This window comes from Sturnus vulgaris, chromosome Z (genome assembly GCF_052056855.1).
Source record: "Sturnus vulgaris isolate bStuVul1 chromosome Z, bStuVul1.hap1, whole genome shotgun sequence".
NCBI lineage: Eukaryota > Metazoa > Chordata > Aves > Passeriformes > Sturnidae > Sturnus > Sturnus vulgaris.
In genome coordinates this window covers 40,532,402-40,676,580 of record NC_142283.1, presented here as the reverse complement: position 1 = coordinate 40,676,580, position 144,179 = coordinate 40,532,402, and the positions used below count along the sequence as shown (strand labels likewise).

The 144,179-nt window shown below is 37.6% G+C and overlaps 1 protein-coding gene and 1 long non-coding RNA gene across 3 annotated transcripts; both read right to left on the bottom strand.

The window, feature by feature from the left end:
* Nucleotides 1-6,549: 6,549 nt before the first annotated feature.
* On the bottom strand, nt 6,550-23,582 carry LOC148219819 (uncharacterized). The gene is made up of 3 exons (XR_015799619.1): nt 18,575-23,582; nt 16,300-16,441; nt 6,550-7,092 (listed from the first exon to the last, which is right to left on the bottom strand). It is a non-coding gene; the product is annotated as an uncharacterized LOC148219819 (long non-coding RNA).
* A 56,535-nt stretch (nt 23,583-80,117) lies between these two features.
* SLC71A2 (solute carrier family 71 member 2) lies at nt 80,118-127,172 on the bottom strand. 2 transcript variants are annotated; one of them, XM_088156986.1, is made up of 12 exons: nt 126,910-127,172; nt 115,172-115,267; nt 112,110-112,172; nt 109,759-109,886; nt 108,782-108,896; nt 107,149-107,367; nt 105,982-106,095; nt 105,334-105,405; nt 102,713-102,825; nt 101,738-101,835; nt 99,847-100,004; nt 80,118-80,247 (listed from the first exon to the last, which is right to left on the bottom strand). In XM_088156986.1, the coding sequence occupies exons 1-12, from the start codon at nt 127,105-127,107 to the stop codon at nt 80,203-80,205; spliced, it is 1,419 nt and encodes a 472-aa protein (XP_088013112.1). In that variant the 5' UTR covers nt 127,108-127,172; the 3' UTR covers nt 80,118-80,202. The 2 variants fall into 2 exon arrangements, with proteins under 2 accessions (XP_088013112.1, XP_088013111.1); XM_088156985.1 differs by lacking the exon at nt 80,118-80,247 and adding an exon at nt 96,760-98,350.
* Nucleotides 127,173-144,179: the final 17,007 nt, after the last annotated feature.

Below are 144,179 nucleotides of genomic sequence, written 5' to 3'. Positions count from 1 at the left end.
TAGAATTGTGGTTTAATAGTGCCCTTTTGACATAACAGCATTTTAATTGGAAACTAGCAAAGAGAAGACCAGACCAGAATCACCTAGTTAGGGAAGCTGTACAAGGGACAAATTGACTAAGTCCTAATTTTCTGTCAAACAGGCCTAATTTACATCCAGCTTCCATTTGGGGTTTAATGCATATTTATGACTCTGCTATGTCATGCTAGAAACATCTTTCGTAAACTGTGAAAGATTCACACTTTTCTTTGAATGTATGATGATGATAAAGACAGCATTTTCTTCCAATTTATCAATAACTTTTCAACAAACCTTGTAGTTAAATGCAGAAAAAATATGGGTATGAAATACTACAAACAACAACAGAACAGAGAAAAAATGTTTTTCAATTTCTTTTTCAATCTGACAAAGTTAAGGAGATTCAGATTTATATCACTAAATGTGATAATTAAGCCAGAATTGAAACATGACTTTTAGAATCAATTATTGTTCTGTAAAGATAGAATTATGGTTTTACTGTCTCCAAAAGCCTTTCATATACCCCCCAGCAACAGTTTTCAAAGTTTACATCCAAGGTAAAAGATCAAACCAGATCTACACAGAAAAGCACACAGGTATAAAAATTTATGCTGCTTCTCTTGAAATGCTGCACCATGACAATTATATTCAAGGTAATCTTAAAGGAAATTTGAGGGGAGTTGTCCTAGAGATGCCTTGAGATTGAAAATAACATAATCACACGGGACCTTTGTGAACATCCATACTTCTTTGTAAATTTAAATGTCTGGTATTTTAAATTGAGACTGGTCAGGTTGTTCATGACTGAAAAACAAAAACAAAAGACCTGATTCCTTGCACAGAATTAGATTGCTTTCTAAATATACAATTGCCGTTGGGGGGGGGGGGGGGAAGGTGGGTTTTATTTAAATTATCCCATGCATAAATGTAATATTTTATTATTTGATTTTAAAAAATACATGTATTTATTCTAGCAGAACCCAGGCCTGCAGCTTAAAATCATGCAAACAGTTATGAAGTAAGCACTTATTTAGGATTCTGGCAATGCAAGTAATCCACAAACTAAAATTGCAGTATGACTCAAAATAAATCTAGCACTAAGTACCCCCTCCATATGAACATGTCCCTGTCATACCTCTCAGACGTTTTTAATTCCTAACCTTTCTTCCAGCTGCCTATCAAATTCTCCATGCCCTGTTGCAAATTAATTGGTTAAAGGACAGTTACCTTTTAATTAGAAGTGCCACAATTCTTCCAGAAAAACAATTTTCTTTTCTCACAGGAGATTTTATACATACAGCACGGACATATGCTGTTCAAGATACTTATGAATTTCAATGGTACAGAACTTAAGAGATATGGGTAACATACTGGTGAAGAATGTTTAGCTATGACATGGTATGAATTTGCCAAGGAAACAAACATTTACTTTTGCCTTTTCTATGTGTATCATCTTCACTGGTAATAAATATTATTACTATAATGTTATAGGAGTTACCTGAATGAAAAGAAGTGTCACACCAGGATTGTGACTCCAGCATCATTCAAGACTTACTTACTAATCAAGGTAAGTCTACTTTAATACAATTTTTAATGTCAGATGATAAGTACAAATTAATTAAGACACTACTTTTCTGACTTGAAAATCTTTAATAATGGCGCTTGATTTCTAATAATTTTTTTAAAAGGTACCCAGTAAAGCGGTGGTAAATAATGAATAAATCAATAATAAATACTGCCAAATTCAATGTCTGGAACAGGTGGAGTAAAGTTCTTGAACCAAAATTCCTTTATCTGGAATGAAGATACCCAGCAGAGACACTACCTCTAAACATTGTCCCCACTAGGAATGTCACACCATACACTGCTGCCTCTTAGACTTATGATTCATGACTTGCTTAAAAAAATGTAGAAGTCCTGACAGTTTTTCATTAAGCTGTACACCCTGCATGTAGCTCAATGCCATATTCATTACTAATGGATGTGTGCTGCTCATGGGGTCTCACAGGCTTGACATTGCAAAGAGGAGGTGAAAACCTGTATGAGGCAAACCCTATCCACATACACAAACAAATGGGAAGTCACAACTTCAGAGCCTTCACAGCAGTTCAAAAAGGAGTTCTGATAGCTCAGTCACTCCTGAAATTTTCAACGAAAAGATTTCAGACCATATACATAATTCTAAAACTGATGTAAAACAAAAATTAAAAGTTACAAGTAACACTTTGTATTCAAACTGAGTCCAAAACCAAGGTGTGATTCCATCTCAATTTAAGTACCTTTCAAGGAACATTTGAGCACCAAAGCAGGAGGAACTGCCACTGTCTTAGTTTTAGAAGGCAGTGCTGTGTTTTTATATTTGCCTTTTTTCCACTTGTATCCTCTACTCGGATGGCTGAAAACTCTCCCTGTTTTTCTGGCTTCTACAAATACTGCCTTCAGATTCCATTCCCTCCTTTTAGTTGAAGCAGATTTGAGGCTATTCAGGAAATTCTCCATCAGATAGTTCTGATAAGAGTCTCTATTTTTCTTACATAGTCTATCCCAGATCAAATATATTTATTTATAGAGATGAAAGTCCTGGTTTCTAGAACTTCTCATGCTCTCTTTATAGAATCAAAGTTAGTCCAGCATGGTATATGAAGTGATAAACCAAGTTGGTTCCTCACTGCTTTCAATGTCAGTATCTAGAGCTAGCGTTTTTGAAAGAAGGCTTCAACAAGGAAGATTTTAAAATAGTAAATAAATAAATTATTCTGACAATGGGATAAATTCACTAGACAGCAGTCATATAGCACAACCTGTCACAGGTTTAAGAGAAAAAATAGCAAAATCTAGGCCAGTACTCAGGTAAGTTACAATTTATTTTGTGAAAGTATATGCAAAATTGTATTTATCTGCATGCATATTTTTGTTTTCTTACTTCTAATCAGTATCCATAAGTAATGTATTTACAACAAGAAATGCATCTTGAAATCCTTATTTTCAATATTTCTTAATGATTGTCATGTTCTGAAGTCCAGTGAGATTCGTCATCATCACAAACTACAATATTCCTCCTTAGTGTGCCCTGCATCATTTTATGAATAATTTCTATTCTCCATCTACTCCAAAACCCCTCCTTTCCAAATTATTTTCTCACTAATTTTATGAATCCATTACAGTTCTATGTGCTTTGTTTGCGTCTTCAATTATAAACAATTTTATGACCAAAGTCTCCGTGAAATTTCATAATGTAATAACATATTGTATATTTTTGCATATATTAGTCAGTATGCTAACCAAAAAATATTAGTGATTTTGATATCTTGACAAGACTGGTCTCACCCAGACAACGAAAAAATATTTCCTAGCATTAATGCACAGAATTTGAATGCTTAAATGCTGCTGTAGAGATGACACTGTGGTATTTATGCATAGGAAACTGGTGTGAAAAAAAAATCTGCAACATGGCATGATTATCTGTACTTAACAAACGTGAAAAATTAATCTGAAAAGCTACACAGCAGGAAAAGACAGATGTGTAACTATAATCAGCATTTTCTAAAAGACTACATAAACTTTCAAAAAACACTTTACTCTTTTTTAGGCCTAGATTTTTTTTTTAGACTGACAACCTCAACAGGTAAAAGAGACTGAATATAATGTTATCTTTTAAGCATAATGTTGTTTTAAAAACATATTCTGTATAATTTCAAGACAATTATACCTGAAACAGGCGTGCAAGACTAATGGTTACATCAGTGCAGTCTGGTCATTAGTATTTTTATTAACTCTTTCAAGAAACATTATCAAAATTTTAATTTTTTTGCACACATCCTTTGTGTAACTGTGAAATCTAATGCATATACAACAGCTCTACCACTTGCAAAACTGGCATGGCTCAAAGGCGTATGTCCTGGTTTTGACTGGAACAGAGTTAATTTTTTTCCTAGTTGCTGCTGCAGTGCTGTTGTTTGGATTCAGTATGAGAATAATGTAGACAACACACTGATGTTTTGGTTGTTGCTTAGTAGTGCTTACCCTAAGCCAAAGGCTTACAGTGCACAAGAGGCTGAGAGGGGTCGCAGCCAGGACAGCTGACCCAAACTGGCCAGAGGGGCATTTCCTACCATGGAAAATCACGCCCAGTTTATAAACTGGGGGCAGTTGGCTGAGAGCTGCTGATTGCTGCTGGTCTGGCCCTCGGTCAGCAGGTGGTTAACAATTGCATTGTGCATCACTTGTCTTTCCTAGGTTCTATTTATCTCTGTTGGGTTTCTTTTCAATCCATTATTATTTTTGTCACAATTATCACTAAATTTTATCTTAATTTCATTTAATCTTTGACAGTGGGTTTGGAGTTTCCTGTTTCTCCTTCCCATCCCACTGTATGGTTGGGGGCAGTAAGGGAACATTTGTGTCTCGGTCATTGGCTGTGGTTATACCACAACAGTGTATTTTAAGGGGCAGGGGAAAAAAATCAACAGCTTCTTCCTAACAATACAGTGCCTTGCTTTGATTACCAAATACTCTGTCACACTCTGGTTGCATGGGTGTTATGTAGCATTTGTAGTGCCCTGTTCTCAGACTCTTTGATTCCAGCATAATCAAGTAAAAACCCACTATTTTTCAAAATATTAATGTATGTATAAGCCCCTAATTTTCCAGCCTTTCTGTCTTAGAATCCATATTTCACCCATTTTAATGTGCTTTTATCCAGGCAGAAACAAAATAGGTGTCTTTAAATGAAGGACACCTCATACTACAGTGCATCCTAACTCCTGGTGACAGCTCAGGGTCAGCATTCAGCATTAGGTTACATAGAAATGCTGATTAATAAGCTTTCGCAAGACTGCTTTTAGGCACCTGAGTACAATGACAAATGTCCAGGTTCTAGAACAAATGGTTTGTCCTGGTTTAGGGCAAATTCAGGAGAAAACTTCTAAAGGCCCCTCCCCAGGAAGCAAACTCACCTCCCCTCCCCCAACCGGTTCGGGAAGAAATTTCCTCAGAGAGAAGTGGGAAAAACCTGTTTATTCAACAGGCACAGCACTGCCCAGCACAAAAAAAAACCCCAATACCGAACAACAAAACCTCTCAGTGTTGTGAAGAGATGACAAATTCAGAAAGTCTCTCTCCTGTGGAAAATGCCGCTGCCCAGGCCAGGCCCCGGTGGCCGCAGGTGCGAGCTCCGGGTGCTGCCCCGGGTCCCCAGTCCAGAGCAGGGTCAAATAATTCCAGGGGAAAAGGAAAAAAAAAAAACTTTCCGGGGAACTTCTCTGCTTCAGTGAGTCAGAATCTAACAAAAAGCAAAGGAGAGCTCTTTCTGCTGTCCACCACGGTGACACAGTGCAGGAGACGAGAGGATGGAACTCCTGTCTCTGTGTTTTGAAAACAACCTCCTCAGACATTCCACCGCTTCTCCTCCCCGCTCCTTCACTCTCAAATCCAGCCTTAAAAGTACAAAACTTATTCCTGGGCTAAACAGACAAATGGGGATACAATTCAACATGACAAAGTCACCCCAGGACAAGGAACTCCAGCAACAATTACAGCAACTCCAAACTGAATTTTCAAAAGCTGCATAAAATTTCCAAATAAGTAAAGGCCTGTTATTGTCTTTAGCACTTCCGACTTCCATACAGCATGCAAAGGTTTTCAACTCACTAGATTTATCCTGCTGAAGGAACTAGGAAGATTTAGTTTCACACTGAGACAAAAAAAATGTTTACACAGGACACTGCTGTTAAGACAGAAGTTTACGTGAAATACATAGACCAAAAAATCTTCATTGACTTTATGCAGGCAAATTAAGGTAATTGACTAGGCTTTGAAATACAAGCCTATATAACACACAAAAATGCTTCAAAACTAAAAATATATTAAATATACAAAATCCAGTATACTAATTTGCATGAAAAGAGAACTTCTCTTAAGTTTACAGGAGATCTTTTAAAAATCTTTACACATAAATTCTAAAGTCATTCCCTAATCTTTTTGTTTCTGCTAGCAAAGGCAAGTCCAACAACGTGTGAGCACTAAAAGGAAATCAGGTGCCTTGTGTCATTGTGAAAGTACAACAGCACTATTCTGAAATGCAATACCTTTAAAAAGGGAAAGGCTTTGTTCAAAGCGGTCACCATGAAGAGGAGCAGTATTCCTGAAGAGGAGCAGTATTCCTGAAGAGGAGCAGTATTCCCGGAAAGAGAGATCATCTCAAGAGACATCAAGAAATCCTCCTTTAAACTGCTAGGTGTTTAAATTATGTTTATTTACCTGTGGTCTTAGTAAGATGTATTAATAAATCTCAGTTCAAGCACCACGCACTTACAGGTTTCTGCTTGCACAGTGGTAATATATGAGCACGTGTTAATTAATCAACACACCCAGTAAGTTCCAGATCTGACCAACTACAATGCTGCTTTCATATTTCTCCAGTACAAATGTTCTTGGTATTTATTTCAGTAGAAAGAAACAGAATGGACTTATTCCACACAAAACGTGAGATTACTTATTGTCTTAAAATAGATTCACCCAAAAAACTCATCATTCTTTTTTTTAAATGATTATCTATTTGTATGCAATTGCAAAGTTATGTATGCTTTCATGGCAAATGAAATCACTGTCTTAAAACTGACGGAAACATGTTTGAGTCAAATCAAAATGTTTCATTTCATCTAAATGGCTAAGAGGGTATTTATTATTTTAAAACAAAAGCGAGGTAAATTTCTCAAGAATAACTTATTTTTAGTAATAAAAATGCAAGTATTTAAGTTGAAAATTTATTAATAAACTTTCTAAGAGATCAGAATTTGGGGAAAGAGTGAGCATTCAGATGAGACTGTCTGATGAATACAAAATTCAGTTGCAAAATACACTAGCTAACCATAATCTACATTTTTCACCCTTTCCAAGAAAATTCAATTTTGTACTGCAGCACAACAAAACTAAGATATCCGCCTATAACTTCTGCCAGTGTAAATCTGTCCTGTTATTTCCTGCTCACCCGTTGCACAGCTGAGTTTTTGATTTCCACATCTCCATCTGTGGCCTTCTAGCCATTCCCACAGTGATGACATCAGGCTTGGAGATCTGCATAGTGAGAAATAAATGAGGCACATCAAGCTGCTGCTGCTGTCTGCTGAGTGAATCTTAATCTTCTCTTATAATACCCAACCAAGCTCATGAGTTGGGAAAAGGCTATTGTCAAGGTCTTTGATTGTTCAAAGAAATCCAGAAGAACAATTAAACTTCTCAAAAATTTTTGTACTGATGCATTAGATGTCAACTACTCTTGACAAGAGATGAGATCTCAGTTTTCTTTCCCCTATTGCAGAACAAAATGCAAATGTCAACTAGCTCCTTGCATATTCCTGAAAGAATTGCCATGATAGAATGCTCTTTTGACTTTTTACTCTCCATTTATTTTTGTTCTGGGTTTTACTTACATATCTCACTCAAGCCTATGAACCAGAAAAGGTTTTTCTGTCCATTCCATTACCTTTCTAAGTTTTTTCTATTCCTTCTCATTATGTTTTCTTTGAAGACACAGAAGTCCACTGGGACTTCACAACAGATGTAATAAATTTCCTGCAATTACAAGAAATTAACAGTTTCTTCTTATTTCTATCTCACCTGAAAGTAGTAAAAATACATATTTACTCACTGAATGTCTGTTTTTTCTGCAGTGAACTGAGAGCATTTATTTCCTAATAGCACTGAAAATTTTGTAACAGTACTTCCCATGTGATTTTCTCATCTTGGCAGATGCTATCATTTGCTTTAGGATATGTCTACGAATTTATAGAACTGGCCCATTATTTGCCAAAGGATCAGTCCACCCATTTTAACATTTTGACATCTTTGGAATTTCAAGGTTGAAAAATATACATAATTTGCAAACTTTAATTCTGAACCCACATTCTCACTACAAAATGCTAGAAAGACCGAATGTAACACACTTGGATTACCTTGTGGGTTAGAAAACTGTCTTTTTACGGACCTTTCACATTCTTCCCAAAGTTTGAGAAAATGCTAAAGGAAAAAGATGAAGCCTGAAAATATTCAAGACCCCTTTTTTTCAGCATATTTCAAACATACTTATCCCTACATACATTCAGGGTTTGCCCATACACTCCACCATCAATTTGAAAACAGAACTAAGGATGCAGGTATGTTCAGAAAGGCCCTACAGTGATACACTCTAGATCTGAAGGAAGTATTTCAAGAGTTATCCAAACAAGGAAAGGACTCTTAGTCTTTTCTAATAAGCCGTCTTGCACAACGCTGGTTTTCTTATAAATAAAGACATTAGTGCTCAATGCTGCAGGGGGAGCTCTGCTTCTGGCACTTGCCAGAAGAGTTTGTACAGCAGCAAGCAAATCAATAGTTTCACAAAGCTCTTAGAAAAACATTTAATGTAAGGATTCTCTAAAACTTCATTCTCTTCCATATGATTGTTGTCAGTAGCTCAAATTAGCCTAAAGTGGAGCAGTTTGCCACCTTAACCAGTGATCTGCTCAGCCAGCTTCGTCCAGAAGTTTAGTTTGTAAAAAGTAGTTCACAGAGTATGATTCGAGAGAGTTGCTGACACTTAATTTTTAGACCTGTTCTCATTATCTTTCTCAAGATGTACTTTTGAAAACATTGTCAAGTATTTATCATCTGCCTATGCATCTCTATACTTTAAAAGAACAAATTTGTTATGTACAGTAATCTTTTTCACACTTTTTTTCGTGTGGAAAATTAATTCTGTTGACTTGTAGAAGTTGTGTGGAAAGAAAAATCTATTACATCCAGTGAAGAAAAATTATTGGATTAAATTAATATTCTTTAAATGTCAAAATGATTTTCGTCTTGCACACAATGGAACACATGCACTGCAAAACCAATTTTATTGTTAAAAACTGAAAAACCAATTTAACTGTTAAAATTCTAGAATAGCAATCTGTTATCTGTTACTCAAGTTATCTGAAACATTTTCTCATGACCCTGTCCTTATGACGGACCATCCATCCAAGTCAAAGTGGTGAATTTGGTTTGATAGACTAACAATAACTTCCACAATATGCTGCAGATCTCAGTAACCAAAGCCATATAACACTTGTCCTTTGACAGGAGAACCACTATATAAACCACTTACTAAGTCAGTAATTATGCTGGTGCTTTGCATTTTCCATTTCAATGACAGATATTTTGTTGTAGAATCATGACATAATTGGCGTACTCCAGGAGAGAAGACAAAGGAAAATATTGGCTTGTATTGCTTGTCAGGTATAAAACCAACTTGGAGTTAAGCATTTTAAGCTTATTAAAAGAAATCTGTCATTGAAACCAGCCAAATACATGAAAAGCATATAATTTTACTTTTCACTCTGGACTTGATCTTAACCTATATGATTTGGGTTGTATGGACCGTTTTGGGAATCTGCTACTCAAATTATGTGTGAGTCTTGAGCACTACCTAAGAAGTTCTCACTGACACATTATTTCATTGATCATGAAGTCAAACAACTTGGTCCATCTGTGCAGCACATATTGTTTTTACTTCTGCAGGGTTCCTAAGATTCATAAGCTAATCTATGTTGTCTTTGCAAGTAACTTCAAGAAATTAAAGACTGTCTCATGTGTCAGATGAGTAAGTAAAGTGAGTAGTGAAGAAATGAGAAGAAACACTTCAGATTTCTATTCTAAACCCATTTACATTCTACAGGAAGGAAAACGGGAAGTCACAAACTAACACTTCAGAAATATGTGATAGGCCAGCCCCAAAATACATCTTTTTTTTAAGTATCTATATTCAACCCAAAATATAAAGACTTTAAAAGAAAAAGTCCTTAGCTTCAAGACAAATGCTAATCTATCTCATGCTTGTATTTTGTTTCCAATGCAACTTCGCTGTATAAAGTATAAGTGGCCTTACAATCTTTTCTTCATTTATTTTAAGTGAAGGAAAACCCTAATAAAGCAAGCCTAAATAAAGCAAGCCTTGTTGGCCAGCTAATGTTATTCTATCTTAATTTTCCTTCAGCAAGGAAGTTGAAAAAAGCTGCTGTCATGGTTTAAGCCCAGCCAGTAGCCAAGCCCCACTCAGTTGCTCACTCACTCCCCAGCCAGCAGGATCAGGAAGAGAAACGGAAGGGTAAAAGCCAGAAAACTCAAGGGTTGAGATAAAGACAGTTTTATAGGGAAAGCATAGGCCGCACACACAAGCGAAATAAGACAAGGAATTCATTCCCTGCCTCCCATGGGAAGGTAGGTGTTCAGCCTTCCTCAGGACAGCAGGGCCCGATCACAAGTAATAGTGGCTTGGGAACACAAATGACATCACTGCAAATGTCCCCCCCTTCCTCCTTCCTTCCCCCATTTTACATACTGAACTTGATGATATGAAATATCCCCTTGCTCAGTTTGGGTCACTTATCACAGCTGTCTCCTCCCATCCTCCCATATACCTCTGACCTACTTGCCTTTGTGACAGTGCAAAAAGCAGAAAAAACCTTGGCTCTGTGTAAGTCCTAATCAGAAGAAATAAAATCATCTCTGTATTTTCAACCCTGCATTAGCACAAGTCCAAGACACAGCCCATACAAGCCACTGTGAAGAAAACTAACTCCACCCCAAATGAAACCACTACAATGCCCATGTTCTATATAAGTAAGAATTTTAAACAAAAATTAAGGCATATTAGAAAAGAATATATGTGGGAGGTGTCATTACAATCACACTTAATTGTTTTTATGTTACAATATGATATAGATGCTCATCCTGTTTGGAGATTAAGATAATTTTTTTAAGATAGTGATGATATTAATAAAAAAGAATGAGCTCTGATGACATTAAATTTACTATTCAAAATGGAAGACAAAAAGCTACCGTGATCTGTACTGTCAGCTTTTCATCCAGACATTATGTTCCTGTGAATATGTGATTCCCGGGCTGCTTAATGAAAAGCATCAGGTGAGTATTTGCTGAAAATTCTAATTAAGTTTATACAATGGCCAAGAAACAAATACAGGAACTTATTAATAACATGACAATTACAGTTTCTCCTGGAAAGTGTCTGTAAAAAGCTAAAGAGCAAGCTGTATAGGGCAGATGAACAGGAAAATATGAGCTACATTTAAAAAAATAACTGTGCAGTGTATTGACAGTTATTTGATTCTGATAATTATACCTGATAAACCAAATAACAACTTGTAGACTTTCTTTGATTCCTTAGACAATGTATTTTCGTAAAATTGATATCTAAACAGATATAATTATCTTTGCTTTAATATGTCCTCTGTTCAAGAGGCCTCTTATTTCTCTTCCAAAGACCTCAGAGGTCATGCAAGGAAAATATTTTACAGGAGTGGGGGTGGCGGGTGGGGAAAACACAAAAAAAACAAACAAAAAACCCCACAAAACCCACAAAACCACTCCCAGTGTTTAGGGAGTTTAATAAGCTTTTATACTATTTATAAGCTTAAACTTCATTTATATAAGAGCTGCAGGAGCAATGAAAGAGCTGAAGGACAAAGAGACCATTATGTTGTTTCCAAGATTGGAAATTGGAATTGTATTGGAATGGCAGTTGGATTCTTATATAATATCCTTTAGGTGTTTTTAGACTGCATCTCCAAGTCAAATATATTAGATTTCACAGAGCTTCTGGTAAAGACACTTTTTATTCGCCACTTCCCAAAAATTTTTATTCTTTTCCTAAAACCAAGCATACAAATAAGCTTCTTCCTGTGATTCTGCACCTCAGTATATACAGTAGCACTCCAGATTTATGTGCAGAACATTGAGCACGTCACAGGCATTGAGTCTTCTTTGCATCATATGTACTGTGACTGAAGCCTGATGGACTCTGATCAAAAGGGTTTGCCATGCTTCATGCCATAGGAAACACTCTCAACACACACACACAAACCTATTCACTGCAGCAAAGTTTAAATCAGGGTCTTTTATGCAGTCCCAAATAACATCACTACTGACCACAATAAATTAACATTTGTGACCTGAAAATAACAATATAGTAGCTAATTGAGTTAACAGGGAGTACCTTGACATTTCTTTACTTATTGGCAGAATTTGTGAAAAAATGAAATATAATTTTTTTTCCCCTGTTAATATGTAATGAATAAGGAAGAGGGAAATTAAGGGAAGATCTCCAAGGAAGCTTTCAGTGACACACAACAGGGATCAGAGCAGACATTGCTGGAGTACCAGACAGGGTGTGAATGCACATGCCAATGCATGAAAGCTCAAAATTCAGTGTTATCATGATACAAGCTGAAGATCATTAACAGATGGTATATCTAATTAACACAGCAGAACAAGAGTGAAGTGTTGAAATGGGCCTTTTTAGCACTGTCAAAAAATTCCTAACAGTATTTTCTCTTGTTCCACAGAAGAGACTGAGATTCAATTCTTAAAAGTAAGTATAGTGAAAACTACACAAAATACAAAAATCTGCTTTACAAAGTATCTAGGACATTAACAGATCACTACTCTAAATTACAAATAAAATAAAAAATAATTAAAAAGACTGCAAAACTGAGGTCCACAAAAAAGCTTTTTCCTTTCTGCAGTTTAAACAATTCCACATGCAGAAACTTGGAGAGGTATTTTTAAGAAGGTACATTCTACACGCTATGCACAGTGTAAATGTCAAGCCAGTAGCTTGAATTTCATCCAGAAACTCACAAATAGGTTTTGAAGGTCATGAAAGTCTAGTATTTTGCACTTCAGACTGGGGTTTTGGCTTAAAACTAGGACAGAGCAGTCACTGACTGTGAGGGCCTCAGCTGCAACCCAAATTTGCCTTCTCTTTACTAGTAATAGAATAGGGGCAACACTCCTCAGTACACCAGCTGTTTGAGAAGAAACACAGCAGATTTTTTGCTAATATTCTAAAGTCAGTGTGAGAAAGGGAAAATATCTCTCAAGGTATAACTGCTTTTTAATCAAAATCAGTGCTATTTTGAAACATAATATTCATATCATTAGGTGATAAAAGTTCTTTGTCTAAAAACTCAGGATGCATTTGCAGTCTGTATTCTTATGAATATGACAAGAATATAAAATAATGCTATGCTGTTAAATGCTATTTTTAAAAAAGTATTCTTGCTGACTTGGTTAAATAAGTCAGACAACGAAAGTAGGAAATGAGGAAAAGGACAGCAACATATTTGTGTCCGAAGAACAGCAACAAAGCTGGTGGGGAGTCTGGAGCACGAGTCTTACGATGAGAAGCTTAGGGAGCTGGAGTTGTTTAACCTGGAGAAAAGGAGACTCAAGGGAGTCCTAATTGCTATCGACAGCTACCTGAAAGGGGATTGTAGTGAGCTAGGGGCCAGTCTGTTCTCCCAAGTAACAAGGGACAGGATGAGATGAAATTACGCAAGTTACACCGGGGAAGGTTTGAATCAGATATTTGCAAAAATTTCTGCACCAAAACAGTTATCAAGCAGTGCAACAGGCTGCCAGAGAAGCTTAGGAATCACCATCCCTGCAGGTAATTAAAAGACATGCAGATGTTGCACTTGGGGACACAGTTAAGGATGAACTTGGCAGTGTGAGGTTAACAGTTGGACTCAATGATCTTAAGGGTTTTTTCCAACCTAAATGATGCCATTAATCTGTGACATGGATCTCCCTTTACATAAAAGTGTCATGGCAAGGTTCAAGCTTCCTTAGGAACAAATCATAAACAACCAGAGTTCACATATTATTCACATTTTTGAAGAAATTAACTCTCTTAAAAACATTAAAGTGACCATTATAATAATTGAAATACATTTTTCAAACAGAAAATTCAGTCATAAAATGAAACTTATTTGCACAGGATAGAAAAGACAGTTGATATTGGAAGGATTTTTCTTGGAACTAGAATTGCATTAATTGCTAATGATTTCTTATTAAATATGGGTTTGTATAAAAATGAAGAGCTGAATTTACAAAAGTTTGAGGACCTTTGAGTGTGAAACACTGGCTTATCCCATTACAAATTCAGCAGTTGCCTGTTCTGAAACTGAGATCCTGATCAAAATATTTCTAAGTTCAAAGGGATTCTATCCTTAGGTTTTTTTTTCTCAGAACCTCTCATATGTTGAGCACACTCTTTTGCTTAATTAGAGTTGATATAAAAATCCAAGCAAAGTATTTCTTACATTTTTTTTCCTATTCTCAATCTCTCCAACTCATGATGAAAAACATCAGTAAAAAAATGGCAGTAAGGAAAATATTCTAAGTCTTTAGAGAAAGTAATTTGTCCCAGAGTTACATGATTGAATCTTTTAAACTAAATGAGGGTTATGTTCTTTATGCACCCAAGCCCTTTGCATGTGATTGGAAACCATTATCAAATTCTACATCAACAACTAGCACTTTAGTTATACCAAAGTGAGCATAGATGAATGTTTTTACTTCCCTTTTCTCTCACCAGTGTAAACCAGAGGTTACAACTGAAGCCAGGCTAAGTTAAATCACTGAGCACAAATTTAAGTTGAGCACCAGGCCACTGGTATTTGAAGATGGATAAAGCCACATAGTATCAATTTTTTTTACTGAAACCAGTGTTCCTGCAGGGCCAAATGACCAAGAATCTCATTAATTCCCAAGAAAAAGGAGTCAGTTACCATGGTAACACAGCTAGCCCTGTTTTTTTTACTTGAAGAAATTAATTTTTTCAAAACTATTATAAATATCTCTGCAAATGATAGAAGAGGATTGGCAAAAGTGGGGTCAAATCTGAAAGCATGAGAGACCAAGATTTTAAGCAGAATAAAATGAAGATATTGCAAGACAATGTGACTGGTTTACAGAAAAGGTAGAAAATCCAGGAATAGTAATGGAGAAATAATACGTAGCCAGCAAACAGAAATTGCGTACAAGATGTTAAATCTGATTAAATGTGTCAATGGAGGGTGAGAAGAGAAGCTCATTCAGGGCAAAATGAACTATATTTTTAACTCAACAGAGAACTGGAGAATATGCCTGTGAGAAAGCCATCATTTCACTTTGTATTTCTCATCTGGCAGAGCCCTTCTTATGCATGGTACAACTTGTTTTTAAGATCTCTAAATGCATTTCTCTGGGAGCTGTGCCCTGTGCAAAGCAAAGAACAGCTGCACTATGAGGGGATTAAGATCTGGCTTAATATTTTGCCCATAGCTGGGATGAGTTCTTTATTGAATTAAAAGTTAACCTAACTTTTAGGTAGTATTTTATGTTACACTTTAGGATAAGGAAAATTAATCCAACTGAAAAGTGAGGTAGGACAGTATGAAATCCAGAAGAATAGGATGCATTCTGAGCACTGTGTAAGTGATGGCATGGCCTCGTTTCAGTTTTCTTTCTCATGTCTTATTTTTGGAATAAAACTAGATTATTTTCACATTTACCCTGGTGAATTGCACCCAGCTGCAATTGAATAAAAATTAATTTAGGCTGGTATAATGCTATGCAAAAGCTCAGGCATCTGTTTTTATGGGCAGACAAGAAGCTTTTCTGTCTCCCTCATCAGAACCAGTCAGTGAAGTGAGCCCCTTTGACATGATAAGGTAATTTCAATGTTCAGCTATAGTCTTTCCCTCTGCAATGCTTCTGGTAAAGCCTAGACTTCGTCATCTAATCAGAATAGGATAAGAAACAAAAAAGGAAATAAACACATTATTAAAAGCTAAAGTTATTGAATTTATGAGAGTAAATCCGTCTAAACCTCCATAACATTTGGAAGTTTGAATATGACTTGTGCTAATAAAATGCTGTGCAATTAGCAAAAATAAAATAAAATAAAATAAAATAAAATAAACCTTCATTTTTTCACATTTCCTGTAGCAGTTCTTTTGCACAAAAAATTCGGAATATTTTCAACAAGAAAAGGTGTAAAATGTACTTACACATAAAGAAATGTGAGGAAGGTGTAGACTGGCCTGGAAATTTTTTTTTCTGTAGCAAATAAGTTGGAGAAAAATCCACAAAGATGTTTTGATAATGTGGATAAATTCCAGGTTTTATACTTCATGAATTAAAAGGAAATGTAATTTAAATGAAGAGAAGTCAATAAAACCATGAAAGTAAGACAGGCATTAAAAATATATTTGAGAAACAAGTTCAGCAAATAAATCTGTAATCAATAACTTGATTAACTTGACCATGAGGAGAAGTTTGTCCATTTCATCAATTAATTAATTCTAAGAAAAGATTATAGATACTTGGTACATGCAAACTCCATGTGAAAGCCTAGCTGGTCCATAAATGTCTCAAAAAAAAAACCAAAACAAACCAAAACAAACCAAAAAACCCCACCTGACATGTAGATTTTTACAGTTTCTGTTCAAAAGCATATTCCAAATCCCACAGAAATCATCAAGGCCTTCCTGGGATTCTCTTCACTTTGAATTGGTTCCTTTAGATCTCTTCCTGCCTTCTTGGCTCTATGTGGAACACACTGAAAAATAAGTAAAGCTCCATTTAAATGAATTGCTCACATGATGCTAATGATGAAAATTTGCCCAAGTATACCTGTCCTACTATCTGTTTCTCTTTTCATGCCACAGTTTAATAGTTTTGACTCAGAAATTACTTTTTTGGTTGATATTGAAACATCTTATTTGCCTACCTGATCAAATGGTGTTTGGGAGAGGCATGTGCTACCTTCTGAATTCATATAGAATTTTTAAATGGTCAACATTTTAGTTGCAATTGTTCTCAAGGTGATTTAAATAATGGGAAAGGCAGAACTCAAATTTCATAAGATGCATGGTTTAACCAGGTAATCAGCTCTTACAAGGCATATAAAGCCTGCGACTGCAGGAATCAAACATTTTCTATTCTTGAAGGAATATTGTTCCCCTATTAATTTTACTGTCATTGCATGAAAGGGTGAGCTAAATAATACAATTCTTGTAAGATATAAAATAAATCACTGCTTGCCAACACACATAATGCAGATACTGAGAACTATGTTGTCATTATTTTTCTACCATCACTTTAATGCTTTAAAGAAAAGCATTGAGCACATACACAGAAGTCAGGAAGTTCCCACATAAATGCTTTGTGTTCAAGTTTAGCAATGCTCTGTTGCTTCTTGCACATCCATTAGAGTAATTCTAAATACTTGACTTCTTGGTCTTTTTGGAAAAAAAAGTATGATTTTTGCTCAGCCTGAGAAATTCTAGTACAATACACCCATGAAATAGCAAGAGAAGCCACAGTTCTCCAGGGGTGCCATATTAAAGTCATGAACAATGCTTTCATGTGTAATGAAATCTGGAAGAGGCAAAAGCCTCCTGCTCAGTCACTATGAGATTGTTGAAAGGACTACAATGAAAATCATACAGTTTATATTTATAGCATATTTTATCAGAGAAGAAAAAAAAGGAAAGTCCTCTTGAAAATTTTAGCAGGAAACTAATTGTAATTTTATGCCTGGTTTTGGTAACTATAAGATGGATCATTAGCTAATGCAAATTACTTTCACTATTCATAATAAGCTTTCTTGAAAATATAAAGGTCTTAGCTTAGAGATAAACTTGCCAATTTGTATACTGTATACACACAGAAGTTTAAGTGAGTTTTAATCATCTAAATGCTGAGGAATACTCCCACAGGATCAGAGAGTCTTTAGAAAAGTTACAGTCACTTAGCAGGAAGCATACTGGTACTCAGACAGTAGGCTGGACAAGCCAAGACCTCAGGCTCAAAAATAGGCAAAATATTGTAAACTGCTGATAGCTAAACACAGAAAATGCCATGTCTCACTCTGCATGTACGGGGTAAGAAAAATAAACAAGCACCTACTAGAGAAACTAACTTCTTTACACAGTCTCTGAGCTCTGTGAGGAAGAAGTGAGCCAGCAAAATGAATGAGATCTTGTCCTTTGAAAAGGAGACATTTCCTCTTAAATATCCTTAGTATTTAATTTGTCTGTCAGCACCTCAGGAAAGCTGAGCTCCTTATGCCCAACCCATCTGCCATCATCCTGTTAGGGAGATCTTCACTGAGCAGTCCTACTGGATCTGGTTCAGCTGACTGAGGAATACACACCAAGGGCGTAAGGGAGACCCCTCGGTGGGGATTTTCACTTTATGAACATTCAGTTTCTCTTCCTCTTTGTTTGGGTATGTCACCTGCAGCCAGTGAGTGCTATCGCCCGCAAATGACTCACTCCAACAGTTTACAGAAAAACACTCTTTATTAATAGTTTATTGTGACAGGCTAAGGTTTGAGGATTTACTGGCTGCAAAAATATATTCAAAGCAATATACAGAAAAGTTCTAATCCCCAGTGAAAGTATTCAGCACACACAGAGTGTGATTCTTACCCAATAAGCATCTCTTTGGGAGAGGAGGTTCAGCCTGATCCTGTTACTTACAATGGACTCTTTCCTAACTTTCCCCCCACTCTCAACATACTTTTATACTACTTCTTTATATTTAGGTGGAACTTGAGTGGCTCTAGTCATGCATACCTTTGCTACTGATTGATGTAAAATTCTCTCACTTCATTTTTAAAGACACAATTAAAAGAAGTACAGAGCACATGCCCAGTGAGGGATGGTTGAACCTCGGAAGTGTGTACCTTTGTGATGGTATTGGCTCAGCAGCAGGACATCTTCTCCAATCTCCTCTTGCTGTGTAGATTCTCAACCACAAAGTGCCATCGAGTTCCCCTCCCTGCCAGCATTACAGCAGAGCATGTTCACAGTGTCTCCATGCCACTCCACCCTCCTTTCCACCCCCTTTAGCAGGTGCTATGGTTGCAGATTGTGGTTGCAGGGAATCATCATGGAGTAGGTTTCAGGCATGCCAACCATATTCCATCCAGGGAGCAGCACCTGTATTTTACACTGTAATTTTTAAGGATATCAATATAACGTCTCAGTTTCCTCTGATTTTACCTCCAGTCATCTTTCTGTGGACGTCAACAAAGAATGACTATGAAAAGATCATTAAGTACATTTTTACACAAAGCGGAATAAAAAAGAAAACCAAGACAATATGGTATTCCTTTATTCTCACCTTAGCCTATAATCAGCCTTGCCTTGTTTCTCATCTATCTTCATCCACTTTCCACCATGTGCCCTTGACGGAGCTTCTCTAATGTTCATTCTGATTTAGATCTAGCTACAAAGCCAGGTTTATAGCATATGCTTCCACATGTGTATAAAATCTGTTGGGTTTTCTATTCCCCCTGCAGTGAATATTTAATTCAGTAAAGAAATCCAGAAAACTAATTTTGCTTTCATTTGATGTACAATTTTATTTCAAGTTCAGTTACAGTACTGTGTCATACTGATGCATGTACATTCTTCTAAAATACTCTCTTGTGGAGTCAATGCCTTTCTGAGGTCCTGTGTATTTACATGTATAACTTTATTCACCTACATGTTTATGTAGTTAGTAATTTATTAGTTACTCTTTAAAAAATTTACCACACTGTTGGAAGAGCACAGAAAACAATGTGGGATTGTTCCAATATATGGAATCTAACTCTGTATTTCTCAGATACATGAATAATTGTATGAGTTTGGTAGAACTATTTGTATAACTGGTCCAGTGAATCTGAGAGTGCTCACAATCTCTGTGAAGTGTAAGTGAGCTGTTACTGGCATGAAAGAGCAGAACAGTTGCTTCAGCAGAAATGCCAGGAGTTTTTCTTTTTTTTTTTTTTTGAAGGCTGCAGTCACCTCGCCCTTTTTTTTGACCATGCTTTGTTATAACAGTATTGTTAACAAGAGACATGCGAGACAAGGATTTGTTAGAATTACCATCCTCACAAATGCAAGGGCAATGACCTGGACTGATTCCATACTTAGGCAGCCAAGGCTTACATAGCCAAAAAAATTTGACTGTTTTGAATTTGTAGCTCTGTTTATTCTTACAAACCATCTGAAAATCAAAATAAACACTTGTTATTTCTTAATCATCTCCTCAAGAATCCTAGTCCACAGTTCCAATAAGTTGTTTGTCAGTATTAGATGCTGAGACTGGTATCCATTAGTTATGATGATTTTTTGAAATGCATCTTTTCTTCCTACTTTTCGTGAATTTAATATGCATACGCTGATCTATACATAAGCATTGCTTGGGGACTGTTACTCTATTCAAAATATGAAGTGGAGTAAAAATGTTTGTTCTTCCTTGGATGTCTTTGCAAAATGTGTTACTCTTTAAGAATTATACAATTATAAAATTTAAAAATTGAAGACATTGAGAATGAAAACTATCCCATAATCAAGCAGATGTACAAAAACTTTATTTCCTTTCCCAAGCAAAAGAGTCCATCAGCAATATATAGTGTTTCAGTGGTACAGGAGGACCAGATCAAATCTCATCAAAATCTCACTTCAAATTGCGTGAGCAGAAAATTGCAGATTAAGTCAAAGAAAGGCAGATCACCCTATTTTCACTCCCACTTGGGACACAAAACAGGATGTTCTACCAAAGGTTTGGATGAATTACTTTGCCCTGTTAGTTCCACCCACAGTATCACCTCCTTATTTAAAAAGATGGTGTTTGTCTTTCATCATACAATCTTTTACAAGCAGACATTTTTATTTCAAGTCTTTAACAGAAAATATTCCATCTTCCTTTAACTTTTTCACCCTTAAAAATCACTTTAGGATGGTTGAAGTAACTGCTGTTATGTGTCTCATTTCTCAGTCTGCTCAAAGTTCCCTCAACTCTACCATTTCAATGAAATTTTCTCAGAAAATTCACACTTCATTTTAAGGACAAGATAACTTAATCAATGCTAAGTACTACATTTTCCACAGACCAAAGAGAGAGAGAGATCAAACTCACACTCTGATCATTTTTACTATGTCTGAAGTCTGGAAAACCAAGTTCCACTGCAAAAGCCAAATTTAGGACATTTAAGAAAGCACATCCTGGTTGATTTCAGCAGGTATTTTACCAAGCTTAGGTTTGTAGTGATCAGCTCCTTACTTTTAAGTGTCTTATTAAAAAAACAAGGATTATTATTTTTTTCCCCGTGAATTATTTTTCTTCTTTGTAACAAATAGTTTATTTAAATCTTGGACTGGAATGTCATACAAAAAGAAAAGAGAAAGACATCTTCTCCCAGTATGAAATCTTCCCAGAGAGGTTGCTAAAATTCAATTAGACAACTTTTCAGAAAATATGTTCAGAGCTTTTCCTACACCCGGGGCCCATGTTATCCTCGATCAGAGTTCAAAGTTTCCCACAAGGAAAATCTCCAAGTTAGAGTAAGCTGCAGACATGAACTGAGGGGAGCATCTCACTCAGTATTTTTTGAAAGAGTTTGGAGACCCTTGCCTGGTGAATATAAGAGAACAATGAAATGCTGCCACAGCAGAACTCTTGACTACATATAAAGAAGTTGTTGGGGAGGGGAAGCAGGTCACAATTTTTGTTCTATCTGCAGCACTTTCACAGACCTTTCAAGGGAAGTTATTGTAACTGAGACAAGTATCTAGAAATCTCTTCACACAAGCGTAAACTGCAACAAATTTTAAAAGATGAGGAGAGGGAGGTGAACAGTCAATGGACCATGCAAGATCTGCTCTCTGTAACATGCAGTTCAACAAGAACATTGCCATATTGAGCTGACAAATCTGACAGCAGCATTTGTCTTAGCAAACATTCCTCTTAATACCCTGGATCATCCAGCCATGGAAAAGCACACAGAGACTATAATTTAGAGAATATTGGCTTAATCTGTGTGGCTCACTAGCTGAGAAAAATTCAGCCTGCCTGTCCTTTCTGAAGCAGAAAAAAAAAAGAATAAAAAATAAAGATAGAGCATCTGTGTCCTGCAATCACAAGATTACTAAGGTAGGGGACTGAGACCCTATGCTTTGAACACTGCTCTTTTAGAAGCATGGCAACAGCTTGGGAATGTGCTCACTGACACCCACTACTATAGGCAGTGTGGTCTCTGAAAACAGTAACTTCAGGAAGTCCCATAACTAGAGGACTGGTAGACAGATATATGTTAGGAATACACAAAAAAGTCAAATCATCAGTAATTTACTGTCACATGAAGAACTATCCTGTACCTTTCTAAGAATATAATAGAGCTTGTTTGCAACTTTCTGGGGAAAAAAATCCACTGCTAGAGATGCTTTTAAGGGGGGAAAAATCACAGGAATACTTAGAGTAGTAAGTCAGATCTCCATCAGATCTCTAGCAGTTCATAAATACCATCAGCAGTACTTTGCTCTCCCATGAGGAAAGCAAAGAGTTTATTACAATACCAAGGACAGTGATTGTGCCAATAACAAAGCCTAAAACTATAGCCACATCTCTTGTCTACAATCTTCTGCTAGGCCCCAAGGTTATTCACCTACAAGTGCCTATAATTTTCAAAGATATTGTCTTTGGAAGTTTATTTTTGCCAGAGTCATCTTTTGAAATTATTGCTCTTTTGCCAAAGTAGAAATATAAAGACAATAAAAAATATGGGAGTAAAACTAACACACAAAAAATATTCTGCTTTTAGAATTATGTATAAAATACACAAAATATATTTTGTACAACAAAATCCCCAAGCAATAGACTATTTTTCCTCATTTACACATTATATTAAACCTTGGAGAATTAAGTGTATTCCCACTTAGATCCCTGCAGTGCAGATCTGAATGAAATATCACATTCATTTGGCAAGCAGAAGCTAGGAGGATGGCCTCACCACAATTCATAATTCACTGCATGTCTAAATATTTTGAGTAACGAATGTTTTATTACAGCATAAACCAGTATTTGCACCTGTGACAATATCCTTGACTTAAAATCATATCAAACCAAGTAGATAAGAAAGCCCAAGGAAAGGTAACCAAAGTAAGGAAAGGTAACCAAAGTAAGGAAAGGTAACCAAAGTTTGGTTTTGTTTTTTTGTTTGGTTTTTTTTTAGGGTAAAGGGTTTTTTTTTTTTCCTTTTCCTTGCCATGTGTTTCAAATGGAACCAGGCACTTGGAAAGTCAGCTGGAGTTTAGACACTCTGCAGACCCCATATAGTTCTGGCTCCACTTAACAGTCGGCATTAGCACTTTCACCAGTATCGGTGCACTGCATGTCTGTATCTATAAATAGTATCTCTGAGAAAAATTCATTAATAATGTGCAAATATATTTTGACAAAATGAAAGAACAATTAAGAAGCACGTGTGATGACAATTATAAATAGGGTGAACTGAACTGAAGCCTTAATGGAAATAAATTTATTTGTGGCTGGATTTGACATCTGACAGTTTTGAGACACTGAAGTTCACCAGAACTCACAATCTTTGACACGTTCAAATAAAGAAGTTAAACAAGCAGTGTCATTTCATTCACAGTCTCAAATAACTGAAGACTTATGTAATGTTCATTTAAGTTTTTAAATCTTTAAAACAGCTCCATCATCTCTCCTTTGATAACCAGCCATGGAGTACTGTTCTGAAACAAGTGAATACAAAGAGCAGGCAAGCTTTCCAAACCTCAACCATTGTAGGGTGCCAAGATCCAACTTTCACCCCTGTCCATCTCCTGCTGACTTGTTGAACAGATTGCAACTCCTTTCATACTTGAAATACAGCACAGGTGAAGGACTTTCTGGGCAAAATGATGCAGTCTGAGGCACCTCAGACCAATATATAGGTCAGAAGGGATAGAGGCTATATGGCTGTTGTTAAAGACAAACTCTGAGACAAAAAGAGAAGATATACATATATTATCAATAAGACATCCTATCTGAAACAGGATGATAGATCACCCTGATGGTCAGCTCAGCTCTGATTTTATTACATCACTTTTTATTGATTTGGAAAGGTGTGGCAGCTGTTTAAGGCTGATGAAGAGCAGCGATATTAATAGAAAGGCTTCTATCTGGGCAAGCCTCTTTACATAATCCTGTAAATAACATCTATGCTACAAAACACCCTTCCCTTACATTATACACTCACTTCTGTTATATCACTCTGTCAAACACTTCAGCATGCCCCAAAACTTAATTTAAAAAATCCTACAGAAAGAAAAGGAATCCAACAAAAAACATTCTGGACTATATTTACTACAGAGAGAGAGAATGAAACTACCTGGGAAACCAGAAAAGGAAGTGTGAAACAATACACGGTGTTTAGTGATTTTCTTGAATGATCCCTACAACAACCAGCAACACTGCTCTGTAAAAATGCAGAGCTCTGCATTTGTTTGTGTGCTTCAAATACCCTGCCACTGTTACATCACAGCATATGATTATATTATATAATCATATATATATCATAGTTATAATATTATATAAGCCTTATATTATTACCTGCTGTGCCAGCAACCACAGAGGTTGCACTTGCTACAAAGCCACAAGAAGGCTGTCACTGCTCACCAAGGTCTTTCTCCCTAGGGATCCTGCCCTCTTGCTTCAGGCTCTGCAGGTATCAAGCAGGTAGGCAGATGTCTCTCTTGCAGAACACTAGGTTTGACTACTCACAAATGAGAATATTTTCCTGACCATCAAGAGCCACGCATGCAAAACTTGAAGAGGTGATTGGGATGTAATTTCCCAACTTGTCCTCTACACAGTGGCAGCCACCTGAGAGTTGCAATGCCATTGCCAAGCAGGTGAAGTACAGATGAACAACCCAAGGAAGACTACTGAGAGAAGATCTCTTTACTAAACTTTGTTTTATAGTTATCACTCAGCAAATCTGAGCTAGCATCATGTGAAGAAATTACCACAAAACAGTCAACTTGAGCTACTTTTTGTTTCTGTAGTTAATATGGTGATGTGAAAGCAGATTCTTATTTCTTCTCTACTGCCATTCTTGTATCCAAGAGCAAACTGTCAGCGAAAATAGAGCTTTGTCTTGGTTTGGCAAGGAGATGAAGTATGGTTTCAGATAAATTAGTTGAATAATAAAGAGTGAAGTGCGGGTGTAAAAGGCTATCAAACCTTATTAATGCTTTGCCTGAACTTCCTGCTTTGAGGGTGGTTCCTGCTGAGAAACACTAACTCTAAAACACAATCTGCCATTTGTTAATACCTGCTAGACAGAATGTAGAGTTGCCATATAATCAAGATTTCTTAAAAAAAGAAAAACAAACCCCAAACAATCAAACAAAAGTCCACACCAACCTGATGGAAGGATCTAAAAAGGGGCATCAAATGGAGCGTACTTTAGGCATTATGGTGGCCAAAAAAATTCTGCTCAGTTTCAGCATGTCATTCAAAGCATTTGCCTTATTGATCTTAAAGGCCTTTTCTAACATAACTTATGATTTTTTGCAAATTTAGACGTCTTTAAATGATTTCTGTTCATTGGCTCATTTTCTGTCCTCTCCAAATTCATATTTGTTATGATTTTCTAGAAAACCTGTACACAGGTCATACGGGTAAATGTCTCCCTTTGCTACAGCTGTAGGGAAAGAAAGCACAGGTGATTTCCCATCATTAAGGCAATATACTCCAGGGAAATTCAGCAGCTACATTTTTCCTAAATCAATTTTGCTATTAACCCAAGACCTTTTCTCTGCATATTGTATTGTACTAGTAAACCTTTAAATGATGTTCCACTATCTGTTTCTTACCAGAAACATGTTAACTGGGGAAGGGACTTAGGCACAAAGATGCCACAGTGAAACCACTGATGGGGATTGACTGCTGACACCATCTACACAACATACAGCAGCTGCAGATTAGTCAGCCTGCAGTATAGCTTGGTTAGTCACAGTAGGCAGTATATTAAGCAGGGACCATATAAACTAGCTGTCATTTGAAAAAAAATCTGTTTGGGAATCAAAACACCTTTATTTGCTTGTTTGTTTGTTTGTTGGTTTGTTTGAAGGAAAATTTTTCTTGGAATTCATCATTAGCAAGCTTCTTAATAGTATTTGCTGGCAGGTACCCATATTTTTTTTCCTTGAAATACAAAAGTCACTCCTTTCCATCACGGGATTGGCAGAGGAGGGTAAGCTCTTCTCCTTGTACCTTTTCATATAATACCAGTTACAGCATTTATGTTCAGTCTGCAGGTAGTAAAGATATTTTAAACCATGCTAGATCAAAATTCAAAGCTCTATGCTTCTAATGCATTTCAGAAACCTGCTTCAAGCAGAGTATCTTGAAATGCCATGTGGCAGAATGGATATAATTTTGAAAGGTTAATAGGTACAATAAATGTTCAGAGGCCAATGGCCATCTGGAACTTTTTATCCAAACTTTTAATGCTTTTAGTCTGATATTTTAGTATCTTTTCTTTTAATCTTTCTTTTTCTAATTGTATGTGCATTTTTAAACAAAAAACCTGAAATACAAAAAGTTCCATTGATCATAAAATAATGAAGATTAACATGAAACAATTGAAGTGGGGTTTGTTTGTTTGCTTGTTTGTTTAGGGGTTTTTTGGGTTTTAAAAATATGTAAATATATATAATAAATAATACTTTTGTTTCTATTTCTCTTGCTTAGGTCTTTTATGTTAAGGTTTTCATGTATTCCAAAGTTTGAACTTAAAATGCACTCCACATAGAACCATAAATAAATCCACCATAAAATTTATAATTGTTTGCTCATATATAGATATAATTATAATCCTCCAGTCTTGAGGTAAGAAACTTTTAACAAAGAGATTTTTCAAAGAGTTGAAAAACATTTTTCCTAACTAGTGAACAGCCTTTACAGGCCATTTTAAAGTATGAGCCACTATCATTTACACAAAAGGACACACACTCACTCAGGATTGAAATAGGGCAAAGAATATTTACAAAATATTAGCACATCTCTACACTGAAAGCTATAATCTGTACACATAGAAATCGGCAGTAGTGGGAATTATATCAAATCCCCATATATAGCAAAAAGATAACACTGTCCAGCTTGCCTGTAGATACTCTTGAAAAAATTATTTATTTTAACCCTTACAAATGCACTGAAGCAGCTTGGAACTGTTCAGAACAGAGCGTTTTCTTCTTACAACTTCTGAAATTTCTGTTGTAACTGTCAACCAAGCTGAAAAAAAGAAGTGTTAGGTATTTGCCATCATTTTGGTCTCTTCAATTTTTGCTTTCAGTTTTGTTGTGTTTCAAATTCAAGTGTAGCATTTTGAGTAAGCTACATTGAACTTTCTGCAGTAGTCAGCATTTATATCCTCTGACCAGAAGAGCTCTAGTCGAATTCAACAAAATATTTTCATTTTATTTTCCAAGGTTGCATTTCAATATCTTTTCCAATCCTGCTTTGGGAAAAGAAACTAGGAATAATATTTTATCTACATGTCTGTGCCATGTATCATTTTCTTTGGAGATCGACAGAATGTTTTGTCAGCAAAACATGCAGACCATCTGCAACACAGTCAAGAAGGAAATATCAGTCAGTCTTGCTTCACAGTTCAAAAATCTTTAAATCATAGCTAATTGGCTTTACTTTCTCCATCACATGTGTGAAAAAAATAGTTGCTTTACACGACTTTGCCATGTCTTGTTTAAAAGCCACAACTCATTAAGCTTAAAGCTACCTTAATAAAGTGCAACTGAACCACGGTTTACATCAGCTTTCAAAAACAAAGATACCAAGATTAAGCATTAGACAACATCAATGGGCAAAAAGAGGTTGGGGGTTGTTTGAAGGGGCTTTTTTGTTGTTGTTCTTGATGTTTTTTATGGCTCAGGGGTAACAGTTTGTTTTAGAATTGAATCTTCCTCAGCATGTGTTCATCTTACGAAGCATGCCAGGCTTGAAACGGAAATCAAAATCAGGAACAGCAGTGCTTAGTCATATCAAAACATGCTGAGGGATTTAAAGATCAATCCTAGTATGTTTTCACATGGCAATCACCATGCTGTGTTAAACATCAACATCGGACAGTAGCTATTATTTACATTGACTGTTATGAGCATGGACTTTATATTCAAGGATTCTCACTTGAAAGGTAATGCATCTGATGTACTAAAATATTATTGTCACACAGGAAGGAATACCACATGGATTCAGATGACATAGAATATCTTATTTCAAATTTGAAGTCCATTGGCTGTGAAAATCACCACCACAAAAGAAATTCATCAATGCAAGTCAAACATCTCCACATCCACCATATCTAGGTCGTTAGCAGGAGAGTAGGATCCAGCTGCTACAGACTGTCATATAGTTTTGTGTAATCACCTTCTACAGAATGCCTAGATGGGAAATTAGAAAATTGTTGCCACCACCTAAAATCTTACAGATCTTTGAGGGGAAGCCGTCTTACCAGCTTAGACTTACCAGAAAAATCAACATAATACAATGTATAAAGTTTTCACTTTTCCACAGTTGTGTAATACAATGAGGTATCACTAAATATGGAACTTTGATTTCCAGTCATGAAGATAAAATAAGTAAATTATGATATATTCTCTTAATTCTGTTTCAATTTATTGAGAAATGTTTCAGGACACTTATGTATATATTAAAGATGCCTTCCAACAACAGAGTATTTTTTTTTATTTATTCAATGGATTATTTTTTCTGCCTCTAATGTTATTTATTTCAAAATACTTTCTATTTTAACACGTCCCATCCTCTCTGATTTTGATCAATGATAGATTTGAGGATAATTTTTGATAATGTGAATAATACAGTATCTACCAAAACAATACACAAAGAGCTTTGAGGAACCAAACTGGTTTTGAACATATCAAGAGGAATCACAAAAGCTTCACAAAAAACTATTTTCCTTTAAATTGTCAATCTTTCTTCTAAAGTTTGTTATGAGAAATATCTGCAATTTCAAAGTGAAAGTCTTTCATAAAAAACCCTGACACGTGGAAATAAAAACTTTGCTTTAATGAAAACCTCAGGGCCTTTCTTTACATAAAATACTTCTGTATGTTGCAAGGTAAATGAACTTAACATTTCTTTGAATTAAACTAAGTATTTGCTATCAGTAGTTTCTCTTTGTTTAAACTTTTATTTTATTGATTTTTAAATAAAAGGACTATACAATTCTTGATGCATGAGAGCATGAAATCCCACAAGGGAACATTTCAAAAGGAATTCAACAGTACACACCAGTTATGTCAAATAAAGTCATCCAGAAAGCAATGCCTGCGGGAAAAGTCCTCTACCACTGGGTAATAAAGACATCTGTCAAAACTTGTGCTGTAATCAGGACTGGATGTATGTGCATGCACAGAACAATAAACAAAAGCTCATAGACACATAGGATGAAAGAAGAAAATATCATTTAAACAACTGTCTTAGGAATAAATTATTCAAAGAGGACAGCAGTGCTAACAAGCCCAGGAAAAGAGATGCCATCCTACTTGGTGCAAGCCTGGCTCAGAGATGCATTTTTATTATTCTCTCTGTAATAGAGAAGAAGGAGGGGACAAATCTGAAAAATCCTAGCTCATCCTTTCTCCTTTCTAAACATCATTAATCTCCTTTGCCCTGCTAGGTGTATCTTTTCTATTTTCTAGCTACAGTTGGAGCTAGTATTATACTGTGCATTTGAAAGCTGTCGATAACTAATCCTGGAAGGTTAGTTAACTACAGCTTTCACTGAGTCTCCCCATGGTTACCTATGTTTAGAACACAGTTTCTCTACTACTGATGGTCATCTTGATAGCCTATCCTGAAGGTAAAGTATATTCACATGAGATCTTTACATCAGACTGCTCCTGTGGCTTACCACCCTTGACACTGGGCTTGCTTCTGCAAAACATTTTCCTTTTACCTGTCACGAGTATTGTGTAGGATATTACAAGAAAAGATATGGCAAATTTCCTACTGGATACATATAATGTTCTTCAGTTTGCATGAGTGTCAGTTACTTGAGCTCTAACTTCTACTAAACACTCCATGCAAACATGATATTTCTTTCAGATACATTAGAATGAGTTTTGTTCCTGGTACTCAAAGCTTTTCCTGTACTTAACTGTTTTTCTAAAGATTTTCTTATCTGTGAATGAGCTGTTTCCCCTCACAGCCATCTCTTCTTATTATCAACACTTTTTGATGCATGTTCATAATTATACTTTTCTTATGCACATCTCAGAAAATAACAATGATTTGACAGGCAGCTGAAATGCTTCATGGCTCACTCAGGGTCATGTGATATATGATTAATACCACGTTTCACTCTGCCTGCATGTAAATTACTGAAGGGAGTAAAATTACTCTTAACAGAATATTAGGCACCTGGTGAGTTTTATTTTGCCTATAATATTTTCAGGAAGTTTTAGAAGATTCACATTCTTTGCTAAGTTGTTAGTTATATTCAATTCAGACTTTTCAGTATTGTTATTTTCCTCTGTCTTCCTTATTCTGTGCTGCAAGCCAGTGGCTTTTCTAGAAGAAATATATGTTCAGTACTAATAGGGATTATGTATAATCTATGTATAATAACTTTTTCCCAACCGAAATTCCCTCCTTAGTTATAAAAGGACCACTAAACTGTTAACTTCAGGCATCTGTCTTCCTTCCCTTCAAGGACCACTGATGCAACCAGAAGTTGTGTACATACAAATGTATTAATTTGGATATAATCTCCAAGTCTACGTCTTCATCCCAAAATTAAAGTAATTAAGAAAATTACAGTCCTAGATTGGATATTACATTTCTGAAAGTCTAATTATTGGAAGTTTAGCAATAAATGGATGCCAATTATTTTTTCCCTTGAACTTATCACTTTATTTTAAATCAAATATTATAGTCACAACACCTTCCTAAGGAAAGAAAACCAATGTACATTTCTTTAAACTGAATATGATGTCATGCTAAATGCCCACTCATAAAGAAAATAAAGAAAACATCATTTTTTTTCTTTGTAGCCTCAAAATGCATAACAACCATTAAATTAATACATATGAGACAGCCCAGCTCATGACCTTGGCTAAATTATTATATTTGATTCTTAGTTTGGAGATGCAACTCCCTTAATTGGGCATCCCAAAGAATTATTTTGTTTAGAGATGCTGAGCAATGCAAGATGAATTCAGTTGTCTCAGTGTCAGCTCTTGTAGTTTACCTCAGCTTTGCCTTTCTATTTTTTCCCCTTTCTGCTCCATAAAACACATAAAATCTTAAGTCATGGGCTTCATAAATTCAAAACAGAATTCTTTGATCAGATGGAAAGTCTGAAGGAAATATAACATACTACTTGTGATGAACACAGATCCCTTTCTCTTCCATCACTTGTGGAAACATTGGTGGCCCTTTCTCTTTCATCATTTCTATGGTTGATGAGATATCATGTGGATGCCAAGATCTGTAAGATTCAGATTCAGAAAATACATCTGGCATTTTGGCAGACTTCAGAAGCATCATACATAACAATCTTGCACTTGTCTCTGAATATGTCACCTGCTCAAGTTGTCCTTTCTCAGAGTTTGTAACATGATGCTTAACTGGTTTTCCAGATCACTTTGTACTTTTGAAGTGTGAGTTTATATCACCTGCATACAGTACTATGCTTCTTTGATATAAATCCGTGTACAAGGATGTTTGACACATTCTGAATGGATGATCTCTGCCCCACATGATGGAATTTTTGCTTGCCAAAGTATGTTCTTTTTTTCACACAGCTGTCCTTCTTCACTGCCTTTTCTTGGAATGATGGAATGAAACATCATAACATGGAATTTTCTCATTAATATATCACAGAACCTTCAGATATGCACTAAATCAAGTTATCATAGTATTTCTTCCTCTTTTTTGTAACTTTGCTTCTTAACCTACCTATGAAAAGAAGACTATCATGTTGCTAATAAAATTTCAAACGCTAATTAGTCACAGTACACTTTCCAGTTTTACTTCACAGAAAAATTATATTTCCAAGACCAGGATTATTTGTAATTGAACGGCTTTTCCCAGGTGAATTTATTGTGTGAAAGAAATTCATAAAGAATTCAATACAAACTATAGCATCATTGACAATTGTACAAAATCTGCCATATAGACCCCACCTACTGGAAGTGTTTGTGTTATCATCAGTTACTCAAATATTCTTTTACAAGACAGAGGGGAAGCTAGCTTGAATACTTCTGTTCCAGTCTGAAATTTGTAATTGGTCAAAATATTTGCCAGTTGTTGATATGTGTTAATTTCTGAGCAACATTTAAAACTTCTGTGAGAAATTTAAGTCTTAGTGAAAAGCTACGGCTGATTGTATTCTAACCACTCTTATCCTGTTCCTTTTGATGTTTTTCAAGGCCTGAGATAAAACAGGTAACTAAAACAAATGGGACTTATTTGCATTCTATTATCTGCTGTTATTATCTGCTGCATGTTGGTAAGAATTTCTGAGTATCAAATGTATTTAATTCATTAAGAAAATGTGAAGAATTCAGTGAGCTGGTCATTCCTATTCTCCCTCTCTTGTTTGTCCTATTTTCTTTCTAAAAGTATAAGAACTATCCAATTAAAAGTTGTTTTTCTTGATGGGAAGAAAAGTTAACAGACTGTTTCAAAGTATTTTCCCTGTACTTGAAAGTAATATATTTTCCAGGCAGTGAACACTGCAAGAAATGGAGCTGGTGCAAGCTGTTTTGAAGCTTTAACTGACCCAGGCAGTACTTTCCCAAATGATAATACTTCTTGACATTCACTTGGCATTGAGAAAAAAATTATTGCAGTCAGTATCTAAACACTAAATGTTACTTTGACCTAATTTTCTATGTTGCGTATAGAAAGACAAGGTGATAAAGTGATAGGTTCCATTAAAAAGGCACCCTGCATGAGTTGTTTGGGGTTGTATTTTTCATGAATACACCCTTTTCTGGTATTGCCTATGACAAAGTCATTTTGACAGAGCTATAGGACTTTCTTTCACCTAATTTGCTTTGGCAGACCAAGGCAGTTTTTAGCATGGTGATTGATCTCTTGGTTATCTGGACATTCTCATTTTAAACTGCTGTTGAAGAGACTTGAATAATTTACACTTCCTGCCATGAACTTGGCAGCTTTTTTCAATAGCCGCTGATTTATTGCACCAAGCAGTGTGACAGTTTTCTAGTCTGTATAAATGCAATGTGCAGTTACAAAGAGTAGTACATGTAGTGGTGGATTACAAACTTCATTCTTGTCATGAAGAGCTTTTAAAGGCTTCTCTAAGCAGGCAGAAATTATCTTAACACTCAGACCATTCTGAATTGGTCCCTAGCCAGACAATTAAGAAAAAAATAGTAACAAAGGGAAAGGAATTTAACAGTAAAACTAACCTAAACCAAATGTTACAAATAACCCTGAGCAGTCAGCTGCAGTATTTTTCTTCAAGGATGATGTAAATTAATATCTGAATTCATGCATTATGCCATGAGAAACCTCAAATATTTCAGCTTAGGTTATCCAAGACCTTTCTTGGCAAGAGAAGTATCAGGCACACCAGCTGTTTGCCTAAAGTTTGCAGCCAACAGCCTAAAAACCATCTAGCAGCAGGATGGAAGGAAAAAGGAAGGGATGAGCAAATCAGCAGAGCTGGATGCAGTTGTTTCACACTCAGTTGGTAAAATGATGTCAAAGAAACACTTGAATGTAGGGCTTTGTTACTGTTCTTTAGTTACCTGCCTCACTCCATACCTATTCTTGCAGCAGCTTCCTTTCACTGCTTGATGCAATCACACTGAAGTTTTATGAGTGTACTGCATGTGTCTAAACTATGTCATAGACACTTCATTGCTGTTGGTCCTACTGAAGAGTACCACGCAGAACTAATGTCTTTCCTTCTCCACAGGAGAGCTATGCTTCCATAGATCAAGTTTGCTGATTTTCAAAGAAGCAGTGCTTGTTTGTCTATGTACAACCAAGTGAAGGTTTATTGATTTTTTTTTTCTCTCCTTGAAATATTGCAGGAATAAAGAAGAAAATTGTCCAGTATCAGTAGCATTATATTGCTTAGTTTAAATGTGTATGCTCACAAGGTATTATACAAAATGTAAAAGGAAGCACTTGGAAGCAAAAAAAAAAGGTAAATATAGCCAATGTATCTGATGATTGTATATAGTACATCTTTGATTTAGTCAACATCATTCCTCTTTATATTTAAATCTTGTTTCTTTCCATTAAAGCATATAATACAGCAAGCAAAGTATAATATGCATAATTTGCATATAGCAAGCAAAATCATATGCATATACATACAACAGTAACTCTCTAGTACTTAGATTTAAATGCTCACAAGTTAAAACCTATCAAATTCAGAACACCCATGATAGTGTGAAGCAATGAAGTCTAATTATCCTCACACAGTGATATCAGAAAAAGAAAAATTAACTCCACTCTCTCAGCAAAGCTGCTTAGACATGTCACCATAATCTGCCATACAGCACCGCTCAGCCTCTTAAACTTGTGAGACTTTGCCACATTCAACATGCTCCTTCTTCACCTTCACTAGGCAACCAATTCCCAAACTTTCTGCTCTTCCTTTTATAGCACCCCATGCCTCTGAGAAAAGAAAAAAAAGATTCTAAAGTGTGTGGTTTTTAACTCATGAGGAATTAAGAGATAGTCTAATTTTTTCCAGGTGAGTACTCTTTGATAGTTCAGACTAATCAGACTATAAAGGTCTCAGAAATATTAGCTGATTTTAAAGATTTTAAAGATGAAAATTTGGTTCCAATACCAAATGCAAAATTCCTTATGGTATTTTACAAGAAAGAAGAAAGTATTAATTTTGTAGAGAATCTGTCTCAAAATTCAGACAATATTTCAGAAAGCAAAGTACTACTAGCAAAATTGTATGGAATTGCTTTAAGACTCCTCTGTAGGCATGGGCACATTGATGTGGTCCCTGGTGTTTGACAAAGATCCTCTCCAACATGTGAAATACAGCTGTGCCCTTGGTGTACAACTCTTGCTACACAACCAAATTAAAATTTATATTTAAAACTGCTCTGGCTCTGCTGGTAAATATGTCAATAGTGAATTTCTTTTTTAATAATAGCCTAATGAATAACTCCTAAGATTTCAGACTGTTTGGGAACTTGTTTCTGTCACGCCTTCTAAAACATCTCTTTTCTTATATTTCTAGAAATGCATTTTAAATCCCAAGGTTTAAACCGACTTAAAAGTGCTCTTTTCTGTTCTGTAATTCTGTTCCTCAGCAACTGTCTATTTTTTTCTTATTTCTCCTGACCTCTCTTCATCCTCAGTTCTCTTTAAAGATCACTCTTTTTTGCCCCCTGTCATTTAGATTTCTTCTTAGCCTTAATTGCTGGGTTTGTTTCCCTAATCAGCTTCTTTTCTGTGCAGCTTTGAGACTCCTCCTTTTATGTCACTCTTCACTCTTGGCAACTTCACACTAGTTTCAGAAATATGAAGAAATCCAACACCAGGGCCTGAATGCTCATGATCCTCACCTCTTTGCACTGCCGTGCTGACAAAGAAGACATTATAAAGCTGTCATGAAAACACTATTTCTTTTTCAGAAATCTACAATTTCTGGATGACAGACGTTTCTCAAAGTCTGACAGAGATGCTAAGGTGACCACAAGTTGTCACAGACAAAGATGTATCTTTCAGGTGCCACGGTTTTCAGTAGAGGCACATGGAGAACAGATTAAAATCTGAGATGAAAGTATAATCATAAAACCAACTACCCATTGTAAAAATGACCTGAATATGGGTAAATTTTGTTGCTAAAGCTGTCAGGGTTTTTTTGAGGTTCACTGTTATAATTTTTTTAACCTGACTGTGTCTTCAGTGCTGTACTAAAACAATAAAAAAGCAAACTAAATTATACAGCAGACAGAAGTCTTGGATCAGCAACAGTCTGGTTATTTTCATGGACTTTGGATTTACTGTGATAAGGAGGAATTAGAGGGTGGTCGCTTCTAAACTCCTACCATAGGTTTTTCCTAAACGTGAGGGGTGGCATCTGTTTTTACAGTGTCTTCAAGAGTACCTCAGAGGCTCAGGCTCTGAAGGCTTGTTAAATCAAGAACTGTGCTGGTTAAGGCACATTATGTCATCTCACTTTTGACTAAGAGTGAATCACGGGCAAGTGGATCACAAAAGGTCCACTCAGAATTCAGGCTTTAAAAACAGATAGAGGAAACTTGTCCAAAGAAAAGACACAAAAAAAAAGAGTGAGTGGAATACAATATACAAATAAAGTGATGATGGACTCAGAGTTTATTATTTTTACTTTTTTTTAGCACATCCACTTATCCACCTACATTTTGCATCCACATATAAGTAGCCTACCTGCTTCAGCACATTTCTGATGTATCCAGGAGGAATCAAGTTTCAAATGCATAAAGAATTTCTGATACTTTTAGTTTAGTCTTGCTATTTTAGCTCTCTCTATAGAGAACTGATTTTTTAATGTGAGAAGACTAAGACAGTCCCTACTGATTTGAATAACTACAGAGCTTCAGACTAATGGATGTTGGGAGAGACACATGAATGGTCAACATATCAAAATAACGGCAGCTCACTTTACAGTTAGGTCAGGCTATCCAGTTAATTTTTAACATCTCTCAGTGCAAACTACCCAAAATCACTGGGAAACCTGTTCCACTGCATAGTCAGACTTACTGTGGATTTTTTCATCTTATGCTTTCCCAGGAAACTGCTGAGAGTCTGACTTTCTCTTCTATATCCTCTGCCATCTGATATTTGTACATACTGGTAAGATAACCCCCAAGTGGTCTCGCTTCTCTTCTTCAGGCTAAATAGCTCCATCTTTCAGTCTCCCCTGGTATGGTATGTGTTCCAGTAGCTGCAAGCTTGGAGACTCACTCCACCAAAGCCACAGATCTCTTGCACTGCAGAACCCAGATCTGGAAGCAGCACCCAGATGCACTGAGAGTGCTGAGAATAAATGTCACTACTCTTCCACCTGCTGGTGATACTTTTCCTAACTCATCTCAGGATGTGTTCAGTCTCTTTCTGACACATTTCTCATGACCAATTTGTTCAGCAGGTCTTGCATGCTATTTTTTGCCAGCCTGCTTTCCATCTTGTTCCTCAGCATGTACTGGTACATGGCCTTCTTATTTCCATGATTTTTACTTTACCTTTATGAATTTCATGAGGTTCTGGTCCACTGACTTCTCCAGCCTGTCAAGTCCCTCTGACTAGTAGCACACCCATCTTGCACAAGAAACATTCTTCCCCACTTTGTATCATCTATAAACTTGCTGAATGCCCTCTGTATCAGAATCCAGGTTATTAATGAAGATGTTAAACTGTATTGGCCTTGGTTTTGAGCCCTGGAGCACACCACTAGTGACTAGTTCTCATTTGGAATTTGTACCACTGCTCACAACTCTTTCAGCCCAGCAATTCAGCTATTTATTAATTCAACTCCCTGTGCACTTTTGGCCTGTATTTCTCAGTCTGTCTGTGAAGGTACTATGGCAGAGTTGAAAACCTTGTTGAAGACGGGATAACCAATATCCACCGCTCTCCCCTCATCCATCAAGCCACTTATCTTAGAATAGAAGGTTATGATTTTGGTTAAATATAAATTCATGACTATTTCTGATCAATTTCTTGTCCCTTGTGTTTTGAAATGGTTTCCAGGAGGGCTTCCACCATTACACTCCAGGGGATTAAGGTGAGGCTGACTGTTCAGTCTATAGTTCCCTGGATCCCACTTCTGTACCTTCTTAAAGATAGGAGTGACTCTCATGGGCACACCCTGTCAGGTCCCATGGACTTATGCATATTTTTTTCATTTAAATATTCCCATACCTGATCTCCTGTACCAAGGCTGTCTTACATGCTCCATACACTCCTGGGATTGCTAATTTCTGCTTTTGACAGAAGAGAGGTCAAGTAGGCATTAATTATTCCAGTTTTTTCTGTGTCTTTTATCATGAGATGCCCTGCCCTATTCAGCAGCAGACAAAAATTTTCCATAGTTTTCTTTTTGCTGTAGATAAATCTTTGAAAACTTTTCCTGTTTCCCTTCACATCTCTTTGCAAATTTATTTCCAGGTGAGTTTTGCTTTCCTAACCATGTCTCAGTATGTTCAAAATGCTTATCTATATTCTTCCTAGGACATTTTTCTCCTTTTCCAGCTCTTGTACACTTATTTTTTTCATCTGAACTTTGTCACTATCTTCTTGTTTATTTTTTTGCTTCATTTTGTGTTCATTGGATTCAGCTCCTCTGGAGCTTAAAAGGTGATCCTTCAAAGTGAACAAATTCTTCTAGAGGTCTCTTCTCTTCAGATATATATAGTCCATAGGTTTATTTGAAGAAGATTCAGGTTAAAGTATGCTCCCCTGAAGTTCAGGGTTATGGGTCTCCTTTGTTTACTGCTCTCTGGAATACCATAATCTCATGGTCATTACAGCTAAGGCTTCCCTGAACATCCACAAAGAGATTCTTCCTTATTTATCAAGAGCAGGTCCAGCAGAAAATCACTCATCAGGTCCTCAGTCACATGTCTGGAAGCTTTATTTTAAATATTTTATTTTATTTCAAAACCCTTGGTGATTTGTTCTTCTGTGTTGCTCTTCTAGGAGATATTGTGGTCCTTGAAGTTCTCCATGAGATGCAAGTCCTATGAATTTAAAGCTAACTCCAGTAGTCTGAAAATTATCTTATCTACTTTCTCTGCCTGCCCAGGCAGTCTGTAGCAGGAACACAAAAATGATTCCTGTTGATCAGCCTGCTAATCCTGACTGATAAACTCTGAGTTAACTCATCATGAACTCCAAGGCAGAGCTTCATGCATTCCCACTTCTCTCACATAGAAGGCAACTCTTCCTACCTTCCTACCCTCCTATCCAGTCTCTAAAGAGCCTGTATACCTCTATTGCAGCACTTCAATTACAAGCTAACCCACCACATGCCTGTGATGTTAGTGAGGTCATAGCCCTGCAAAAGCACAGAAACCTCTAATTTCTCCTATCTCTTCTTCATGCTGCATTAGTCAGTGTACAGGCACTCAGCTATGTCCATCTCCTAGAAAAAACATGAGAGCTTTCCCATATATTTTGTCTTGTACAACTGTCATGTGCATACAGAATGTGGGATGACTGCACTTCGACATTCTTTTGCTGATTACAAATGCTCATATCATTCTATATGTTTTGCATGCTTAAGACAATCTACCACTTCCCCATTTGACTTTTTGTCATTGTTTCTCTCATCAAGCTTCTAGCTTAAAGCTCTTCTTATGTGAGATTTCACTATTCTGGATATCAGGAAAGCAGGCTTTTCAGTGATTTGCTTCAAATGCTACCACAAGATAAAACCAAGGAAGTTAGAGGGGACCAAGAAAGCCAGTTAAATCACACAAATCACATCCTTCAAGCTCGCAGCAAAGAAGAAGTCAGGCAAAGAAGTCAAGTGACATGAGCAAATGAAAAAGAAGCTCCCAGACAAACAGAAAGAAAGTATGCTGGCAGGAATACAAAGAAATTGAGCAGCCAGCGATCACATTAAGAAAGCTGTTAAAATCAAACCCTATACTAAAGAGAAATCAAAGATAACAAGTCCTGTCACTATATGCCCTTGTAAATAGTCCTTTACATCTTTCTTGTAGAGTCCCTTCAGGTACTGGAAAGTTGCAATTAGGTCAGAGAAACCCTCTCTTGTCCATGCTGAACAAACACAACTCTCTCAGCCTTTTCTTATAGCAGAGGTGCTCCATCCCTCTGATCATCCTGGTGTCCCTCCTCTGGACTCCAGCAGCTCCATGTTCTTCCTGTGCAGGGACCCCAGAGCTGGCTGCAGGGTTCCAGCTGGGGTCTCACCAGAGCAGAGCAGAGGGGCAGAATCCCCTCTCTCCCCTGCTGCCCACACGGCTTTGGATGCAGCCCAGGACACGTTTGGCTTTCTGGGCTGGGAGTGCCCATGGCTGGGTCATGTCCAGCCTCTCACCCACCAGCACCCCCAAATCCTTCTCACAGGGCTGCTCTCCATCTGCTCATCCCCAGCCTGTGCTGGTACCAGAGGTTGCTCTCACTCAGGTGCAGCACCTTGCTCTTGGTCTTGGTAAACCCATGATATTCACTCAGGCTATTCTCCAGCTTGTCCAGGCCCCTCTGGATGGTATTCCATCCTTCAGGTGTGTCAACAGCACAACTCAGCTTACTGCCACCTGCAAATTTGCTGAGGGTGCACTCGATTTCATTGTCTATGTCACTAATGATGATATTAAAGGGCAGGGACATGCCTGTTACTGATGTCCATTGGGACTCTGAGCCACTGACCACCACTCTGGGAATATGAATACTCAACCAGTTTCTTATCCATCTAACAATACCATCAAATCATTATCTCTCCAATTTAGAGAAAAGAATGTTGTGGGGAACAGTGTGAAAAGCTTAAAGAAGTCCAGATAAATGATGTCTGTAACCCTTCCTTCTCCGCTGATGTAGGAATTAAGTAATTCAAAACTGTATGTATCTTAATTACCTAAGTATTAAGACTGTTTAAATATAAAATCTTTTAAATCTTTTAAATCTATAAAATGCCATTCTACTAAGTATGTACACAATAAAAATTTCCAATAATGTGATTTTTAAACTCACAACAATAAAAACCTGAGAAAATTCCGTTGAACTTGAACTGATCAGTAAATGCCCTGAAACATAAGAATTAATAATTTGCTCTCTTATTTGTTCTCTTCAAGAAAATTCTCTGACTGGTACGGCTTCATAAGTAGGAAGGATTTTCTTATAAACTTAGTATTGCCTTTCTTCTAGTGTATCTGTCTGTTCTTGTGAAAGTAGGCAAATCATTTGTCAAACATTTCCAAAATATTCAAGAGTGAAGTAGATTGCATCATGTATTAAGAATGATAACTAAAAAAGAAAAGATAAAACTCAGAGTAATTAAAGGAAATACTGGAGAGTTTTCAAACAGGATTTTTAAGATGCATTTAATCATGAGAGGTCATCAGAAATTCTCCTCTTTCAGCTAAGTACTGTAAGTAGCTGACCCAGGACCTCAATATCTGTAAAACTGCAATGGAAAATATTCTGAACTACAGGGAGAAAAGTCTTTAGAATAACAAAAGAAAATGTTCCTACATTCTATAATCCAATAGCACACATCAAAGTTATTAACACTGCCCTCTTAACACTGATTGAACTGCACCTATGTATCAATTAATTTTCAATTCAGATTAAAAAGAAATTATAAAATAATTTTTGCAGAAATAGAAATGAACATAACCTTTTCCTGACTGAGCCGGAAACTAGAAAGCATGTCAATTCCTCTTCACTGTTTTCAGAAAGGCAAATCATTGTCTTTCGGAAACTAATTTAAAGAGGACATGTCATACAGTAGAAACAAGAGTCTCTCATTTTTTAGAATAACTTCCTTTCAACAGAAATAATATAATCTTTTTTTTTTATAAAAAGGACAAAAAGGATAAACTTCAAAAAGTTTGAACACTATAGGTTAAAAATCATTTTCTATTGCTACCACACTTAGAGTGCAGCAAGCTAAATTCATCTACTGATTTCTACAGAAACATTTTAAACAAATACTTGGCCCTCAAATAACTCCATACTAAAAACTTATACTAAAAAACACAATTCAGGCTTTTATTCTTATCTCAGTCATCTTCTTTTTCTTAGTCCTCTACCATCTATCAAATATTTATTCTCTCTAATGCAGAACGCACATTTTCTGTGTCGATAAACTGCAGCTCACTAAGTACCTCCTTTTTACTACAACTTCCCATTTCTAGCCTGGTAATGTAGCAGCAGGACTACTTAACCTCTTAGAAATAACAGCTAGGGAAAAAAAGTTAAAACGGTTGTTTTGAAGCGACCATTTTTGGACTCTCATTCCACTCATTCCATATCAAATTTTAATGTAAACTGAGTTCCCTCCCCCCCCGCCCCCCCCAAAAAAAAATCTAGTACTGCTAGAAATAAAGTAGTCCAATATTCATCATTGGGCTGTAACAGAAATACATGACTTCCCAAAAAATATGATGGAAGGAGACAGTTACCTACTTGAGATCGATGAGAGCAGCAAAAAAAGTCTACTCAGGTATTGGTGACAATAAGCATGTAGGGTTAAGAGCTCTCACCATGGCATATTTCATGGAAGTTCACTGCTCTGATTGAAAATCTGTTTCAACAGATGTAGGGCACACCCAGATGCCAAAACAGATTCTTAGCAGTGTACACCAATCACATACATAGTGCTTTGAACAAAAACAATATAGTGATAATGAAAAGATAACCATCTGATTTTAAAGGCAAAAATTGCAAACCATTATCGGCATGATAAGTGGAAAGAACAGATAAAGAACCTGAAGCTTATAAAGGTTGAGGATGAGACATAGAAATAGGCTTGGAGTCCGAAATAGCTTTCCCACAAATGGCCTACAAAATTTGCACAGAGGAGCACAGATCTCACTCAATCTTGGATCGGGGAGGGGGAGGACAATATTTAAAAGTAAAACTTGTGAAGTTTTAAAAAAGTCTAAGATTTTAGAAGCCTACACCACTAGGCCACAATTCTTGTGCTGACAATAAAAGAAAAAGCCCAAACAAACAAGCCCTGAAAGATCAGTGAAATAGAAATCAATACAGAAAATAAAGGACAAAAAAAAAAAAAAAAAAATAAAAGAAAAAAACAAATAACCAACCACACTATAAACTCACATTTGAACTGAAAAACACATTTTAAGTCTCTGTCAGAGAAAAAAGAAGGTGAAGGCAAACTGTAGCAGCTAAAAAGAGCAGTGCAAGAACAAGTGTGTTACACGATTTCTAGCAACCAATATTACTAATGCCACCCACAGACAGAGATTTTTAAGGCTAAACAGAAAACCAAATGGGGTAGACGTGTGTACAGGATATGAAAAGCTGCTAAACTGCTGTATGCTATACTATTTCTACTCCTTTTTGGCCCCATAGTTCAAATGATCACATCAGCAAAATACTTGGATGTTACTCCAGAAAAGCAATTTCTAGATATTCCAGATAATCTGTCAAGAAGATTTAAATAATGCAATACTTTTATAAAACCTCAAATAATCTGTTACATTATCTTGACACACCTGGCTCAAACTTGGCCGTGACCAAACATATGCCCTTGAAATCCAAGGGCAATCGACGGTACTTTATAAAATTATCACAAAGTTACACTAATTAATGTTTCTAAGCCCGTAAAGTCAATGGCAATAGAAAAACTATAGAGACCTCACAATATCCAGGCCTTAGTAATATTTAGGAGAGAAAGCACTGCACCAGACCAGAATGAGAATGCTTAAAAGGCAATGTCAGTGGAAAAAAAGAGAAATAAGATTTGGTGCCAGAAAATAAATTTGCCAAAAAATTGACACTTGACAAAAACACTCCTGTACCAGTGAAAAGAAAAGTGACCAGTTTCCATCACTATTATGAGGAAATATTGCAACTTTGTGGGACAGCTATTTGGGCATATATGCTAATCCTACACAAATCTGTCAAAAAAAACTTGTGCCAAAATGTGGAGACTCACAGAACAACTAATTTCAACCTTTAGCAAGGAGAATGGCATATTTGATCTCCACACCATGAAGCACGTGGAAATAGTGCCACAGAGGAATGGAACAGATTCCTTCTCATCCCTTGAGCATTATTGACACAGGAAAAACAGCAGAGTAAACAAGGACTTAGAGCCATTCTGCTGTTTCTGATGTTCACCCATTTTCATTGTCATGTCCAGGCTGGAGTTAATGTAAATGTAAACAGTACAATGAAATCATAGCTGATTAACAGCCCGTGTTTTAATTCCTGTAAAACTGTTAATCCAGGATTCTCATTACACAGAACATTCTCAGTATGGAAGGTATGACAGTATTTATGCATTTTAATATAATAAATATTGAGCAGTCACATGCAAAATAAAAACACATTTGAAGTTCAGTTTGAATCCCATAGAAAACTTCTTATATATCTTCAAATTTAGAGTAGATTCTTACTCTTATTATGATTGATTGTCAAGATTAAATCAAGCCGAGTTCAGAATTAAATCCCAAAATATGTTTGCTATTGTAGAACAATTAAATGGGAAGACATATTTAATCAAAGTCCTTCCAATCTAAGAGTTAATTATTAAGATATATTGCATATAAATGCACATTATAAAAATGTATATTTCTAAATATAAATATACATTAATTTATAATACACATGCACAAAATCAGGAATTTCAAGCCTAAAAGATTAATAATCTCAAGACATAGATGCATCCATAAAAGAAAAAAAATGGTAATGATATTGATGCTGTTTGAGTTTTGCCTTTTTTTCTTTTGTGTGTTCTCTGTATTTGTCACACATATATTTGTAGCTCTGTAGCCTATTGTGTTAGTGACTGGTTTTCCCTGTACTTTTCCATGGCCTTTCCCTAAGCAGAAATACAAAACAAATTCCAGAGCTCCAAGCCCCAGGGGGTACAAGGCTCCAGTGATATCTTGGTTCTTCCTGGGAAGCAAGGCCCAGAACAACTCTTGGATTCTCATGGACAGAATACAACTGGTGCTGAAGGGGGGCTCCAGAGAAGGGACTTGACCTGGAGGGGATTTCATCACCACTTGTCTTCCTAACTGGTGCTTTTTTAATCAATTATGCTAAATTTCTGAAACCTATAAAGTGTGCTCACCCCTGGGGGCTGGGCTTTTGTGAACATCTTTCCATAACTGCTCCTGAAGGCCTTCAAATAAAGATCTCCTCTTATATTACTTCCTTAGTAAAATTACCTCCAGTTTCATTTCCAGGTTTACTCTTCCTCAGGAATGCTCCAGTAGTATTTGAATATTAAGTTTGAAGTCACTGCTACAGATATATATATATATATATATATAAGACCCAATTAGTTCTTACAATCCTTATTAAATCCAGGAGTCAACAGACATTAATATACAAAATAAGTAAATTTCCAACTGAAGTCAGAAAAAGTGGTTTTTTTCTGTGTTTTGATACAAAGATATAGACCATGTTTGAAAGGTACCATATTAAAATACCAATTCAAATTGTACCCACAGCTGCTTGGCCTGCCCTTGGAGAGAAGTATGGCAGTGGAATCAGTTAGTGTCATTAATAGAAGGGATAAGAAATGGTTGCAGTCTGAAATTTACTTCACCTCATTTATTCTCTAAGCCATCAGGTGACAAACTTCTTTGTTCATCACTGGATATCATTCTGAGTCCCTCTGGGTTGAAACCCTAAGTCAGACTGTCTGTGGGGATGTTGAATACTTGAAAATCTGCAAAATCACTAATGAGTAAAGAAACTGAGACAAACCTTCCTTTGTTCTTCGTGTACAAAAAGAAAATCAGAAATATTTCAGTGAACAATACATGTCTTGCTTATGTGTTAAGAAAGATATTAAGAAAGATACATGAAATAAGAGAAAAAAACATGAGTAATAATTACCTCATCTCCATAGTTTGTCAGTAGAGGCTGAAATTGATCACCAGCATGGTATAATTGGATAGATTCATTTTCAAATCCTACAAAAAATATTTTTCAGTCCCTTCAAACAAATTCCCTGCTTATAGTACAGTTGTCATCCCTTACTTTAAATATGTGGAGGTGAAACAATAACATAACTCCTTCAATGCTTTGTGGTGGAAGCAATGGATTACATTCTGAATTATTTCCCAGGGATGATACTTAGGCAGGAGATGGAAGAAGGCTATTTGAAAAGCCAAGTACTGGTATTACAATGCATTCTTGAAATAAATGCCTGTGAAAGAAAGATGCATACCACTTGATGTACACTGTGAACTCAATCTACAGAGAATGGGACTTCGCCATAAAGAGTTTTACAATGTAAAGCACTAAATAAGCCATGCAAAAAGAAATCTAACAATTAAACCTCTTCTATAAATTTTTAAGGTTAAATTCCTCTGATGGCATACAACTCTCCTATTTTTTAAAAGTCTGTTTAGTAGTGCTGCAAAATACTTTCTTTTACAAGATGAAATTTATTCAATTACTTTCTTATTTAGTGAGGTCTGAATGCCATTTTAGACATTAAACCACTTTTTCTTAAACATTTTGATATTTCAGGACCACCTCTGTCTCCTACACTGTGTACTATTTGTTTTCAGTATTCTTTTTGGATTGTAATGTCTGTGGTCGCTCCATGCCCTTTCTCAAGGAACATGCATGTCTAACATATATTTTTTGAAGGAAAACATGGATAGAGATGTAATATTGGGCCATGCTCTTGTCACTACAAGGGAGAAACTCGCTATCAAATCTATCTCTAATGCCCCAAGAATAACAGGCTGGCACTCAGCTGTGAGCCCAAGGAAAGTATTGGCATGATGTCTTTGTCCTCTCTGCTTAAATAATTTTTTGACTGGAAGTGTCTTATATATGTAGCAGCTTATTTCACTAGCTGTAAGCTACAACAGAAATAGTTGCATATTCGTTGCTTTAAAGAAAACTGAAAAATGCTGAGACTGTCAAATTTTAAAGTACCATTTAAACAAATATTTCTTACTTAGCAACAAGACTTTTAAGTATTGCTCTCACATTTAAATACAATTTTAAATTTTCCCAATTTTAGGACATGTCTGGAATGATTTATATTGCTAATTTAATCAAATAAAGTTCATCAAACCTCATGTTTGCTTAAACTTTAATTTAATGTAGGATGGGAGGGACAGCATTTCCTACAGAAATATCTGATTTTTTTTTAATATATTAAGTATTTTTATTTTTAAAGTATTTTAGAAGTTTAGTCATTAATTTAATTATAAAAAGGCCATAGCAAATTTGTGTTAGCACTCAGATTACTTTAGCATGAGTAAATATTAACAGTCACCTGAAAAACATTTCAGTAAGCTCACAGTGGAGTTCACTGAAAAGACTTATTCTATGTCTTTAATTCTGTCTGAAATTTTATCAAGTACATGAATTTCAGGAGAATATTTTAATCTCAGCTGAATACAATTTTCAGTAGAGCAATGTTTTTGGCAGTTCTAAAAGTAACAGAGACTGTTAAAACACAGAAAAATAGATATATATAATAACTTTTAGCTAGGACTTCAGAAAACCAATCACAATTCCTAAAGACATTTGCACAGGTTTTATCTCGGATTAAGGGAAGAAACTGGCATGACTGCTGCAAGCCACAGGTGCTTGACTTTCATGACTAATGAGTTAATCACAGCTTTCTGGTCACCCACTGTTATCTCTTAATTTTTATCTCCTGCAGCATTTTATAATTTTATAAAATCTGCAGAGATTACATACAGATTTTCAAATTCGTTCCTTTGATTAAATTAGTTGCAATCCAGTCTAGTGCTTTCTGTGATATGAGCTTTTCTCTAAATGTTTTTTTGACAGTTGATGCTTCTTGTGTTTCTAAAGGGAATTTTAAAGAAATGAAAGGTAGGATCCATTATTATCCTTAGCCTGGGCACCTGAGGTCTCAGAATTAAAGTGAATTTTTGAACTCTGGCATTTAGATATAAACTACTTCTGGGTTTAGCTCTAAAGCACAATTAAATTAAAATTCCTTCATTATTCTGTAGCTAAAAATATGAGTATGTGTCCTCTATTGCCCAGTAACTTATTGATAGAAGTTGATAAATTGGGTGAGTTATTCTGTCTGCACTTAGACCCTTTTAAAGTAGACCAAGTGTGGAAACGTTTTGCTAGGTTTTTTTCTTTATCTGACTTATGATGTGGTATTATCAGACACTTTAGATAAGGTATTTTCGAAAGTGTGAGTAATACATGCTGTAGAATTCCTTTATAATTACACTGCACAGTTCTGCAGTGTCCTTATTCCTAGTAAGTACTGCCTTTATAAAGAAATGGAAGTATGTATTTTCCCTTAAAGATCAGATCATGTTTCCTTTCCTTCCTACCCCGTCCCCATTTCAATACAAAATGTTAAAACAGTGTATGGAAAAGATATGTTACTCTTGTCTCCAGTTTTGGGGATCTTGGATTCCTCTTCACTCTTAACTTTCTTTTTAACTCCTAGGGAAAGATCAATGAAACACTGAAAGAGCCCTAGAAGCTTTGTCATCTAAGTGAACTTCAACTTGGGCTGAACTGGACTTCAAGAACTGACAGATTCTAGGCCAGGTCACTAATTACCACATTAATTGTTTCCATTCACACAATTCTATATTAGCAAAATCAAACATTTCCATCTTGAAAGTTAGAGTCTGTCAAGCAGGATTTCTCTCACATGGCTCCAAATCCATTTTAAGGCACTTGAAATAAAACTTGGCTTAGATCATAACTTAAAATCATAGGGTTAGCTGTTATTTGTACCAAAGTCTATGCTCCTTAGCTCTCTGGCTTTATCTTTAAAAGTGTTTCTAACACTTCAAAACATTTGCATCCTGTAAGGTTAATTCCACTAGCCCTACCTGTCTGAAGAAAAAGAATATCTTCCATCAGACTCTTGTCCATTTTCACAGAATCACAGAACGGTTGGGGTTGGAAAGGACCTTTGGACCTCATCTAGTCCAACCCTGCTGCTAAGGCAGGCTCACCTAGGGAAGGCTGGACAGAATCACATTCCTGCGGATTTTGAACTTCTCTAGAGAAGGAGACTCCACAGCCTTTCTGAATAACCAGTGCTCAATCACCCTCAAAGTAAAGAAGTTTCTCCTTGTATTGAAATGAAACTTCTTGAGTTTTAGTTTGTGCCATTGCACCTTGTCCTGCCACTCGCCAAAAGAGAAAAGAGTCTGTCCATCTTCTTGACTTCTGCCCTGAAGATATTTGCATGCATATATGCAAATATGTGTGCTTGTATGTATATTTTTCCTCTTATATAAGTCTGAGAAAGGATTTTACCATCGGGAAAAGGAATATCATTAAATAATTAAACAATCATACTAATAATTGGGAAGAAGGGGATGGCCTTGTCAGGTAAAAAAATGTTCTGGCAGTAACTAACTCCCTGTTTTCTTCACTTCAATAACAGTTTTCATTGACAATTTTGCCAAAATTTGTTGAAAGAAGTATAATACAATAGTCTTATATAATAGCTTGGTTTCTTTCATCTCCTGTCTCTACAGAACCTCAGCCTGAAAAGTCTTTGAAACTGACAGTGATCTCACAGAAATGTAAATGACCCATTTCCTCCTCCCAAGAAGCAAAATGAAATACAGGTTTGTGATGGTTGTGTTCAAGGGTTAAACCAGAAATGGAGGACATTCTCTCACACTGCAATGAGCAAGAGTGAAGTTTTAATGAGATAAAAGAGATGAAAAAAATACATATGCAAACCTAGAAGTCAAGCTGAATTTCAGATTCGGAGTCCAGATTCAAAGAAAATTCAAAAATCCTGATATAACTGGATAGACTCTGATGGAAAATTCTGTTATTTTGGTCTCTCATACTATCCTGAAAATACTGAATTTGGTTTTCAACACTGAAAAGCTTAAAGCGTAATTTCTGTAATTATCAAACTGAAAGGCAACAGAAGTGACTGTTTGGATATTCATTCAAAACGTGTCATTTATGTAACACACATTTGGTCCAATTCAAGCATTAGCAAAAATAATCTGACTGTTCTGATGCAGCCTAAAACGGATTGAAATTTTCATACTGGTGGGCGTACAGAGATAAAATTGCATATGTTCAGCCATAACCTGGGGAGACTGGACAGATATTTATAATAATTCTTTTTTTTCTTTTTGTAATGTGAAATGGCTTTTTAGTATAGGGATAATTGCTGCTTCAGAATTCTGACAGGGAATTTGTCAGCACCAAGTGTTGCTTATAAATGTAATAATATATAGAAGACCATATCCTTCTGTTAGGATATAAATGAAGTGCAAGGACAGAGGTAAAATGCATGACATGGGAAAGAGTGGGAACAGTCACTTCACAGTACTTAATTTACATGGCTCCAGAAAAACACAGAGCTTAATTCAGTGGGCAAGAAGAAATGCTGTGGATTTCCAGTGAGCAGTTATAAGCATGTATCCTGTTGTGCTTCTCAACATGTTTCTTATCCCAACAGAAAATTTTGGAGTTTGCATATTCCTTGTACACTAAAAATAATAAAGCAAGGTGTTTTGCATGTCAGACTAATTGGTAATATACTCCCCCTTAGAGGACCACTTTACCTGCCATGCTTTGCTCATGCTATTGAAAAAACCCAAAACCATAGTTTACCTAAACCCAAGAAGCACAATGGGACTCTAATTGTCTCCCTCAATATCTTCCATATTCTTTAAAAGTGCAAAAGAAGGGAATGTTTTCCTGAGAGAAAATAAATGGCAATATTATCCATGACACTTGGTTATAATTCTCCAATAGTATCCTCAAATAATTTAAATAATTTAAAATGTTTAAGACAGAAATACCACATTAGTCTTTAAGGTCAAATCGGTAACTGTCTTATCCAGAGTCTGATTTTAAAGTAGTTTTGCAGTTTAAGAAGGACATGCAGCAAAGCACCTGAAGTTGTGATCTTCAGTTCAAAATCATTCCCAGTAGAGAGGAGAGGAGAGGAGAGGAGAGGAGAGGAGAGGAGAGGAGAGGAGAGGAGAGGAGAGGAGAGGAGAGGAGAGGAGAGGAGAGGAGAGGAGAGGAGAGGAGAGGAGAGGAGAGGAGAGGAGAGGAGAGGAGAGGAGAGGAGAGGAGAGGAGAGGAGAGGAGAGGAGAGGAGAGGAGAGGAGAGGAGAGGAGAGGAGAGGAGAGGAGAGGAGAGGAGAGGAGAGGAGAGGAGAGGAGAGGAGAGGAGAGGAGAGGAGAGGAGAGGAGAGGAGAGGAGAGGAGAGGAGAGGAGAGGAGAGTTGAGTTACTGGTTTCAAAATTTGTTTCCTTTACAAAAAAAAAAAAAATTCCTTTGCTCCTTTCTCCACCTCTCCTTTGTTCCCTCAAATCTGAGAACATATATATGTAAATTCTTCCTATTCCTCGGTTAGTGCTCTTGGACCATCTAGTCCAGTCCATCAATTCTTTCAAGGAGCTGGGGTGTGAAATTATCTACGTAGGAGGAAAAATGAGAGCTGGCATAAGAAAGAGGAAAGTGCAGTGATCAGACACCACTGCAGTCTACACTAGAACATATTTTACGTCGCTGGAGAAACAAATTCGTAATCAGCTTGCAAATTTTAAAACACTTACTGTTTGCGAAACCAGTAATAAAAAAAAATTTCTATCAGATCTGTTCCAAAGCAAGAGTACATAAAATTTAGTTGTAGGGTATGAAATTACTTCTGCCTTTTACACACATAATAGGATACACACCATAATTGCACGACAACACATTATTTCTCAAATAGTATAAAATGTACTTCTTGACACTATAATCTTAAATAGTCTATATTTTTCTCTGGAGTTTTAATGCACCTATCATGCTGTACTGAATACTACTATATGCAATCTGGACTTGGAGCCCATTAAAGTAATTTAGACAAAAGGTACACTGTAAATGATTCTTACACAACATAAAGCTGAGTAAAATAGCAAGAGTAGCAGTGGAAATGTTTTGATATATGCACAGTTTTTAGGCTCATTTTAACTGCAAGTTACTTAACTACCTATTGAACTTTAGAAATATTTTGCTGCCTGGTGACAAGCAATGGTTTGCTCAGTCTACACACTAAATCAATGTATTATATAGAATAGCAAGTTTATCACAGATGGAGACAAATTATGTCTTTTACTAAGATTCATTTAGCAAAGAAAATGAGAGATGCAACCAGTGACCACCCCTGATTCCTAAATTCCCTTCAATCTTTCCTATGCTCAGGTTAGACCCACCTCTCATGTGAAATAAGAGCCTGTGCCTAACCAGATTTGCCACACTACTAATCATCTAAAACTTCAGTGTCTAGTCTATATTCATCATCTAGGCTCTAGTCAGTGAAGAAAAAGAGCCCTCTTCAGCAGACAATTTATCCAGTTTTGAAATGTTTTTTAAAAGAGATGAGATTAACATTCTGATTACATTCAGAAGGGTTCTAACTTATTACATGAACTGAAAAAGGAGTTGGGCCAAATCGATCTGTTAAAAAGTCTCAGTTTTGGTCTGATTCAGGTGACACTAGTCTCAGGTTAAACAATCACTGACACTTGTCTGCCTCTCTACCTTTAGGGGGCCATTGCAACACCATCATCCACCACAGATTTTCCAACCAGGAAGCTAGCATTGGACTTATATCTGCACAGATGAGCAGCATCACCTATGAAAAAGGTCACTCTGCTCTTACAGCTGAGTAAATAAAAATTAATTCTACAGGCATATAGTAAGTGACATCAGGGCATTAGCAATGGCAGTAAAGCATTCAAATAATGATTATACAAAAGGAGTGTAGTTAAATTCTCCATGAATATGGCTCAGCTGATCAAGCCCTCTCACAAGACATGTCCCAGTACAAAAATCCTTCATTCAGTTTTCTGACACCTGGTCTCCACAGAATGCACTCACTGAGTATCAAACACCTTCTACACACATACATCTTCAGCTTTGTGAAAATACAAAAGAGTGTCTGCTCTCACTCTCTACAATATTAACTATCTTCCAAGTTATGATAAAATGCTTCCAAATATTGCCTTGTCTTCAAAGGTAAATTTTTTCTTAAAATTTGATGTCTATTCTATTCTATTCTATTCTATTCTATTCTATTCTATTCTATTCTATTCTATTCTATTCTATTCTATTCTATTCTATTCTATTCTATTCTATTCTATTCTATTCTATTCTATTTCTATTCTATTCTATTCTATTCTATTCTATTCTATTCTATTCTATTCTATTCTATTCTATTCTGTTCTGTTCTGTTCTGTTCTGTTCTGTTCTGTTCCGTTCTGTTCTATTCTAGTCTAGTCTAGTCTATTCTAGTCTATTTTACTCTATTTCTATTTCTATTTCATTACTATGTTTTCAAACATTCTTCTCTTTCATCAGTCGAAAGATTAAAAGGGTCAGGCTGAGACCCACATATTGTTATTAGTGGATGGTGTCCAGTAACAGTGTGAATAGGTGCATCCTGCCTGAAATCCCTCCAAAGCTTGTATTCTCTGTGAAGCTTTAAGTCAGGTGGGCTAGCTAACTCTTTTTCCCTCTCCTTTTTGTCTCAACTTTTCATGTAATTTTGAACATGACCAGAGTTTGTAGCCTTCTCACTCTTTTCCTCAGCAGTCAGCCACCATATGTAGTATAAATGCCTTCCCACACATTCCACCTGTAAATTAATGGTGTCCCTACTGTAGCATTTGCTACTGGCAACTCAAAATTAATTATTCCAGCAATGCCAGACATGTAACTTGATGTAACATCCAAGATGTCACCACAAGTTAACTGTGTTATTATTTGTTATAATTTATATGTTATCTATTTGTATTTGTTGCAAACTCACAGTTTCAACAGCTCTCAAATACAAACTTTCAGTTTGTTCTGCAAGATCTCAACATTATAGAAGCATATAATAATAAAATAATAATTTTTATTAACATTTAATGCAAAAGGAAATGTAGAGTTTCAAAATCTTACAAATAAAAAGCTTGTGAGATTGTTTCTGCAAGAAGACAATTTAAAAATCATTCCGTTCAAGAATGTCCACATGCTTAATTTCTCATAGGTCTTCTCTCAGTATTGGCATTGTTCACAGGACTTGTAATCCTGGGTGCCAAATATTGATAGCATCCTTTGAAATTAAGATGGTCTCTACCATAGAACCTAAATATTCTTTATACTTCCAGATTCTACAATCTATAGTGGGATTTGAGGAAATAGATGTTCACTGGAGAATTTTTTTAGTATTTACTTGAGTTCTGAGTTTATTTTAAGTGCAGACTAACTGCCATCATTGAGACTTTTAGAAGGAAACTGTGATAGACCCCCCAGACACCTTGGCCATGCTTGGAAACTATTTTGTAAGCTAATTGTCAACCGATATTTCATTTTAGCTATTGAGTTTCATATTACATAAGCAAACAAACTATTATTTGAGAGAATGCATTAAAGAGAACTAGATCAGTTCTTGGTTTAGTCCACTGCATATGGAATCAAAAGAACAGAAGTAATGAATCCTTTCACACTTTCTACCTTGCTTCAATGACCCAACACCTCAAATTCCGTGAAGAGAGATTTTCTGGCAACAAGTAATGAAAAAGACAGCTTTGTTTGGTATCCCTGAGCCACATCCTTTTTCCACATGCCATTCAGAGAGGAAGTGGTATCTTGCAACCAGCTCTCTGAAAATGCTGTCCTTTGGAGACACATGAAGATATTCTTGCTGTCTTGAACGGATTATTCCCCTGATACTCCTCAGTTTGATTCCGTGACACTATCGTAACACACAGATCCTGATAACAGTGAAGACACAATCCTACTGTTGATTTGCAGTTTTACACTATAGAGTAAAAATTAAACTGGGAAACATCGATATCATAGCTCTATTTATAAGATTGTTTATCACAGAAGATAATCTGTGTATATACAAATATACCCTTAATTTTGATGATATAAGATAAATCTTTATACTGAAGATTTAAACAACTATAAACAAGGCAGTGAAAGAGCTGTTATTTTGCAGATTTTGCATATTATCTGGTTTTTGTCTTAATTTATATCTTTACACTCCTTGGCATATTTCCTACTTCCTTAACTTTTTTAAATAAGCACAATACAAGATAAACATTTGCAAAAAATGCCTTCTTATTTCTGCAAACCACCTTGTGACTCAAATAAGCAAACAAATAGATACCAATTTGATAAACATAATAGATATTTACAGGAATAAATCCAACCTATTCACTTTGTGTTAGTTTAAGGCTTCTTCTTGCAGCCATGGTTTATTATCATGCAATGTGCCCATTTGATAATTAATTAATTAATTAATTAACCTGGAGAAAAAGAGAAGCACTTGCAACTCTTGCTCAATAGCTGTGCAGCAAAAGTGCTTTCCAATGTTTCCACAGATACCAATGCCAATCACCTCTTTAGTCAAATAAGTCTCACCTCAAAGCTTGAGGAAGGAACTTGCCCTTATCAAGGGTAAAAATTTTGCCTTAAGAAGAAAAGGATTACACAGGAATTTCGGACTTAATTTACACACACTGTAACAATCTCTTTTTTCCTATCCTGCTGCTTACTTTGTGGATCCCCCTACAATCCATGAGGAGGAACAGATATTTCTGACGGGCCAATTTCCCCCTCCACAATGCCATACACCTCTATTAACTGCTGTCAGCCACTGTCTTTAGAAGTCCATAGGAAAGAAAAGTAATGCCAACATTCAGGGAAGAAGAAAAATGTGTTAACTCAGTTGTGAGTTATATTAACTTCCTCTCAGTATGTGACTAAATAGAAAGATTTATGATCCATCCCATGTCATGGCGTCTCAGGCTCTTGGTGCTGGAATCCTAAGACCTCCTGAGCAGGGTGACTGGCATTAAAATTTGTCTTCAGCACTCATAAATGCACTAAAAGCACATCTTGTCATTACAGATAAAACAACATCTTTAAACTTTTTCATATTAAGTCAAAAACGCTTTCAGATCCTCCAAGACAAGGATCAGATTGCCTATTATTTAATAGATTTTTATCTTCTGCAACCACAACAAGTGGTTTGCACAGAAACACAATATCAGGGGAAAATAAATATTCATTTTCTAGCGAGACTTGGCAGCAGAAAACCAAGAGAATATGTTGATCCAATTATCAACCAGACTGAAGAATTTTATTTCAAAAAAGCCACTGGGTCTATATTCATAAGTATCCAATCATCTGATAATCTAGCCCTTTTTATTTCAATTTTGTGATCAGATTTATTTGGAACAGAGAGGAAGATTGGCCCTGTCACAGCCAATAGGAAAAAACGTTGCTGATTAAGTCCCCAAAATTTCCATTTCTGAAAACGATAATATCCTAACCAGAATAAGAAAATATCAGTTAAAAAGACCTCACCTTATTTTGCTTAATGCATTTATTCTCTATTGAAGTATATAATCCTGCATGACAAACTAGTTTGTGAGATTATTTCTTCCAAGTAATGTCAGAATCATTATTATAACTTTGGATGAGAAAGAGAAATTGCAGAATTATAAAATAAGCTATGATTTGTACAGGATCCACAAGGAACATCGGGTTCAACTCCTGGTCCTGTAGTGCCCCATCCCCAAGAGTCACATGTGCCTGAAAACATTGTCCAAATATTTCTTAAACTTTGTCAGGCTGGTGCTGTGACCGCTTCTCTGGGCAGCCTGTCCTAGCATCCATTCTCCCTCTGGGGAAATAACTTTTTCCTAACATTCAATTTAAACCTCCCCTGACACAGCTTCAGGCCATTCCCTCGGGTCCTGTCACTGTCAGCACAGAGCAGAGATCAGTGCCTGCCCTGCTCTTCCCCTCACAATGAATTTGTAACTGCAGTGAGCTCTGTCCTCAGTCTCCTCCAGGCTGAACAGACCAAGTGCCCTCAGCCCCTCCTCGTAAGGCTTCCCCTGAAGGTCCTTTACCATCCTCTGCACATTCTCTTAATAGTTTAATGTCTTTCTTATATTGTGACACCCCAACCAGCCCCCAGCACTGGAGGTGAGGCTGCCCCAGCTCAGAGCACAGCAGGACAATCCCCTCCCTTGCCTGGCTGTGATGCTGTGCCTGATGCCCCCCAGGACAGGGTTGGCCCTCCTGGCTCCAAGGCACTGCTGGCTCAGGTTCAACTTGCCATAGACCAGGACCCCCAGGTGCCTTTCCAGCATCCCATTCCCCAGTCTGTCCATACATCCAGGTTTGCCCCATTGCAGATGCAAAATCCAGCACTTTGCCCTGTTGAATTTCATATTGTTGGTGATTGCCCAGTCCTCTAATGTAGAATAAAAAGCCTAGAAAATATTTTTTTTATTTAAAAGCTGCTTTATATACATATATGTGTGTGTATGTATATATATATATAGATATATATATATAGATATATATCGATCAAGGACATATTAGGTGCTATTTCAACATGTTATACAAGCCCTTTATTCAGGCAGAGTGAAACAGATTCCTTCCAGTGTAGTTAAGCTCACTTCTTTTCCTAGCTTTCATTCAATCATTTCTAATTCATATTTTAATGTTTTCATTTCAAGTTTCCTTATAATCGTAGCTAACACTTCCATAACCCATGTGTGTGAAAAACCTTCACACTTTTCTTTTTCACTTTATCATGAGTTTACTTGGCTGAAGCCATAAATCTGTTGTCCTCTACACCTTGCATGTCGGAATACGTTTCTTGGATATCACAACTTTCCATTAGTCAAAAAGGAATCATTGCTCCAGCCAAACTGTCCATATATGCCAATCGCTATGTGAATACCTGAAGTGTCAGGGAGACATCAAAGATTTGTGAAATACAACAAACTTGGCTGTTTATCTTCACTGTGTACCTGGAAGTATTATTTTAGAACCTTTGTGATATAAGAAAATATTTCTAGTTTTCCAGGAAACTAGAAAGAACTGATATATCCCCAGAAAATGAAGCAATTTAAAAAAATTAATAAATACTGAAACTTCACCCATAACCAGCAATAGATTTTATAAATATTTATTTAAAAAAGAGTTTTTATGAGATTTATATTGTATCTGAAAAAAAGACCTGTTCAAGATATATTATCCCATTGTCCTCTAAAAGTCTCAAAGACCACTTTGAGTCTTGCTCCAAGTAGAGAGAATAAAAAATATATTATCAAACCAACAAACAAACATATCAAAAAAAATCCTCACTAACAGAATGGACAACTTTTCTCTAGGAATTCTAGTATCCTGCAAAAAACATACTCAAAAATGTTAGCTCAACTCAAGCTGAAACTTAGACCTACCCAAAAGTAGCATTTAGTACTTCAGCTATATCAGGGCCACCAAGTAGAAGACAATCCTGTGTGCACACTCCAGAGTCACCATGAGTATTATTTTTCTTTCATTAAATGATTGTCTGCAGTAAAACGTCGCTTTACTGAGAGGAAAGCCAGTTTTCCCAAGATTTTGTGTTTCAAAATGTCTTTGCAAACAAAGATGTTTTTTGCAAACAAAGTCCAGTCAAAGAAAATAGGGAATGGTCTTTTGTCTTGTTCCTCCAGCACATGTCCTTACCAAGACAGTGAGCTGGTGGGATTCCCATACACCAATTCCATCAGACATAGCTGCTGGATAATACACTCTTATGGAACAGCATGTCATGTCAACAAATATTTTAATTCTCCTGGAAAACTCATGGTGTACTGCAGACAGAAAATGCTGGTCTGGATCAGCTGAGATGCACAACTTCAGCCAATTTATGTGAGTCAATTTACGTATGCCCATAAGTTTGTCCTGGTTGACAAACTTAATCTCTTTTTATAACAAGGTAACCCACCTGGCTGATCAATGGAGGCAAGCTGATGTAATCTTTTTGGATTTTGGTAAAGCTTCCATCATGGTCTCTCTCACAACACTTCTGGAGAAAACGTCCAGGCCACAGCTGGATAAACACATTATGTGGTGGGTGAGCAGCTGGCTCATGTGTTGGGCACAAAGGGTTACAGGAATGGGGTGACATCAGACTGGGGACCTGTCACTGGTGGGGTCCCACAGGTCTCTGTCCTTAGCCCTGTGCTCCTCAACATCTTCATAAATGACTTGGATGCAGGACTCAAGAAACAGTAAATTTGCTTGACACAAAATTGATGACACAAAATTGAGAGGAGCTGTTGACTCCCTCAGAGGCAGAAAGACCTACACAAAGCAGAGGGCTGGGAAATCACCAACTATATGAAGTTTAACAAAGACAAGTGCTGGACTCTGCACCTGGGATAAGTCAGATCTGGACATACAGACAGACAAGCTGGGGAATGAGATGCTGAAAAGTAGTACATGAAGGGGCACGTGGATACTGGTCAATGGAAAGTCTATGGCTTTCTCATTAGGGGAAGTGGAGGAATGATCTCTCCTCTCTGGTGACCAGTGACAGGACGTGAGGGAATGGCATGAAACTGTGCTGGGAGCATTAGGTTGGATACCAGAGGAAGGTCCAGAGGGTGGTTGGTCGCTGCAACAGGTTTCCCAGGGAAGTGGTCAAGGCAGTAAATCCAGCAGAGTTCAAGAACAGTTCAGATAATGCTTTTAGCTACATGATATGATTTTAGGTTTATCCAGACCAGGAGCTGGACTTGATTCTTGGAGGTCCCTTGAAATTCAGGATATTCTATGATTCAATGGCATTTTATACTCCTTCAAAATTTAACATGAGAACTTTACTATTGGGAATAAAGTTGAAACTGCAGGGCCCACTGGTCCCTCTTCCAAGTGGGAAGTCAGCCACAACGGTGGAGCAATACATTCCTGTGAAAACTATCTTAAAAATGGGACATTAACTCAGAAACAAGAGATGAGGCAATTCAGTGCATTGTCTGAGAGATTTGTGGAGTACCTGATACAGTCTAAAGCCTCTGTTCACTCTGTCTTCCCTGTATGAATTATGAATCTCATGGGACACACGTGCTCCCAGTAACATATGAAGGGGCAGCCTGCACTCTGCACTGACATCAGTGGATCTAGTTTTCTATGGGTTAGTCCACAGAGGATAGTAAATATTTCCTCATACTGCAATTTATTAAAAAACGTTTAAGATATAACCATTGCCCCAAGGAAGATACAGTGCATGGAGAGAAGACTGACACCTCTAGAGGGAAAATGGAACACTAAATTTGAAGTTCTTGAAAACAGTCTTCCAATTGCTTTACCAGGATGAGTAGCAGATATAAATAACATTTTGACAACAAAGTATGGCTTATATCCTTCCTTAATTGATACTATTTTGCATATCTGAGTAGCAGTTTTACAAGTTAAAAAAGAGTTAATTCGCTGTAAAATAATTTTTGTTGCAAAATCATGACTTTTCCTTGTAAAAAATTTACAAAATCGATTATTGTTCTGCAGCAAGAGCTGTCAGGTCAGTTTATTTACATGCTCTGTGAAACTTCTCAAGTCTGATTTGCAAATACGTGCAACTATATATAAAAGTGTTTTAGGATTTCTTTATCCCACTATAACCATACCTTTACCAGATTAAACACATTGAATTAATATATCTTGAATTTCTATTATGGGGAATGACTGGTGGAATGACCCAGAAAATAAGGTTTCTGTGTTCATAAAATTCCATGCATTTCCACCAAAAAACGTGGGGAGACAAACTGTATTTGGACACTCCCCTCAAACATCATGTCAACAACATCCTAGCAGTGCTGTGGTGCTGTCTCAGAGATGCAGACTGTAAGGAGGCCCGTCTGCTTCTAAATTTCCAGCCCTGATTTACCAAATCACTTTTAGCGTGCAATAAATCTGGATTCTGGAGTTTAAAGCACGTGTTTCTACACAGTAACTGTAACAGCAAGAAAAATACTTTTAAAAAGGAACTTGTGAATATCATAATCAATGCTATTGACACCACAACTGAAACTGCATTGTTTAACATGTGCTATTGTCCATGCTGCTGGCACAGGGGAGGCTGGAATGGCCTCTGTCCTGGACAGCCAGCTGACAGGTTTTAGTTGCAACAGTGCCTGGAGACGTCTCCATGCAGCTCCTCACTGTTCTTTGCCTTACTGGTGGTGTTTCATTCGCCCACTTTCTCTTAATGGTCTCCTGCAGTCCAGCCCACTTTGCACCCCGGTGTGGGCTGCACACAGCACTTTCCTGGAAGCCCCCAAGGCCAGGTTGAAGAGAGGGGCAGCCTGCTCCAGTGGAAGGTCCCTGCCCAAGGCAGGAGGGTTAGAAACAGATGGTCTTTAGGGGTCTTCCAACTCAAGCCATTCTATGACTCTGTGATTCTCACAGCACCCAAACAGCAAAAAGCCACTAGAACGTCAAGGGGAGGTCAATGCAGAGGGGACTCTGGGAAAAAAGCATGGTTCCAGTGCACAGCAAATAAATGCATAACACAGAAATACCGTATGAAGAGCACAGAGCTGCTCACTGCAGCCTGGCAGCAGCTCCTGATGGCCAGAGCAGCCCACCTAGGACACGGTGACCCAGGCCAAGCTCCCCAGCTCCCCTGACCCCGGGCTGGAGGAGCCCAAATGCCAATCCACCCTGTGTCTCAGGGGCTGGACCCTCTATGCCCACAGTATGTCCCGCCTGGCAGCTCCCTTGGCTGGTCACCCACCTGGACCCACCACCTCCCAGTTCCAGGCACAAGGATCCAAGCACAAAGGAAACTGCTAATAGACCTAGACTTGTTAGTCCTCCCTAGCTTTTTATGTACCCATGTGTTTGGAAAGCTTTGTCCGCTATTTGTAAAACTGTAATTACAGTATAAATCAAGCAGCTTTTCCAAAACTCTAAGCATTCACCCTCCTGTATGATAACAATATCACATATAGATGGCAAATTAGGACACTTGTTTATACATTTCTTCAGCTTTGTAGTCTTCCACTGTATGTGTACTGATACAGTAACTTAACCTCTCAAACTTTTTAGCCAACTCATGCCACATAGAAAAGAGCATCTGAAATGTCCACTGAAGAGCTGGAAATTGAATGCAGGCAGCAAACAACAATGATGACAAATTTTTCTTTTTGTTTCTAACTTGTAGCATACTGTTGTTTTCAAATACACATTTCAGCATTGAATATATTAACATTTACTTAAGCAGGAATCAAGAGTGAAAGTCATTAGTACCCTCTACTGGTTTGCCTTATAGCAGCAGGCAACTGTCCATCCTTGTCCTAGTGGCTTCTGTAAAACTCATCTTCTTAATAGGATCTATGGTAATTAAGAGAGATAATTATTCCTGAATAATTTACCAAAAAAAATTAAAAAAGAAAAAAGAAAAGGAAAAGCAGTGAAATTATAAAAAGAAATTAAAAGTTGGGCACAGTCTGATAGGTGGATTACTCAGAGCAAAGCCCAGCTTGAAGTCTGTTAAAAAGTCACACCAATCCAGCTGGTTGTTCCAGGAGAAAAGCTGACCATGGTCTCTATGTTGCTTTACAGGAACAATGCGCCTGGACTTTTAAAACTCCCTGCTTTCATGCCTTTACAAAAGCACTTAAACACTGTGATCATCGTGATTTTCCCATTAACTGCCATTAGCTTTGCTTGCTTTCTATAAAAGCCAGCCTTGCCGAGGTAGAGATAAGGCTACCAATGCAATAGCTAGAGATGTACAGCAAGCAGAGCCCCTAAAGTCACTGCTTTTATTGTAAAAACTGCCTGCTTCCCACCACCAGCCAGCCTGCCCACACCAAGCCTCCTGGGTGAACACATTGTCCAGCTCAATCCCTGCTTCAAGGCCCTAAATTATAGAGGGGTGGCCTTTATTCTGTGGGCCATGGTAATTCATCAAGGCACAGAGATACATCTCTGAATCAGAACGTCACAGTGGGAAATAAAGGACTGAAGAGAGAGGTGCTAAAAGCTAGTGGGGAAGATACACTGAACATTTTGTGCTACATTTTCACAGGCTAGAACATAAACAACCTCTGTTCTCTCCATCATTGACTACAGAGGAAAAGAGTTTTCCAACTAAATTATTTCTAGACGGTTTAACATATCTGTGATGATAATCAAAAGGAAAGATTACATAACAGCCACCATTCTGTAAAAAGAAATCACAACCTGTTGTGATCCACTGAGCTCCTTTGAAATCTCCTGCTTGAGCCTTTTGCTCATCCACTCCTGGGCAGCAGCAAGCCTGATCAACAAGAGATTAAGTGATTGAGAAGGAATACAGAAAAGCTAAGTAACTCCAAACATCCTTCAGCCTTCACAAGCAGTTAATTTCTTCCTGTAAGTGCTTAGAAGGAGATGTACAGAGAGGAGAATGAGAATGATACCGTTTATTTAATATATTATCAAAAAGTTAATGTGCAGTACCTCCTGACAAAGTTTAGGGTAACGCCATAGGAAATACCAGTATGGAACAACAATTTTAGCTTGTCAAGATTATTCCATTTCCACAGCAATGCAGCAAAATTTTAAAAGTTTATTAGAGCAGCAGGCTCTAGGAGACAAGAAGTGCACTACAGTCCAAGCAAGTGGAGGTGCCTTCTATCTTTCTATTCTGTGAATTTTATTTTAGAAACAAACCTTAAACCTGAGTAGATGGCAAATGTATGTCTGCTTTATTGTTTGTGTATTATTTATGTTAATGACAAAAGTACCTAAAGATTCCAAAGATGGTCAGCACACATAATTCTAGGTACTGGGTAAGCACATTTAACTTAAGGTAAACTGACAAGCCTTAATAATAAGCCTTAATATGATGAGTTCATATTTTGATAGAAAAATAGTATCAGTATCCACTGTTTCAGAAATATCAGAGGTCGCTTTTAGCAAAACTGTGAACTACACCCTAATCTTGTGTTAAACTGATCTCTTAGTCAAAAGCTGCTCTCCCTGCCTCAAATGGAATTGCATTATCTAGGTACTGGTAGCATAGACAGACACGAAGATGGAATTCTATATAGGATGTGCGTTTTTTTATTCAGATGTCACCCCACAAACTAATGAGATCTGAACTGGAGAGCTTTACTTAAGAATAAGCAGAGAAAAAGAGATATGCATGTAACTTGAAATAAGGAAAATTTATTTTCTTTTTAATAGAGAACACATCTTTCATTAACGACTTAAGCCTCTTTCTGAATAAAATTTACTTATTCATATTTAGTTTGCTTCTGTGAGTCTACAACTACATTTCACATCATTTTGAAGTCCCTTAAAAAGATCAATAAAATAAATTATTTTCTGAATATCAAGAACTATCGTGACAGTTCCATCATGTAAAAAGCTATGGTCACTGTTTAAGAATGCAAAGTTCTGTCTGTTTTTCACAAGTATTAAAGGAACTATTTTCTTAGGGATTTTTCACTAGTATCCATAGCTTCCTTTATCATCTGCTATTCATGTGATTAAGTGGCTTGCTTACTGATAAATTGCAGAAGGCAAAAAAATGAGGGAAAACATAGATCTAAACATGACTGCAGACAGATTTTGAGCTTGTAGCATGAGTTGCAGAAAGTCAGATTAGGAATACTATTCCCATTTTAAAGAATCTAAATTTAATGAAATTCCAGTTTTAAATTCTTTCAACATGCAGAGACATCTCACATCTTCAGGAAAATCTTCCAATCATTAAAACTGAAAAAGTGCAATTAGAGGCATAAAACCAAAAAATCTCTTCAGCAAGAGGACTCCACCATTTGCAAGCCTTGCTATACCTATTAAGCCACATCCACATTGAGTAAAATTTCAGCAGGCCAAAAGAAGTGGCTATGCATGATACCATCTACAACCTAATGCCATTGATCTAACAGGCATTTAGCTCATGGTGAGCACTAGTAGGTGTTCCTCCACTGTGCTTGTTTTTATATAAAGGTGGTTTTAGGGTGTGAATCTGAATTAATTCTTCTACAAAAGGCTGTGATTGACAAGACTGGAAGGAAGTGCTCTCTGCCACAATCCAGTGGGTCAGAGCATGAATCTGATCCAACACTTGGCCTGATTTGGATCAAGATCTTGTATAAATTTTCCATGCCTCTGGATAGTGCCTGAATTGCAGTGTAACATGGACTTTCTGTTTCTCTATTTCCATTTTTCTCCATCTGAGATTATTTTGCTTCACACAGCTAAAGAGAATCTCCTAGGAAAACTGGTAGGAAGAAGTAGAAGAGATAATACAGTTGTTAGAGCACTCATCAAGCCAGTCTAACCCCTGGCTCCATAAAATTTTCATAGAAAATTAAATAACTTCAGAGAAGAAAAAAACCACAACCCTGGAGTATCTAATAAAAGTGCATTGTATTAGATCTCTTCTCCAGATCAGAAAATAAAGGCACTTTAGAATCTACCCCATTAAATCTTCTATCCACTAATTTAAACAAAATAACTTTTGTATTTTGTTTTTTTCTCATTCCATAAGATTGACCCCTGCTTTAGGATAGGGTTTACTGCTGAGTAGCATTAGATGTTTCCTTCTATTTTAAGCTTAACTGGCTAATTAACAGTGTAGAACAAGAATCCCACTTTTATTCCCTTCCTTGGCATTCTCTACTTATTAGGTAAGACAGCTCCTTACTTGTATTGCTGGATCCAGTAAAGTTCTGCTTTTGATTCAAACTTGCCAATCTTTGCTGGAGAAGGCACTTACTGTTCCAACTAAGCCTAAAGGTTGAAAAGACATACACAAGCTGCTGGAACACTTGGATATATTGAATACTTGTCCAGGGACTGGGAATTGTGTCTAAATAGAATGTAATGATAGAATGGTGTTAACATCAGTGTCATAACACTTCAAACAAATTCCTGAGCATATTCAGTTGAAAAAATATTTGTGTGTCAAATATGTTCCAGTACAATATTTAAGTTGATGTGAGATCAAATCAAGGAAGAGTAAATATCATAGCAGACAAATTTTTTTTGTAGTTCTGCCCAAGTCAAGAAGTTGCATTCCACATTGCTAAAACAGTTGTAATTAACCTTTAATCAAAATTTTTAAAAGGTGATAATTTAATTTATATAGCTGTTTATGCAAAATATTGTGCAAAGCTGGTGATTGCAAACCCTTTATGATGAGGTGTGCATTTGGAATCAGGATTTTAAGATAAATCCTGCAGAGAGGTACATTTCAGTTTATATCTTAATGAACTTATGGTAGAATTGAGATAGAATTGAACAAATTCCCTGTGAGGCTACCATCCAAATTGCCTAGTTAAAACTAAATTGTGGATTCAGTTATACCCCTTCTTGCACACCAGAATAGAAATTTCATACTCAAAAGGCTTTCCCATTTTTGTCATGGTAGCAGTTTAGATTGAACTTGCCTAGAAAAACAGATTTAGAAAGTGTGTGCAAACCTTTTGTTGACAAATTGTATTCTGTTTGAGAAAAAAATCAAAGGTTATATACACCAGTAATCTCACTTCACATACCATGTTGAGAGAACATACCACCCTATAGTCCCAATAAAAAGGATCCACACTGCATTGCAAAGATTTGAGATATGTGAATATTTTGACTTGAGGCATTTTTCCTGGGTGCAAAAGGCAAATTGTTTGTGAGAAAAGGACTGGGGACTGTATCATTGCAAGGGAATTTGTCAGCTGGCTGTAGGGATAACAAACCAGGTCTGAGGAGCTGAACTTCAAGGTTCAGAAGCAATGACAGAGAAGGGTGCTTGGCAAGAGGAAGTATGTGAGGCAGAAAATGAGAACATGAAAAAAATATGCAAACAGTTTAAATGCTCTGTTCAAATAAGAAGCAGTGCAGCACAAGTTCAGCTGTTATACCACTGCTTTTGCGTAACATGAAGAATTCAGGCAGCAGCTCACTGACACCCTGCCAGCACCAGCTGGGCATAAAAGCTGGAAAAAAAATGAGTGATTGTGCAACTGCAATCATACTGAAACACAGAGTGCAGCCTCTATGGCTACCTGGCAGCAAAGTTGCACAAAGATAGGGAAAATTCTGAAAAACTGATCGTTTAGGACCTGAGCCTTCAGTAGCTGGCTAGGAGATTAAGAGTTGAAAATAAATAAATAAAATAAAAAGTATAATCTCACAAAACACATTTAATCTGCAGTTCAGGAATTGGTGATCAGGCTGGGAAAACCAGCTGATTACACTGTGTAAAGTGCATGTTTCAGCCTTGCATGTTGCAGGAGCTGGTTGCATGTACTGACTTTGGAAACAGTAATTTCATTCCACTAGGAAACACAGTCTAGCTGCGTGCATCAGCATTCATTCCTCTCTAAGCACTACTAAATCCAAGGAATTGCATTTGCATGCTCAATAAAGGGGTGAACATGTCCCATAAAGAGCATATTGAAGATTCCAGGTAGAATGAGTTCTAGTGCAGGTGGCATTTTCTATATTACTTGCAGAGTACAAGTGGCAATGACAGGTAGGGTACAAAGAAATTGACTTGGTATCCAAGATAAACACCACATCTTTTTACTTGCAAATTGAAAGTGTTAGATATGGAAATTAGGAATAAACAAGAAATTCCAGCTGTGTCTTTTAGGAGTAGATATAGATTTGTTCTTGGGTTTTATTTTTTTCGATATTTTCTTCTCTCATATATCTAGCCTGTCTTAAATGCACAAAAAATATCTGCATAAGAAAGATCTCCAATAGGAGATCTCACTTTGCACCTGATTATTTTTTTCTCATGTCTGCAATTTTCATGTCTCTTTGAGACATATTGGCAAGTAAAAGTGAGAACAGTAAAACTTTCTACATTCTATGTAGTATTTTAAATAGAAAGGTCTAGAGTATTTCTCAGGCTGGTTTTCATCTTTCTCTTCTGTTCTGCCTAACAGACATGTTCTGCTTAGGTTTTACTCAGTCACGTTAATTCAGAATTAATTCTCTCCCTGTAGGAGATTTTCCAACCGCTGACCACATGTTTTTTCATTTAGGTCAACAAGCAGGCCTGACAGAGTTGACAGGTCAGTGTCATCCCTGACATATACATCACTGCACCAGGACATCTGTCAATGTTGACATCAGCACTTGGATGGGCTAAGCTTGTCTACAAGACTTTCAAGCAAATAATCCCAATGAAGAGTTGCCATCTTGTCAAGACAATTGGTTGCAACATATAATAAGTTATAACCTGGTTTCCACAATATGGAGAAAAGCTAAGCTCTTAATCCTCACTCATGGAGATATTCCATACCTCCTTTCACTACTGTGAGAAACTCAAGACAAAAGATTTTCCATTTATAAGGTAATGTAAGCATAATGGAATGGGTCACCATTTTATTTTCCTTTGTCATAACACTCAATTAGAGTCATCAGGCTTGTGAGGTCCATGCATGCAAACCTCATCAAGTTGAACAAGGCCAAGTGTAGGATCCTGCACCTGGGTTGGAACAATTCTCACATAAACACAGATTGAGTGGAGAAGGGATTGAGAGCAGCCCTGTGAGAAGGACTTGGGGGTGCTGGTGGATGAGAGGCTGGACATGACCCAGCCATGGGCACTCCCAGCCCAGAAAGCCAAACGTGTCCTGGGCTGCATCCAAAGCCGTGTGGGCAGCAGGGGAGGGAGGGGATTCTGCCCCTCTGCTCTGCTCTGGTGAGAGCCCAGCTGGAACCCTGCACCCAGCTCTGGGGTCCCTGCACAGGAAGGATGTGGGACTGTTGAAACAATCCAGAGGAGGGACTAACCAAGATGATCACAAAGAGGGAGCACCTCTCCCATGAAGGTCTGCTGGGAAAGAGATGGGGTTGTTCAGCCAGAAGAAAAGAAGACTCCAGGGATACCTCAAAGCAGCCTTTCAGTATCTAAAAGGGGCTTATTAGAGAGCTGGAGAGGGATGAGCATGCAAGAGCATGGAGCAATACAACAAAGCATAATGGCTTCAAACTGAAAGAGATTAAACTTAGATTAGTTATTAGGAATAAATTCTTTACTGTGAGGGTAGTGAAGCATTAGCATAGGTTGCCCAGGGAAGCAGTCTCTTGCTCATGGCAGGAGGGTTGAACTTGATGGTCTTTAAGATCCCTTCCAACCCAAAATATTCTATGATTTTATGGTCAGGAATGAAACAAAGGACTGAGTCAATCTGATATTTTATCTTCTTTTAACCAGCCAGACTTCTAACTATAAAAAAAAATACTGCTAGCAGCAGTGTGGTTAGGAGGAACAAGACCTTGTCAGGCATGCAGCACCCACCCAGTCTTCAGATGATGATGGCAGCCCATTAACTTAGCAGCTCTGCAATCTTCTTCCCACTCTCTGGCAGACATTTCCTCCATGACAGTACTAAACCCAGTTGCTGTCACGATGACAAACTGATCTTTACTCCCTTACCATGTCAGCTAACAAATCACAGAATGAAACTTTGGTAGCTGAAGTCTCCAAACCCAAAGAGTAATTATCATATTTTTCACAAAATGAGCTGTCAGAGCATTACCAACCCAGATGCTACTAAATTCCAAATTGCTTAGTATATAATCTAAACTACATTGTTTGTGAAATATCCTCAATACATTCTCCAGTACCTGTGTTACATATGACAGCATAACATTCCTCATGGACTGCAGAACTCCACGTTTGCTGAGGTTTAAATTATGTACACATGATAAGTTCTTTGGCAAAACAGAAACACAGCCAAATGCGGAGCTGTTTGGGAATATTTTTGCTGTTCTTTCTTGAGGAAATACAAATGGGTGTTTCAGACCAAAATACCTCTTGGATGCAAGATAGATTGAGTAATCAAAGCAGCAGCTCCTGGTTCCAGAACAGGCTGCTGGTCAGAGCATCTACCTGGACTTGGCAGGACAGGGAATGAATTCCTGGCCTTGGTCAAGAAGAGCAGGGTAACACCTGGGTTTCTCATATGCTACATTAGTCCTCTCTTTCAGACATCTTTTCTTCTGGTTTTCTGCAGAAAAAGAAATCTTGGAAGACCAAGGTTTTATTTCAGTATAAATTGTCTATAATCCCATATTTCAAGATTTTATGGAGTAAAAAAAATCTTTACTGTCTAGGTTTTGTAGAAGATTATATACTTTCCCTGGGGTAGTATGAAAGCGTTTCAGTCTTAGGGGGGAAAAGTGGCTTGGAATGTTTTATAGGATCAGTTTATTTTTTATATTGGCTAGAGAACGCCCAGATTGATTGTTCTGAATTTCTTTCACACTGATGAGTCAGTCTTTTTAATGCTTCATCTCAAGATTGGAGTTTACAGAATAATTTGTAGTTCCTTTCAAGGTGGCAAGTGTCCCAAGGAATGACAGCTGTGAGTTCATTGGAAATATAATAATTTTAATTATTCAAAATAATTCCACTCAGTTTCAACCACTCCAGATTTTCAAACTTGTTCCATACACATGCTTTTATATGCAGAAAGTAAATACATTATTTGTATGTGCATAACTTTAGCTCAGGAATAGTATGCAGCTCTGAATACACAGGTTACAAAAAATAATTTAATTTCTAAGCTTTTAAGACTGCATTAGTTTCATATTAGTTTTTTCTGTGCTTCTGCCTCTGCAGATGTGGAAGCATAGGAAACACTGCAGGAGGAGTTTTGATGCCACCTGTCAGTGTTAAGTCCTTTGAGCTGCAGCCACAAGCTCTACTCCACAGGTAAAGTCTGAGGATGTCTGTTTGTGGGTTTTGGGCACAAGAAAAAGTGAGTTTTGACTGGACAGTGCTAACATTCTGCAGAATACATTTCTGCTATGGTTCAGCACAGCACAAGAAATAAACCCCAAGCAAGATAAAATGTAGGGTGATCACAGTGAGATGTAAGTGATGCAACTGTCAGCTGCTTAATGAGATTGTTCCACGTACAATGATATGAAGGAATAAAACTCTGCCTGAGCAAAACAGGTGGACTCAGTGCACACCAAATACTTGGCTGCATAATCAGATATCTTGGTAGTCTATTGGCCAGGAGTAGTCAAATCCCAAAATAAAGTATGAGTAGAACATTACCAACAGATCACTAATGTTCAAGCATCGAATAATGGAAACTGAGAACTGTTTTGAAACTCAACATGCCTGAAGACTGAAGGTCATAGATTCATTCACAAATCATGTTAGAATGGCAGGTTATATCTGCAGTTGTCCTGCAGATATCTACAGGTCTATCTCAGTGAAGAAAACAGTTCAAATATTTTAGTTCCCCCAAGAACACTGGCATTTGTGCTGTGTAGTGTGATAAAGGGTTCATTTCTTACACGGGAAATAGACCATGTTTACAAATTCCAAATATACCAAGCAAATTTCTAGGAAAATATTTCCCTGATAACAATTCATCTACCCATTCTGAACTGTGAGGTTTGAATTAAAGAATTTTTCTGCTCTGTTCAGCAGTGAAATCAACAGACCTTTCTAACTTTTCTTTAAAAAGAATAAGAACATCCCACATCCCAGCATCTAGAGCAATCATGTGGCCTTTAGGATATTCCCATTTAAGTTTGGTCATCTTTGCTGGTTTCAGCAGGGGTAGAGTTAATTTTCTGCAGAGTGTCTAGCATGGCGCTGTTTTGGATTTTTGTTGAGCACAGGGTTGATAATAGAGATGATTTTGTTATTGCTGAGCAGGGTTTACACAGAGCCAAAGCCTTTTCTGCTTTTTGCACTGCCACACTGGCAAGGAAGTTGGGGGTGCATGGGGGGCTGGGAGGGCACAGAGCCAGGACAGGAGACACAAACTGACCAAAGGGATATACAGATCATAGGGCATGATGCTCACGATGTGAAGTGGGGGAAGAAGGAGAAAGGGGAGGACATTTGGTTTGATGGTGTTTGTCTTCCCAAGTAACCATTATGTGTGATGGGGCCTTGCTGAACACTTGCCAGCCCATAGCGAGCAGGGAATTAATTGTTTTGGTCGTGTGCACAGCTTTTGCTTCCCCTATTTGTCTTTATTTCAACTCATGAGTTTTCTGCCCTTTATCCTTCTGATTCTCTCCTCAACCTTGCTGATGGGGGAATGAGCAGGTGGCAGCATGAGGCTGAGCTGATGGCTGGGGTTAAACCATGGCAACTTCAAATTCTCTTACATACTCTCTGTCCTGGAGTGAGTTTCATTTAATATTTTCTTGTTAGAAGCACTTCATTTTCTACGGATAGTTATTTAATTGAGGTGAGATTTGAACTTGAGTACTGCATATGAAGTAAGCCTGAGTAAGAACTGTTGCCTATTTTTTTGTGATTTTAATACAAGACTACATCCAATGGACTTTCTTTCTGAAAGTTTAGTCACACCTGCTAATGCCCCATGAAAATGCATTTTGTCAAAAATACTCATAAGCAACTCACACTTTCATTAAGCTGTGCCTCACAAAGGTGTCTAAGATGCGTGATGGGAGCAAGACTTGACATGGAGAGACAATACCAGAGGAAAAAGAGACTCTGAGATATTCAGCAAGGTATTCTCTGATTCCTTTAAAGCAATTCTATCTTTTCTATTTTCCACTTAAAAGGTGGGGTCAAAAATGTGGAGACTTTCCTCCCTTCAGTGCCTTGCAGACATACTTAGGTATTGCTGATTGCTTCTTCTTCAAGAGCTAAAGAAATATGGAAGAGTCCTCTGGGAATGAGTCTCTCTATTCCCTTATGAAAAATAACTATATGAAGCTTTTCACTTAGAGAGAAACTTATACAAGGTATTTCACGGTGATTTTGAAAAGTCATGTTAAGAAATAATAATCCATGTGGTATTAGAGACCCATAGGCCTAGAAAAGAAGCAAAAAGGGATTCCTATGGTTCTTTTCCTGATTAGGGTCAAAACCTTAGAAACAAGTTAGTTATCTAAATCTCTTACACACACTGCTGCAGTGCAGATTATTTCCCTAGAAAGGGTCCATGCTCATTCCCTCAAGTCTTCTTCAAGCTCTAAATTTAGAATCTTTTGCAACTATAATGCCACCTTTAAATTAAACTGGAAATTCTAAAAAGAAAATTTGAGATCCAAGTGAGGGAGCCTTATCAGAAGTCAAACAGTTCAAAACAGACGTGAGGAACAAATATGTGATTATACTGGAATTCACACAAAAAAATATTTCCAAAATGAAAAAAATGTTTTCAAGGGACGATGAAAGTTGTCATAAAAGGCCAGTAAAGTTCTTCATTCGTTAGAGATGCCTGTGATTTTGTATTTTCCAATACAACTCTGAAGTCCAGTTGACCAATATTTTGTTTATGTCAGAAAACACACATAAAAAATTAGTGCATGGAAACATATTTCCGTATTTTTATCTCCTAAGGATTCAAATTCCTGCACTTAAATTTTATTTTTCCAGTATCTTTTTGTTGGAGTCAGTAAGTCAGGAGTTTCTCTGAATCCTTCAGAGAGAGATCAGAGTGCAGGGACTGAATTAAAGCCATTGGATGGATTGAAGTATGTTAACCCTCTCACACATAAAGCAGAGGTGAAGGTTTAGGTTGTAGCATGAGGGAGCAAGTACGTAAGCAGATGGAATGAGTAAGTGAGCAGATGGAATGGGTAAGTGAATAGATGGAGTGAGTAAGTAAGTAAGTAAACAGAATAAGTTTTAAGTGCTTTTAGTAAGCAAAAGGTCTTAAATGCCTGAGAAGTAGTACATGTTCTAGTGAAGGTTGAAAAACATGCTAGTGTTTTCTCAGAGGCTCCAAGAACTTAGATTCAGTCATAATAGAGTTAGAGTTAAGGATATTGCTTACATTTTTCAGTTAGAACAAGATAGGCCATGAGCGTAGTCCATACGTAGCCTGGCGTGCTAAGAAACCAGAATTCTAATAGGTTAAGGAAGAGTGGTCCGAGTCTGGTCCAAGTCTGGTCCAAGTCTGGTCCGAGTCTACGTCTTAGCTTGCATTAGGGAGAGCCATTGCTTTTATGCCATTGCTTTTTGCAATTGCTTTTGCTTTGCTTTTGTTCCTCCTCTCTCACCACCATCACCAACACCCAAGAAGAAGATAGGAGCTGCCCAGCTCCTCCGGCCCTGCTGTGACCATGGGGAGATTCTGCTTCTGTTTGGGACTCTAAGCCAGAACTTAACATGGACTTTGCTGTCTGTGACTTTTGCTTTTGAGACTGATGTCCTTCTACAATAAATAACTTTATAGCAACTATTAGCTGCTTCACTTTCAAAAGAAAAACATAACCCGACAGTGAGGGTGCCTCAGAGCACCTGGAGGTTCCAAACCTCACACTTCTAAGGCCGTTTCAAGGCTGATTCTAAAAAGCCTATTTTGGCTGAAAGACACCCATTTCCATACCCTATGGATGATTCTGACTGTAAAAGGAAAAGAGGCTGAAGTAAGAAAGACATTTCATTCTTGACTGCACAAGTAAACAAATGGGGCAAATGGGACAAGAGACCTGTGTGAATGAACAAGGAGCTCCAGTCACTACTCAAGCATTAAGCAGGAAATACACAGGGGATGAAAGCACTCAGGTACTTGGGATGAATACAGAGAATTTACAAAGAGGAAGGAGGAAGGGAGAGGAGGGAGGGAAGGATTCCAGGATTCCAGGATTCCAAGGAAGGAAGGAAGGAAGGAAGGAAGGAAGGAAGGATGCATTAGGAAGAGCATTGCCTGCAGGCTGAGGGAGGTGATCCTGCCCCTGTGCTCAGCCCTGGTGAGGAACAGCTGGAGTGCTGTGTCCAGGTCTGGGCTCCTCAGGACAAGAGACAGGGAGCTAATGGAGCAAGCTCAGTGTATGGTTATGAAGATGATCAAGGGCCTGGAGCATCTCTCTTACAAGGAAAGACTGAGGGAGCTGGGCCTGTTCAGCTTTGAAAAAAGATGGCTGAGAAGGGACCTGATCAATGTCTGCCAGTATCCAAAGGGAGGGTGTCACAGAATTGAGCCAGGTTCTACTCAGTGGTGCTGAGCAATAGGACAAGAGGCAATGGGCACAAACTGATGCACAGGAAGTTCCACATGAAAACAAGAAAGAGCATTACTGTGCATGTTACTGAGTACCAGAAAATATTGTCCAGAGAGGGTAGACAGACCTCCCTGGAGCTATTCAAGAACATAATCTGGACAGAGTCCTGTGCCATGTGCTCTAGGATGACTCTGTTGGAGCACAGAGATTGGACCAGATGACCAATTGTTTTCCCTTTCAATGTGACTGCTTTGTGATTGCTGTAATCTCAACAAAACCCAGTCCCAGGATATCAGGTTGAAAGTCTTCCACAAAGGTGATGTGAGAGCAAACCATGAGAAGCAATGGTATTTCCAAATAGAGGGAAGTATTCAATAGCAATGTACTTAAGGAAATACACAATGGGAAAAAAAAATTAGATGCGTGTTTCCTAATTATTAAAGTTAGGACACTAATTAGAAATCACTCCAATTTTCTTACTAATAAGAATTAAGGCTGATCTCCTGTTTTTTCCTTCTGATGAGAGATAAATGCTGACTGCTTTTCTTAAGGTCTTACTTAGCTGCCAGAACTGGAATTCATGGAAAGTATTCATACAGGCCTTATGGATAAGAAAGCAAGTTCTGCCAACAAGTCAAGAGCTGCCTGGAGTAGGTCTCTCCAGAGACCTACGTGATAATGATCTGTCCCTTACATATATCTGGCTGACATTGTGGCCACAGAAGGCAGTGGTGACATAGATGTTGCTGGGGAAGCTGGCCACTACAATACAATCCGTGAGGAAAACACTTGATCTTGCAGATGCCACTTGCTCCAGATGGAGAAGCTAGATCAAGCCCAAAATATAAGATTTTTTTCATCACTTCCCAAACCAGCTCCACCTTCTTTCCAAACTCATGGACCCCCAGAAAGAGCACACAATTCAAAACTCACTTTTGGCTTAAAGTGTTACAAAGACAGGATTCTCATATTCTGGAGGAAAAAAAGCAAAAACAAAAACTCCCTCTAGATTTGTATGTGTTCTCAGAAAAATACCATCAAATTCACTCAAAGCAGAAAGGAAAACAGCAGTTTTGTAGTTTCTCGCAGCTACAGTAAAAGCTTATTCCTCTAGAAATCAGACTCAAAATAATCAATATAAAAAACTTCTGCAGTCTGTAAAATACTGTAGGTTGATTGTTTGGTGGGACATTTATTCACAGATGTATTATCTCTTGTTCAAGAATAAAATAGGCAGTGAAGTACAGTTTGAAAAGCTGGCAAATTACTATGTGTAATATGCTCTGGTCACTTTGGAACACAGTATGTTTGGGCCTGGAAAAATCCCAAACATCCCAATGTCATTCTTACTGTCAGTCAAATTACCATTCTCTATCTGCAGACAGCAAGAGTTATTTTTCCCTGCTTTGTTTAATTCTGTAGCTAAGTTAATACCATACAAAGAGCACCTTGTAGGAAAAAAACGAACTTGGAAAACAGATGGAAAAATATTTATATGCTTTGTATTAATAGTTCATATCGGTGGCTGTTTCATTATTTTATGATAATATGCTCCTCTAAAATAATAACTATGATAAATATAGGTCTTACTATTAGCACTAGTATTAGCAGTGTGAGAAGATTTGGAAATCATTTTATTATCATTTCAGTTAACTTGTCTCACATTATTTTAAAGATACAAGATTGAGCAGAAAAGCTCAAAGAATAATTAAGTTGCCTAATTTTGATGATAATCAGGATAAACAAAGCAAACCATAATGTAGACAAAAAGAGCTATTTTGCAGCTTCTGTTATTCTAAAGATTGACAAAAATATCTTAAATGTCTTGAAAATACTACCAGAAAAACTACCCTGTACATGATTGAACCCAATTTCTAAGTTCAACACAAAAGTCTTTCTTCACTAGAGGGAAGAAAGGGATATTTTTCCTATCTAAATGAGAAAATTGCAAGGGACAAAGGGACAGGTTATTCTCTATTTTTTGTCTTAGAATTCACATCACTGTTATCAAATTTATTCCTGATTTCACTGAAATCTCAGGAGGGATTAAAGTGCTGAAGGTGATAGTTTTAAAAGCTATCTTCAAATAAAAATATCAAAAACAATAAATCTTCCCTCTAACAAAAGAAAAATACCTAAAAAAATATCAAAAGCAATTTTGCATTGCAAAATCCAAGAATTATTCATAGCTATAATAAAATCCAAAATGCATCAATGTGTACAAATCCAAGAAAAAATTTCTTTTAAGATGAATTCCACGTAGCTCTCATTTTACTACATCTCATGCATTAGAAGGAACTATATAAAACTTTCATGTGGAACAGATAAAGATGTACACTGACAGGCAGGATTCCTAAAATATTCACACCTTCACTCAAGTTAATGACTCTGAGAGTTTAAGAGTTCAATAAAATATTGTTTGCATGAAATGTATACTTAAGTAAATAATTAGGTAAATAGGTGTGACCTCTGGTATTCGATTTCAGATGTGAATTCATGCCTGAATTTTTCCAGGAACAGTAAAGAGCCAATCCTCAAAAGCAAGGCATGAAGTGTACCAGGTATTTTGTAAGCACCAATTTCACATCTTCCAGGGTTTCACAAACAATTACAAACTTAATTTGGATTATGAAAAGTACAGAATATCTCCTCAGATAAATCAGTTCCATCAGCACCACTGATTTCCACAAAGCAAATATTAATTTAAAACAAGTCCTTCTGAAATTTCAATTTCCACAATTATCCTTAACTAATTGCAGGAAATCCTTGGCAGAGCAGTAGTGTAAGAAAAATACAAACAAAAAAAATTTAAAACACCAAATAAAGAAAAAAACAACATAAAGAACAATAAACCGTTTTCTGTCATAAGTTGATTTACTTTTGATCATTTCAATACATTCAGCAAATAAATTTAAAGTGGTAATACAGGTGCAAACAACTAATAAATATGAAATAAGCAAAGCCCTTCCAGGCCTTCCAAAAATTTTGCTGACAAAGACAGCATTTCCCGAGGAGATAAAGGGAGTTTCCATCCTTATCAATGTATAATTGCATCTTTAACCTATCTCCATGAAAAAGTTTTGCGACCTCATCCCACCATTTGCTCTTTCAGAATTTTACCTGAGGACAGTCAGGAAGCCCAGGTCCTCAGATATTGCTTTTCACAATGGGAAAACTGTGAATATATAACTTTAAATATAAAAAACCCTAATGCTTTATTAACTTTAGGTTTGTATTGTACAAGGATATTAGCCCCTAAAATAGGATGCCTTTGTCACAGAATCCAACCCAGGAAACCAGACTTCAATCAATGCAAAGGATCTTATGAATTCAGCTGTTTTCTACCCTTGAGGGAGGCCACAGAAGAAAATCTCCTCTTAGAAGCTGCTATCATCTCACATATAGGACACATCAGCCAGGACAAAATGCCCCCTAAGAGAGAATATGTTGCCTGGTGCTGTTCCCCACGCACTAGGTGGACACAGCTTCAAGAGAAGCTGTTCCTGCACACTGCAGGTTTGTGCTCATTCCTTCATCATGACTCAGATGTGACCACAGCAAAGGGACTGAAAATCCTGGCCCTTACATTTAATAATGAAATAGGTTCACCTGTGCTCCTGAGGTGTGCACTACACACTCTCAGTCTGCTGACAAAGACTTTTTAATTCAGCTGTGCTGAATTAAAGATTGCACAGCTCAGTAAAATAGATCCTGTCCACACACAGCCCAGACGATTGGCTCTCTTCTTTATCCAGTGTGTTACACTATGTGGAAACGGACTTTTGAAAGTGCAATCAATACCAGTCCTTCAAAAATTAGCTCTAATAGGGAGCACTACAGCCAAGAAAAAATAAATCAGAAGATAATGGCATATTGAATCTTATCTCAGAAGAGTAGAGTAGCAGTTTTATTCATGAGAAATTTCAGAGTAGAAGAGCAGAAGGAACTACTGAAAGTTACTGCTATGCTCTTATGTTCTATTCCATGGCACAGGTCGTGAACCTAAGGGATCCCTTTAATTAAAGAACATCCAAAAATCCCTACATCTCAAACAAATTGAACAGAAAATACACAGCACCAGCTACTGCGTTGTTCCACGACTTTATTGCCATTGGTGACAATCTTCATTTTAAATCTGAATACATTTAATTTCAACTCCCAAAACTTAGGTCTTCTTTTATAACGTCAATCTCTTCTTCTCACATATTTCGTAAAAGACATCTGTCCCTTCTCAGAGACCTGCAAATCACAATTCATTCTCTTTCTCTTTTACTAGCCAAATATTTCCTGGAGTCTCAATTTATAGCAAAATTCTTCCTTTCTTGACTCTTCACTGAATTTTCTCAGACTTAACAACTACTCTTTTGAATTTTGCACATTGAGAAATGATCCAGCATTCTGAAAAAAGTTGTTCTAGAGCTAAATACAAAAGCAACCTATCTTCTGGTTTTCTTTTTATATATCTCTGACATACTCTGTGATTTAGTTCAATAATTAAGGAAATAAAAAGTTGTCAGTACTAGTAAGATGCAGAATCTGGATAAAGTGTACTTCATGGACAGTATTAAAATGAAGGTTTACACTCTAGCCAATAACTTGTTCATTTTCAAGTATCACAGGTAACAGTGAAAAGACAATGGGCCAAGAAAAAAAATTTAAATAATCCCAAGACTTTGGACTTCTGGTTTTGGTTGTGGTTTTTTTGGGGGGCAGAGGGTTTGAAGTTTTGGGGGGTTTTGTGGAATTACTCTTACTAAGAAAAGAATGAATCAGCTATTCTCAAAAGATGTCTATTATTAACATGGCATCACTCACAATCCATATAAGATAGTCTCATGCACTGTAATAGAAACAAAGAAAAACCTGCTATATTGCATGCATGCCTGCTCAGCTGCAAGTGAGAAACAAAACAATCCTTAGAAATGCAAAAGCACAGAGGAACAATTAAGTAATCTGAGATGTTGAAGAGGTTGAAAATTAATAAAATGGAAACTAGTTTGTAATATCTGAAGATATTGTTAAAAATTTCCAGTAATTTAATTAGCTGGCGAGTTTTCTGCCTCAAGTCAAGAAAATTACATTTTCTAATTCTCATATTTTGATGTTCAAAACAGAAAGAACAAAAAGAAAAATCTTATTTCTTTACCAGGTACAGCAAACAGTTTAACTGCAGAGGAGAGAAAAAGGAAACTTTTAAAATAAGATTTGATATTACTAAAATCTACTCAGAAACTGGTCGGGTGCAGTCAAGCAGAGTGTGGAAATGTTAAGACCATCTGAAGCAATTCCATTTCACAGAAATGACAACCACTAACATAATTTTGTACATTGGAATCAGTTTGCTTACATAACTTATGCCTAGTGTTGAGGTCTGTATTTCAATAAAGCAAATGTGCAAATGGCATGGTTCCTGTTAGAAAAGAGTCTTCCATCAAGTTAAATAGCTGCACAACACACTAAAATCCAGATAGCTATCATTCAACATCATTTTTGCATCTGTCTAAGTTCTTGTTGCAGTAAACAAGATAGAAAGAGTTAGAGGTTCAGAAATAAACAGTCTTTCTTGGTTTTATTCCATTTGCTGGCCTTTCAGAGACAATGTCTACAATAAACATAATCATTAATAATAATAATCATTGCCGTCATCAACATTACAGTTTTAAAAAACCCCTGTTTCTCTGACTAAGTCGAGAAATATTATAGAAATAGAACTATACTATAATGTGGACTTCTCTTAGAACAGTATCAATAGAGGATACACTCTCTCTGCAATTTTGATAATTTTTTAATTACCACACTTCAAGTCTTTTTTTTTTTAAGAAACCCAGATGAACACCCCCAAAACAGTGAGAACTACAGTTGGTGTCAAAAGAGTAATAGACATCTATTATTAATAATTGCAACAGCATTCAACATTTAATCGTCATAATTCCATCAATTTTGTTGTGCCTGTCGGCCCAGCTCTTTGCCAAAATTGAGCATGTCATTTTTGCTAAGATGCTTCTGTCAAACTCCTCATTCTTTCAGCAATCTCTCAAAACAAAATCTTTTCATCACCTCCCTGATTAGCTCCCATGCCACCATTTCAGAGTAGGTGCTGCCTTGGGGACCTGGCAGGGGAGGAAAAAATAGAAATTCAACATACTAATTTAGCATTGGTAATTCAACATACTAATTTAGCATTTGCAATCTTTTTTAAGCTGCAGTGATCTGAAGAGAAGTAAATTAGAAGGTATAGGATATCAAAGGATGACTAGATTTGCCATTTTCTGATGATATAAAACTCCTCTAGCCTGTATTAGCAATTTTTGCCCAGCACACTTACTTTAAGAGTGTAATTTAGCAGCACGTTGTTTAGGCTTGATCTCTTCTGTGGTCTGTTCCATGAGATCAGACTGTTTTAACTTCAAATACCTGGAGTATGTGTCTCAGTTTTAAGTGCTGCTACAGTTTGAGATAATTAGCCTAGATCTTTTGGACATACTAAAAAAAAAAAAAAATAAACAAATCCCAGCATCTAGGAAATGGAGAAGACTTCTACCTCGGGTATCCTGACGTCAGAAAAAATCTTTGTAATTACTATAAATTAAACCTATTTGTAGTATTAGAAAATAAAGTTCTATTATATTAGTAAGAAAGCTTTTCTATCACTGCACTTAAAAACTTCCGTTGTTAATGAATGTTTATGCAGGACGAAAAGCATACTTTTCACAATTTGAGCTCCATCTTACTCCCTTTGTTTCTCAGTGAGCACTACCTGAAAAATTATCCAGCACAGAAAGACATTTACTGACTTAACAGTTTCCTGAAGTAAACATTTCATTAACCTTTCTAAAGGGAACAGTTTCTCCTAAGACACAAGGCATGTTTCAGATAAAAGGCAAAAGGACAGAGAGAGTCCATGATCGAAAGAGTTTTCATATTAAAGGCTGGCTGGCAGGCAACAATAGCATGAAAACCCAAGAAATATAGAAGTAGTTAAATACCAAAACCTCAGCCTTCTTGCTAGCATCCCAAACTCTACTAGGCAAATTGCTGGTGGGAAGACAATTTTATTTTCAATTAAAAGCTTGCTATGTCTAATGTACAGTTGTGCTTTTCACATATCTATTCCCTCTAAAGGTAGCAATTTTCTCAAAGCAGGAGAATATTCATGTGTAGAGGAGTCCTTTAGTAGATGACTTCAGTCACCGTGGCACAGATTTCCCCTTGTATTTAGAGGGTGCTGAGCCACCACTTTGGACCAGCAAGGAATTGCATTCTGTGGAATGACTGGCTCTCTGTGCTGAACTTACTCCATGCTGAAGGTGACTTCAAGACATCCTCCTTCTGTATCTCTACCTTCTAAATGCCTCTGTTTAAATGATTCTTTCTTTTCCTTTTAACAGTTTTGTCTTCTCCAGGGTCTTATTCTTTACTTATTTCTGAAGTTACCAAATGGCAACATTGACTAGAGTAAGAAAAGTAAACACAGGACCTGAATGCACACAAGACTATTTGCTAACTGAACAAATGGCAAACAACATGTTTCCAAAAATCTTACAGATCTAAGAATCTCAAAATTCTTCATGCAATAAATATACATGAAATAATTTCTATCACAAGCATGGTTTCTCTTCCATAATCCTCTCAGAATTGAAACCAGGGGTTTATGTCACCCTTCTGTTCCTCAGTCTGGCCTTTTCCAGGATAAAATATGACTTTACAGCGCAAAATACTGAGAGTGTTTTTTGTGGATTGTTTTTTGTTTTTTGTTTTTTTGTTTTTAATTTGTTTGTCTAAATGCTTCCTTCAGTTACACTTTTTTTCACATTAGTAAATAACAGCTTCTGACCACTGAGTTTCATGTATGTGTGAGACTCCACCTACTTGCATGTAAGAGATCTGGTAGCAATAAAAGAATACAGTGAATAATGGCAGTTGGTGTATCTGGAGCACAGAAATGTAGTCAGCTTGTTCTATCACTGGTAGTCATCCTCAATACCCTAAATTTTTGAGTAACTTTAATTGTCTGTCTCCCTTGATTAGTTAGGGAGAACTTGTTAGTTGTCCTTAATTGAAGGAGACATGAAATTATGCCTTAGGAAGCAAAGGATAGTAGATAGGCAGGAAATAATACAGTTTTAAGACATTTGAATGTGAAGGAAAGGCACTTGAAATAAGTGCAATGAAGGACACCTACACACCTACATTGGAGTTTGAAAGAGCTGACAGCACTGTCCAGGCTATTTGCAAATCATTGTATAAGCTTAATTTTCAACACTCCGGATTGTCTGAGGTAAGTGAAAGACATTTAAAATCAAAATTAAAACTAAAAACACTGAACTGGAGAAACAAAAGAAATCCTATAAGCAAAGGTTATTACTTTAGAAACTATATCTGTTCATTGCCCTTCCTATTTTCTTGCTAATCTGCACTGGAGCCTGAGCAGTGAAATATTCAGAAGTGCCCAGCCCCACTGAAATCCAATTTCTTTTTCTATTTTTAAAATTAAAGGTCTTGAGTCAAACCATGATGTATTATGCAATGAATCTGTAACAGGAAGAGCTGTATAACATTGCCAGCTAGTGGTCACTTGACTTCAGAGCACAATAACTCAATTCTAGCACAGTTTAAATATTTTTGAAATGTAATAAAACCTTTTATAGTTGTAGCTTAAGAAGATGGCAAATAAATTGCAAACATATTTCAGTGCCTTAGGCATCAGAACGTAAAACTCTTCATGAAGGTAACATTTAGTTCATGAATATGGTAGTCCTTCATTTGTGTTTCGTTTTCCAGTTAAAAAGTACATGAAAATTTTAAGTTCATACCTGCAGGATTCCAATGATGCAGGTAACTATATCATATCTTCATTAATGTTGTTTAACTTTACTATGTAATCTCTGAGCTGTATCTTCTATCACCTGGATAATAACATGTTTGGTTTGTTTGGGTTTTTTTTACAATTTTTGCTGCTAAAGACTGTTTATTAATTAGAAGCGAACTCTCACAGGGGCACAGACATCAGCAAAACAAACACGTAATGGATATAAAAGCAACTAAGAAAATTCAGGAACCTGCATTTATAATAATTACACTTACAATATTAATGATGCATCTTTCTGAATTCTTTCTGTACTCTAAGGTCTAGATTCAAACAAGCTATTTTATGAAGATATAAAGGGATATGAACACCAAGTCATGCATAATACACAGTAAGAGAGAAAAGGAGGAGAGAAAGAACGGATCCTAACATAAATGTCATGTCCTGCAAAAACATATACACTTAAATGTTTCTATAGATAGCTTCACTAGCTACACTACTTTTGCAAAAATTAAGTCAGCTGGCATTTGTGTGTCGGTACATAAAGGTCATAGAGAAGAATACACATTCTGGAAGCCGACATTTCCTTCAGACTAACATATGAAAAAATTTTAGGGAATTTTAAAAGAAATTAAAGGCAAGCCTATGATGGTGTAAACAGTTATCACCAAAGAGTTTTTATTAAGTCATTGTTGGTCTTAATATGTTAAAGATTATATCTATGTCATCATTTGCAGCCAGTTTTAAAACTGCACTTTTTCACACTTGGATCAGAATTGGGAGCAGTCACCCCCTTGCAACAAATCTCCGTTAGTTCATCCTGCCCTGCAGAGAGTTTTATTGTGTGGATTTCATTTCTGAGCTGGCTGTGGTTATGGGGCCCACACAGTTCAGAATGAGAACACACCATGCTCAAACTGACAGCATGCAACCAATCTGGTTTTGCCCGTAAAGGACTGGGCAAATATCCTAAAATCAATCTACTTAAGGTCCTTCCAGCCTCAGGGCATGATTCTGCAAAGAGTTACATGCCCATTTAATTTTATCCTGACTTCAGCAGGACTACTCATGGATAAGTACAGGCATAGCAGGCGGCTTTGCAAATGACTCTGAGAGTCAGGATAAGTCCGAGGTGTGATCTGAGATACTGAGAGCCAAGTCCATAGTTGTCTGGAAAATTGTGCTACCACTAAAAATCACGTGAGGACTATCCCTAGAGGAACAGATCTATCAACAAAGGTAGAGATCTACCAAAGCAGCCTTACTCAGAATCCTTAAAATTATCCACTACTTACAATAAAGACCTAATTTAGAAGATGTCTCTAAAAAGGGGAGAGAAGGCAGATTTCACCTTTCAATCTGAAAGAGGGGTTTAAAGAGGCAAAAGAAAATTTGTTGCCTTTAGGCTGAATCCACACCAGCTACTTCACACCAGTTTTGAAGCCCTTTCCTTAACTGACCCTACCAAACAGTTTGCTTTCACAGGGTGGTTTTCCTGTACTCTGGACAAATGCCTTGGGCATTGCAATTAGTCTGTCTTTCACAACAAAGTCCAGTCAGCCTTTAAACATTTCATCCCTAGATATCTCCAAACTACCTGAGTGGTGGACACTTTTGGCATAGGGGATTAAGCCAGATATAACTCAGAGTAAATCCCCTGAACAACAAATGTAAACAAAAACAGAAGTCCAGAACCAGCCTCCAGATACCAATCCCTTTCTGATGTACCATATAATCTCCTAATGAAGATACAAAAATAGGTACTGAATAAACGAAGCAAAGATCTTTTACATTGTTAGTCACAATTAACAGAATGTAGATCTTCAAACACACAGGCATAATTTGTTAACAAATTATTTAATCAGCCTCAGAAGTGCCAGGCACTGTGCATCTCAAGTTTCTGATGGCACAAGCAGGCTTCCTGTCAAGCACTGAAGTTAATAACTCTAGATGGGCTGTAGTCATCCCCACAAGTGTCCAGGGATTACTTAGATTTTCCTAGCCATCATAGCACACTGCAGAGGTCATCTCTTTCAAGTTCTCAGATTCTCCTTCAATACTTGCAGAATACCCACCTGCTGGGAAATGCCTGTTTTCACATTACATTTTCAGACTCTTGTATCAGCGACTGACACATATCCTCCTCCAGCCAAAGGATGCTCTGCAGCTCCAGATTCCCCTGAGTTAGACTTGGGAGCCTTGGTCTTGCTATGATCAAGCTCTATACATCATATTTTCTTCCCCCATTTCCAGTGAGAGGAAGTTTATGTTTTTGTTTTCTTGCTAAAAAGGTATTGGCAAAACTTTTCCAGCTAACTTGAGAGTTACTAACTTGTGCAGTTACAAGCAGCTTGTGTAGGAGCAATTTTAGGCTGACAGTCTTACAGTTCTAATGCTATCCATGACTCCAAAAGCACATTTTTCACCTCTTGGTCACTATATGCTGTGCCACCACTAGCCGATTTTTACAATGTTTCATATAATCCCCTCCACTGCCTTCAACTCTCTATGGTACAAAAACTTTGATCAGCCAAAGGCTCATTGATCTCGACTTCCACTTTTCACTCTCTGTCCCACATAAACCACTACCTGATCAGATATCCTTTTTCTTCCTTCTAGCAATTACCACCATCAGTACACATACATATGCTTCATTATTTTTTATATATACTTAGAACTTTCGTTGATGTATGGTTGACTTTTGTACAGAAAGCAGCATTCCTAAATTTTCTGTATTGTATTGCACAGCTAATCATCTGCCTAAGATAAAGGAAACACACTAAAACCAAACTGTTTCAGCATTGCCACCAATGCAAGAAATGATCCTCTGACAGACTTCTTTCTTGGTAGCACCTCTTGCCTTTGTCAAAAAAAACAAAGTGCTCTCCAATCATCACCCGCTCTACTAAAATGCCATCAGTCATGGAATGGCTTTTAACTCCCTCCTACATTTGTGGGAAGTTAGTGTAGCAAAATTCAATGCAAGATGCTAGAGAAGAGGGAGGTGATTTCATTAAACAAAATTATCTCAAATACACTGCTCATGCAGTTGCATTCTGCAAAGTACCAAGGTATGGTTTCTCTTTTTCTTTTACAGGCTGTGGAATGAACAGATGGAGAGCAGCTCTGCCCAGAAGGACTTGGGGGTGCTGGTGGATGAGAGGCTGGACATGACCCAGCCATGGGCACTCCCAGCCCAGAAAGCCAAACGTGTCCTGGGCTGCATCCAAAGCCGTGTGGGCAGCAGGGGAGGGAGGGGATTCTGCCCCTCTGCTCTGCTCTGGTGAGACCCCAGCTGGAACCCTGCATCCAGCTCTGGGGTCCCTGCACAGGAAGGACACGAACCTGTTGGAGGGAGTCCAGAGGAGGCCACCAGGATGATCAGAGGGATGGATCACCTCTGCTATGAGGAAAGGCTGACAGAATTGGGATTGTTCAGCCTGGAGAGGCTAAGGCTTCAGGGTAAGTCCAGTTGCAGCCTTTCAGTACCTGAAGGCAGCCTTACAAGGAAGATGGAAAGGGACTATTTACAAGGACAAGCAGTGGCAGGACAAAGGGGAATGGCTTCAAACTGAAAGACAGCATGTTTAGATTAGACACTGGAAAGAAATTCTAGGGGAGTGGTGAGCACTAGAACAGGTTGTCCACAGAAGATATGAATGCTTCCTTGGAAGTGTTCAAGGCCAGGTTGGATGAAGGTCTGAGCAATCTGGCCCAGTGAAAGTGTCCCTGACCATGGTAGGCAGGTTGGAACTAGATGATCCTTAATGCCCCACTCAAGCCATTCCATGATTCTACAGTTTTATGACACATAAGCATTCTGGCAAGAATCACTTGGGCTTACCATGGAGGACAAACACTGCTGTCTATGCAACTCTCATACATCTTGATTTCTTTTGGATTGACTACTGCACAGTGACTGGGGCATGTGCTGAACATAATCCTTTAACGTGAACAGTGCTGGTGCAAAATGCCCAAGACTTGTGATTCTTCTCATTTCCTCTTAGAATATTTTAGGACTTCAAATCTCTCAATTTGACAGCATTAATATCACAAGTTTTTCTTATTGCTATCTGTGTTGGGTTTGCACGGCCTGTTTTTTGTTAGCAAGGGGCGCCACAGAGGTGGCTTCTTTGAGAAGCTGCTAGAATGTACAAGAGGGCCAGTCCCTGGTGGCTCCAAATATGGGTGTGCCACTGGACAAGGCTGGGTCAATTATAAATCGTGGAAATGCCTCTGTGATAACATATGTAAGAAGATATCACAGATGGCGGCACAGTTTTAATTCCAGTCAAAGAATAGCAGAGTGAGAACATGTGAGAGGAGCAGCCCTGCAGACACCCAGGTCAGTGCAGAAGGAGGGGCTGCAGCTGCTCCAGGCACTGGAGCTGAGATTCCCCTGCAGCCCCTGGTGCAGCAGCCCATGGAGAAGCAGCTGTGCCCCTGCTGCCCATGGAGGTGCATGGGGATGCAGAGATCCACCCACAGCCTGTGGAGGAGCCCCAGGCTGGAGCCTGAGGCTCTGTGGGAGATCTGTGGAGTCTCCTTGGAGGGCTGCACCCTGTGGAAGAGTGACCCAGGCTGCAGCAGTTTTGGGAGGACTGCTGCCTGTGGAATGGACTCACATTGCAGCAGGTCACCGAGAGCTGTTGCCCGTGAGATGGACCCACATTGGAGAAGTTTATGGAGAACTGTCTCCTGTGGGAGGGACCCCATGGTGCAGCTGGGGAATGACTCCTCCCTCTGAGCAGTGGAATAAACCATGGCTGATGAATTGACCATAAAACCCTCATTCCCTGTCAGCTTGCACCACGGGGGTAAGACATAGAGCTTGAGAACGAGGGAGGGGTGGGGGGAAGGTGTTTTCAAGGGCTTTTTTTACTTCTCATTATCCTGCCCTGATTATGTTAGTAATAAATTCACTTTATATCTCTAAGTTGAGCCTGTTTTGCCCTGATATTTGATGAGTGACGTCTCCCAGTCCTTATTTAAATCCATGAACCCTTTGTTACATCTCTCTCCACTGTCCAGATGTGGAGGGGAGTGAGCAAGCAGTTTCTGTGGGTGCCTGGCACTCAACCAGTGTCAACCCATAACACAATCAAGGAATATGAATGAAAAACTATATACAGCATTCTGTAGTAATTAACACATACGATACGCTTGCTTGGCTGTTTCTAAGGCTTTAACACATTCTTCTGTTAACACTTCAGTCACATCAGTCTTAATATTTCTGGTTTAAGTGTCTATACATTCTCTAAGTTAATTATCTTTGTTTCAATTTATTTTTCAATAATTTAACCCTTTAACCTCACAGAGGCATGACTCCTGTATCTGACTCCTTTCAATTGCAAGTTTATTTAACACAACAGTTGACTCTTTCCAAAGGGTATCCTGATATTTGCCACATTTAGTTATAAACCAGGAGCGTGTTCTACTTTCCATCACCTGTAAGGGACAGGAAGTCTCTCCCTCCCCCTATCACTAGCCATCTTAGCATATCAAGGGGAAAAAATTCGAGACAGAGAGGAGAAGGGAAAAAAAAAGAAAAAACCAACTCCCAACACCTGTTTCAGCAAACACATTTCCACTGCACAGAGGGTGAGTATTTTAGGAAATTATTCAATTAAATTTTTTTCAGGTTAATGAAACCCAGGTAAATCTGCACACAAACAGAAGACAATTGTTCAAGCTTACTAAAATTTTTTGCAAGACTTGAACAAAAAAGACTATACAAGATTGTACATGAATGGGTGAGGACTTTTAGCCTATCCACAGGATGCTTCAATGAAACTGATCTCAGATTTCTGGCACTTTCAGAAGAGACAAGGACTTTTCACTTCCTCAGTATATCTGTCCTGAGAGTCACCTTATTTAGTACAGTTTACTTCCAGTTGGTAAAGCTTTTTGTGGTCCTTCAAGTTTAAGGGTGATGCCAGATACAATTTTATCAGATAGTTCAGTATCATTTTCATATAACACAGGTGTTGTATTGTCTAAAAGAGCTGAGACAAGGTCTCAGACTAACATCCAAGAAGTCTATGATGTTTTACCCAAGTATTTGAAGCTCAGTGCCTTAAGGCACTTTCTAACTCAAACACCACTCTGGCGTTTGTGGATGGATGTACTACTTCCTCAGCTAAGATTTTTTCTATGACTAATTTCTCTAAGGAGTAAAGTGGTACTATCTTTTTACAAAGACACCTGTACCTTACAGTACTCCTGAGATCATAATGTGAAAGCTAACGCTCTGAAATCAAAAGTCAAGATTTTCTGATATTTTTTACTATTAACAGTAGGCATTCCAGACATCTGCTGCTAGCAGTGACAGACAACTTTCAGTCCCTCCTGCCAATGAGATTATCATCACAAACTTAGGCAGTAAAGAAACACTGCAGTTTAAGAGATGCAGTTAAAGTCTTAAGCGATCAGCACATTCAATGCTCTGAACAGGACCGCTGTGTCAGTCTTTTGTTGGACTTTTAGGTTTTACTTTTTTTATGCAGGGCAAAAGCCACACAAGAAAGCATCAAACTAACATTCCTTTGATAAAAAGCATATGAACACTCCAATTAAAACATGGGTATTTGCTGCAAAAACTGGCATGTACCAACTGCTACAAACCTCCTCAAAAGTTGCATGGGCAGAAAAGAATTGCCATCTAAGGGCAAAAGTAATATTGCAGCATGAAACAATAAAGACAATTTTGCAGTAGTGCAGTTAAGAAAGTTTATTCTTCTGGAATCAGATGCAAAATGGACACCTGAGACTTGTGGCAGTTGGAGCTTTCCATCTTTAAAGAACAAGTGTAAGTTTTCCTCTCTTTCCTGTAAATTTGTGGCACATTAAGTATCAGGAAAATGGATATGTGAGATGGGGTTGAATTCTCTTCTTTGAAGGCCATTTCTCAGTTTTCAGAGATCAAGTCTGCTGTGCAGATTTTCTTATTAGCTTTTGATTCATGGGTTTAAATTCAAAAATCTAGGTATATTTCAGATAAAACCTTCACCGAAATCATTGATCACTGTCGTGTCAAAAATATTTCATTTCAAATCTAGGTCTTCAAGGAAAACACTTTTTATCAAAATGGTATTAACAAAACTTTCTGCAACCAGTGCTAATCTTTCATGTAGCTTTATCCAGATAAACCTTGCTCACCTCATGAGGTCTTCTATCAGGTTCGAAAATTGCCTTCGTTAGAAAGTCATGCTGTCTTCTTTCCTTCTCTTTCTTCAATAATACCATGCTATCTCAAATGCACTTTTAATACACTTAATTACCCTATTTGCACACTGCTCTAGGCAGGCTGGCATTTCTGGTAGCCATGTTAGAAATAAAATAAGCTGAAACTCTTAGGTTGAGTCTGGAGTCTTTGCAATTAGTGAAAAATAAATATCCTATTTTAAAAGAAAATGTAATAAATTTGCCTCAAAAGGTACACATGGTAACTTTACAGTTCCATTTTTATTGCTCTTTCTTCAAATATTACTACATTCAACACTGAATAAAACCAAATAAATTCAAATATATTTACCAAGGGCTCCTTCCACAAACTTAAGAGATAAGCTTTCACTTTTGTGTATTTCATAATAAAGTAAAAGACCTCAACCAACTGCTTGAGGCAACTGTGCAGAACTTTTTAATATGATTGCTACACGGTAGCTTGATGTATTTTTCCCCCTAGAGATGGAAGAAATAGGGCAAATGAGTTGTTTTTACTACCTTCAGTTATTACCTGGAGTCATGAGTTGTTTTTCCTTTTGACAGACGCTGTAATGTCAAGGTGGCACCAGCCCACTCTTGGCGAGGCTCTATCCTAGGAAAGTGTTTTGCTCATAATAGGCTGCCTGACAGTCTGACCTTTATCACATTTTTCTTTCCTGTCACCTTCAAGAAGGGCAGCTATGGTGCTGTTGATGCATTTCTTACACAGACAAATAATTTCAGAATTATTCTGGAACACTAAATATTAAGTTCTTGTCTTGATCTTGCAGCACCTCCTGTTTTTTGCGATTTGTACTAAAAAAAAAAAAAAAAAATAAAAAAAAATCTGAATTTATTTGTGATTACTTGGTTCCAGTATCATTAAGAGTTTCTAGTGCTCTGTATTTCCCAATGTGCTTTCCCAAGCACGTCCTGTGAAAAATGAAAGCTAACTCATTGGTAGGGAAAGCTTACTTCTTGAGGAAAAATGGAAATCTATTGTTCATGAAGATTAAATCCTTAACCACTCAGTTAAAGTCACAAATTATCAGCTCTGCAAACAGCTTTTTCCTCTAAGGACTGCAAAAAGGCCTGCAACATCTCTCTGAGGTCAAAATGTGTGTCTGACAAGGATATGCCGAATGCAATTAGCTTTAGGTGGCAGAGTCTAGTGAATATTTCTATTTCTCAATCTTCCTTTTCAGTTTTATTTTTCTTCCAGTGTTAAAAATTATATAATGTACACCTTTTGAATATATCTTTAAATATTTTACTTAAAATATGCTACTATTCTACTTAAATACACGTTTCAAATTTTCTGAAACCACTAGCTGCATTGAATTAACATTCCCAATGCATTAAAGCATGAGCACAAAGCATACTACGACTAGGTAACTGGGCAAGTTTGATGTTTCAGCTATTTATAAGCCAGTTAGAGATGACACCAATGATGAAAAAATATATTTTGTTTATTATGCAGGCATAAAAAAGTAAGACAGCAAGAAAAAGCTCCTGTTGGGCTTTAAGCAACATGAAAGGATGCTTAGACCTGCATGTTTAATTTTCTTCTTCAGTGCTTAACACTTCAGTCTGTTACTAGAACAATTTAGTCATGTTTTGGTTTTTTTCCCCCTTCACTGCTTTTCAGAGGAATCACTGCACTGAGAAATGGCATCAAGTTATCAAAAATGGTATCTGCATATGATAAAGCAGATACCCCCATATACGATTAAGTTTCTCTTAGAAAAGAGAACTCATTAGGACTTTCAGAAAAGACTGCAGTATTTTGCTGCAAAGTGTAAAACATGCTTAAAAATACTCTTCATCAAAACTGGAGGAGGAGAAGGGGAAAAAATGCGTATAGGAGAAAAACTTCCTATAAAACAGATTTTCTGGACAAAACAATATAACCACTGCAAAGTTTTCAAGATAACACTTTCCAGATGTGTAGAAAAATAATCTGTCATGAATGATGTTGCCTGCCTGTTATTCACTGCCAGTTTTTCTTACATCATCATTAAATAAGGTCCTGCTGAGCAGCTTTTTGCCTACATTCAGATGAGCAGAGCTAGCAGCACACTTTTCTTTACAGTCTGTTTCTTACACAATTATATTCACACATAAGCATTAAGGTATACATCAGGCATCAGTTATGGGACACTTCAGATACAAGCAATTTTCTAAAATCCATAGGCCAAAGTTCTCACTGGAGTATGCAATCAGAAGTGGCCATTTTTTCATGTCAACAGAAAAAAAGGACTATAAAAAATATTGACTTCCAAACTGCTAACACGTAATGCGGTCGATTGCACTTAAATCATGCAGCTCTGTACTTCTCAGAGATTTAGCTGGTGATGCAGCATTTACTTTCAAATTAAGGAAGAATTTTAACACTTTTGCTTTAAGGTGCTAGTGCTGAAAATGCAATACATACAGGCACTTTTATAGCAACTTAAAACAGACTGCAAGGGCAGCAGAGCAGCAGTGCTAGCCTGGGACTGTACCCTGAACCTTGCCCATCATCTTCCATTCTCTTACTGCAGTGTTCCTTTAGAAAACAGAGCAAGACTATTCTTTTTAGGCAATGGGAGAAGACAAACAGCACGTTCTATTCTGTAAGACTAGCTCAAGAGAAATTGTCTAGGAAATAAAAAAGCTGATTTAATTTAGTTCTTTACACATGCTGGATTCAAGATTTTACTCCTAGATCAATCTCACCACCAAGCCCCTGAGATGGAACCCATGAGACAGCATGCCACTAAACAGAGGACTAGAAGTCATACTCAGTTTCCTCAATCACATAAAAAAACAGGCTATTATGCTGACCTACTCATCCTGGTTCACCAGCTTTTTCAGGTTGACTAGGAGTGTCTCAGGTTAGCCAACTGAGTTTGGAAGGTCCTCTAAGTGAAAGCTTTTGGACAACAGAAAAGTATGACCAAAATTTTTAAACAACATTTTAAATCAAATTCTCATCTTGTTAGGGGACATATTAATGCTAGTATATATAACAGATAGCTTAACATGCTTGTTAAAACAATCTAAGTCACAGGTTTATTTATCACAGGTTTTGTTATGATCTTCTATTACATTGTAATCAAAATACAGTAGCATCATATTTTCATGATGCATGCATGTACACAGCACAGTAAAATCTCTGAGGAGAGAAGAAAAGGAAAGAAGTATTCCAAATATAGTTTTTCACATCTTTGTACTGTTATTCATCATGTCTTTCCCTGCTTTTTTTTTTGGTGTGAGGGGAAGATGCTGCTTGATTTCTTCTGAAAAAATAAAATTTAAAAAAACAAGAGAGGTAAATTGTATCAAAACAACTAGAACTTTGTTTCTCTGGATCAGAACAGCTCAACACAAACAGAGACCAGCAGATCCCCCAAAGAACCATGCCCATTACCACCCTGAAGAAGTGAGGCAGTGTCTTACTCTTTCTGCATGTTCTTGCATTGCAGTAAAACATGCTCTGGAGCAATGGTCTCCTACCTGCAGGTTAAGCACCTCTGGAGTACAAGGAGGAAAGTATTAGTTATTGTTGATTTTTCACCTAAAATAAAAGTATGTATACAACCTAAAACCATTAAGAATTACAACTTTACTAATACATGTCTTGACACTGCACGCTCACCTGGGAGGTAGACAGCACAAAAGGTATCCTTGAGGAAAAGTGGGTGCTTCACAATGCAAGAGGGAGTTGACTGTGATGCCCTCGCTCATTCTTTCACTTTCAGTGTATTCACATATTGACATTTACATGTGCCCAGTTAAGTGGATCTGTGGACTATATTACACATTTGGAACTAAACTAACCCTCACAAAATGATGTCGTCTCTCAAAAAGTTTTTGGGAAAAAAACCCTGCAGATGGAAGTTAACACAAAAGATACAAGCATAAACAGACAAGTAGCAGAGGAGCTACTTCTGCTCCTAGTCCAAGTCCTTCATCAACCACTTTGCATGGTAATATCACTGACAATGTAGTTAGTTGGCCAAAAAAATTGAAAACTATCAAGTATTTGAAATACAATTTTACAAGTGTTATTGCTAACAATGAACCCTTTTGGGTGTATATTGTACCTTTAGGCATCAGCTAACAAGAGTATGGAGCCACAAGCACTAAGAGCATTTACAAACTAGCCATCCACAACATGAAGAACCTTTTAAAGTTTTTTCAACAATGTTTAAAGTACTGTGATATTCAACACAGTATTTCACAAATTTCACAGAAAACATTGCTGAAGGTTTGAAGAAACAAATACTCGAACAAGCTATGTGTTGTGGGAGATTTGAAACCACAAGTGTTCCTAACCTGTCTCAGTTAATGGTACTTGCTAGATTTTTTAACATGATGAAGTACATAAAGAGCAACTTTTTTGTCAATCCCTAACAAAAAGATGCAATTCTCAACAGTAAACCGTTTCTTTATTAAAAATTCTGTTTTGTGAAAAACCTGTACCAGGGTAACCACTGATGAAGTGGCTGCTTTGAACAGAATAAAAAAGGGATCTAAAGATAAGGTTACAGCAAGAGTGAAATTCATTCACTGGATCACTCATGGGCAAGCTAGTGCAGCAAATAAACTGGAAAAAAAGCACACAAGGTCCTACATTGTTATCAGTGCATAAATGTGGTTAATTTTATAAAAACAAGACCTTTAAATACTAGAATCTTTGGAAGCAGAAGTCTTTTATACTACAGGGGTTTACTGGTTATCCCATGCTAAACTTACATTTTTGTTTCACAGAACGAAAACCCGTTGTTCAGCATCTCCCGACCTTTTCTGTGATGAAAAGAGCCTGCCAGTACTAAGCCAGTATTTTTGAAAAATAAAAGCATTTAACATGTCTCTTAAAGATGTTGTTTTAATAATGAGCAAGGAAATTTTTATGTTTAAAATAAAGTTATTGTATGGAGGGAGCATTTTGAAAACAGAAGTTTGAAAGTATTTCCACCATCATTAAATTTTGTTACAAAAAAAAGTGCAGAAGTGTCACCCATAAAACCTCTAATATCTGTATAGTTGTACAGGGAAGTAACTTTCCAACCCATTTAAAAAAATCTTCCAGAGGGAGTTTTTCAATCCCTTTGTTAACAACACAAAAATTTAAGACCTTTCGATTAGTTTGCAAATCCAACTGAATTTGCAAACTAATTGAAACTGACATCAGGGAAAATGGAAACTCACTAGTTGAATATTAACCTGAATATTAATACACCTTTGCATAAGTATTTGGCAGGACTGAAAAACGAGCATCATGATTTAGAAAGCACAACCTTCGATACACTTTCCATTTGGATCAGTATCTTTGTGAGGTAGCTTTTTCAGTAATGATAGGTATTAAAACAGGTTATTAAAGTTTACTTTAGATACTAATAGATACTAAAGTTTAAAATCAAGATAAATTGAACTTAGAAACAAATATTTGAATCTCTGCAACAAAGTGTTGAACAAAAATTTCTAAAAATAATGAGGCATCATGTATTTCTGAACATCATTTACTCATTTTCTACTGGGAACAGAAAACTGAAAAATTGTTTATCTCATCTATAGCTTACCTTTTTACATTTTTATCATGTACTCAATTAGCAGAGTAGAACATATAATAATTTATATAGAGTAAGGATGCATGCTTAAAATATTTTTTTTTGTATCTAGCTCTGGATTCCCCAGCACAGGAAACCACAGATGTGTTGGAGTGAGGAGGCCACAAAGATGACTGAATGACTGGAGCACATCTCCTGTGAAGACATACTGAGAGAGCTGGGCTTGTTCAGCCAGCAGAAAAGAAGGCTCTTTTTATATACTGAAGCCCTTCAATATATAAAAAAGGCTGGTAGGAAAGGAGGCGGCATGTAGTGACAGGTAACAGTTTTAAAATTAAAAGAGTTAAGATTGGACATAGGGAAGAAAGCAAGGGTTGTGAGGCACTGTCAGAGGTTGCCCAGAGAAGCTGGGGATGCCCCATTCCTGGAAGTGTTCAAGGTCGCGTTGGACAGGATGGCTCTGAGCAACCTGCTCTAGTGAAAGATGTCCCTGTCCCATGCTCTTTAAAGGTCCCTTCCAACCATTCTGTGATTCTGAGATTCTACTTCAAAAATCTGATCCATTGCTGGGATACTACAAGCAGTAATAAATTTGACAAACGCTACTTGTAACATTAACATACTGTATTTTATTCCATATATCAAGTTTAAGACATTCTAAGCTGGGATCATGCAAAACCTACTCAACTGCAGTCTGGCCTGCAGCAAATTATCCAGCATAAAAACCCAGGTTTGAACTGCAAGAAATTCAAATAAAAACAGCCACCTAAGCATCCTCAGAAAAAAGCATATTAATTCTGCAATACTGTTCAGATCAGAAATTATTCTCATGAGTTTTTTTGTACTTTCATTCTCCACTTCTGTACCCCAGTGGATACCTTCAGGTACCGAAGGAATTTCTAAGCAGAGCATGCTTTTCATCATTCTTGATGACACACACACAACACAAAAGGAATGTGAGTACTGTCATCCAACACTAGGATAAACCCACTTCTGTTTTGAAGCAGTGAAGGCACAACAGTGAACTTGGAAGAACACACACTTACTCATGAAACCTAGAAAGCTTGATATTTATATTTATTATGCATTAGGAAGCTTATTAACTTAAAAACCAACCTACATGGTACAAAAGGTTTCTTAGCTGTGCTCAACATGGAACAAGTTTCAAAATATATATTTTTAAAATTTGTTCAGTCAATACACAATCCTTTTAAAAAACTGTAACTGTTGTATAACTGTCTGTACCCTCATTACATTTATAAATACATGATTTACACAGCACCCCATCTGGAAAAATTAAAACTCCTTACAAATATCTACATATATTGCGTACATATAAAACATTCATAAGAGTATTTCATCAAAGTTAGGTTTAATAGTCCATTTACACTGCAGCAAAATACATATAAATCTCTGTCTTCTTTATAAAATGTCTCTTAAAATCAGCATATTTGTTACAATTCATAACTCCTTTGAAGCATCTTTTAGAAAAAAAATGATATGAATATATCCATGATATTCAGCAGATAAGACAGTGATATGAAGGCTGAATATGATTAATAACTGAACACTAAGAAGCAGTTAAGGCAGCGGTGAAAGGAACTAATAGGAAAATGTATTTTATATGACAGATAAAGTGACAAAATGCAGTAAGTACATATATATTTTGATGTAAAGTACTCTGGCACCAATGAGAAGTGTCTATATTTCTGACACTACTCATTTTAAAATTAAAATTTTTTTATAAGCAAAACATTAATGCAACCTGGTTCTTGGGTGCCATCTGGACTTGCTTTAACTGCACAAAAGTGATTATTCCATAATGTGGGTTTTAGGGTTTCTGTACGACCTTCATTTGTGTGTTAACTACTGTCACATGTTATCACACACATTCAGAATTCTGCCATCTCAATTTCATCACCCCTTTCTGGTAACTACTGGACTTCCTGTTAGTAAATAATATTTGAGAATTTCATTGATAACCACTATTTCAGGTAGCAAAACTACAAAGACATCAGTGTTTCGCATACTAGAAAGGCTACAAGTGGCATAGATGCAACAAAAAGGCATAAGAAATGCTAAACAACCTATCATAGTGATGGCAGAAATTGTTCTGGCTCAAACCTGTTTATTTTGCATTACCTTGCAATTTTGGGAACTAAACATTCAAACTTTAAAAAAATTCCGTCTCTATATTCAGGTTTCTACTCAATATCAGAATTTGACACAGCATTTGCAGTCCAATATTGGGTAGAATCACACTAGTTTGTGACCTGCTGTTCTAAAAAACCACTCCAGCAAGCATGACACCAACCTCAAGTATCATACAGCAAGTGACCTCCTGTCACAGCTGCCTTCCTCTCAAAGGCAATATGCTCTGTCCCTCCCACCAAGCTTCCAGAGCACAATTCAGTGCATTAATTTCTTCCATATCCCCTCAGAATTTAACCTTCATACACTGCTATCCTGCAGCAATGGCTCAATGTCCTCTTCATTACTTTGGTCTAGGTTGTTACCCAGACTGCTGCTGATGCTGTTGCTGTGTTTTTTGGTACTGCTGGCTTTGCTGCTCTCAGGAATAAATAAGGCAACTAGAAGTGCCAGAAAAACAATGCATGCTCCAACCAGGAAGGGGGGACCAGGAATGATCTACAGGAAAACAAGCATAATAAAGAATTCACGTTTCAGGCATTGATTTCTGCATTATGAACTACACCACAAATGCGGGAGATCATGAAAGATATATTTATGGGGACTATAAAATTTTTGCAAATAGGTTCATGTGTGCACTGTAAAGTGAATTGTCTTCATCTAAAATCCCCACAAATTCCTTACCCGATCTCCACACTGATCTAAAAACCAAAAACAGATAAAATTGTCAATTGATAGTATGATTGCTTAGCAAATGAAACAGAGTTGACTTGATGCTTTTTTGTAACTTTTTTTTTTGCTTTAGGCAACATGACTGTTAAATCAACAAGACTGCTCTGAACATTAATAGAATAAGGTTTCAACACCCAGACATACAAATACTCAATAAATCTTAGCTTTACTTTTCCACGGGTGAGATACACTAGAATCAAGCTAGCCAAATAAGGAAGCATCCCAAAAAACCAATATATGGGTGAGCAAAATAACAGTGAGACCATTCTCATTGCAGAGACATGTTATTCATATATAGTAACTTAGCGTTTCGACTATTCTCTCTTGCTTCTAAGCAGTTTATTGCAAAGTTCAAAATCAAAACTTACCCACATTTCATAGCCCCAGCTAAAAACAAACACCAGAAAGGTTTTAAGATAAATTTTAAATCAGCCAAGTTTGATGACAAAGTTCTACAAAAGAAGTGTTAATAATCCAGCTTTTTTTTTTAATCTTTAACAACTCTTCTGTATCTGTGTAAACTAAAATTAGATAAAACAGAAGATGAAACTTGTCAATCCAGTGAACATTTTTTCTACCAAATGAAATGTGGAAGCTATTCTCTAATGAAGTGGAAAAGTAGCTGAATGTAAGTATACAGTAACAGGGTAGTTTCCTTGCCTCAAATCTTGTTACAATCAGAGGCCTGATTTTTCAGCTAATGGTCCATACATATAAAGTATATTAACATATCAAAAACAGAGGTGTTATGCACACAAATACTAAAGAAGGAATGAACTTTCACAAATTAATACACTTTCATTTGCAGTATAACAGCTAATTCATCTGAGCAGCTTTTGAGTATTCCATGATTGTGGTTTCACTGAGAGGAGTAAAAATCTTTCAAAAGTTGTCCTTTGTCATTGCATTGCCAAGAGTTATTATTAGCCTCCAACACAGCCTATAACTCCACTGTTTGCTCTAAGGGGTTCCTGTGGATAATTGTAATGATGTAACCTCACTCAAACTTTAGTTCCAGTAAATTTACATCAAGTTACTTGATATTGTTATAATACTGAAATTAATGCTGCTACTACTGTAAATCTAAATATTTACTATCACATTTAAATTAGGAGCTATCTTAATAATTTAATAAAACTGAAAAGTGAGAATTAAGTAGTTAAAGAATAAGATATGAACATTTTAAATCAACCAAAAAGACAGAATTCTGGCTCTATGAGCTCTACACAGCAAGCTGCATGCACACCAAATTTTGTACTAACCTTATCACTGGGATTCTGCTTTGTTTTTTTTTCAGTAGTGTTATCAGGTAGCAATTCATTGAGTTCCACATGGAAGAGAAAGAAAATAAAGCCATACAGTGCTGGTCCCAGGCCACTGCACAGTCCTCTTACTCCAGTTATTATTCCTTGGACAACACCTAATGAGGAAAAAAAAAAGTAGGTTTTTTTTAAGCGAGGAAGAAATGCTCAGAGCCACAAGCTCTGAGTGTATTCTAATGATTGTTCCAAAATAGAGCATACCATAATTATTACTACATTCTAAGATATAAGAAATACACTGAAGACAAACCTGTCAGATTAAAATAATCCTCTGCATTATCATAGTTCTGTCACTATATTGCAGATTACTGGAAGAATTATTATTTTTATTATTGTACAATATTTCATTATTATGATAAAAAAATTTATGTGCAGGTTTAATTTTTTATATTAGAGTTCTTCCACTCTCATCCAAAGCCTACAATGAAGATAGTGAAAACAGCAGAGTTTAAATGTTCCCATTCAATTTATTTTCAAGGGATATTTAGAATAATATACCTAAATGTTAAGAACTCTGATTGGGAAAATATGCACAAACTGTGACCAGTATTTATTTAAATACCAAGGAATTTAATCAGGGCAGTAAATTAAGTGTACAGCAGTAAATTCACAATACTTCACTGGCTGCAGTTTTACATTGGATTAGTTTTAAAGCTTGATTAATCAAAGTGCTGTAGGTATATTTCTGTTTTGACTTCATTAAGTGATTGTGACAACAATGCAAAAAGTGTTTTGATGATATTAACTTCACATAGTAAGAGTCTAAAAATGCTATTTTACAGTATTAATAATCTGCTTTGTTCTTAAGGCAGCAACTTGTAAAATGGGAGATAAAGAAAACATGCAAAAAACATAGCTGTCCAAGCTTTTACTTCATAGATTGATGATATGAAAGTTTAAAATCTTCATGCCACTAGGTGGCAAAACCACAGTCTTGAAAGTCTTAGCTATTAACACCAGTTTCCTCTATGCAAAACTCAAAGCTCAATGCCTTCTGTCAGCTGATGTAAATAGAAAACAAGTCTTTAAAAAATCTTTAAAATGTCTCAAAAAAATTGGGGAGAAGGGTATAATTACAGAAACCCATGTAAAACACTATATTTTGCATCTTTCAACAGAAATCCACCTCCTGGAACAGCCTCTCCTTTGTATTTCTCAGATTAACTGAATTTACCTAACTTCATGTTGTCCAATACTAAAGTAAAATTGATACTTAAAATTTATATGCACGGCATTTTCTTTTAAGAGAATACTAAATTCAGTTCTTTTTATTAGTGTTTTAGTTTGTGATAACTTCTCATTTCACTTTAAAGGAGGAGTAATTTCTGATTGTATGCTGATATTCACATCAAAACCAGTAATTTTTTTTATTTTCTCTGATTAACTGGCTACTTTGGCAACCTTTTCTACCCCTTGAAAATGTGAATTATTGTATCAAACAGGGCCAACTTTTCTACAAAAAATAAAGCTTCTTTCCTACATCTATTTCAATCTTGAAAAATGTGCAATTAAAAAGGTAGTATTGTTACGATCATCTTCCTTGTCTACTTAGGGAATACTGCATATAATAAAAGGAAGAGAAAAAAAGAGGAAGTTTTCGTTGCCTTTGTAGTACCTCTACAGAAAGAAAGAAAAGAAGCAGCTCATCAGAGATTGTTTTACAATGCAAATATGATAAATTGATGCACTTCCTTCCTGTCTACATAGACTGGCAGACTACCACAGGTACTACCAAGTGAAGACTTACAAAGGTAACTTGAGAAGTACACCTAGATAACTCTTCTGCTTTCTAGACAAAAAAGCAGTCTGATGCAATTGATCCAATCCTCACCTTGTTGATCTGCCTCTGCATTTCGTGAAACCAGAGCACTAATTGCTGGGAATGTAATGCTTGACATCGCTGCTACAGCTCCCGCTGCCCACATCATCCTGTGTTAAATACATAATTCGAATTAGAACTGAGACTACCCTTACAAGTACTCCCCACACTCCCAATAGGACCACAAGAGCACCCTTATTTAACACTGAATTCCATTTCAAAATGTTCTTATTAAAATACCTAAAGACTGGAAATTGTCTGGTTATCTTCCTGCTCTGCTCCCATATATTATTCTGAACTTGTTAGAACAGAAGCACATTTTATTTGATTCTATCCTAGCAGAGAAAAAGAGAGGAATGGGAGTGAAGTGGGCCTTTCTCTCCAAACACCATACAAAGGAACAATTTCCCAGGGTGATGCAATTCTCCAGCTTCTACAACTGAAAAGGAAGTACTTTGATAAACAACAAGCACTCATCCCTCTCAGTAGAACACACTTCGTAAAGAAGTAGTTCTATCTTATGGTTCTAATTGTCTCTACCTATAAAGACAGTTTTTCCAAGAGAAGAAACTCTAGATAGTTTCTAAAACTAATTATAGTTGGAGTAAGAGAACATGTTAGACAAACAAAAACAAGTATAGGTCCAATACTTAATGGATAAAATAGATATAGTGGAATTACTAGAGAGAACACGCTACTTATTAGCTTGTGAGTTTAAGAAACAGTTTTAACACTCATAGACTTAATACTCAGTGGAACAAAATGTTGCAAAGACTCCCTTTTCAAAAAGGCTGTATGTACAGGAAATTCTATTGTTTCTGCATATGCAAAATACAGACCAAATTTTGGAAGTGTAATGCTTAATGAAAATGAGAATGCTTAAAACACTTAAATACCCATGACAACTGAATTAAATAGTAGAATTTCTTGGGAAAAAAGACTTTTTGGTTCCTTAACTAGCATGTACATACCAAAATGTATGCTTACCAAGACTGAGATCCAAAACCATACCAAGCCAGCTGAAAGATCTGCAAGCCAAGGCCAAGGAGAACTGTGTTTTTGTTCCCTATAGATCTCATCAAGATACTGAGAAACACAGTCTGCAAGAGAAATTGTTTTAACCAAAAGTTGTTTCAAAAAGTCAGACTTGCTAAAGTAATTTCTCCTATGCACAGTAATTCAGAAGACGTTTCAAATGATGAGGAAATTAATATAATTTGTCCTCTTACTTCTCCCGTATTAAGCTCGAAATACAGATAAGTGATTTCAACATTTAATGTACAGATATTCTTAACTCTTACAAGGTTACTACTTTGGGACATCGAGAAGCATATGTATTGCCTTCTCTATGTACATTAGGTGACAGTGTCTATTTTCAATGCAAACAGGCTTTCATTTTCACCTCTACAAACCTATTTTATTACAGATTAGAGCACTCCACAAAATAAAAGCTGTTACCAAGCAAAGACAGTGCAGGCTGGACATGACTTGAATTTATCAGTATCTACAAATACTAGAGAAAAGAGACTGTTAGCTTAGAAGAAAGTAAACTCCTTAGGTCAGCTGAATTATTTTGCAAATTTACATTTAAACTTAAAAGTAAATCCTGCTGTTTTGTCATCTTTATCACATACACCAAAATTCGGCCAATTCCTAGGCACCATTAATTACATCTTCTACTGACTATTTACACCACTGATAGGGCCTTTTCATTTGCACATGGAAGCTAATCCTAACCAAAGATCAGTATTTGTATTTGTTAGAAGTGTTACTGCTGGGGGGGATGGAGATCCCAATTCAGATACAACCAGAAGACACTCATGGCAAGACGCAGACACTTCCTAGTAAAGCAAAGTCCACATGGACAACTTAACTCAGTTAATGGACACACATTTTTCTTTAATAGGAGAAACTCAGTAATGCTTCAGTAAAAATACAGAGAAAAGGAACCAGGACTGCAAAGCAGAATACACTTCCTCTCTTGTCTTATCTCTCTTCCTGATTGCATTGCGTCTGGCTGAGATGAAGTTAATTTTCCCACAGCAGCTCTCAGAGGTCTCTGGGTAGCTGGGAAGGTGTTGTTAACACACCAGTGCTTTGGCAACTGCTGAGCAGCCCTGGCAGAGCATCAGTGCTGTCTCAACATTCCCACCACATTGGTAGACTGGGAATTCGTAAGATCCTGAGAGGGGCCAAAACTTGGCCAGCTGTCCCAAACTGACCAAAGTGATAACTCCTCCCAGATGATACCAGCTCAGATATTGAAGCTAAGGAAAGGAGGAGGAATGGGGCATTTGTTATTTACGATATTTGCCTTCCAGAGCACTTGCTATGTGTGCAGAAGGCCTGCTTCACAGGAAGTGGCTCAACACTGCTAGCTGATGGGAAGTAGAAAATAAACCTTTTTTTTCCCCCTCTCTTTGTGCATGCCTAAACTTTTGCTTTAATAAACTGCCTTATCTCCACTTAAGAGTTATTTTTAACCTTAATTTTTCTTCCCTGTCTGGCTAGAAAGGGGAGTGCTGGAGCAGCTTGGCAGGCACTTGGCATCCAGCCAAGGACAACTGCTCACCCTTTCTTGTTCCTCACTTTCAGTTTGAATGCTATATTAAAAAAATACAGTAATTCTACCTTCATGTGTTCAGTTCATTCTGGAGATATCTAACATGCCAACACAAATCAGTACTTAAGAATCAAAGATTATATCAATAAGCAAAGATTATTTCAGGTAGCTGTACTCTTCAAAGAGCCCAAAAATCAATAGATTTTCCTCATTTTAAATTGAAAATTACAAATGAGAAGGGATGCCCTCTTAGAGATTTTTAGCAAAAATACTAGTCTGCATGAAGTATGACTGGCAAATGTGAGTGAACACAATAGCCTCAGAACAAACCACAGCACAAAGATGAAAATAACAACTTGAAGTGCTGATGAAGACTACAACTGACACCAGTAAAACTGGTAAACATTGATGAATGTGTTGTTTACATCAAAACAGTAAGATCTTCATTCTGCTAAGAATGGCAGCAAGGTTACAATATACTCTGTATGCCATTCCTCTTCCTGTTACCCCAACAGGAAGACAAACTGTATCCATAATGATACCAAAGATCACACCATAAAAACTCTTTGATTTACAAAAGACAAAGGATTTGTTGAAAAATCAACTCACTGTTGCCAAATATGGCACGAAAATACCAAGGCCTCACCAAGGCTCCTCAGCCTCCAAGCTCAGCCTAAGTAACCCTGGCAAGACTGCTTGTATGCAAGTTTGATAGCACAATCCAATTGAATACATGCAAGTAGTGTGACTTTTAAAGTAAGGCATTTCCCTTTCAGAATGCCTTGCATTTGGTAACAAATTTCCTGCATAATTTTAATGATTTTAAGTCAGAGTTCCAATGAATTTACTGATCCAAGTATAGCAAATTTTATTTTTCTGATGTCCAGATCCAGTATTTCTAAGGAAACCTGATACAAAGCCAGAAATTTACATGGAGTGTATCCTGAATACAACATTCAGTGAATGCAAGATATACTGGCATATTAGAGCATGTAGAAAGTTTTTAGATAAGCTTAAATGAAGCACTATAAAGAACAAAGCTTACCTGAGCTATTATGGACAGAATGCCCACCACAGCTATAAATGCCACAATGCTAGCAGATCCAAAGCCTATAATCTGTTGGGAAGCAGAAATTGTGTAAAACAAATGCCAAACACAATCCAAGACAATTATTAACAGTGAGGATCTTCTCAATGAAAACACTAATCTCTGCTTATACTCTAGATTTATACAGGATCCACACAGGAAGTGTCCACTTTCAAGTGTAATCCCTAACTTGACTCTTTGCCAGGAAAAGGAAAAAAAAGGAAGAAAAAGGAAATCAAGAAAGAAAAAACTGCCTTAAAGAACGGACACAGAGGAAGTCATGGATCTAGAAACTGAAGTTCTCTATCCCTCCCACAAACCGGTCTTTGACAGGCAAAATCCCACCTTAAGACAGACCCAGAAACTGCTGCGCTGAATGAGAACAAAGGCCTGCTTAAGGCAAACCTGTGCTTAAGATATTGCAAGGTTTATGCATCAAGAGTTAAGTGTTTCTCAGTTCTTCGCTTAGCAAAGCACCATGCCTTTAATTTCAAAGCTTTACTTTGTCAGAAAGCAGGTCTCTTAGCAAAGTCTATAGCAAGAAAGAAATCACAGGGAATACTTATTTAAACATCCTTAGTAAGATGTGAAGAAACCAACATTTACCTGTCTCAAGTACAGAAAGAAACTAGAATACTGGCCAGCCTCAGGCAGATATGAGAGCAACACTGTAATGCAGATTGGGAGAACTGTAGGATCTTTTCTAACCTTCTTCAGAGACTGTAAAACAAGAGAACAAAGCAGGTATTGAAACATTTGTACAAACTCTAATGAAAACGTAAAGAAGGTAAATTCCCTCATTTTGTGCATGCATACATATCAAAACAGTTATACATGGATACTGTTAAGTTTCACCTTAAGTGACAAACAATCTCATTATATACAGTTTGGAGAACTCAATTCCTTAGTGAAGTTTCCATTAAGATTTTGAAGCTACTGTTCAGTGCCAAGTCAAAACTATTCCCTAAAAACAGCATCATACAATTCTAAAGGAAATACCTAATGTCTTCTATTGGATCTCCATAATAATAATTTGTTTTGAAAGATACTAGCAAATAATATACATTTCTTACACTTGTTCACCGACTTTATTAATCGCTTTAAGGAACAAATAAATTGTGGAAAACTAATTCTGTAACTGCAGTCTTTCAAGAATGCCATTCATCTCTCAATATTCACAACCAGTTCCCAGAAGATATAATGAAGAAAAATCACTCCTTCCTTTCTTAAGGTATCAATTAACAGAGTAAGTGAACAAGTTTCTACAAAGAGTGCACAGTATGTTTTAGCCCTTCCTATATAAACTTATTAAAAAAAAAAAAAAACAGGCATTATAGATCCATTCTCTATTAGAAAGAAAGCACATATAACCAAAAGTGGAAATCAAGAGTTGGGAGAGATAATGCCAAAAGTACAATTAAGAAGTGAATATTTAAAACCTTAAAATACTGGCTTTTGAGGCATAAGAATTCAGCATTTCTCTTTGCAATAACAGAGTACCAAAATTAGAAAATTAAAGTATTGTCCCGTTGGATTTCATACCAAACATTGTTTTCAAATCTAGAATTATTTAATCCACAAAGTTTGGTTTTATTTTGTTTTTTAAATGTAGTTAGATCTTTATGGGCAAGAGCAGACAATAGAGACTGTGGTATACTGAACACTCAAGCTATCAGTAAGACTGAAGACTTCTCAAGCTTACAAACTGCAACCAATAATAATTACTTATTAATGACCAAATATTTAATAATTACTTATTGAAGCACATCTTACTGCAAAAGGATCTGCCTGCTCCCATGATATAGAAGATCCCCACGAAGCAGGTCTTATTTTTTCCGGTAGAGATTCTGGTACAGCTAGCAGGATGAAGCAGATGTCCACAACAGCCACCAGTGTGGCCACCAGTACAACCAGACTATCCCCGTAGCTGGCAGACAGAGACGCTCCAATGGCAGGACTAGTTACCAAACTTGCCGCAAAGGTGGCAGATACCTGTGCACAACAACAGTTTACAAACTCATCCAAGTGGTAGTTCTCCCATTACAGAAAAATGAAGTAACTTGCTCACCACCACTCCCTAGAAGTGTGATTTGAAAAACAGACCAGTAGAAATTCAAGTAAAAAAATTCAAAACAAACAAAAAAGTACATAAACCACACACCATTTACAACAGTAAATATGGGTCCCAAATACAGTTTCTACAGCATCCTCAACAGCACACCATACTACACAGGATTTGCACTCCAAGATCAGGTTTGGCTCAAAGAAAAATGGCTCTTACTTTCAAATAGACTAAAATCTTTGTTTTGTTTTCTAATTATGAATTTGAAGTGATTTGACTGAAAAAGTTGTCAGTACATTTAAATGTCTGCCTAAAAGAAGTTCAAAAGCTAAGGACATCTATTAATAGACCTCCAAAACATAAAGTAATATTAGGAAAGCAAACTAAGCAGGAATTATATTACTACCGAAAGGACTGTTTTGTACTAACTGAATTATTTTCCTTGTCTTTTGATCATTAAGAAAGGTCATGTCTAAGTTGTTAAAAATACTGGCTTATGCATTTTCATCCGTACTCACCATTCTGACATTAGAAAAGCACATTCTATACCACAAAGAACTCATATGAACTAGAAGTGCAACTTACAGGTGATGGAAAACTATTGCTAGATTAAATTTACTTGCATTGTCTTAAATGATGCCTTAAGTTCTAGCTTTTATATTTTCCAGATTCTGTACTGCATTCGTATGCAACCCTGAATTTCATATAAAGTGTTAGTAAGTTCTCCTCACAGTTTAGTTAGAAAAAACAATCCTTTTCCAGCCTGAGAACCAAGGGCACTGTTGCCACTTCAGGCCCAAAAAGTATAAACAGCAGCGAACTGAGGAGAGCAGTCTGGGAGGATGGGAATTCATAACCTGGAGCCATAATTGGACTATTAACCCTAATATGTAAATGGACCAAAACTTATAAAAGTGTGAAAATTCCTGACCAGTCGTCCCCCTTGGGTGCATTTTGGGTGGAGCCACAGCCGGGCTCTTTACTGCCCAAGGTGTATCCTTTGGAGGCCTTTTAATAAATACACAGTTTATTCCTTCAACACTGTCTAGCCTCTGTTCTCAGTGGCCTGTTTAAGCATTGTTAACATTTAATGTTTTGTTTGTAAAACTTAAAAGACATTCTTTCTTACACATGCCTTCTATGCAAGTTGTCAAATATTAATTCTGTTCCCGTAAGCATGCAACACTCTGTCCACTGCCTGAACTCTTAACACAGTGTCTTGAGCCATGGTTCATTCCTTTATCCACCTTTTTACATGAATCAGGAAACAGCCTGTACATCAAAACACAAATTCAATATGAAGGTCATAATCTGACCTTTTCCCCTAAGATGAGCATATCTTACCAGTCCATAGGCTGCAGTTCTTTGATGTTCTTGTGTTACATCAGCTACATAGGCAAATATTACAGAAAAGGTAACAGAAAAGATTCCAGATACTGAAATCAGAGCGAAGTACCACCTAATAATTTAAAAGCAACAATTAGAAAGTCTGAGCTAAGATCCCTTGCGTTTTATCTTACAATAAGCAAGTTTGTGTTTAAGCCTAAGAGGAGGGTTCCTTGAGAACTAACAGAGAACTTAACTGGAATTGAATCAATGACTGTGCAGTCCCACTTAAATATTGGAAAACAGCATTTTAATTTTTTATATACTTCTGTTTACTTTACATCAGTCTAAAAGAAGTGGTCCCTTGAGGATATGGTACCTATAGATTTTTACACTCTCAAGTTCAAGTTATGAAAAATGAATTATCTTAGAAGTCATTTCATCAGCCAGTTAAGGAATAAGCTATTATATATATAATGCTGTGGAAGCTGAACTCTGAATGCATTAAGAGTGAAAGTTCTTTGGTAACTCTTCCAAGTTTCACAATTATGTAAATGCAACTGAAGTCTTAACTGAGCAGTATTGACTTGGTTTTAAAATCCTAATCAAAGAGGTAGAAGATCTCACTTGCAACAATTATACTTTTCTTTAGCAAATAAATGCTAAGGTTCATTTAGCTTTAAAAACATGTTTATTACTGTCAGTCATCAAGGGAAAAAATTAACAGCTGATCTTAAAACAGAGTCAGACAAGATTATCAAATCCTTGCAGGAACTGCTTTACTTGTATGAATGTTGTTCACATTCTATTATTTCTACTCTTAGGATACACAGTCTGAATACATTGTGAACAGAAAAGCTCCAGAATAATACAATCATGTCTTGAAAGGAAAGCTGCTTTCTTCTTGTCTTATTGTCTCTCCCCCATTTCCCCAAACATCTCCTCTGAATATCTGCTCTCCTGACAAGCTTGCAACTGCGGTTTGTACCACTTACCATGGGCTTATTCGCATTAAGGGAATTGGGACACAGGTGAAGAAAACTGTAAGAAGAAGAAAAGATTTTCTTCCCCAAGCATCTGAGAGAGCACCTATTAGTGGAGCACTGAGAAATGACAAAAAACCCTGTGACAGAAGAAGAACAATTAATACGTGTGTATCTACATTTCCAAGGCTCATTTTAACTACAATATAAGAAAGGAATAAAATTGAAAACTGATTTGAAACTAAATCCAGAAGTGGTAGATAACTGAAAATTTACACCATTTGTTCTACAGTCTAGTTTTCTGTAATTCTGATATTTTATGTTTCAAATCTATTAAACCCAAGTGGATTAAAAAAAAAAAAAAAAGAGAGAGAGCATACATTTTTTCAAGGTCCATTTGATTCAATAGAGACGTAACATTCTTTAAAATCTCCAAAATACAGTCTAGTTCCAAAAAGGACATTATCTTAGCCTCTATCAAGAGGCACAATGCTAGATTTCAAACCCAAGTTGCCCTCTAATTTGGACTGTCATAGAAGATAACTTTGGGCAACTTCTCTCTGAAGCAAATTTAGCAGTTTAAATTAAATACTTTCTGCTTTATACTACATATTTATCCTGTACAGTACATCTGTGAAGTGCACAAACTATGAAGATCTCTTGAGCAATCCTGGCAACTTGAGGTCATGGGACATCATGATGAGATTCCCGTGACAAAGGTCAGACTCATATGTGCAGTACAAACAGAAAAAAACTGACTAAGGATCAAATACTAGATTTTCCAGAATTTCATGAAGTCCTAGCATCTTGGCCTCAAATCCATTTTATTACACAGCAGAATTAAAAGGATTTCACAGGTTTGTTAACTGGGGAACAGTTCCTCCTAATTATTACATTCTTCATTTATCAATCTAATTGTGCTCTAAGTTCAAACATCAGTAAATGCATGGCTCTGTAAGCACCTTAATACCCTGGAAGTCTCCTCTGGCTGACTTTAGCTTACCTCTCTAATTCAAATACAGTCACAAGTTCCACATATACGTACAGATTGCTGTAGTAAGTAACTGTTCTGCCAAATCCTTACAAACCAACCCGATTTTCAATAAGCAGATGGAGAGCAAAAGCTGTAAGGCCAGACGATGAGATCCTCAGGAAGAGATGTCTCACTCAGTTGAAATTAGTGTTCCTGTTCCTTAGAATCGGATTTCAGTGCCATATGAACTAACATATTCTATCAAAAACACTCCCTATGTTTCACAAACAAAATTGTAAAGAAAAAGGCAAGAAGTACAAGCTCTCTCTAGTCTTTGATCCCCATTTATTAGACCTGTTGGAGTAATCCAAACATCCATTACATTACTGCACTTTTTTACAGATATACTCGGTACAAAATCTTTGGGGAACCCTCTATTTACTACTTTTAACGGTTACATTGCACTGTGAGTGAAAAACTTAAAATAGGAAGAGGAACATGAACTTTGTTTTTCTATGAGAACAATGAAAAGATAACTTCCTCTTTCAGTCTGAGACAAACCAACCATCCCGAGTGCACTGTGTTCTGCCAATCCACTGTGAAAGACAGCACGACAGCAAGCTGGTCCTAAAGATGTTATATTCTTACAACTAAAAGCAATATGTTTTAGATTTGTTGCGGGACATAAAGAAAAATAATTTCTGAGTGCTATAAATTATCTTAGTCGTAAGTTACAGCAAGGGCTTTGCAGCCTCTCTGACGACTGCATTCACACAGTGGTTATTCTGCACTGTGGCCACGAAAAGCCTTGCAAGAGTTTTCTAGCATAACTAATGTAAAGCCTTGTCTTTGATAACTGTTGTACTAAGTAAGCTATAAGCTGCCCTGAACACCTTGAATATCACAGAATGTTCAAGAGTTGATTAAAAAAACAGGACCAGGAAATAAAAGAAACCTGATGAAAATTAGCTCTTATGCCACATTTTAAGACAAAATCACGATGATTAAGTGCTTCATTTTCTATCTCAATGGTATCATCATAATTGCATTAATTTGCCTCTGATATAAATCATTTAGTAGAAGCAGACAATAAAAACCTAGCTTTATTCTCAGACAGATCCTTATCAAAATTACAATAGCTACAAGTGATACCTATTCAAATGAAAAGATTTTAAGTTTCTGAGAAGCATTCCATTTGTCCCAAGATGCTGCCACTTCTGCAGTAGAATTTTAATTCAGCCCAAGAAATAATCACTACACTGAAAAAATGGTTTAAGAATTAACTACATTCTCAGTGTTTTATATGTTCTTACGGAAAACGCAGATGAGACAAGTCAAGATATGAGAACACACGGAATATTTAGGTTAGAAGTTTAAAAAAACATCTTACCTTAACACCTTGAATAAGACCATTCATTAAAAATGTATGATGGGGAAATGTTTCATGTAAGACCTGGTGGAGGGAAAAAGCACTATTTTAGTAAGGAGAGACAGGAACAAGTTTAACTTTGATTTGTAAGCCAGGATAGCTCTATGAGAACTTGTTTTAAAACAAGTATCCCATCCCAAAATAAAAACTAAAAGAATAAAAAAAAAATCTGGAACAACCAGAAAAAACTACCTTCTACCTATTTTTGTCTTCATAATAAAATGTAAATAAATTTAATATCAATTTATTGGCATAAATTCCTTTGCTGGCAAAGACTGTAATGCAGAGATAGTTGGTTTGGGACACTTTACTCAGAAAGAGCATCAATGTACGCAAAACCCATCTCCATACAGTACAAATCACAAAATTTTTATGTAGTTAATCCCTTAAAAAGGTTAACTCAAACACTGTCAATATTTAAGAGTGAAAATTATATTCAGCTAACTTACACTGACAAGGAGAAACAGTGCTATATTCACAATTGAACACAACAGCAGCTATTAAATAGCCATACAGTTAGAAACACTTCCAATTAATAAGTAGATGCTTATAAATACCAGCAAGAGTTCTGAGAGTTTAAATACAGCTACGAATTCATGCTAGGTGCTTTACCAGTAGTCTTAATTCAAGGGCAAGAATGTTAATCTATGCTAAACAGATTTACCATAAATATGCAAGAGAGTTAAGGGGCCTCACAGATGCTACCATGTTGACTTAAAAAAAATTATTGTTATGTTCAAAGCATATATGCACAAAAATTCACATTCAAACAAAATTCACATTCATTTGCTCCTGATATTTATAGATAAGTGTCACCAATTACAAAAATTACTTATATGTATACTGAGAAAGTGTCACTGAAAAGTATCAGCAGTATTCTTCTAGGAAGACTGAGATTCTCAAATCGTATGTTTAATCAAAGTGGTGGTTCTCTTACTAATTACTGGGTGATAATTTTCCTATTTATATCACTTCTCCCTTCTGGTATCATCTTTTGGTTAGGTATGTAAAACTATTTTTCACCTGTTATAACACTGATCTTATGATATTAATTGAGAAAAAAAAGGTCAGGATTTAAATTACAGATCTAAAAGTAGATGTCTTTTAAGTTTAAAAAAAGCAAAACAAAATAAATAAAAATAGGCAACTCAGAGGCAAGTCTAATTACCTGTGAATTGTTTTCTAGTATTTTTTCCTGCGACGAAACCACTGCTGATATTAAGTTCAAGTTTTTTGATACTAATTTGTTACTTTATAGACAAGAGAAATGCAAGTTGACAAACTGGTAGAGGGAACTGCTTTACTAAAGTTCTACCAATAGATATATATTCATAATATATATATTGAAGAGAGAACATGTCATTAAGTAATCAATATTGCTTATGGTGAATTACTAACACTGGTTACAAGTCCATATTTTAAAAAAATGTCCATAAGCTTTGGGCAGTCTTTGACTAGAATAACCTCTGTTTAAATTTTTTCTTCTGCAAGTATAGTGTCATGTAACAAACACTACAGCTTTGCTGACAGATGTCAAAAGAAGTGAAAAAGCAATTTAAAAATGAACTTTAAATTATCTCAGCTACCACAATTTATGTTCATAGTATGCAACACTTTAATTAGATTGAAAGTTGACAATGACCTACAGAGCCACAAAAAAACCCACGAAAAATTGAGTAATCATAAGGTCTGATCAACAGGCCAGACATTTCCATTTCTGCCCTTCCTACCTGACAAACTTGCTTGACCAGAAGTGTGCAGCTGTCAGTTCAAAGGCTGCACCTTGCTTGTAAGATATCTCTACACAACATCTAGTACTGCTGCTTCATAAGCAGGCCAAGGTAAGCTACCACAGCTACATCACAAGACAGGTGCAAATTATCAAACCAGACTTGAAATTATATAAAAGCAACAGCAGCCACTCAGTATTTGCAAAGCTGATTACAAATAAAGATGATCTCCCTCAACTATGAATCAATTCCAACTGGAGTATACTACTGGGCAACTTAATACACAGTTTTATTAAAATTGGAGGGCGTTTGTAGGTCTGTAAGAATTAGGATCTGAGCATTTGTCCTTTTAAATGAGAAGTGTTAAATTTGGGCAAGTTGAAATTGAGCACTTTGGTTGAGAAAAAAATGCAAAGAAAAAGAAAAGATAAAATAGACCACCTAATAAACTTGCCCATATTTTGAGACCAGCTTGACAGGATGACAGGATAGCCATTTTGTGAGACAACTACTTTATGGAAATGCGTTAACTGTTTATGTGAATTTTTTTATTACTAAGTTATGATAAGAAGTTCAGTGATTGTCTTTAGAAAAGTTAGGCAAAAACATTCCAAGAGTTATGTACATTATCTTATTTGGAGTTTGGAGAAGGAAAAAAGTTAACTCTTTCAATCACACAAAACTTTGCTTGTGATGTATTCAAAGTGGTCTCAAGTACTAGGCAATGAAAGCCTGGACCAGCACACCTTCTGCGATTGCTAGTAAAATGAACGAGACCCATGTCTTCAAATCAAATGCTTCATATCCTATTACCAAACACTCAAATTATCTGTTCATCTGGAAAATAACCAGAACAGATTAAATACTTAAGAACTCTATTTCTTACATGAATGCTTTTGCATTTTACTCTAAGTTACATGCTGACAATACCATCAGCCCACAGGAGTATACATAGTTAATGAAGGGTTGCATAGTTTATTCAATTGTTACAACTGGAAGATTAATTGAACTATGAAGTCTTGAAAAAGCCAGAATTTCCAGAGATACTTTAATCAGTAGACTAAACCAGTGTTAGTCTAAAAGACAAATAAGAGTTAAAGAGCAGTACAGCAGAATTAATTCATTTTTCCTTATCTTCTAGTATTTCAGCAGACCAGATCTCAGCTACTAAGACTTCTGGAATTCAGGTAATGAGATACACATTAATGTAAAGCAAATTAAATCCCAAATCCCTAGAAATTAGCTAATTAATATTTGCCAATACCAAGATAACAGCTGATGAATGACACTTACCGTTAGCATTGGAGTTGTCAAGAGCCCCCAGGCGAAGAATTCTAGAAATATGACCCCCGCTGCATGGTATACACTCGGCCGACCAATACCTTGTTGCTAAGAAAGAAAAACAAATGTAGTGGTTGTACACATCCAGTTCATTACATGTGCAAATACCTCTTACAAACATGTTTTGAGCATTACCACTTTTCAACACGACCTACTAACCAAGCCCTTGGGAGCAACAATAAGCCAAACAAGAGTGGAGAAATTGTTTTGTACTAAAAAACAATTAAATATCTCTAGGGAACTTGAAAGAGTTTGTTCCCTTGAACACTTGCCAACTGAAAAGAATTACTAGCCCTATTCTTGATATTGCTCTGCACTGCTCTTACCCTCAACATGCCTTTAGGTTTTCTCATCCTCGAGCATTATTCACAGCCCTTCCACAACAGGGTGACAAACTGTTTACCTCTCCCTGCCTCCTCCACAAGTGATAACAAGACACATCCACTTTATTAAGATCACAGCACTGTTTCCACAAAGCTATGACAATGTACATAATCAGAAGAGCAACTATTTTTATATTTGAAAATGCCAAAGTATGAGAAAATAAGGAGCTGCTTATGTCATCTGCCCAACTGTTTTCTGCTGATTGCCTGACCAACTGATTCTATGCTTGTGTCTGCAAACAGAGTCTGCAGACTGAGGAACTATTCTACTGGTCAACAAGTAATTCCAGAAAGAACTGGCAAACTCCTGATATTGTGGAACCACTGCCATTCAAGATCAAAAGATTTGATCCCGGATGAGATTAATGAAATCTTATTCTTTAGATGAAATGGGCAGAACCCTTGGGAAAGGCATATTTAACCAGAACTGCTGCTTGCTTGCTTGCTTCCCAAAAGAGATTTACGCAGAGGTGCTGAACAATCTAGTGGCCTTCACTGCAGTGACAGCAATGGTTGACAAGGGGATAAGGACAGATGTCATTTAGCTAGACTTCTATAAAGCCTTCAACACAGCTCCGTATTACATCCTTATCTCCAAAGAGGAGACACATGGATTTGAAGTGTAAACTATTTGGTGGATAAGGAACTGGCTGGATGGATGTAGCCAGAGTTGTGATCAATGAGTCTGTGTCCACGTGGAGGCTGGTGACGAGTGGTATCCCTCAGGGGTCTAATCTGAGACTAGTGGTCTTCAATATCTTCACGATGACAGACAGTGGGATCAAGTGCAGCTTCAGCAAGATTTCAGATGGCACAAAGCTGTGCAGTACAGCTGACACAACGGAAGGACAGGCTGCCATCCAGAGAGAGCAGGACAAACTTGAGAATTGGGCCCACAAGAATCTCGTGAAGTCTAACGCCCCTGCATCAGGGCGCAGAATCACAGAAATGAACACAGACTGGGAGAGGAATTAGAGAGCAGCCCTGAGGAGGACATGGGGCCCCCTGGAGATGAAAAGTTGGTCATAAGCCAGCAATGTGCACTCCCAGCCTAGAAGGCAAACCACATCCTAGGCTGCATTAAAAGAGGAGTAGCCAGCAAGTGAAAGGGGTGGGATTTTTGACCCTCTACTCTGCCCTCATGACACCCCACCTGTAATACTGAGTCCAGCTCTGGAACCATCAGCACAAGAAGGACATGGACCTGTTACAGTGGGTCCAGAGGAGGCCACAAAGTTACCAGAAGGCTGGAGCATCTCTCCTATAAAGACAGGCTGGGAGTGCTGGGGTTGTTCAGCCTCAAAGAAGAGTAGAGAAGGATCCAGGGAGACTTCTGCGGCCTCTCACTGCTTGAACAGGTCTTTTAAAAAAGAGTGACTTTTCAAAAGGGAAGAGTGACTTTTTACATGGGCAGAATGTGATAGGAGAAGGGCAATGCTTCTGAACAAAAAATGAGAGATTTAAATTAGATAGATAGAAATTATTTACTCAACAAATAATGAGGCTCTGCATCAAGTTGCCTAGAGAAGTTCTGGACATCCCATACTTGGAAGTGTTAAAGGCTAGCTGGATGGGGCCTGAGCAACTTACCTAGTGGGTGGAATCCTCTCCACTGGTGGAGGGGTTGGAATTAGATGATCTTCGAGGTTCCTTCCAATCACAAGCATTCCGTGATGTTTTCATTTCTGACAACCCCTTGGCATAGTAACTGTTTTACATAGTTTTTGTGTTCTAAAATTACTCTCTGCCTTTCTCCTAACAACTGTCCTGCAGAAGACTCTTTTTCAGTGTTTCCAGCCAATTCAAGGCCATTACACTCCAACAGAAGAGTGCAATTTAATAATGCAGAATTCAGTTAAAGGGACACTATCTGGTGATAAATATTAGCCTGACTCATTTCAGCAAGTGGAGAGCAGGGTGAGCAAGAAACTCAGGATCTCCCACTGAACACTATAAAAGTCAAGACAACCTATGATGAAGCTAGAGTACAGAAACCTTTGGAGTTTCTCCCCTGCTCAAAAACTTTCACCCAAATTGGTAGAAATCACATGTTTTGAAAATGCTCACATTACAAGGTTTATTTAAGCTGTCTATAGTAAAAAACTGTAAAGAAATTCCTATTGTTTAAACAGTAAATGCATAGATCTGTAAAAATTTTTAAATGTGTCAGTTTATCAAACCCTGTGGCAACAGTATATTCTAGCTAATAAGAGTCAATTTATTTTCTACATTGCAGCTTGCTTCAAAGCATCAAGATTTGAAGAAAACAGTTCTCTTTCTCCTGGGAAACAATATAATACCATAGATAAAAGATTATCTCTGGATAGGTTACCATGTAATTTTTAATTTCTAAATAGCAAAAATTCCAAAGGCTATGAGGGTAAAAAAAAAATCCTCCTCATATAAGAAATCTGAAGTTCTTCTATATAAGGTAATAGAGTAACAATTTTATGAATATCTTTTGGCCAAGATGTCTACCAGTCATACTAGCACTTAACACTAACTACACTGAAGTCTGAAGACCCATCCCACAGCAGTTTCCTCTGAAAAACACAGATTTTACAGTAGAGTAGGTAAGGGACTACCCAGACCTTCCACTGTCTCTACTTCTCTCAACTTTATATCACTAAGCATGTTGCTGCATCATAAATATCTGGTCTGCATTTAGCAAACATTTCTAATGCCATGAAAAATGAAATTTTGTAGTGTTTGCAGTTTTTTAATAATGTTTTTATTACACACAAATTTGATCTGAGATTTATATGGTTTAACAGAAAGATGATGTACATACATACTAAAAGACATGCATGGAGATTAAAGTAGTTGCAAATCATTTCTGGCTGTATCACGCAGCTTACAGTTAGCTACAGTGACCTACTAAAAAAAACCAGAAAACACTACAGCTTTTGGATTCAAGCCATGACCTGGAAAACTAAAATTCAGATCTTGAAAGTAACATGCACCTGTTAAAACTAAGACAAGTATTCCATGTCAAACATACTAGAACTACCAATCTATGATCCACATTGACTGTAGTCGATGTTCAGTTTTCTTTGCAGTATCCTAAATCTCTAGATTAATTAAACATCTTGTGTTAAAGGCTGCATTGGAAAACAATAATCATGAAACTAGGTAAGTTCACTGACATTATTAAATGACTGATCAAGATAGTCACTTCTGATTGTTCATCTTTACTGTAGTTCCCAAAAACTCTATCACAGAAGCTTCCAATTTTTAATCAAGAATTTTTTTAGAAAACAAAACAGTTTATGATTGATCATGCACACAGCCTGGTCCAGATAAAGAAAATCAATGAAAACTCTTTACTCAGTTCAAAATCAAAGAGTTTTTTAAAAACACTTCACACTTGCCTTTATCAGAAAGCTGTATCGGAACTACTGGGTGAGGCTCATTTCTGTATTGAGAAAACACCCTGCAACAAAACTCCATGCAATTTACACAGAGAACTTCGAGAATGCAAAAAAAATTATTATAAACCTTGCAACACAAGGATCTTCGGGTTTCTTGAATAAACAATATGGGAACAGACTACTGAATTCCTTATGATTAGAAAGATTTTTAAAGTATTTCAGAAATAGTGCAGATACAGTCAATGTACAAGTTGCTTGCCTCTTTCACTGTCCTCAAAATTGGAAGTGTTGTAAGTAAGTACCCTCAGGAAAGCCTTAAAATTGTTATGGGCTTATTTTCTGCTCACATGGATCATTTTCATGTGACAGACCTGTGTGTGGGCTGAGAAACTATGTACAGAACATTGTAACCGCCTTGAAATGCAGCTGTTTGTCAAGGTTTTATACTTGCACAATCATTAATGAGCAAAACATTACTTAATCTCAAATGCTTAACAATACAAGTTTGAGGTTATCCCTGTAAAATCTGAAGTCTTTAAAGTTCTAATAAAATATCTGGTTTTTCTCCAGTTTTACTCCTCCTATGCCTCTTTTCACTGCCCGATTCTAAAAAATATTTTTTCTTCTAACTTTCTTAGAGTCAGAATAAACCTGAAAGTTAATTTTAAGCAAACTGAGATAACTACTGGGAGGCAGTACAATTTTTTTCAAAAAAACCCAGCTGTTGAACATTAATAAATCCATGAAAGAATGTCAAAATGATAATCCAGCTGGTAATAATTGCTCATAGAAAAGGAACATTCTAGTGTTAGTAAGAATACCTTATCTGAGACATTCTGAAGAACAGTTAGTACAATTCACCCTAAAATACTCCACAGGAAAATGTAATCTTGTAGCCAATCCCATCTGCAGAGCAAACCAAGAACAGGCAGTATTTATTATTCATACAGTTTTCAGGTAACTATTTATATTTCATATATAATGTAATTATTAAAATTGTTTGAATGCCTGCAAAAGCACCTTAACTTATTACACCAATTTAAAGCATGCCTAACTGTGTATTTCTCTGAAGAAATATGCTTCTTTGAGAACAAAATCACTTCTCACTGTTCAAATTCTGAAGTCTTCCAGAGTACCTTTTCAAATTTTCCGTATTTTGATGAGGGCCACACAGTGCCACTAGGCAAAATAAGCAAAAGATTCAATTGGATAAATACAGCAGGCTTTTTTGCCTCCCATAACGGTGAAGCAGCAGAGCTGAACATGACAGGTTTGTTTGAATATCCAACCGGAAAAGCCCTAGGCAACGCACTCAGGCTTCACAGCTGATTCTGACCTGAAGAGGAAGGTATCTCCCTAAAATACCTTTCCAGTCACATAATCCTATCATCTTTCAGGCAGATAACAACTAAACTCAAACTGAACTTCTGAATTGACAAACTACAGGAACTTGCCCCTACACCATCCTCTGGGAAATTCCTTCCCAACAGGCAATAGGACCTCCCAGGAGAACCTGCTAGTTCCTTGTTCTACCTGCAGTACAGACATACCTTTGCCAAGAGCACTCACTGTCATACAATATGTACAACAACATTCAAACGAATTAGTGTGAGTTTTATTACTTTAAGTACCTAGCGAAACATTTTCCCCTATAAAAATTAACTGATTCAAATAGTCTTTTTTTATACTACCACCTGCACTGCAATCCTATAGTCCACAGTGCACCCACACTATGTCAGCTCTGATATTTTCAAGGAAAAAAAGAACTGAACTAACAGAATTGGTAAAACCCTCCAAGAAACATGCTCTCGTGTATGAATCATTCAGATCTTTAAGTTCATGATACATTATAAAATTCATTCCCTTTACACATTTGTTTTCACAATGATTTCATTAGTTTCCCCCAAAATACAACCACTTCAAATGCAAACTTTTCCTGGCATGTCTCACTACAAGACTATGTAATTATTTTAGTTTATTCTTGCACAAGTATTATGCCACCAATTCACCTCACTTCATGGTGGATTCTCTTTCTTCTACACATATTACCTAGGTAGTTCTCTGGGGATACTGTATGTTTATCTCTTTCTAGTGAGTATTTTCTTTATTTTTCAAACAGAAGCATTTTGGATCCACCTAAATTCCAACTGTTCACCACAAATGCACTATTTATGTGAACTGGCAAAAACTCAGTGCAAAAATTCATAGAACACAAGTGAAAATGCTCTCCAATCCAGTACAGCATTTTAGGTATGCCTTGTGAGTTGCAATATAAATCATAATGAATTCAGATTATACATTGTCCAAACTTGTATTTCAGTTGCAAAACAAACACCTTAAGCAGATCTGTATCTGGACTGGAAGATCATGACACACTTTCTCAAGAGAAAGCTAAGCTGAATCATACTGCACAGGTCTAGAGTATCAGAACAACTATTCATTCAAAATGAAAAAGCCTGTGAAGATTTTGCAAAGAGAAATTGTGCCTTATAAAGTTCCTGGAGTTCTCAAAAGCAAATGTACAGATAAGGAAGATAACAACAATAAGCCTTCTGAAAATTCAGTAAACATATTCGAAGATGCTCACTAAAGGCTCTTAAAGCAAGCAAACTCTTCACAGGAATTGAAAAGAAAAAGAAAGTAAAGAGAGAAAAGAAAAAGAAAGTAAAGAGAGAAAAGAAAAAGAAAGTAAAGAGAGAAAAGAAAAAGAAAGTAAAGAGAGAAAAGAAAAAGAAAGTAAAGAGAGAAAAGAAAAAGAAAGTAAAGAGAGAAAAGAAAAAGAAAGTAAAGAAACAAACCAACTCACACACACCAAAAAAAAAAAAAAAATCAAACAAACAAAAAACCAACAAACAAAAAAACCCCCAAACAAACAAAAAAAAACCAACATACACACACATACAAAAAAGCCCCAGGACAATTTAAAAGAATAAACCCACTGCAATCTGTTCATACAGCACAGCAACATTACCAGATGACTCCTACTGCTCTGTCCTAGAACCTATGTATGTCACATTCAGAAGTGAGCTGTAAAAAAGGATGAAAGTGAAACGACGAAGTTCATTGACAACAAAATACAGTTCATTTTGGAAGAGTTATGGGGCAGTGGTAAAGAATAACAAAAGTTTGTGGAATCCACTGAACAAATTAAATGGCAATGTGAAATGAATGTATATTAATTAAACAATGCAAACAAGAAGAAACTATTTTAATTCTGCATATAGGATAATTACAACATAGTAATGTGATCATAGAAAAAGAGAGTTAAATAAAAGCTATTTCAGCATTCAGCAGCGGCTTACTAAAGTACGTACAAAAGAACTTTCCCTGTTAGGGAAAAGATTATCACTATATTACTGCATTAACATGTGATGTGCCTGCCTTGCTAATCCTCTTCTGATGTTCTGACCATTTTTATTAGCTCTACATAAAGATCCTCCTCTTATCCCATGACTGTTTCATTCAGAAGCTTTAAGCAATATGCATTTTGAAGTCTATTTTACAGAAGCATAACAGGCCCACAGAAAGAAAAAGAACACTACCAAATGTATGGAGGAATGCTGAAGCATCTTCCTCCAAACTGCAATAAAAATATCTGCAGAAAGATACAAATGGGATTCATTGAACTGGGAGTGACATGAAGGATGTTAAGAAAAATTTGCCACTATCTCCTTATACTAAAATACAAGAAAAAATGTGGTGGGTCTTCACACAATCTATTTTTGAGGTCTAAAGTGTCTTCCCATATTGTATTTCCTGCTGGGAACACATTCCTGTTTAAGTTTAGAAGCAGGAAATCTTCTAAGGCACATAAAGCATGAAGACCATTTCTGGTTCAGTCTTCACGGCTGAAGCCACTGAGGTAGGAAGACTAGTCAAGAAAACAATTGCCATATATCCTGCCACATTCTGAAAGCTCTGTTCTACACAGTACCTCATTCTTTAATTAAACTACTTCATAAAGAAATAACATGTAATCAGCATATTACACTACAGCAAGTTGGAAGCCAATTTATCTGTTTCTTTTTTTTTAAGTAAAACTTAGAAATATGTACAACACTGAGAAATCCTTCTAAAAAGCCCTGGCTGCTTAGTTAATACACATATTTCTCCATGGGGCAGGCAGTTACTCAAACTCTTTGTCCAGTAGGCTAGGTTTCAATATTCACAACTAATTATATAACCATGACTTGATAATTTAAGTTATTACTGCTGTAGCCTACAGTACTGCTCTTGGAATGCAACATCATCCACACTGTTGTAATCCAGAGAATCAGTAACAGTAGACTTGCGACAGCAGAAGTGCCTTCTCAGCAAAAATATAAACCAGAGTGATTTGTTTCTAAACAGAGCAGATAAACATTCCTGTTCAGACTTAATGTCAATTTAACAGGATGGGAAGATTTAGAATGGCATTGGCAGTCTTGAGAAGGCAATATTGTTCATATCTAATTATTCAGATTTAACAGTAAAAATAGCCTGTGTGGGAGAAAACAGTGCTCCACAAAGGACTAAGCACCCGAACTGACAAATGAGCAAGGTTTTTACCACCAGCAATACAATTTAAATTCTACAAGCTAGAAATTTATAAAACCAGCTTACTGAATTCAGACCTGTTTCAGTAAAGTCGCATAACATTAAATCATGCTGCTTCCATTTTACTGTGCTGTATTTTTTATGGCATATAAAAAAGAAAAATGTTAACACTCACAGCAAGAATATGTAATTTTTTGGGTACATACAGTTATGCTTTGCTATGTAAAACAGCTTAAATAATAAAGGCTAGCAAATTTCCAAGATCCACAGCTCAGAATGTTTATATTATCTTTCCAAAATATATAAAGGTCTTGGGCTTCATAATAGCTGAGGCGTTTTACAGTGTCCAAGAACATGAAACTAACACTTGATTAACTCTCAAAGAGGTACATACCTGTGACTTTTCACACCCTATTTAGGACTTCTCTCACAAAAACACCTTATTTAGACAGTATAAAACTGTATTTTGCTGAAAAGTTTCCTTAGTGTGTCATGTTACGGACAATAGGTTGTTGCACAGAAATGAGGTGCATAGTGCAAATATTCAGAATGTCATGCTAAGTTTTGTACTATCAGCATTCATAATTCAGATGTAACCAGATTGCATAACACCTGACAAAATGTCCAATGGCATCATTTACTTAAATTTCTGAGGCTCACTGAAGTCATGGTAATACAGCCAAGAATAATTATTTAATTGCATTGGAATTTAGTTAGACATACTATTGTTCTTATTAATTTTGAGGCAGTAACTCAATTCTTAAGAAGCCATTTGTTCAGCACTTGTGTTTCAGCTCTTCAGTTCAGTGAAGCCAATGCATTCAACAAGGTGAATCATCACATCAAAAAACAGAAGCTTCTTACACCCAAGCTGGAAGAGTAAAAGGAGTAAGCCTTGCACAGACAGACTTGGTCATACTAAAAAGAAAATAAAAATGAAAAATGAAAACATTCTTCAGAGACTAAAGAAGCAGCTCACAAAAATTTCACTTCTGCCATTTATTTCTTCAGCAGCAGTCCAAGCAGCAAGCTTCCTCTTCCAAATGCACTCCCACTGATATCAAACAGATCTCTGCAACTACATCTAAAGCCATGATCCAGCGCCTCATATTTTATTGTGAATAAGCTCTTTCAATAAAGTCTAGGCTGCGAGAGTTGTAGCAATATGACAACCACGTGAGAATCACAGGAAGGTGCAGGAATTGCAATTACAAAACAGACTGTTCAGTCAGGAACAGATGCTGACCCTAACGTGACATAACTGCGCTACTGAGATCTAGAGCCCCATGCCGTTCTGTCTTGTACGAGATGCTTTACAGGAACACAAAGTGCTCCAAGGGCACAACTAAGAGGGAAGGGACAAAAAATACACTCAGAAAACCAAGCCTCAGATCATTTTACAAAACTAAGAATTTATGTGATTTTGAAACTGAATTCTCAAACTTGCAGAAGAGCATATATTAAGTACTTAAAAGTACTTTTTTCAGACTTATTCCAACTTTACCAAACATTCCATTCATTAATAAAAAAGGGGCTAGCACCTTTGTCAGTTATGGATTTCATTTCCATTTGAGTTTTACTTTTCAAAATTAAAGAAAGAAATCAGTTCTTTGATTTCTTTTTAAATTTCCCTACCCTTCCATTTCCTAGCCTCTGTTCATACATCAAAACATTCAACTGTTAGTGAGATCAATCCTCTGTTTCTTTCACCATATCTTCTGAGCTGATAAAACTTTAACCTTCCGTTTCTTACTAAAACATTAACATTTCAAAACTCTTTCAGAGATGTTTTTGTACTCTGACTTCAGATTGGGTTACTTGATCCCATATACACTATACTCTTTAATGGGAACTGCTGTACACAAACCTGGAACAGCAATTCTACCATTCAGCAGACATCTGCTTCTTCTAGCTGCACTTCTTGAAGGGCATAACCTTCTAAAAGACTCAAATACAGAAGTGACACACTCTAAAAAGCGTGAGGCGATTATTTTGGAATTAACTTACATAAAATAAATTACTTTACTAATGAATTCCACAGAACAACATTTTTCTACATCTTCTCTGTGTTAATCATCTACTAAAAGTACCATAAAATCTTCAGCAAATACAAGTAAGGTAGAAAGAATACAATTGCATCGAACAGATGGTTTCAAGATTTTTTTTTATTCTCCAGCTCTAGCCATGATATCACATCGATGCTACATTGTTAATGTTCAGCTAAAATTACTTCTCCACTTTCACATTAAAAAGCACACTACCTCTGATAGCAGAGATGCTTATCTTTGGGAGGACAGGTAACACACATAAGAGATGCTGGGTCCCTGACAGAAACCTAACTCTGCTTTATAACTTTTGGCATATGTAATGCTTCCAGCATACCCAACTTTGTAAGTTAAGTAACACTAAATTATTCAGGTACACATGAACATAAACATATCCCAAGAAAAGTTATTAACAGCTTCCAATTCTGACGCAAAAAAAAAAAATTACATTATTTCAACTTGCCAGAAAAGATTTGGCATGGTAAGGCATTGCTTTGTTTTGCAGCTGTACCCGTTCAAAAACTGTCAGTGCCAGGATCACCTGTTTTATTACTTTGTGTCTCCCCTGGGTTCTTCCACTCCATCTTGACCTCTGGGCTAACTCCAACAAAACAATACGGGTTATATCGCCTCAGTCAGTACCATCCTGCCTGAAAGAAGTCACCTGTCATCTACAGGAGAAAGATCAAGGGATGTGACCTCTGATCTGGTTTTACGGCACATTGTGAGCACACTGACGTACTGAAAGGCTTAAGCCCTTTCCTTCGGAAAGCAATTACGCACCGCTACCACATTTACCAACGCAACTTTGCAGCGAGCTCACGGATCACTCACTCCCGCTCCTTTTTTTGCACAAGATCTCAGTGCTTAGTGTGGAGACACGAAACAGAAAGCACAGCGGCTTAAAAAAACAGCACAGGGTAACGGCGTGGGTTAGGTTCAAAACGGAGCACCCCCAAGAACTCCTAAGGAAAAATTAAGTTTTACCTTCCCGGCACCTCGAATTCATATATTTTAAAAGAAAACTTATTTACAGCCACCTGTTCACAGGTGCGGCTACTCAGATTACTCTGCCCGGGACAAACTCGTAACTGGGCTGTCAGGGACAGGCAGGGCCGACCCGAAGAACCCGCCGCACGCCGACCTCCACACAGCATCCAGGGGCAGGACGCTCCAGGAAACGTCTCGGCGGGCAGCTGAGGGGGAGCTACCCCTCACAGGCGGGCCGGGCACCGACACCCACGGGCTGCCCGGCCCAGCCCGCAACGCGCCGCCGCCCTCAGGGCCGGCAGGATCCCCAAGCACCCGCCGCCGCCGCCACTCTCGCGGAGCCCCCGCTCCCACCTTGCACTCACCGCGCCACAGCAGCCCGCCGTCAGGCCGACCCTCTTTACTAGCATGATGCAGCCGCCCCACCTGGCGCCGCCGCCGCCCTCCCACGATGGCTGCGGCGGCGGCGACGACGACGACGGCGGCGGCGGCGGCGAGAGCTCCTCGTCCTTTGCCACCGGGTCCCGGGCTGGTGGCGGCTCCGGCTCCGGCTCGGGGCTCATGCCGCTCCCACCATGGCCCCTCCCGGAGCGGCCGGGCCGGGCCGGCGGCGGCTGCAGCGGCCGCCTCCGCCGGGCTGACGTGAGCGCGCGGCCCCGCCCTCCTCGCGCCGAACCGCCCCCGCCCTGAGGCGGGATCGGGCGGAGGCGCGCGCGGCAGCCGGCTTCCCTCCGGGAATCTGGGCGTCCTTGAGGTTGGAAGGGGTCCTGAGGTCATCGACTCCAGCCTACGATCGAACACTACCTTGTCACCTAGATCATGGCACTGAATGCCACATCCAGTCTTTCTTTAAACACCTTCAGCGTCAATGACTTCACCACTTCACTGGACAACCCATTCCAATGTCTAGTCACCCATTTTGTGAGCAATTCTTCCTAATGTCCAACCTAAACCTCCTCTGGCACAGATTAAACCTGTGTCCTCTTGTCCTGTCTCTGCTTGCCTGGGAAAGAGGCTGATCCCCACCTGGCTGCACACTCCTCCAGGCGGCTTTAGAGAGTGTAAGGTTCACCCTGAGCCTCCTTTTCTGCCGGCCAAACACCCCCAGCTCACTCAGCCTCTCCTCACAGGACTTGTGCTCCAGATCCTTCACCAGCTCTGTTGCCCTTCTCTGGACATGCTCCAGCACTGCAATGTCCTTGAATTGATCGGCCCAGAACTGGATACAGGATTCAAGTGATTACTAGCGCTGAGTACAGGAGACAGGCGTTGCCCTGTGTCCTGCTGGACACACTCCTGCTGATCCACGAGGTGAATGTCTTCCAAACCAGCACTCTGTGTGCCTCAGTCAAACCTTTCTGAAGCCCTTGGTCCTTTGTCACTGGGCAGATGTAATGGCAAGCTCAGTTTTCTCTCACTGCAGCGCTGCAAGGCCAGCTGGTTGTTGTTAGCAATGCCCCAGGTTCATCACTAGAACCAGAACTGGTTGTCTCCCAGTGCACCAGGTGTGCACACGCAGGGTGCTTTGAGGCAGCGTGGTGCTGGCAGTAAAGGTTGTAGCTTTGACAGACCCTGGAACATCAGTACAGCCAAACAGCTGCCCGTCTGGAGTAAGCTCTTCACCAGAGAGCTCAAAATGTCCCTGCCTGGCCAGCATCATATCCTGCATATGGATATGCAGTAACACACCCTTCCATCTGGATATGCTACTGGAGTCAAGCTGCTGCTTTTCCTCAACTGGTTCCTCGACTGTTCTCTGCTGAGCACCAAGCTGGTTACAGGATCAAAATTTTGTTTGCTAGAACAGTAAAGGTTAGTTTTAAATGCACTGTTTTGTCAATGTATAAAATACTATATACCTCCTAAATATAGTGCATTGTGAAAATTTTCTTCTGCAATTCATTATCCAATAATTTGACAAACATTATTTTCTATTGAAGTAGTGTGCATTGACTTACAAGCTTTTATTTATATGAACTTCTTTTAAAGCACTATTTTGTTTAAAGACATCACCATTTTAAGAGGAACACGGGTCACTGTGAACTAAATGGATACACCAAAATTTTTTTCTTATTATATAAAGATTAATAAATCAATATGTATTTTCATTTCCTTGCCAGCCCAAGCCAATTGTGTGTAGAATTTCATACTTGCTTTCCACTTTTTTTTTACTCTAGTAGCCTAGAAGTTCTTATGAAATGTTTCATTTCTTCAAAAATTCTCACCATGAAATATAATAATATTTTGGTCTTTTCAAGACTCACAATTATTTTACTGACTTGAAGGGCAAGGGACTTTATCCTGTACAATTTTCAATGCAGGGTTTTGTTGTTGGTTTGGTTTGGGTTTTTTATTAAAAACTTCCAAAGGATGAGAACTTTTAAAATTCAAACAGATTCCTCAGTCAGAAAGGTATGGATTTATAAGCTGGATGTATCAACCAGTAACCTTTCTACTATATGTGGTTCATGTAAACTGTATTACTTTAATTCATCATTGTATTTTGAAAATTTCACCATTAAAATATTTACATATATCACTGAAGTATTTAATCCACTTCATATACAAATTAATGTCAAATTATCAGCTGTAATGGCTATTGATTTGGGCTCAACAGACCACTACTTTATGTCCTTGTTGCATACAGAATTTAAAATTAGAGCAGTTTTGTTCACATGCTGAGCTACATATATAATCCTTATTAGGAGCTGGTTGTCCAAATAAGTGGTTACAAAGCAAAGGAAAAAACACTCAGTTTATGAAGAGACATTACTGGTATGGTGCCTCTCAGTTCTATGCTCTATGCTTTTTAGAGTATTCTTAGCATTTTAAGTTATCTGGAGGGGTCATTAATAACAAAGATATAGAGTATATTAGAGAATGCTATTCAGCTTAATCAAAACTTATAAAGAGTTGTAAAAATACAGTGAACTTGAGTGACTGTTGAAATGTCAGCTGTAAGTGTTGGTAAGTGAAGATAGGTCATCTTGGGGAAAAGAATTCTAATTAGTCATTGGGTTTGTAGATTTCTAAGTTAACTATTTCTGCTTTGAAAATATACTAGAAACTATATAGATGGTTTTCTGACGTAATTCTTATATCTGGCAGTAGATAGTCACCTGCTTAGAGATAATAATAGTATTCTCTGAAATTTAGAACTGTACTTTATGTCAGCTTAGGTACTTGCAAATTTTTTGTATTTTAATCCTTTTTTTTGTAGTTAATGGAGTTAAATTGCCTTTTTTATTGAAGAAAAAGTATAAAATATTGACAAAATATTAATAGTAAAAATATGAACCAGACCTAATTTTTTTTCACATGGTTTAGTGACGTTTTATGAAGAGCAAACCACCTGCAACACTGCTTGAACAAAATATTTCTAAGCAGAAGAATGAAGTCCGGTATTAACAAAATTGTCTGAAAGTGAATCATATGCTGATCTCAATAAATCATGGCCAAGAGTATCCCAAGGAGGATGCCTTTGGGATGGCTGGATGCCAGAGGTGTTTTTCCTACATCCATCCGTGCCATGCCGCCCTGTGCTGCTCTCTCAGCTGCACTGCTGGTGCTCAGAGCTGTCATCTCCAGGCTCTGGCCTAGTGCTGGTAGCCAGGCACTGCTGCTGTCATGGACCACAGGTGCCAGCAAACACCCTGCACACAGTCCCGAGTGCCCGCCTCAACAGGAGCATCGCTGCTGTCACAGCAGGGCATTAATGCCAAGGGGCTGGAAGGCACTGAGGGCTCTTCCCAAGGAGTGGTAGATAAGGTGCATGGCCAGCATTGGTGTGCGTGCTGCTGCTGGCCTGAGCTGGATGCTGCTCTGTGGGTCAGCTGGGCCACGCCTGCCCTTGCCTGGGCAATGCTCAGCTCTTGGATGTGCTAGGTCATCCTTCGTGTCCATGGGACCACCCACTGAGGCCAATGAATAATGACTTTGAGTCATTCCCCATTTGTGGAGACCAGGGAGCTTTGTTGAAGCCCAGTTTGAAGATGGAAGAATTGAGCTTTTGACTGTATAGTGGCCAACCCCTGATGTGATAAACAATGTGACTGATAGGCTATGAGTGAAATAGTGTTGTGTTGTGTCGTTTAATGTTAATTTTTCTCATATGTTAATGGTTTGTCTCAGTTTTGTCCCCCTGAGTTATGTATATAATGGTTTAGTCCTTTCCCACCTCCCCAACTGTCCTTCAACCCTAAACCACTCCCAGTTTCTAGATCCTTCTCTGTCCCTCACCCTAATCCCTGCCCCTAGCGTTGTCAATCCTCCCGAACCCTGCCCCAAGTTTGAGAAAGTTCTCCCTACTTCGTTAAATGATTGGTTGTTGAACCCCAGTTGACACCCACATGTTTCCCTACTGGTTCAATGCATCTCCTGCCCCGCCTTTGGTACCTCCCTCCATTAACCGCAATTGGTCAAAGTCATGTACCCTCCCCTTGCGCCTCCCCCGTATTTAAGCCTGTGTAGACCCTGTTAAACTGCCTTTTGCGGTTCCCTCTCCCAACCTCTAGATCTGCTACCTGGTCCTCCAATAAATTCCTTCCCCCGGCACTGTGAAAGGTCTCTCCTGCCCCTCTTTGTCCCTCCCTGACGACTCGCCCAGGCATAGCTATCGCTACACCTCTTCTGCGGCTCCCAGAGTGGTGCCGGGGAGAGGCCACTCACCGACGCGGGCTTCTTGGAGCCAGCCGGTAGCCCAGGTGAAGTGGGCATTGGGTGGAAGATGCATCAAAATAGGAGATAATCCTGTAGAGACAGGATAGTGCCTGTTGTCGTGCTAAGTTATCCTCCCTTGCACAAACCACCATCCTTCCCCCATGCCCGCTGTCCCTCTCCTTAGTTTCCCTTCCCCTCTTCCTTCTCCCAGCACCCCTACCCACATGCCCCCAAGTACCAGGAACACTCTTATGTGGTCTGAGAGTCATATGGCTGATGGGCCATAATGGGCCATAATTGCCCTGGTGGTGGGCAACTGTATTGTCTTGGGCAGCTGTGTTTTCTCAGGCATTCCCACCTGAACCTAACTGTAAACCAAACAGATTTTGTGTCCAGCATATTTTCCTGGGGATTTTTCCCCACTAGTTCTTTGGTATTTCTCCCACCACCTGTTGTATTGCACTACAAAATTGTTTTATATTTTTGGTTTATCCTGTTTTCTGCCCCCTCCCCCCCAAATTGTGCAGTGCTGAAATCCTTGCCTTAGCCCCTCCCTGTCCCATTGATGGCAGGTCTGTTCCTCTCCTCCCCTTTTCATGAGTTTAAAAGTGCCTGCCATCATTTCTCTTGCTCTCTTTCTCTTCTCGCCATGTGCATGACACAATAAACTGTGGATCACCTTCCCACGGGAGAAAGAGCCTTCTTTGGTTTTTTGACTTTGTCTATGAGAATTTCCCACCCCTGTCTAGTCCAGAGCTAGCCAGAGGACCAGAGAGGAAAAAGGGATTACCTCAACCACCCAACAGATCAGTTCTGCTGCCACCACTTTGACTGAGATTGCTCTGCGACCAAGTCTTGGTGAAGGGCCTATGGGTGATGAGAGCTTCACACTCTTGAGCTCTTTTTTTTTGTTGTTCTTCACACTCTTATGCTTTCTCTTCCTTTTCCCCTGTGCATGTCCTTATGTGATGTTGTTGCATTTCCATTTGGCAATGCTTCCTTATTGTTATATTAATAGAGACCATACTAACCAAAACTGCTACATACCCGTTTTCCTTTGTAGCTAAATTGCTCTATAATAAACCCTACATATGTATATTTACAAACACCAATTATTCAGTGGTGTTTCACCCCAAAGGATCTTTTAGCAAGAACTTGGTTTGCCCTTGCCTTCTGCAGCACTTGTAACTCTTTCCTAGTGTTGCTGTGCCCTCATTATCTTCAGGTTGAACCAGATCCTGACCTGTGGTCTTCCAACACATCTCAGGATATCTGGCTTTTGCTGTAGTCTTCCCACCTCTTCAAGGGCAATGGGTTTTTTTGGTTCTCTTTAGACATCTCATAGAACAGCTCTTTGTCAATATTGCATTCCCAGTCCTCCTCCTCAGCCAAAGTCCATGGCTCACGAGAGACATGGGCTTCAACATGTTCCAGCACCTTCTGCATGCTCTAGATGGCCTCTGTCCCCTCCAGGCCTGTCAGCTCTGTCTGCCTAAGGTCAAGAAATGTATTCACCTGGTAGATGAGAAAGGAGAGAGGGAGGAATTCTTGAACAATTCTTCCTCATGTTCTTTACACTGAGGCTGGAAGAGCACTTGGAACAGGCTGCCCAGAGAGGTCATAGAGTGTCCCTCTCAGGAGACAGTCCAAATCCACTTGTATATATTTCTCTGTAACCTTCTCTAGGTGACCCTGCCTTTGCAGGGCAGTTGGACTAGATGACCTCCAGCGGTAATTTCCAACTATTCTGTGATTCCGTGATTTGTATGTTTTGCCTAGCTCCTACCCGCAAATGTCTACTGCAGAGCTGGCAGTGGTGGCCACTGGGACAGGAGATAATGGAACTGCAGCCATGTGGCACCGCAGCTGCCCCTAGGAAGTGAAAGGCTCATTCCCCTTTCTCATGCCATTCTATCTTGTCCTTGGCACTCATCTGCCTGGGTCTGTCATTGAGCTGCCAAGACTGTGTCAGGGATGCAAGCTGGTCCTCGTCCTTCTGCTGCAGGAGCTCCTTCTCCAGACTGTCTTGTTGCCACTGCAGGGTAACTTTGCTCCACTGAGCCCTCTGCCTGGGCCAGGCCCAGCTGCTCCTCTGCAGAGCCTTCATCTGCAGGCTCGGCAGCCTTCTGGGAGGCTGGAAACTGGTGTTCTCTTCTCTAAAAGGATCTCCACTGCTGTATTTGGCATCCACTGCCACCGACCTGCCAGGGGCATCCAGGGAAGATGCTGACTCCTGAAGAAACTGCTCTCCCAGGAGTAGGTATCCCAGGGCTCTGTGATCCTTCAATGCCCTCACAAGGTCAAGGCCCTAGAGCATCACAGGGTCTCTGGGCATTACAGAGCCCTGGCAGCTGACCCCAGGAGCCACTCCCAGTGAAGGTGTCCCCTGGCACTAAACCCCAGACAAGGTGTCAGATAATAGTTTCCACAGCACCCAATCCATAAAAACCGCCAAAGTTCCATATTTGTCATTTTCACAGTTCGGGAGATAATGCCATCTTGGATAGGAAATCATGCTGCTAGCTACTTTTAGAAGTACAGAGGATCAAGATGAACATGACCTATTGCAGTGGAGTACAGCAGCTGTGCAACCTGGCTGCTGGGAAACTTGACTGCTACTTTCTTAATTTATGGAGGAGTTTTACCAGTCTTATTTGTAGCACCTTTTTTAAAGGTTGGAGATTTTGCAATGCAAACCTGCATTCTTAATCATGACGAATCTTAGTTTTAGATGTTGGATGGATTTGGTTTCAGAAAAAATTTAGCATATATGTAGCCACTCAAGTGACCAGATAAGAAATAGATATCTACAGACCTTGCAATCTTTGAGAAGAATAGGAAAACTGATTTATCTGTGATTAATGAAATTAGAGCCCATGTAAAAGAAACCTTGCTCTCTCAAAGATTTTCATGTTTGCTTGAGGTACACAGTACATAGCCAAGTTGAAGAAGCTGAATATGGCCTGTTTTGAGCATGTCCAACTCCTATGGCATTCAGTAAGAGCTATATGCCTGGGTAGACGGAGATAAAGTTGCACTGTGGTTAGATTCACTACAATTGTCTGAGTGAGGTTAAAAGGAGATTCAGCTCAAATAGTCTCAATTTGAAATTAATGTATTTTAGGTAGAAATTGGTAAATGTCATGTGAGCACAATGTTTGTCCTGGTTTGAAAAAGATGGGTGTGTGCTAGGAAGAGCAGGGCCTTCCCTCGAAATGGAGCTAATAAATCCCTCCTTCTGAATTAGTATAATTTTGAAATTGAGGGGCTCTCAGGCAAAGACATGGGGATAGGAGTAACAGTTCTTTACTAGTATATCTATCAAGACAATCAAAACAGCACCAGCTATGAAATTAACCACAAACAGAGCAGTAGCCCAGTCCCAGCCCTCGGCCCAGGCTCCCTGCCCTGCGCTGCAGCTCCCGGGGCTGGGCAGGGACAGGTCCCGCTCGGCTGCGGGAGCGCTGGGGGTGATGGCAGCGCTGTCCCAGCAGGGAAAGGGATGCAGGACAGACTTTGCTCACAGCTCCCGGGGCTGGGCAGGGTGCTTGGGGATAGCGAGCTGGAGCGAGAAAGCCTCCAAGCAGGGCAGCAGTGCAGGGCTCAACAGCAGAAGAGGCAAATCCCGGTGTTGGGATGGCGGGGGTGGTGTAGCGGCAGCAGTGACCTTCCTCCTCAGACTCCGAGAGCGAGCGAGCAACTCCCTCCCCGCCTCCTTTACCTGCTTCTAATTTCTAACCCCCCCCTTACCCCGCCCTCCGAGAGAAACTCCCTAAAAAGCAGGGAGGCTCTCCCTCCTCCCATCTTAAGGTTTCAAGGACTCAGCCATCAATGTCCCTTAGCACGTCAATGGGAAGAAATTCCGCAGGCAGAGAGGAAGGGAAAAGAACCAATCCCCAACAATACTTTATATGTAAAAAGAAGTGTGATTTTTTATTATTTTAATGTCATGTTTCTAAAATTTCATTGGTGTTATGGCATGTATAATATTCATGGAAGAGTTTACAGAAGTTTAGTACTTGTATTTGGACACTTGCTTGTTGTCACACATATTTCCTCTTATTTTAATACAGAAATGAAACAGAAGTCTCCCTTCCAATTCAGTTTTTTGCATTTATACGGGAAACTGCTTGCAATATCTTAGTCTTCTAGTTTCAGAGAGTTTATGGTGCTACACAGGGATCAAAATAAAGTTGCTGCCTTCAACCTGTGAAATGTCCTAGCAGGGACAGAGAGAATAAAGCAAGGGCAGCACAAGCACCAGGTCAGATTGACCTCTCTCCTCCTGAGAAGGACAATAGAACAGCATTTTGTTCACTCCATAAGAATAGTAGAACGGAACAACTTTTACTCTTATCAAGGACCCCAGAACACAACTATTTAGCTTTGTAGAAATAAATAAAGGATATAACACAGGGAAACAGAAATCATGCAAAATGCTAGCAAGATGCTAGCTCAGCTCTGTAAGACTGACAAAGTAGAAGTTATGCAAAACTGTGCTTAAAAGCTGGGGGTAGAGGAGCAGCCACCTAAAAAGGACACTGAATGTTGAAGACAGATCCCAGAGAATCATATAAAAACTTTCAATAATAGGTGTGACTATGTCAAATGAAGTCAAGGTGGTGGGGACAGCTAATGAATATGTGATCAGTGTGCATGATAAAATCTCTGCTCATCCAACACTCAAACGGAGGAAGGATGCCCCAGGTGAGCAACATGCTGCAATAAAAATCTGTGCTTTCTAGTACCCAAAACTGTGTTAGAAAGTTTCTATCTGACTAATTTCAGTATCACTCCTTGTGGGTGAGTGAGGCGATGGTGGTATGGCAGCTGGGCGAGCTGTGCTGCTTCAGAGCTGTTGATTCATCCCATCCCACCCCACCCCACCCCATCCCATCCCACCCCATGCTACCCCATGCCATGTCATCCCATCCCAGGAGACTGTGCATGGCTCTTGCTGCCATTTGGGGTGTCTTGTGTTAGATGAGCTTATAGTCAGCTAGGGCACAGCCAGTGAACCCTTGCAGGCTGGAAGCTGACATGTCTGAGTGTCTTTTTCAGGTACGTTTTTTTAAATTTTTTTTTAAATATTGCAGATTAGTCATAAATATACTGATTCATTGTTATGTTATTAGGAAGCTAAGAACTGCATGGATTCGCCGAGAGGAAATTATGTTTGACCAAATCTGATAGCCTTCTATGATGACATGGCAGATGGGTTGACGAAAGGAAAGCAGTGAATGTAGTCTGCCTTGACTTCAGCAAAGCTTTTTACAGTGTTTCCCATAACATTCTCATCAGTAAGATCAGCACATGTGGGTTAGATGAATGGACAGGGAGGTGGATCAAGAGCTGGCTAAATGGCAGAGCTTAGAAGACTCTGATCAGTGGAGTACAATCCAGCTGAAGGCCTGCAGTCAATCGTTTTCCTCTGTGATCAACACCAAGTCCAGTCTTACTCAACAGACAGCCCAGTCTTACAACTTATTTATCAACAACCTGGTTAAGGGGATAGAGTGCCCACTCAGCAAGTTTGATGATGGAACGAAGCTAGGGAAGTGGCATAACTCAAGGTTATGCTGCTATCTAGCAGGACCTTAAGAGATTGGAGAATTGGGTGGAGAGACACCTGATGAGGTTCAATAAGGCAAGTGTAGGGTCCTATACCTGGGGAGGAATAACCCCAAGTGTCAGCAGCTCTACAAAAGAGAACAGCTCTGCAGAAAAGGTTATCTGCAAGAAAAGGACTTAGGAGCATCTCTGTGGAAAGGGACTTGGAAGTCTTGATGGATCACAAGTTAACTATGACCTGGCAGTGCACTTATGGCCAGGAGAGCCAAAGGTATCCTGGGGTGCATCAGGAAGAGTGTGGCCAACAGGTGTTATGATTCAATGAATGTTGAAGTCCTCTGCCCAAATTAAGGTGCAAAGGAGACCAAATGTGCAACATCATCAGTTCAACAGTACAGGCTTTATTTTGCAAAATTGCTTGTATAACGAAAAGAGAGAGAGAGGAAGAAGAGGGATAGTGGAAGTAGAAGATAGTTACTACCATGGATGTGGGATCATCCCATAAGTCATTCAGTGCCCTGAACTTCTGGTGCTGGGTACTCACCCCCTGACTCAGTCCCTGAGTAATTTTATGTAGTACCTTATTTGCACAAGAAGCAAAGGTAGGAGTGGCTTTCAGTTCCTCCTTAGTAGGAGTAATTGTCAGATCCTCATTAGCATGAGAGGGAGAGGAGGAATGGTTCTGTCTATCACTCATGCTCAAGTCTTAATTCAATGGTCGTTGAGGTCTGCTCTGGTACTTACATAGCATACAGCAGTAGAAAGTTGCAGTGTAAAGTATCAGTTTCTGTCCTGCCTAGGCAGAGAGAACTGAAATTATTTATTTTGCTGTTTGTGCTCAGGGACTGCTAATGTTTCCTGCAACAAGTTTTACAACCAAGTGTTTGTTTAAGGCATATACTACAAATGCCATTAACTCTTTCCTTACTGCAGGCTGAGGGAGGTGATCCTGCCTCTCTACTCAGCCCTGGTGAGGCACATCTGGAGTGCTGTGCCAGTTCTGAGCTCCTCAATAGAAGAGAGACATGGAGCTACTGGAGAGCGTCCAGTGGAGACCACAAAGATGATTTGGCGTCTGAAGCATCTCTGTTATGAGAAGAGTCTGCAGGAGATGGACTTGTTTAATCTGGAGAAGACTGAGACGACATCTCATTAATACATATAAATATCTCAAAGGTGAGTGTCAGGAGAGTAGTGCCAGACTTTTAGCAATATCCAATGACAGGACACGGAGCAATGACCTTAGACAAAAACACAAGAAGTTTTACCCCAACATGAGGAGGAAATTCTTTAAATTGAGGCTGGCAGAGCACTTGGAACAAGCTGCCCAAAAGGTCGTAGTCTCCCTCTCTGGAACATTCAAAGTCCAAGGAATATTTGGACATATTCTTCTGTGACATTCTCTAGGTGACCCTGCCTCAGGGCAGTTGGACTAGATGACCTCCAAGGATCACTTCCAACCCTAACAATTCTGTGATTCTGTGATTCTGAATGCTCAACAGTGTTTGAAAATGAAAATAAACATTTTTAAAATTTAGGAATTAGCTAGATGAGAAAGAAGGTAAAAATACTACAGTATGTCATGAATCCATGAAGTCTTTGTGCTGTTGTATCCCCATCTCAAAAAGAAAGTCATTAATAAAAGAGTCAGGGAATGGCTTTCACATATGAGAGATAACAGAGGGAAGGGAATAATACAATAACAGTTATAAAATCCTGACTGACATGGAGAAAGTGCTGTTATTGCTTGATATTTCGTTAGGCAGGAAAAGGAGGCATTACATGGGATTATCAAGAAACAAGTTTGAAACCAACAGAAGCAAGTGTTTTTCCAGTCAAGTTGTAACTAAATCATTAAACTCATTTCTATAAGATATTTTGGTTAAAACACTACAAGTGGTTTAAAAGATAATTACACAAGTTTATGGAACAAAACTCTATTAAGAGCTATTAACCAGTACAAAGTTTTCCAAGCTGTTGGCTGCACAAAGGTGTGGAATTTGTCAGGAGTCCCTCTGCAGTTGATTGTGTGTGCGTGTGTATTTTCCTCTATTTATATAAGTATACACTGTCTCCGAACAAGGATAGATGGAAGTTTGGTGTAGCTGTACATTTCTGCTATTCAGTTTTCAGTGTAAAGTCATAAGAGTCTTACACACTCAGAGCCTTTGAAACAGAAACCACAATTGCACTGTCTGACCAACTTTCCAAGCATGCAGTGGCTGGTCTGAAAAAAGTATAACTGCCCCATCCAGTTTCACTGGATGTGCTCTTTTGAAAACTGGTGATAAATTGTACGTCAATGCTGATAATCATAATTACTGATCAAATAAATACTAAAGATTACAGAATCATTTGAATGCAGAAGATTATGTTCTTTGGGTCAACAGAGTTTGTGAAAGCGATCCCTGCAGCTTGTGAGAGTGCTCTGTGTTGGCAGGGTGCTGATGAAGGTAGCCTTACTCAGTGAGCAGGCAATAAAACATCAGGAAGATTTCTACCCATGGCACAGTAGTGTGTGCAAGAGGAGAGACAGCTCGTTCTGTAGCGCAGGCACTTCCCCTGGTTTCTGCCTTGAGTCTGAGCTATGTGCTGCAGTAATGTGGTAAACTAGAGGAGCTAGGGATCAGAACCACCTTTTACTCTCTCCTTTCTCTATACATCATAGTTCCCAGTGAGAAGGGTTTAGAATCAATGAGCCATCTTACTCTTCAATTTCTTTGTGTCATTAAAGACAAGGAACAAAACCAGTGGAATATGTTCATACTGCAATTTAGCTCTGAACACTGCAAGAATTCATTACTGTTTTGCTCAAATTCATCATAGCCTAGTCCCCAACATTCACTACAGTACAGTAATGTTCTTTTATGCTCTTGGATCCCCTTGTGATTTCTTAATTTCAGTAAGGGAAGACAAGGAAATTTTGAAGGAAATTCATGGAATCGAGGTACTCAGAGGACCATTGACCAACACTATTTCTACACTGTACTTTTATACATGCAACCAAATATCTCATAAACCATGATTTTTCCCCAGTGTTGTACTAAGTTTTTTTTAGAGCTCATCCTGGTAATGCAGTAGATAGCTTCCTTCCTGTGCCAACCCTTTGTAATTGATAAGGTAATCATAAAAGTAGCAAAGACAATCCTTTAAGGAGAAATCTAGTGTAGACAAAATCTAGGAATCTCCCACTTTGATTTGATAGTCTTTACTAACATAAAATAATCAGAGTAATGAAAAGATCAAATCCTATCAGCTATTAAAAAGAAGTCCCACTAGATGGGGTTATAGTTTCAAAGGAAGAATATTTTCTCATCTTGTTTGAGGAAGAGCTTTTTCTTTTTCTTCTTATTTGTTCAAATTGAGAACTTAATCCTGTGAAGTTAGAATATATTGTCTTTTTGGTAGATTTTTTGACCATTTCTACATTCAGCACAAACTATTGTAGCTTTATCTGAGTAAATTATTGATGTGTTTGGGGCAGTGTTGCCATTGTTCATAGATTTAAGTGACTGAAATTTTATGTTTTCTTTGCTGTTCCTAGCACTACTTCATTACCATTTTACATGCTGCCATACAGCAGTTACAGAAGAAAAAAACAGCACAAATCATCTTAATTTGCCCTTAGTAATGTCATTAATGCCATAATCTATTAACTGTTTGGAACAGAGGTTTTGTTTATTTATTAACTTTTGTGAAAGAAAACTGGTTAGCACAGGGCTGCTGGATATAACTGGGTTAGAATTCTCATGAAGTCAATACTAAATAATTACATTGAATATAAGTAATAATTATTCTAATAGTTGTTCTTAGATCCTTGTTAATATTCAGTTTTAAAAGAAGTTTGTCAAATGAGAATTCATTAAATGTAGTAATAACTAAAAGAAAAAATGCATGCACAAAAATCCAGTGAAAACAAATGGAGAGTAAAAAACAAAATTAATTTTTGATGTTGTCTGGTTTATGATTATTTAAAAACTTACATTAATATTCTTGTACCAGATATTTTTTGTTGTTTTGCTTAGAACACCTTAATTCCTACATCAGTTTAATTAATTTATAGGAATGCCTTTCATTTTACACTTTAAGAATAATGATAAGAATCTCAAGGGTCATCCTTGTTCTAATGAATTTAATTGAATTAGATTAGAATTAGATTACTAAATAATTTCTATCTACAATTTTTAATACAAAAGATGACAAATGAAATTTATCTTTTAAAACCACTGGAAGAAAAAAAAAGAGGGGGAACTGGGCAAGGACAGGAATGCAGGGAAATTAAGAGTAACCTATTGCTAATATCAAATGTTGAGAATTCTAGTAAGGAGTATTAGAAAATCAAGCATCTTTTTAAAATTATCTAAAACATACCAAAACTCTGCTTTTGGAAGAGGTTTAACATCTCCCTTCCCTAGCCATCGTATAAGTTTTAACTTAGTTCAAATTCTGAGAATGGAATTTCTGACTTTATATTGAACTTGTAGTTAGTCAGTCATTACAACAGGAATGTAAACAAAAGATGCGACAAATGAGAAGACTATAGGATGAAGGAAAAGAAAAAAATAACAAAGTGTGGGGTTTTTTCACTTCACTTTTTGGCTCAAATTCTCAATATTTGAACTTTATCTTTTTTTCCATGAAAAGAGATTTCTAGCTTGGGAGGTGAGTTGTCAGGAGTATTGTCATTTACTGTATGAAACCAAAAAAAGCTTAATGAATATACAGTGCCAACCTGTTTTCTTCCAAGTTCTTTAGGTGAAATAATTTTGTTCATTAATATAATTCTGAACATTCTTGCTGAACTTAAAAATACTTTTTTCCACAGATTATTCAATGGTGGCATTGGTAAGTGGAAACTAGATTACGGGCTATTAGAGATTGTTGAATACTGAGATACATTATGTTAATTTATATGGTACTTTTTTTTCCAATTTCATATGCATTACACTATAATTCAACTCTGATGAAAGTTTTGTTTGTGTTGCTAATTTACTTAACTCATGAATAAGAAATTCAGCTTTTGCTTATATATAACTTTTTTCTTCTCTGTGCTTTAATCTTAGAATTAACTAGAAGTCCCTTTTGGAAGTTTTTTTTTTCAGATCATATATTTTGTAGAGTTATAGCAGAATTAAGGAGTTTAGCCCTGTGGTTTGTTCAAAATCTAGTTTTGTATCCAAAAATTTACCTGGTCTTACCATTACTCAATTTTACTTGCATCACTAAATGTGCATGTACACACATCCAGAATAAATGTATAAAGTGTTTGTATGGTGGTTTCCGCCTTTTTTGAATGGAGAATCCCATAGCCACATACTATTTTACTTTATTGGTTGCAGGAGAAAAGATTTACTAGCCTTCAGGGACGCTAGGCTTGCTTACTAAGTCTGAAAATTTGCGTTTAAAAACTTTTTTTCACTCTGTGAAAGAAAAAAGAATGTGGATGCTGGAGAGTTGCTTCTGTCCACAGCTCAGGGGACCCCCCAGCTGCCTGTGGGACCACGATGCTATCTATCACAGGATACTAGATAAGATGTAGAGGCATGGGAGGGGATGTTTCTGTATAGTTAGGTAAATATCTGTGCAGAAAGTTGCAACACACCTCGGCTGAGTAGCGAAGGAGGAAGAGGGCAGAAGATCTGCTCATGCTCCTGTCTAGGGCTTCAGCTGTCAAAGACAAGAGAGCCACTAAATGAAGCAACCAAGCTCTGATGCTGCCAGCAGCCCCTGCCACTGTGCCCATGGCTGTCCCAGCCTCAGAGCAAGGCTGTCCATTCCATGCCTCCATGATGCCCAATCTTGAGGGAGCTGTGCTGGCTGCCACCAGCATTCCGCCCACTCTGACATGGCCACTACCTCACTAGGGGACGTGCCAGCAGCTCAGCCTCAGGGCACCCAGTGAAAGAAAGGGACAGAGGTCTGTTTGCCCCAGGACTTAGAGAGCTTCAGCACTCTGTGAGAGCACTACTGGGTGGGGGTTAGTGCCTTCTTTTCTGTCCTGTAGGTTTTGGCAACTGTACGGCTCACTGGCAGAGGAATGAAAGAATAGAATTAAAGACATGTAAAATGAATACGTCGTCATCAAGAGTGGTTGACACTACTGATAATTTTTGGCTGCAGTATATTGGTAATTTCTTACCTTTTGCTAGCAGTTTTGGAAACAAATTTCAATTTTATTAGTGTTTAGTTTGTATACAGCTGTAAGAGTGATGCACAAGTATTTAAGAGGCTTGTAATGGGTTTGCTTCAGATTTATCAGTGCAATGATGAAAATGTGGTCTCCATCATTTCTATTGATACTTTTCAAGCAGATTATATGAAAATATGATAGCCAGTTGTCATTCAAGATCAAGGTTCTATTCTTTGTGAATTGAAGATGCTGATATGCACTTATTACCCCTTTTTTATTGTACTTTTTTAGTACATAAAGGAGCAGACATTAATTTAGGTTTTCTACTCAAAGTAGAATACTTGGGATACTTTTTTACAAGATTCTATATTTTTAAGTACATGAAAATATTTGAGCTAATTTAATCAAATTTAGGTAAATGTCACATGGCTGTGTCATGTCCAGCCTCTCACCCACCAGCACCCCCAAGTCCTTCTCACAGGGCTGCTCTGCATCTGTTCATCCCCAGCCTGTGCTGACCCAGGTACAGCACCTTGAACCTGGTCATGCCAAACCTTGTAAGGTTCTCATGGACTCACTACTTGAGCTTCTCCAGGTCCCTCTGGATGGCATCCCATTCCTCAGGAGTGGCAACTGCTCCACACAGCTTAGTGTAATCTGCAAATTTTATGAGGGTGTACTTGATCCTCCTGTCTCTGTCACTGGTGGAGACATTATCCTATTAAAACATTAATAATTCCAACCATCCTTTTATTGATTTAATTAAAATACTAGTTACTTTCTGCAAAGTCACAATAATTGATTTAATCATAAAACACAAAGATTAGCTGAATATTCCTATTATTAATGAACAGATCAGATAAATGAATAAGATTGATTCAGATCATAATATACAGTCTGCCAAGTCTATGGGACAATATTGAAAATTAGCCCATTATAATACTCTCAGACTAATCAATGAGGACGATTAAGGGAACCAGGAATCCTATTTGTATATCAAAATGGTGTATACTTTCAATCTGAAGAGGGATGTCGGCATCAAGGAGAATGCACACGGGGCCAAATGGGAAATCTTGCTGGCTTACAGCAGTACTTAAAAATATTGAGCCACTATTTAGAGGTTCATAAGGTCATTTAGCTAATTTATGATGGGAAAGGAGTTAGAAGAAAGTTTTTCGAAGTTCTTGTTTCTCTGCTTACTCTGCAAGTGAAAAACACATTCAGTGATGCTTCAGGCATGAAGTGAGGTCAACATTAATGCCATATTTCAAAGAC

Coding starts and splice junctions, on each gene's coding strand:
- SLC71A2 (XM_088156985.1), bottom strand. CDS start 127,107: ATGAGCCCCGAGCCGGAGCCGGAGCCGCCACCAGCCCGGGACCCGGTG. Junction 112,173..115,171: donor TGACAACTCCAATGCTAACG/GTAAGTGTCATT, acceptor TCCCTCCACCAG/GTCTTACATGAAACATTTCC. Junction 106,096..107,148: donor AGCAGGCAGATCCTTTTGCA/GTAAGATGTGCT, acceptor CTTGTTTTACAG/TCTCTGAAGAAGGTTAGAAA.